The sequence below is a fragment of the Eubalaena glacialis genome, chromosome 1 (genome assembly GCF_028564815.1).
Source record: "Eubalaena glacialis isolate mEubGla1 chromosome 1, mEubGla1.1.hap2.+ XY, whole genome shotgun sequence".
Lineage (NCBI taxonomy): Eukaryota > Metazoa > Chordata > Mammalia > Artiodactyla > Balaenidae > Eubalaena > Eubalaena glacialis.
In genome coordinates this window covers 120,507,603-120,651,781 of record NC_083716.1, presented here as the reverse complement: position 1 = coordinate 120,651,781, position 144,179 = coordinate 120,507,603, and the positions used below count along the sequence as shown (strand labels likewise).

Sequence of the window (144,179 nt, the reverse complement as noted above, 5' to 3'; positions counted from 1 at the left end):
GAATTTCTGTTGCTTATATTTTTGTTTGTTGAAAATTATTGGTAAAGAAACAGTACTTGGAACTCTTCCAGCTGGATTAGCTTTAGGGTAAACCGTATACATAAGGAGTTTCATCTTGTTTGCCTGCAATAGCCGCCGTAAGCCGGAAAGGTCTGGATTGGTTAAGAGGAGGAAGACAAGTAATGCCTAAAATGTTGAATACAGTCCAACAAAAAGGAATGGTTTTAATCTTATAACAATATTATTAACTTATTGGTGCCCACTATTCATTAGGTAAAATACATATATTGTCTCTAATCATAATGGCAACACTAAGGGAGGACTATTATTATTTCCATTTTGCAGATAAGAAAACTGAAGCTCAAGATGGGATGTTTTTTGCCCATCACTTCCACTTTATCTCTGGGTCCTGGCAAGTTGGTGTGACCCAAGGGCCAAAGCGCAACATGGTGGCTCCCAGGACACCAAGTACCCAATATGTTCAGTCTTCAGTCATTTGTTTCAATGTCACTTACATCACACACACATATGGCTTAAAACCAGTTTAAAATATTTAGCACAGTCTGTATCTTTTTATCTTAATGCTTTAATGACCACAATTTCTTCGAAACTGGTCTGGTTCAACCCCAAAGGTGGCTGGTTCTAGCACTTAGAAGAGAGACCGGCTAATGTGTGGCAGTCCTCCATCTTTTAGAGGTTCTTTACTTTATTCAAATTACTAATCATTTAAAGCATCACTAAAAGCCTTTCTCCCTCGCTCCCCATGCATGCTTAACCTAATTAACTGTAAATGAGGAAAATGCTATCCACATTAAAAGAAAATGTTAGCCTATAAATTATCCCACTCTTTCTGGTGAGGCTAAGAACTCCTTTATAAAGTTCAACCAGGGGCAGACTCACTGTTTATGCGCTTCCCATGCTCTCCCTCACTAGAATGGGCTACAGAATTCTTAGTTCATGGTGGGTCTCTTCCTCTGTATTGATTATGATGCTAAGCATATTTTCTCAAGTTGTTTCCCTTTGTATTTGCTTAAATATTCTCATGAAACTTGAATAATAAAGTAGAATGCCTCTAAAATGCCCTCAGGCACTCCCTGGGGTAGAAAAATAGCAAGTGACACCCTGGATTTGTCCTTCTGTACAGGAAAGACTGCTCGTCACCTGCCTCTATAGACAGATCCAGTCATAGAAAACCAGAAGTCTTGAAAGCCTCAGTTCACAGACCCCAAAATATTCTCTCTCTGGCTGATGCCACCCAACCCTCCACACCTGCTGCCCTCCTTCTGAGCTACTCCATTAGATGGGTCAACACATATAGGGAAAGTTCTTCTGAAAACTCTTGTTAGAAGGAGTGCCCATTAACACATTACTCTGAAAGCCCAGATTAATTTATCAAATTATCCTAGCTTTAACCTTTGAGAGCTGAGGGCAGGTCTCTGGCAGAACAGAGCGTGCAGCAGGAAATTGGTTATGGGGCAGGAGAAGAGGCTGGGAATGTAGATCACCCCCAGGGGAAGCTGTCAGGAAAAGACCTTGAGCAACTCGTGGACTCAAGTGGAGGCCAAGTGTCAGGGACAAAGCAGAGATGACAAGCGGCAACAGTGCCCAAAGCAGAGTACCCACGCTTCAACTTCATTCATTGTTGTCCCTGCTTTTAATACACATGATGTATTAGGAGGTTGTAGTAACTTAGGAAAATGCAGCAGGCATGGACAATTTCTGATTCTCTTCTCTATGATGCCCTCACTCCTGTGTACCTTTGCTGCAGAGTTTATAACAAACCCTAGTTTATCCATGAAGCTCTGGGGGAAACTCTAAACTTTGGGGGTATTAGTAGGAGGTCCCTGCCTCCAGCCTTGCTGTGGATTTACACCTCCATTTCTACCCTGGGCTCTGTGTGGTGGGGAGCAGAGGAAGTTGTGATCAGGCCACTGGGGGATGTCTGAGCCAGGCAGGCTTAACATCCACATCTGCAGTCAATTCTTGATTATCCACACCAATGGTCTGTGACCCAGGCCCAGGTAATCCCAAATAATTGACAATCCAAAAGGAATTTCTCTTTGGTCTTGGAATATGCTCTGATTTATCCAGCTGCAGATTTCTTTCTCCCATGTATGCTTTCCTTGGTAGGATATGAAAAATCATTTATGTTCCTTTAGCTGGACACTTGGTCTGAGCAATGGCTTGAAGTCAGCTTCAGATTGAAAATTTGCCTACTCCATAGACAAATGATTCCCTTGCAGGCAGTTGAATTTGACAGTATCATATATTGCATAAAGAATAATCTGTCCAGGTTTGTATTGTTCATTCATTCATTCATTCACCCGTTTGACACACATGCATTCAGCTCCTACTCTGTTCTAGCCACTATACCATGAATTAGGGATTTAGAGATGAAAGATTGAGCGCCAGCTCTTGAGGGATATTCCTTCTACTGGGGCTCAGTGGAATAGATTTTAGTATCTTCCTCTGCATCTGCCTGTACCTACTACCTATTCCCTTATCACTCCCACCTTCAGCTTAGCGTCTATCTAGGCTTCCATTTAAAAATTTCAACATTTGAGGGGAAGAGTTATAGGTGATTGTTGGGTTGGGCAGGGCCTCCCAGAGATGGAAAGAACCCAGAGCACTCCCATTTCTGAGGATCCAAATATACTAAAAAGGAGATGCCAAAACAGGGGTATACATATATGGTAAATTTTAATTGTTTACATTTAAAAAATTAATATTTTAACCCTCCAAAAGTATAGTGTTTATATAACTTTATTTGAAGAAAATGTCAAAAATATAAATTTCAGGCCCTTTATGAATGTGCGATCTGGCTCCTCTCCCTCTTACTCCCCACTCACACTCGACCCCTGCCAAGAAAAGCCCTGGTTGGTGGGAGGGAGGTCTAAATGGGGCTGAGTGGAGACATTTTAATGCTCACAGGAACCGCTGCAAATATGAAACGGTTGGTCTGTGGCTGTGTGCCCTGTGGTCACAAGGAATAGTTCTCAGCAAGGCAGACACATCTTAAGTACTTTGACTCAAAAGGCATCAAATCAATTTATTTCTACAAAGTCGGCATGTTCCCACCCATGGTGCTGCAAGGATCCTGATGGACTTCCTGGCTACTGGCTACCATTCTGTTAAGTCCATGCCTTCCTAGTATCGTCCCCTCCCCCAGCTGCCCTCCACATGCACTGATCCCCAGTTTTCTACTCAAAAAGCCCATGGACGATAAGGAACGTTTAACAGTATGAAAATAGGGGTTAAAGTCCAGAGGTTGTCACTCACCTTATATTCTTATGTTTGTGAAGGTAAAACAGTAAAGAACACACTAAAATTTCTGGTGACATTTCACCCATTTAAATTAGTTATGATGGGTGCTGTGTAATTAATTTTATCTTAACACCCATTGCTTATTAGCGACTTTGTAGGAATTCCCTCATGGAGCAGATCAATGAGATGTTTGTAGATGTTTTTTCAGATATTATGCGGGTATGCTGCTTAGGAGGCATTTGCTCTTTGTGTCTCGTCCTCTACCCGTTCAATGTTTGTTAATGTTATGACTCAGAATCACTAACTCCAATCTCCAAGATCTTGGGTCCCCTGTGGTTTCAGAAATGCAGAGTAGTTTGGGTCCCTGAGATGGAAAAAGCCTTGGGCACCCTTCATGGCTAATTTTGTATATTTGAAATATCTGTTCAATAGCCAGGATTCCAGCCTCCCCTCTACCCCTGGCCCTGTTCATACACAGCTTAGACCTTTGCTTTCTGGCATAAATAGGTATCTTTCTCTTTTTTTCAATTTCCTTCAGAATTCCTAATGTTTCACTACAAAAACTTCTACTCCTCCTTTGCCTTTATTCTTTCTTTGCTATTCCCAACACCTAGTTCTCTCTTTCTTTCCAGTTATTTCCAACAGGAGCAATTCACATGTCACACAAATTGGAACTGAAAGTTTCGTGGTTGCTGAAAAGACATTCAGAAGTCAATCCTTTAATACTCACATTTCCTGCAGGAGAACTTGTGGTTTAGAGGTTTTCTCATGTGGTGTGTGTGTGTGTGTGTGTGTGTGTGTGTGTGTGTGTGTGTGTGTGTGTGTGTGTGTGAAGGTTTGTAGGTCAAATAGTGAGAAGCAGAGGAAGGCACCAGAAGACCAACAAGAACAGACTTGCCGTTGTGGTTGTGAAGAAGCAGAAAGTGAGGGAAGAAGGTTCTCACTGGTCCTGCTAGTTGGGAGGGATGAAGTGAGTCCAAGTCAGGCTCATTTGATAAAAAATGTGATGATTTGCTACCCTCTGTTGGAAAAACTCATTGTTTAAATAAGAGCTAATATTTAGCAAGTATTTATTGTGCCAGGCACTATGCAAGTTTAAGTAAATGTAACTTTATATAAATATGTCTCACTGAATTTTGCACAGCTAGCAAGCAGAGAAGCTAAGATGTAAACTTGGGTATGTGGGATTCTAGAGTCTGAGTACTTGGCCATCACTTGCTAATGACACAAAACATCCTGCAAAGTTACTCTCAGAGCAGTGGGGACAGGATGACATTTAGTTTAACATCCTTTTTCCTTAAATCTCATGACTGGAAGAAGGCAACTGGGATTAGCACCACACTCTGGTCCAGGTGTGTATTGCTGGGTAACAAACCATCCTAAAACTTCCCACTTTATAGTATCTCATGATTTTGTGGCTCAGGAATTTAGGCAGGGCTCTGCTGGACACTTCCGCTCCAAGTAGCTTTGACACAGGTGACTTAATGGTGTTCAGCTGGTGGGTGGGCTGGTCTAGATCCCCAAGATGCCTTCGATTGCAGATCTGCCACTCGGCAGGGATGGGGGGCAGGCTGGGTTCAGCTGAGACTGCGATCACAGTGTAGTGGTGGATTTTCATAGGGCGGCTTGGGGCTCCCAGAGAGAGTATTTCAAGATACAGAAAATAGAAGCTTCTAATATCTTAAGTTCTATGCCCAGAGTTTGCACAGCATCCCTTGTGCAGTATTTTCAAGCTTACTGAAAGAAGAGGCCACTCTCACTAGCTCTAGCCCATGCATCCTACTTACATCACTGCTAGGCTTCTGCCTCCTCCTCTCCTAGTCCCCTGAAAGTTCCCTGAAATTTATCTCCCTGAGGTCACCAAGATCCTCCTCATTACCAAATTCAAAGAATATTTTTTTCTATCCATATTTTATGTAAGTTCTCTGGAATTGTCAGCCATTTCTTTCTTTTTATGTAATTAAAATTTTTTTTTATTAAAATATAGTTGATTTACAATATTGTGCCAGTTTCTGCTGTACAGCAAAGTGACTCACTTATACACATACATTCTTTTTCATTATGGTTTATCACAGGATACTGAATATAGTTCCCTGTGCTATACAGTAGGAACTTGTTTATCCATCCCATATATAATAGTTTACATCTGCTAATCCCACACTCCCACTCCTTCCCTCCCCCACCATCCTCCTCCTTGGCAACCACAAGTCTGTTCTCTATGTCTGTGAGTCTGTTTCTCTTTTGTAGATAGGTTCATTTGTGCCATAATTTAGATTCCACATATAAGTGATATCATATGGTATTTGTCTTTCTCTTTCTGACTTACTTCACTCAGAATGGCAATCTCTAGGCCCATCCATGTTGCTGCAAATGGCATTATTTCATTCTTTTTCATGGCTGAGTAGTATTTCGTTGTATATAAGGACCACATCTTCTTTAGCCATTCATCTGTCAATGGACATTTAGGTTATTTCCATGTTTTAGCTATTGTGAATAGTGCTGCTATGAACATAGGGGTGCATGTATCTTTTTGAATTATAGTTTTGTCTGGGTATATGCCCAGGAACAGGATTGCTGGATCATATGGTAATTCTATTTTTAGTTTTCTGAGGAACCTCCACACTGTTCTCCATAGTGGCTGCACCAATTTACCTTCCCACCAACAGTGCAGGTGGGTTCCCTTCTCTCCACACCCTCTCTAGCATTTGTTATTTGTAGACTTTTTAATGATGGCCTTTCTCACCGGTGTGAGGTGGTACCTCATTGTAGTTTTGTCAACCATTTATTTCTTGAAACTCTCCTCTCTTGGTTTTTCACAGTAATTTCTTTTCTTCTTCTTTCCTTTTAAATATTGGTGCACCTCAGTGTTCTGTCCTTTGACCTCTTGCTTGTATTCTCCACTAGTGCTTCCCTACCAGGGACAATTGTGCTCCCCAGGAACATTTGGCAATGTCCGGAGACAGTTTTGGTCACCACAAGTGGAATGCTACTGGCAAGAAGTAGAGGCCAGTGATGTTGCCAAACATCCTCAATGCCCAGGACAGCCCCATGCAACAAAGATTTATCCAGTCTTAAATGTCCATAGTGCTGAGATTCAGAAGCTCTGCTGTGGTTTTAAAAAGAAGGCACTGGAGAGAGGGTGAATCTTGCCACCTTCCCCTTTTTGTGGACCTACCTCTGAAAGGGGTCTCCTTGGTGAATAGCGTGTGGTGTGATGGAAGGGCAAGGGCTGCATGTTAAATGGATCTAGGTTCAAACCCTAACTTTCCCAAAGTGGAGATCACAATTTCTATTTTGTAGAGTTGTATTGATGACCAAGTCAGATAATCTATATAAAATATCAAGTACCCAGTAAGTTCATAAGTGTTAGCGCTTCCCTTTAAACCACATGATGTAGCAGATGTCCCCCTCAAGGCTGGACTTAGTTCACCATTTAAAACTTAGGGGGTACCTACTATATAATGAGTTGAATAATATTTGCAGGAGGAAATATGAATAAACTAGCCACCTTACTTCTTTCAGATGTTGGTTGCCATGAGAGCTCTCTAGCTAGAGGTGGTTTTGTTGGACGTAGTGTTTAGAGGTGAGTTTCATAACTCTAATTGCATTGTAGCCTAGCCCTATCAGTATAATAACCAATGAGGTTTTATGAGCCTAGGTCATTGACTTGACATTCAACCCTCCAATTAGAGGGCAAGTGACTGCCCATAATATAAGGCAGTAAACATAGATAGCCTTATTGTCTTGTGGTCACAGCAAAAGCAGCCGAGGAGAAGAATAAATTCAGAGGCCTATGTGGTATCTCTTGGTCCTTAGTATTGCTACGAACTGTGAAAGGAAAGTTTACATATTTGGGGGGCAGGGTCCTTTCTCCCTCTACTTTTTTGGTGTCTATGAAGAAGGCATCAATCTAACTTTATTCTGAGATACAAAGAAAGAATCATGACGGAGACTACCCTTTGGGATTTTATACAATGTAAATCATAGACATTTAACATCTCCCTTTATGTCCTGGTCTCCTTCTGATTCACTTTCCATATGGTCATCAAGATAAGTAAGCTTTTGGAAACACAAAACTCAACATGCACTATTCCCTACTTCCCATTAAATTTAGGATAAGAAAAAGAATTCTTAACATGGCATATAAACCCTCATGTGGTTAGGCTTCTTTATCCTCTTTCAGATTCCTCTCACTTCTCTGACTATGTTAAAGCCCCCTCATAATGCTGTGTATATCTCCTTCATGGTCTTTGGCAAAGTTATATAATTTTTCACTTATTAGTGTCCTTCTTTGATTAATATCAGTCTCTCTCTCTCATAAAATCTTGGCTCCAAGACAGCAGGGATTGTGTGTCTTTCAGTTTTCCATTGTATCCCCAGAGCCTGACACATAACATCTGCTCAGTAAATACTTCTTAAATAAATGAATAATTAAGCAAAATGGATGATATCATTAGCAAACATCACTTCCCCATTTCAGCCTAGGACCTAACCAAAACCAACTTTTGTTAAAATATGTAACCACCACTTCGAAACCAATGAAGATGTAAGACAGAAATAGAACAAGTTCATTGATGATGATGATGATGACCGATAATATATATGTAATATTGATATATAATTAAATAATAGAATGATTATACCTAATAGTTAAATCTTAGCATTTATTGAGTGCTTACTGTATGCCAGGTACTCTACTAGGTAATGAGGATAAAATATGGAGCAAAATCAGATATGGTGCCTTTCATGCATTATCTCATTCAGTAGATCCATTAAATAGGTACAACTGTTTTCCCATTTTATAGATGAGAAATTGTGGAAGCTTAAGTAAGTTGCTCATGATAATACAGCCAGAAAATTGCTGATAGAGCAGGTATTTGAACCCAAGAGTGACTCCAAAGTTGTTAACCATTAAATTGTATAATTTTAGAAGAAAAGAGATTGGGTCAGGCTAGTGCATCAACCTAAGAGGTAATATCTATCAGCAAATGCTGCAGATACTAACAGATCCACCAGCATTCACAATGAATTGAACATCACTGCATGCCAGACACTGTTTTGGGTGCTATATGCACATTTTCTCTAATCTTTAAAGCAATTCTACTGGTAGGTATTATTATCTTCACTTTACAGGTGAGTCAACAAAGGCCCAGGTAGGAGGAAGAGGCAGGGAAGAGAGCAAAGGCAGGTGGGACACTTGAAAACTTTCCAGCTTCTACAGTCTTTAATATAACGTCTAAATTGTATTTTAAAGGCAGGAAAACCTTTTGAATTCAGGCACAATAAACCTAGAATTTCTCGTATTGAGACTTTGAATCATAGACTTTTATAACTGGAAAAGATCTGAGAGATCATCTAGTCTAAACCCTTCATGGGGCTTCTGATTGAGTATAAAATTACATAAATCTTAGGTAGCTGAAAACTTTTTCTTTATTCAGATAATGTTATGATTTATAGGCCTATCACAATGTGCCATTTTAAATGACTTACTCAATTTAAATGAATTAGTAACCACGTCAATCAATTTATAACTACATTTGTATGTAAGAAAAGTGTGTATCTTTATAAATATTTTATATTTATAATAGTTACTTATTCAAGTAAGAGGTCACCAACAGGGTTTCTCTTAGTGGAGGAATGAAATTTTATTATCCAAGGAAGTCTCAGGACCTGAGGCACACACATATTCCAGAATAGAAAAGCACATTCCCGGAAGAGAGATGTGTCTTCCTCCCTCTTTCTCTCCCTCCCTTCTTTCTTGCTTTCTTTTAATCCCATGCCACTGTGGTATTCTCTTGTCTTGAACAAGTAAGGATGGATCGTATTTTAAAGCATTTGTCCTCTGGTCATTCATAGGATCTAGAATACTTCTGGGTCCCCATGCCATTCCAAAGGCATAACTTTGAGTAGAAAAGATGACATTATTGGTGAAATTGAAGGCCCACCTGAATTTACTTTAATGGGAGACCCCCAACTCCCCAGGGGGAAATGTCTGCAAAGATATCACTGGGAGCTCAGAAGAAAATATTATGTTCTAACCTTTTAAAAATTAATCTATTAGCAGGGATCCCAACTGTATTTCATTCAAGCCATCATATGAAAGGTACGATGATTAAACCAAGACAAATGTAGTGTCATAAGCAAATGTCAAGCCATAGATTTACCTACCAACAAGACATTGGGATGATTCAGGTCAGAGGTTAATTAAAGACATTGAAAGGTCATTCTGTGATTAGGTGAAAGCAGACTTTTAATAGGGCATCAGTCTGACCCACACTGACAGAAGATTTATGCCAGCCACGATGACACCACCACGAATCCTGCTGATAACAAGAGCCTCAATATTGGACTGAACAGAATGATGAATGGAGCACATATCTCCTCACACTTCTCATTACAAGCTCTTTCACTCCTGGTGGCACTTAGCAGCATTTATTTACTGGGGTTTGAAGGTGTGGGACAGCAGAACAGTATATCTAATACTTTTAAATGTAGACTAGTGATATAAAAATGAAACAGAGATAAGATTAGGTCTTTGAATAATTGCACAGCTTTTCTTCCAAGATTATATTCACTAGTACTAACATTATTTCCCCCCCCCCCACAATGTTCTCCTAGTATGTGAGCAGTTCAAGAAAATTAATTGGGTGAGGCAGAAGGTCAGAGAGAAAAAATTACTGATAAGCATGAAACATGCTATAAAATAGCACTTCACCACATTTTGCCTTCCAACGCCCTTAGTATGTGAACAAAAGATGATATAAAGACAAGGATATACACATTTCCCCCTATGCCATATTCAGGGGTGCTTAAGTGCTGTTTTTATTTGGATTCGATTAGGATCTAGAAAGAAAGCCAAATAAAAGAAAAATAAATAAAAATCAAACAAACAACTTATAATACTGCTCAGCTTAAGGTAAATATAAGAGAAACTAAAGCCCTGATAAATAATGTTTACTTTCCCATGAAACTCTTTTTCAACATGTTATATATTTATCAGACCACTAGAGTGTAAATTCTATGAAGTCCTATCACCTCTCAACCAGTAGACATCATAAAAATGAAAACTACAGAAAATTGTTAGTATTATAAAAAGGCTACTTTCTATAGATTCAAACATACCTGCTGCTGCAATTTCATGATAGAAAAATCAGACTCTTTCTGCTTGGGCCACCAACCAGGGCCAGACCTGAGAAAGATCACATCACATCTAACCCCAAGCCAGTCCTCACATTTATCCAGGAACAAAGATGAGTCAGACTGAATGGAAGTGGTGAAGCTGGAGAACTCTGAGAATGTTTCCTTTTCTTTTTCAGGAAATTGTACTCATGGGTAGAGAACAAATTGTAGGTGGATTTAACAAATGGGTAACTCAGCCAAGCATACTCAACCACTTGGAGCCATGAGAATGCAGTTATGTGTGTGTCAACCACACACACACTATTGGGACCCACTTCTTGGCACCAAACGAACTAAATGAGCATTTTTGAATGGCTGATTTACTCTATCTGAGTGTATAAAATTTGCTAATAATGAAGAGGATTTCCTTACTGGCATTTGAAAAGAGCTTCTTTCACCACTTTTAGCTTAGGATTTTCATTGGCCCTGACAAATGTTAGCTGGTGAACTCTTCAGAATCGATAACATCACCATGCAAAGAGCTTCTTGTCTCCTCTATTCTGATCCAGCAGAGGCTTATTATGTAGGCAACCTCCAGTATTAAAATGACAGCCTATCGCAGGACCATCCTGCCTGTGACCATAGGTCTCAGTCAGGCCACTCAGACCACCAAGTCGCCACTAGAAAGCCCAGAGTGATGGCCGTCAGAGAACTGTATTTTTTATATATATATATATATATGAAACTGAGTAAATTTTGAAGATCTTATTGGCTTTATTTAATGATCCATGCATTGGGCAACATCCTTTCTAGCATATAGAAAGGAGCTCCAAAGAACTGTACAAAATGAAAGACTTTTATAGGCAGAAGGGAATAGTGCAAGGAAGTTATACTAGCAAAGAGCAGATTGGTTATGGCAACGGCACCTTCTTTTAGGGGACAGCAGGGTCAGTCAGGTGACCTCATAGTGCGGACCAGGTAATTCGGGTTTGACTGGTTTAAGCTTCCATTCCTAGGAGAGCCTGAAACTGTAAGTTAGGTATTAAATCTTGGTTTGGTGATGATGGACTTAGCATAGGTGACTCCATTTGGGGCCTGTTTTATCTTTTTTAGCAATTTCCCCCAGTTGGTCAGACTCTCAGCCTGAGAGATGTGATCAGAATTTAAGGCATTAACGGGACTCCCAGACACCGCTCTGAATTTCTTGCAGTTTTTGCTGATCCTCTGTGTGATATTTACAGGTCTTGATGTCTTTTTGCTGAATCCCTGTGGTATTTACAGGTCACAACTTCAGGTTGACATTTTTGAAGATGATCATTGTCTTCTTTCCTTTTCTGACATTCTAGTTTTAGGGAGATCATTTGCTTGCTTTGTAGAGGCTGTGAACATGCTTTTAAAGCTTTTGAGAGAGTGTGGCACACCAGGGAGATTACTATGATTATTTATAAACAGGGTAATTCCCAAACCAATCAAGATCAAATACGTCAGAGAAAGACCCCATTGAAGCCATTGGCTTGTTGAACAAGTGGCTTGTTCAGTGATCTTATGCAGCTGAGTCTCAGCTTCCCCAGAAGTGTTAATCCAGGTGCAGCAAGTGATGTTGGCCACAACCCAGACACCTCCTTGCTCATCTAAAAGATAACCAAGTACTATTTTATTATCAAGAAGAACTTTGACCAGAAAGTCTAAGGATTTTTGTTGGACAGCTATTGCTTTAGCAGTGGATTCTGCAATATCTTCAAGAGTTAAGGAGATATTCCTGATCATAGCTTCATTCATACTCACTCCTAAACAGGGAAGTAGGGACCTGCCAAAGGAAGTGAATTCTGGATCAGGAATACCTCCTGGTAGGTCCTTTCTAACTTGACAATGTAAATTCAGGGGAGTTGACCAATGAGATATCTCAGTTTGATTGTGGACAGTTAGGGGCACAGTTAGATAAACTATGAGGCATTGTTTCGTTATGCACCAGTCATCTAGGCATTCATAGGCTCAAGGAGAATGATAACCACTACAGACAAAGAAATCCTGTTGGGGCACAAACCACTCCTACTAAGGTGACACTGTTAATGGATTCATTTGCAGGAATTGTTGTGTTTGCAAGCCGGGGGTCAATTAGGCTTTCAGTGCATTTGGGAAGTAAATCTCCTAGACTGAAAGAGAATGTTGTTCTAAATTCCTTGCAAAGATTGGTGCTGCTGGTGAGATCTTTTCATGATTGAGGACAGATCTAAATCAGATCATATAAGAATATCAGATAACATAAGAATATGGAGATGCAAATATACCATGATTTGCATAGATATTTGTGTCTAATTGGGCAAGTCCAGTTATAATAAAGGAAAGGTCAAAAAAAGGCATTGGATAATCTGGCTATAAAAGTCAGACTCTGTAAGTGACTTCTAAAGGGGATCAATTATAGTTTATGGTGACATTGGGAATCGAAGAAAAATTGGTCACAGGAAGGACCAGGGGGTCTTTAGCCTCGTGAACAGAGTTTTTGATGACAAATCCAGCAGTCTGAAGTTACTCTCCTTAGTAATGGCCTGGGAGACACAGATGATAGTGTTATCTTTCCAGGCCAATGCCAGAGTAAAGGAAAGAAAGAGAAGAAAGAAAAGAAAAGAAAGAGAGTAAAGGAAAGAAAAGGTTTTATGTTTAGGTAAAGTATGAAGCCTTGATCTGGTATCTTGGGTGGATTCAGTCTACCTTGATGTCAGCTACTTCTCTTCCTAGTCAGTTGGATTCAGAGGTCTCCAGCATTCTGAGCCTTCCTCAGCTGTGAGATGCGTACCCAAGATTCAAAGCCTTCTAGTTTCACAGTAGTGTCAATGGTCAGGAGTACTTGGTAAGGCTCTTTCCATGAGTATCACTTTTGCAAAAACATCAGAGTAAAACAATAACTATCTATAAATGACAAAAGAGTTTAAAATGCCCATTGTTAAAGATGTGATGAGAGTTCATTTGATAAGTAAATGTAGTTATTTCTGTGATATACATTTTAAGATAATAACTGGAATTATGACTGATAATATTATACTAGGACATATCAGATTTCCAGAAATTTCATACAATTTCTAGAATTTATATACCTGGAAAAATATAACTTAAAGAAGGCTTAGTATTACTTCTTATTTGACAATGCTTCCCATGTAATTTAACATATCAAATAAGCCTAATTAGTTTAACCTCTCTGTCTCTATGTCTCTGTCTCTGTCTCCCTCTCTCTCTTTTTATAAGAAGAGAGAACAATTCTTTTGAGATGTTCCAGAAGCCCTCTGGAAAATCCCAAAGTTAGTTTCAAGTCAAAAAGACTTCATTTAGAATTTGATTTTGGTAAGTGTGTCAAGAATATAAAAAATTTTGGATACTTGACTAAAAATATCACAGAAAATTATGAAACAATACTAAACTACCCATTTACCAAAGTAACGATAGAAGATGTTAAAGGCAAATACAGAAGACCACATAGTTGTGAACAAAACTTAGCTCTTCTAATATGGAGAAGATTGAATTTTCTCAGTATTAATCAAAGAGCTGATAATCAAAGAGCTGATAAAGACAATATGGAGCCCAGTAAATTATTTTGATAAGACAGAAAATCTTTGCTGTCTAGGTAGATTACTTAAAAGGTAAACAAACTTTCACAATTTTCTTATCCAAACAGACCAAAAGTCCAGTAAAACTTTGTTCTTTTAACAAAGAGAACACTAAATTCCAATTTTGCACTAGTGTACTTTGATATTAAAATTCATTTTTTAACTTAGATAAATTCATCACAATCTTATCTATCTTGACCACACATAAAATTCCTTTCCAAAGATTCTTTTCCACAAACCTTCTACAACTTTTAAAATATTTCTTCAGATTTTGTCATATGTTTTTCCTCTTTTTCATTTTGTGACAATCAATCATTTTACTTTCCTTACCTACTTTTCATACACGGTTGTTCCCTTTCACCCTTATTATTTCTAAGTAGCTTTAGTTACACATATTAATTAAAATTCTTAACCCTAGAATCCTTAATTCCTAGTGAAAGCTAAGATTTAAGCAATTCTGGACTGTCTGTTACACTAGCATTCTGTGAATTGGGAAATTTATAAAGACATTTCATAACTTCTAGAAACATGCTTCTTCATAGCACAATTTTTCAATGTGGCACAAAACATGTTTACCAATAGAACCAGATATTATTTTCTTGGTAATAAGGAGCCAAAAGTAGATAAACTTATGTTCAGTGATTAATGTGTTTCAATATTTTATTTTATTTGGAAATGATCTAGACATTTAATGACTATCCATAATTTAATTTAACTTAGTAAAACTCTAAGGTTTCAAGTTACCAAAAAGATTTGGGAATACTAACTAGACATACCATAAAAAACAATTATTGCTGCAAAGTTCACCTAAAAATTCTTATCCCACTCACACCTATTTAATTTACTTACTCCCAACAATTACATTTAGACTACCCACAAAAACTTCATGAGACATTAGGCAAAGTCAGCCATCACCTCAAGCTGTTTTTCTTGCTGAAAAATTTTGTAACAGAGATAACATGAAATTATTTGACTAATAAACCCAGGTAAAGTAAGAGTTGCATGTCTGCATTGTTTTCAATAATATCAATGTTGATAACTCTAAAGACATGTCTATTTTAATTAAACCAACAAACTTAAAGTAGCTTTTCTTTACTGAAGATTATCCTAGATCACATGAACTTGAAAAATATCTGGGAGAGTTTTTATAGTTCTGAGAGTATACTTAATTTATACAGTGCTTGTTTGTTTTTAAGTCAGTTAAATAGAGCTTTTTACAAATTAATTTTTGCAACACACATCTTTAACATACATTTATAGACATACATAAACATAAAGACACAAACAGAGATCTTATAATTTTTGTCTTAAAATTGTAGGCATGAGATGAGTACGTTAATACTAAACTCAACTAATTTATAAAAGAAGTAGGATTCAAATTGTGTTTTTGGCAAATGGAATAAGTTAAGGTTATCTGCTCAGATGGTAAATCTTTTTACTAATAGTTATGAAGAAGACACTTAAGATTTGTCATTTACCTAAATTCCAGATAACTTTTCCCCCTTTCCCTCTGATAAGAATTATTTTCCTAAAGTGTGTATTCCAAAGAGACGGCCTAGATAAGAGTTCCTGAAGAAAACCAGGTAGAACATTTACATCTCAAAGGCACAGGGAAAGTATGCAAGTTTCTCCAAGAAGGACTTTTGTTTTCTAAAGCCAGAATTTTTACAACACTTACAAGCCTTTTGAGATAAATTAGGGGAGGTTTGGGGCTTGGTTAAAAGGATAGGTGAATTTTTAATTCTTTCTGGAGCCCCATTTCTGGTCTTGCAAAGATTTGTAAGATAAGGACAGTTGCTTTTAATACCTCAAAGAATTGGTTTGCAGCCTAAATGATATCAAAGGGCTGATCCTTCCATCCAACCATATTATCTTTAATTTGCTTTTTTATATCAGGGAGAAGATTTCCAACTAAGATGGAAATCAAAAGATTTTTATGTTCTGAATTTAGAGCTGTTTGTCTTTGGAATGTTTTAGTGAATTCTTTCACAAAGGCTTCAGAAGTTTTCTCTGTCCCTCTGGGTACATAATTTTGGTTTAGTTTAGGGGAAGAGGCCAAAAATATTTCTGGCAGTATTGAACAACGCTGTCAACTGAAAAAAAATGCACAACCTAAAAGTTGAGAATTATATTTTATTCAGTGGACTTTCTGAGGACTTCAAGCCGGGGAGGTAGCCTCTCAGATAGCTCTGAAAGACTGCTCTGAACAGGTAAGGGAGTAGCCAGGATATTTGGGAGTTTTGCAACAAAAATCAGGTAGTTGGAACATCAGAAGATTACTGTTAATTAAAGAAAACCAGATATCTCAAGTTAATGAATTTAGTACGTTTCTGTGTATGGGAAGACACAAGATTCTGGGCTCATCAAAATCATTCCTTTGAGAAGCACCTTAGCTGTCTAGGGCCAGTATCCTGTTCTTTCCCATCTTGAGTTCCCTCAGGGTGCACCGTTGGGGGCGGCTGTAGTGGCTTGATGGCTGCACATCCTTTGTTTACTAATATGGCAGGCAACATTTTTCACTTACAACCCCATGGGCCCAAGATGTGTTTCCAAAGAGAGTGCAAAAATATTACCCTCCTAAGATCCAGAGCCACTCCCAAAGATAGCCAAATAGAAAATGTCTCTGAATGCTGGCAATAGACTCTAGCTGCAAATGGAGTTCAACCCACATTTCTGATAGTTACCAAGCTGAGTTCTCAGGACACAAAACAGGACAAACAAGAAGGTAACAGCTGTCTCTGGGAGAGAAAGGATCAATAATCAATGGGTCTGATTTTGGAAATAAAAGGACAACATGAAATTTTTATTTTTCTCTTTCAACAGTGTACTACAGAGATTCAGGAATGCTGACACTGGTAAGAATTCTCACTCTTCTTTGGCTTTTACCAGTTTTCCCAAGATCCCATCTTCAAGCTGTGGCATCTCCCAGAATTTGGTAAGGTTTTCCATTAATTTTAATTTTAGTTTCCCCTACACTGCTTAAAGGAAAAATGTAGCAGTTTATCACAAATTCTCTCAGAGTTCTGTTAACCTGGGAAGAGTCAATATGGGTGATCTTGGGTAGCCTTGGCTTGCAGAATCTTGAAGCAGGATCTCAGTTCCCTGACCAGAGATTGAAGCCAGACCGTGGCAGTGAGAGCACCAAATCCTAACCACTAGATCATGAGGGTCAATGGCTAGGGACAAGGTCCTGGATCGTCTGCTTAAGAGAAGGGAATTTCAACAAAGAGACGGAAAGTAGTGAAACAAGTAAAGTGTTTATTAGGAGGAAAAAAGCACGCATGGATAGACACCCACGGGAGGGCTCAGAGAAAGAGTTGCATCTTTAAGGTAGTTCAAATCACTTATATGGGGCAGTTCTTCTAGGTTTCCTCTGGCCAGTCATCTTGCTTTGCCTGGCTCTGAGTCCATATTTGGTCTAACTCAGGGCCCTCCCCTGTGTGTGCGTGCATCTTTTAGCCAAGATGGATTCCAGTGCAAGGGTTTCTGGGAAGAAGAACACATTATGATCTGGCACCTCCTTCCTTCTGTGACCTCTGAGGAACCTTTCTGTGCATGTGTAGTTTGGGAGGTCTCCTTGACCTCAAGAATGAAAACTATGTGGTCTCTTTATCTTCTATTCAAGCAGGACTCAACTCCTCCTTGCTCCTGCCATTGTCTTTATCTTGGAGTATCTGTCCACAGGGGACAGTTTCCAGCTGCTCAGCCTGGGGTCCATCTGTCTCTTACCTCGTGGGGACCTTCCTTCGAGTGTAGTTATGGGACTATCTGTAAGGCCACTAATTTGGCAGACTTTTGTGTATAGTCATGTAATAGTCTGCAGGGTGGAAAGACAATTCAGCAAAAGGAGTAGTAGAATGAGTACTCAAGTAAAGAAAGATAGAGGAGAGTAGTAGGAATTGTGTCAGTCCCATAGTCCTTTGATTTAGGTACCTATTGTGTCTTCAATTTTTCACTAGCAGTTTGTAATGAATCCTGCAATAAAGCTGTTTTGGAATTTTGAAGCCTTTTATAGGCTTTGGCATGTCAATTAAAATAGGTGTCCCATTCTGTTTGTTTGATTTGGTAGTCTTTGCTTTCAAGTGAACTTCTTAAATAATCTTTTCTAATTGGAATGCTTCTCTTAAGGGCCATTGTAATTCTAGGTGGTATTCATAATATTTTGACATTTTTGTAGATATCTACAGCTTCTGGGACCATAGTTCTTAGATATAAAATAAGCAGGTGTGCTGGAGGAAGCATGCTCAACTCTTTGGAACTTAAGGGTCCCATTTCTTTAGCTAAGTCTTGAGCCAAACTAATACCTAAGAGGGATGTTGCGCTGGGTTGGGGATTGTGCTTTCAGTGTACCTCATTGCATGGAAACTTTCTTGAGGTTGCAGGTGACCTAGTGTCAATCTAACCCTTTCTGTGACCAATTTATCCTAACACAGGAGCCTTAGAGTTAGGTGGCAAGTGCTCTAACAGCTTTTAAGTGCTTGGCACCCACCAAATTTTCAGGTTTTAGCTTTCAAGATTCCCATTAGCAATAGCTTTACCTTAACACACCAGTAGTAGTCAAAGAGATATTACTGTGAACTGGTCAATAGAAGGCCTTGTGTGGCCCTCCAGCAATTCCCAATGTGGCAATGGGGAAAGGACTGAACCAACAGACCCCAACAAAAAGGGACTGCAGACTGGGATTCCAATGAAACGTGTAACTGCAGACTGAGCCACCAGCAGTTCCCAATGTGGAATCTGGAGACTGATCCAAGGGTTGGGATTCTAATCAAATGGGGAAGCAAGGACTAGGGGCTTGGGCTCTGGGTGGAACTGTGCTGGCTTAAGCTAAGCTGCCCTGCACTGGAAAGCCAATTAGATCAGGAGCTCAATGCAAAGACTGTGGAGCTCAAAACTGAGTGCAACTTACCCACAGCTCTTGGAGACGGTGAGGAAGACAGAGAACCCAAAGTGTTCATTGGTACCAGGACCTGTGTTTCTCATCATCCCTGAAGCCATCAGAAATTTCCTTCGGATCCCACTGCTGCCACCAATACTGTTAAAACAAAGTTCAATGGAGTGAATTTTAAAGATCTTGTTGGCTTTAGTCAATGATTTATGAATCAGGCAGCATCCCTTCTAGCAGATAGAAAGGAGCTCCAAGGAACTGTAGAAAATTAAAGATTTTTATAGGCAGAAAGGAGCAGGACAAGAAAGTTATATTAGCAAAAAATGGATTGGTTGTGGCAAGGTCACCTTCCTCTAGGGGACAGCAGGGTCTACTAGATGGATTACCTCACTAGTGCTGCCTAGGTAATTCCTGATTGACTGATTTAAGATTCCATTCCTGGGAGAAGCTGAAACTGTAATTAAGTTAGGTATTAAGTCTTGGTTTAATGATGTGGGGCATAGCAAAAGTGACTCCATTTTGGGCCTTCTATCTCTTTTTTAACAGTATTGATCAACTTCTGCCAATCCAAATTATGTCTGCTAGTACTTGTAGTGTGTGTGTGTGTGTGTGTGTGTGTGTGTGTGTGCGTGTTTTGCAGCTGTTTTGGGGTTGTTGGAATCAATACATAGTAGATGGGGAAAGTATTACAGTTATGTAATTGTGTATAGAAAGGATAATATTTTCCGGACTACTAGGAAGAAATACATAGCTACCCCTTTGAGTTTTACTTTACTTTCAGAGAAAATTTGAAGCTAACCAATGTGAGTAGGCTGTGCCCACTTCGCATCACAAACAACTAGACTGAAATGGTGTGAAAGTAACAAGATATCATTTTTTCTTTCCTTTTTGGTACCAGAAACATCTTACAGAGAATTTGGGTAAATTGTGCTCTTTCAAAGAAAATCAAGAAGAAATTGATTGATTAGTTAATGTTCATTAATAACTTATTCTGAGCTAAGTATTACAAAGTGTTCAAAACATGTACAAATCATAGACCCTGTCCTCAGGGGCCTTCAAACTCATTGAGAAGACATACAGACACATCAAAGTATGATCCCTACATGAAGCTTCTGATAAGTACTAAAGAAATGGTATAGACCAGAATTTGGCAAATTTTTCTATAAAGAACAGATAGTAATTATATTAGGCTTGCATTTTATATGGTCTCTGGGTCAACTACTCAAGTCTGCCCTTATAGAGAAAAAGCTGCTATAGACAATCATAAATGAATGGGTGTGGCTGTGTTCCAATAAAATTGCATCTACAAAAATAGATGGCAGGCTGAATTTGGAAGGAGGACCATGCTTTGTTGACCTCTGGTATAGTCATTAAGTGGTGTGGGTATTCAGAGAACTGAGAGAGTTTAACAGTCTTCATGCAGTAGCGGGAGATTGAAGACTAAGTAGGAATTCTTAGTGGGAACACAGTGTAAACAAAAGCTGTGTATAATAAAAAGGCTTTGTTTTGGGATGGGTGGGAGTAAATAGAAAAAATGGGCTTCTCTGTGAAAGCACCCCAAGAGGAAAGGGCATTTCCACTTCAGGCAAGCAACTGCTGAGAGATTAAATGCACAACATAGGTCCTGAGATGCATATTCCTAAAGCCATGGCGCCTGTTCAGGTCCTTTTGGCCTTCCACCAGGCAATATTTCTAGCCTATCATCTCTTTCTTCAGAATTGGCATTACAGACTCCAGGGTACAGGGATGTCAGCCTACAGGAAGAATGAAAGTTGTTGTACGAGTGTTTAGGAGAGTTCCTTGGTGAGGTTTTCTCTATGTGGTCAAGAGTTGCACACCAATCTAAGTGACTGAGGTAGTTCTGAATGTCTATGTCTCTGATGACAAGAGCTCCCAGTTTAAGACAAACCCTTACGTCAAAGGGTGGCGTTTCTTCCACTGTATTAATCAGAACACTAGTCTGGCTCAATGATTCCAGAAAAATAGGGTTCTGCTTTCTTTTGGAGATTGACTAGGTCCACTGGCAAATTAAAGGGCAAGAGAAGGCCTGTTGCAGAGAAATCTGTTTAACTTGTAATAACCATAAATTTCCCAAACATTAGACCACAGAACCTTTTTCCATGGAGCATCTATGAACATCTCATGGAACCCATTTTGGAAAACAATGCTTTAGGGAAACAAGTGTGGAAATAAATGTTGCTAACAGTTACTAGTTGTGGCTTCAAGTTAACATGAAAGACAGGGTGGGGAATGAGAAAGAGAGAGAATTTTAAAAGCTCAGATGACTCTTGAGGGATGTAAATATAGGGTGGAACTGAGCCTTTTTATTTACTGTAGCCATTTGAATTCTTGTCCCAACCTACCCACAACCTTCTAATTTCAGGTGAACAGGAGTACTAAAATGCTGTGATAAGATAGCAAAAAATAGGGAGCAGAATACTTAAATATCTTTTCTTCTTTTCTTGTTGTTATTGATGTTAAACTTCTGGCTTTGTTCTCTTCTTCCTGGTCCTTCTGGAGCCTTTGTTTGAAAGCATGAAAATGATTGTCATCTGGAACGATTCATGGCAGGCAGAGCTGAGCTTAGAGGGAAAACAAACGTATGATTAGCAAGTACATAAACATCCCTATCCAGACCTAACTCCCCTCCTCTGTAGAGCAGAGGAGGGGCTGTGCAGAGGAGTGAGGCAACCAAGAATTTCGTTGAAGTATCTGGAGGATTCGCTGGGAAATTCTGTCCAATTTGCTGCAAACAAGTCAGACATTACAATCTAATTAAATTTAACCCTTTGTTGAAGACGCTCTAGTTGGCATTTCATTTCAAAGCATTTTCTTTTTTTTTCTTCTATGAGCTTATGCAACGTCCTAATTTTAGGCACTGTATTGCTATCTAGTTTTGTCAGCTCGTTCACTTGGTATGTATTTATTTAGGATCTACTATACAACAAGTACTAGCAAATCAATGAAGAATTTGGCATGATCCCACCACTGAGGGGCTGATAATCAATATGGGGAGAGACACACAGAAGCTAATAAATACAGTCAAGTGTTTAGATGCATGCTCGATATCTGTATAGGCAGAGGGGAATTCAAGGGAAGCAGTTGTCAGTTCTACCTGGAAATCCCAGAAGTTTCATGCAAAGGGTGGTCTTAGAACCAAATCTTGAAAAATGAGCAAGTAGGGTGTTTGTCAGGCAGACAGGTATTCACATCCTCCAGATATCTGCTGCTGGTTAGTTCCATGTGCAGTTAGATGATCAGCAAATCCTTAAGCCCATCCCATCCTCATACTATCTTGTAGTTGAGAATATTGTACCATCACTGATCTTCAAAGTGAAGCATGTGAACCCAGAGTGAGGGACATTGCAGATGATCCACTAAAATGTAGAAAAGAAATGCCACAACTTTAAAATTTTTATCTCATCCCTTTGAAATTTCTGTTTTTGAGTTTTATGAAGTGCATATGAATGTCATTATATATGTTTATAATTTATAAATAAATATACGTATATTGGAGGTGCGTGGTGCAAATTTTTTACTGATGGAGTGCAAGATCCAAAAGCTTGTAGACCACCTGTATTTGTTATTCATCTATGAAGTGGTTGCAAATATCTTAGGTTTTGTCTTTTTTGTTCAATAGACTATTCCTCAGTGTCTAGACATTAATTTTTTTTTTTTTTTTAGTAATAGTAACACACTATTTTATGCCTCTACCAAGTTCCAGGTTCTGAATTAGGAACTTTGCATAAAGTACCTCGGTTAACTTTTAGAATTGTCCTAGTGAGACTGGGAAAACTGTCCCAGTTTGTGATTGAAAAAGTGAGGAACATAGAAGTTTAGTAATTTTCCTCCATATTAGAAGGTGGCAGACCCATGGTTGAAATTATATGTAGTCTGACTTAAATGCCAACATGCTGAACAATTAACAATTGCCTTTTCAAGGTCAATAAAAAGAAATTACTAACGTGCTTTCTTTGTTTTGTTGGAGATGATAGAAATTAAGTATTTATAACCTTTTACACTTATAATTTTACCATGAAAATGTGTATTCCTGTGAGTAAAAGTGAACTCTGATGCTTATTAGATTATTCAGCCTTTTATACTTGCATTTGATTTTTGAAAATGTATCTCTTCTTTGACCTGGAAAGAATTAGCCATCTCTAGTCATTTATCATAAATAGAAAATACTTATTTAGTACTTACTATATGTCAGACACTGTAAAAAAATATTTTCCCACAACAGCAAGCCTCCAGTTAAGTAACTACTTAGAGTAATAGTTAGTAGGTGATAAAGCCAAAATTCTAACCCAAGCAGTATCTTTGGCTTTGCAACCCATGCTGTTAACCATTAGGCTGTGTTCCCTCCCCATAAAAAGGCATAAAGTTGCCTCAACAAGAATATTCATTGCAATGTTGTTTGCAATAGTGAAAAACTGAAAGCAACCTTAATAGCCATCAACAATGTCCATCATTGTGTTCCATTCCCTGTGGTAATCCATGAGGAATGGAATACAGTAAATACTATGCAGCCAATAAAAATGCTAACTGTACAGTACTGGTTTCTTGGAGCCGCGATAACAAATTACCACATACTTGGTGACTTAAACAATAGGAATTTATTGTATCACTGTTCTGGAGGTCAGAAGTCCAAAATCAAGGTATCATCAGGGTCAGACTCCCTCTGAAGGCTCTAGGAGAGAACCCTTCTTTGCCTCTTCCAGCTTCTGGTGACCCCAGGTGTTGCTTGGCTGGTAGCTGCATCCATCCAATCTTTATCTCATCTTCATATGGCCCTCTCCCTCTGTCTCTCTGTGTCCAAATCTCCCTCTCCTTTTACTTAGAAGGATGCCAGTCATTGGATTTAGGGCTCATCCTAAATCCAGGATGATTTCATCTCTAGACCCTTAACTAATTAAATTTGCAAAGACACCATTTCCCAATAAGGTCACTTTCTGAGGTTCCGGGTGGACATTAATCTGGGGGGGGGGGGACACTACTCAACTCACTATACTAATTTAAACCTATATTTATTGAAATACAAAATGATATATTATTAAGTTAAAAAAACCATTAAATTGCAGCATGCCTAATATGATTTCATTATTATAAAAAGTATACACTAACGTGTATATATATACATAGAAACATGTGTAGAAGAGTATCCCCCAAAATGTTAATATGGATTATCTCTCTGTAGTAGGATTATGGATGATTTTTGCTTTTCTCGCTATCATTTTCTATACAGTCTGAATGCTTTGCTGTGAAGAAAAAATAATCAGAAAAACAATTTCTAATTTTTTAAAACATATCTATATTTGACTCAAAAATTCCCAAACACTTTAATGAAAGAGTATGAAACCCTATTGGTCTAATACTTTTGATGCTTACAGAAATCACTTGGGGGAAAATCATTAGAAAGGATTTTGCTTTTTGTTTGCACAGAAAAACACTTTATCAGCTCTTCCCATGTTCCTAACCTCAAGTCCTTTGTCATCTCCAACCCCACCCCATCGTATTGACTACAAAAAGCCTCTTAACCCAATTTTTTACCTCTTGGTTAGAGTCACACATCTGTTTTTTTTCATCCACAGAATTTTCAGATATTAGGCAAAGGGTTTTAAAAATCTTTTACAATGTGAAACAATATCCCTTTAAGTTTTCCATGTGCAAGACCTCATCTTCCCACCAATATCGTGACTCAAAGAAAAGACTGTGTCACACTTCTTTGTCTTCTCATATTGTGGTTGCCTATCTCTGACACATAGAAGTCAGCTAAGAAAATATGTGGTTATCTGAAAGACTAATTTCTCTCTAGAAAGGTACCTTTTTAAAATAAATATTCCCTAATTGCCTAATGTTTTATGAGAAATTGAAATGCTTTTCTCAGTATACCTATCTTGTTTTGCAGCAAATCTGCTGCTTCTCTCAACATACTAGCTGCTGATTCCTTACCATCAGCTATTTGGATGGGATTGTTTCTCTACTTGTTATCTCTGCAGTCAGAGTTCCAATCCCTTGGGATGTCCAGACTATTTTTGTCATCACCTTTGCAATTTAGTTGCATGTTTTGCAACATGAAAAATACTTTGGGAGGCTCTTAAAATTGAGAATAATGTTGAGAATATCAACAGATCTATATAGTCAAATTTACTATGAGGTCCTTACCAGGCTGAGAACTCTCTGAGGACACAAACTGGGTTTTCTTCCTTCTTATACCCTCATGTTTGTAGCCAGTCTGGCCCATAGCACTCACTAAATGAGCTTGCTTATGTGGCTTCCAAGATGCTAGACTTCCCATCAGCCTCACTGAGCTGAAACTCAGAATATTCTTTTTCCCTCAGGGATGGGCAGTGACAGTGCCTGGCAGAGCCCGAGGAGAAAAAAGGCCAGCAGATCCTCTTTACCCTGCTTCTGAGTATGCAAATTTGTCCCTGGGATATAGGCCATGTCTTGACCCTCAGCTCTGGGCACACTTACTTTTAGGCTATGATTTAGAGATGCAAGAAAATGAGCAATGGGAGAAAGAGTTTCTTCAGTGAATATGAAAAGGATTAAAGATCAAGGATATAGCACCAATTCCCTATCTATACGACCCTAGTCATCAGCTAGGCAAAGTATGTAGAACAACCTCTCTGTCTCCATGCCCCACCCCTGCACATTCCTGAGAAGGACACTCTGTGTGGCCCCTGGGACCAGCAAACCCACCGCAGACACACCCAGACCATGTCCGTGAATCCTACCAACATCTGGGACCCATGTTGTGATTGACTGTATTTAACTGTTATTTGGTGACTGTGTTTTGAGCGGGGAGGCTGAGGCTAGCTAGGGCTAAATGGACTCAGGTTTTCTGGAAATCAGGCACAAACACTGCATCCGATTTTTCCTGCAGAGACTGTGAGAAGCCCAGAGGAACTTTGGTTTACAGAATGGGGGCAGCTGGTGCCTCAATGCAAGAGGTAATTCCTTCAGCAGACGTAGTAAGGGAGAGTCTTACGTGTGGAGGAAATGTTCTATCCCTTTTCCCGACCATATAAAAGATTGAGTGCCAAAGCTGGTTGAATGTTCATTTTGTGATTACTGGCATGAGTGAGCTTGGTATTGTTTTAGCAATTGTCTCTCAGAAAAAGGAGGTAACGTTGGTTAAAAAGGTCATTGGGTGGCTCCATCCAGAACAGCCCTTAGGATAATGTCAGGAGTAGAGCACACCTCCCTGTTAGAAGAATTAAAAAAAAAAAAAAAAAAGAATAAGAAAGCAGTTGAGTCAGTTGGGATGCTGAATTACTACACAACATTCTGCATAATTATTGGAGCAGGAAAGAAACGCCTGCGTTGTTTGCATCGTTTCTTGCTTCAAAAGAAAAGCTAAAGTTCCGATGCTGAATTACTAAACAACATTCTGCATAATTATTGGAGCAGGAAAGAAACACCTGTGTTGTTTGCATCATTTCTTGCTTCAAAAGAAAAGCTTACAAAAAAACCCCGATAAAGTCAGATGTAAAATTTCTGTTTCAAGACTCCCAGGTGACACTGATAGATTCCTGTTAAACAAAAAAGATGTTTTCTGAAAAATAAAATATAATCTTACTTGCAAAAATAGCAAAATTGCAAAGGAGGGAAGAAAAGTAACCTCAGATTTGAGAGAAATATCAATCTTCAAAGTCCATTATCCAAAGACATTGTACATCAATACTTGATTTGAATTATGGAGCTGGGTTGTACTTTCATTTACATGGTATTTCCCCAAGTAGCCAGATAATATCAATACCTTGCATTTATACGACGATCATCTTCCCAGATGGCTTCATTAAATTGTATGTTTTATGAGACCCACTTTCTGAAATGTGGTCATCTCTGAATGAGAATGATGCTCCCGGGTAACTTGGGGCAAGGGAAAAATCGTGTTTTGCATTCATGTGTCTATCAGTGCTCATAAAAATCTTTAGTTAGCAATCATTTCCTGAGCATCTGTGTGGGCAGAGCCCGAGACAAAGCTCTGTATGGTAACATACGGAAGATTAAAAGGTGTGGTCCCAACCCTCCAATACCTCAGACTCTATTAAAGGTAATTTTTCCATTTCACAAATGTGAAAATTTGAGGCCAGAGAAGTTTAGAGAATTGGCAGAGATCATATGGTATAATTTTCCAGAAGTGGTAATCCTTATTTCCAGGTTTGGATGTGAGTAGTTTTGATAATAACATCCAAAAATGTTTAAAATATCACAAAGATGTATTTAAGTGGAAAGGTTAAGGCTTGGATTTTACTTAAGGAAGAAAAGACCAGCACCAAAAAAAGAAAATGAAGAAGGGTCTCTTATGTCGTCAACATAGATTATAAATATTATTAAATATCTAGGACTGTGATAATTGCCTTGAGAGGACAAAAGAAAGGCAGAATTCCAACTGTAAAGAGCTTGGCTGACTTTGGAAGTAGACTATTGCCTATACGTGGTGGTTTCAAGGAAACAGGGAACCTGACTTAATTTGTTGGCTTAGTTCACTACCTTGTAAAATTGCAAGTTCCCCCAGGAGAAGTAACACATGAAGCCATGCCCAGCACAATGTTTGACACATGACAATCACTCCATAAAGATTAGTAGGAAGTTACCTTGTGCGGATAAATTTATCATAGCCTTTCTTGAGAACTTAGGTTTTAATGAGTTTGAAGGGGGGGGGGGGTAGGGTGGTGAGTGGAGAGGGTAGGAGTAATGGGTACCAAAGAAGGGAAGAAGAAATAGTCAAGACTGAAAAGAAAGCAGAAAAGAGAGCCTATGGGACTGGGAAAACCTTGTCTTCCTTATAATCTCTCTCAGGGACTTCACTGATGTATAGTGTACTGCATATCTGGAGATATGGGGATATAAGATTATTTATGTAAAATACCTACAAGATCATACATCACAGTAGAAATTCCAGCTCTAATACTGATCTCCTTGGGATTTGGGGCAAATTGCTTCACTTAGCTGGGTCTTAGATATCCCATCAGTTAAACAAGGGGATAGACTAAATGACCTCTAAGATAATTTTCTGTGTATAGAGTTCTGTTTTTCTACATAAATGAGAATATAGGACCATTTAGAACAAGAAGTAGGGGAGCGATTGTCCTGACGCTTACTGAGCTTGATGAAAGAAGGGATAATGTTAAAATCAAAGGTCTAGTGACCTTTTCTTAATGTACTACTACAGTCTGTTCAACACCTCAGTCTCCTGATCAAAATATATTGGATTCTATTCTGTCAGCCTTAAAAGACCATATCCAACTTCAGATGCATTTAGAATAATGGGTGATTTATCTTTGTTCTAGATTTCTGTATTTTTTTTTTCTTTCCTGAGCTGAGATCTTCTTCAACGATGTCTAACTTGTGGTTCCCTCAGTAATAAAAATTAAAAATTTTTTAGTTAAAAATAAAACTACAAATGTTAACTAAAAAAAGTTATGTATGAAACATTCTAAATTTCCAAAACTTTTCCCACAAAGTAAAGTTGCTAAATTATATATTAAAATTATAAGTGCTAAAAGAATTCAGAGAGTAGAAAGATCATAATGGTTATAGGTAATCAGGAGAAGCTTCTAAGTAGAAATAGGGCTGCAAGTTTGGCCTGGAGGACATTTAAGCCTGGAATTGTTGGAGAAAGAGGCTTTCTAGTTCTAAGAGTATCTTACAAAGAGCGGGACTTCTAAATGCAGGTCTAAGGGCCATTTTGGTCCAAGAAGTTTTCACTGGTCATGACTACTAAAAAAAGTCGAGGGCAATGCAGTGAGTATGTCTGAAAACTAAATGTAAGCAATTTAGAGGACTCTTATTTTGAGACAGTGTCCTTCCTTCATTTGAGTGTTAACATACCCTTTTGTAAAATGATAGTCGTTGTGGATGTTTTTATTTTGTGAAATAATGGTGTCAAATTTGGCCTCCATGTGACGGTCTCTCTCTTTCCCTTTGAAATTTTACTGACCCATGAAATCCAAAGATCTGGGCACCACCAGTTAGGTGAGCATTTCCTGACATGTGACCTTTCCTATAGCCCTCCCCCATGTAAGCCAAGAGGTTGAGGACAGCTTTCCAGCAGGGGTAAGGACCATTGTGTCTTAGGATTTTATTTCCCTGTTCCTGTGATGTTGTCATGGCAGTAAATGCTGTGCAGCCTTAGCCATGATGCTGATAGAGTTAAGCTCGTTATGCTGGACCTAGGACGTGTCCCAGGCCTTTGAATGACATAGCAACCTAGAAAACACCAGCTGCTTTGTTGACTTTTACTTTATTTTAGAGCTCCATGCCACACTGGCAGCAGAAGCGCTGCCAGCCTGTTTACCAAAGTCCCTGCTTTGTACTGATTAAATAAAAGCACTCTTTCACAACTCTTCCTCATTCCGTTGATGGAGAACGCCTGATCCTTGGATTTCTGCTTTAGTACAGGCATGCAGAATTCCTTCTTCAGAAGCCACTCTTGGGTATTTAAAAGGCCCCTTGACTCCAACATACAGGGTGGGACCACCCCTCTAAGCCACCGCGTAAACACTGATTCCCCTCTGGAGGAAACACACGTGGGGACACACTGTTTTAGTACAAAGCTTTATGGTTTTCCATTTCCACAGCTGTCCCTGTGTCTCCTGGCCCCTTGCTAAGGAGCACATATAAGGAAATTTTTAATGGTGATCCTAGGGCTGGAGCTATAAAAAAAAGCTAATGAACTTTCTATATTCTAATAGATGTTTTGTTATATATTTTAATATTTATATTTTATTATATGTTTAATAGGTAGCAAATTTTATACATGTTTTTATCAGCTCACTGTGATCTTTGAGCTATTATGGGCGAAAAAGATCTTAGAAACACAAACTCTGATTTCATGTTTCTCAATTCAAAGATGAAGGAAAACTAAGGCCCAGATTAGGTAATGACTAGCTCAAGGTCACCCAGCTATTTAGCTGAAGTGCAAGGACTTGAAGTTGATCTAGTGCTCTGTCTCCTACCTTCCTCCAATACCCCATTGGAACTGAAATCATTGCAATAGCCACTGCCAAGTACTTAACAATGGATATTTGATGGTGGTCCTTTAAGTCTGTACCAGGGTGGTTTTCAGTTTTTCCCTTCATCAGCACAGGAAGGCAAGGACATCGCACAGACTCTAATATTTCATGCTAGCTCTGGATTCCCTTGGTTTTATATTTCTGACTCTTCCCTCAGTTTCTTGTAGGGCTTTATGATTTAATTTAATTTCAGCTTATGGCTAGCTTCGGTACCCAGAAGAGTGGTAATTTGTCCTTTAAATTATTCACCCAGGGGAGTCAGTGTTCTTAGAAAGTGACGGCGGGAAGAACCCAGAAGCTTTGTCCCCTCAGAGGGATACACAACACACACTGATACCTCACTCACTTGTTCTCCCGCCACAGTACCTTATCTCCTGTGTCCAGCCCCGGTTCCTGTAATACGTTGTATTTCTGCAGAGCTTTTCACATTCACAAATAAAGCAATTTAGACAGTATTTACACACTGACTAGTGACTAATTATACACCTACAAGCACTGCAACCATTCTGGACAAGCAGCATTCCTCTACCTGAGGTTCCCTGTAGGAACGTGTCTGAGAGTTATTTGTGGAGAGAAATTTGGGGCAACAGTCTTGGCTCCTACATTCAACTGTTCAACGTAGCAGAGTTTATATAATCCAAGATGCACCTCTGGACTGTGCATCTCAGAGCTGAGCCAGGGGCTAGAAGGTTTACAAAAGAGAAAAAAATGGGTGACTGTGACCCTAGAGGAGCTTATGAAAATTGCTGACGAAACCAGGAAAACAGCTCACAAAGAACACGTGGTGTTATAAAGTCACCTGCCAGGGTGTTTGGTATAGATATACAGGTGCTGTTTTACGCAGCACTGGAGTACAGGATGGAGGTAATTATTGTAGTTTTCAGTTAAAAGGATAAGAGCTGAATAATATTAAGAGCTACCATTTAATGAGTGCCTAACCTGTACTAAATTCTTCCCATGTATTCTTTCATCTAATCCCACTGCCATCCCCATGTATCACATAAAATTTACCAAATTTTACTAAATTTTACTAAATTTTACTATTCTTTCATCTAATCCCACTGCCATCCCCATGTATCACATAAAATTTACTAAATTTTACTGAGAAGTAAAATCACATTCTTCAGATTACCTGGATAGCTAGTAAGGGAGAGTGGGAATTTAAGCCACGTCTGTCTGACCATGCCGTTATACCTTCTGCACCCTAAGAGGGATGACAAGAGGCAAATACCTAGTGTGTATGTGTGTATGTGGAAGTGCATTATGCACACAGAAGAAGGAAAGGATTGGTAGCATTCCATTTATAGGGACGCTAAGAAAAGAAATTAAACATTTTCTAAGTTTAAGTTTTGGCAACAGAGTGGGGTAGGAGCAATGGAAGTGCTCCTAATAAACTGATTTGGGTTCAGAGGGTCTTCTCTGATGAATCCAAACAGAAAATAGACAAGCAGTCATGTTCAAAGACTAAACAGCCATGTAAATCTGTAAGAATGTTACATGTTAATGTCCAGAATGAAGGGAGCCATGTGAAACATATGAAGTCATCAAAAAGGACTTGTCCACTTATGTGGAGGAGGAAAAGCAAGTGACAGATGCCTTTGCTGCATGATGCTTGGTCTCTGTTTGCTGGGCTCTGCTAATCTGGTATGGTGTTTTAAAATCTTGTCTGCAAATCTTCTGACACTGCTCTCATTGAGAGGTGGAATCTATGTCTCCTCTCTCTGAATCTGGGCCAACCCTAGTGAGCAGTTGACCAACTGAATATGGCAGAAGTGATACCCTGTGACTTAAAGGTGATGCAGCTGCTACCTGGTTGGATACACAGCAATGAGTAGCCGGAATACCTGGTGAGGATGTCAGACCCAAGCGTATCACCCTAAGGAAAGAACCCATTGGCTGAAGAGAAGCATTTCCCCTTGGGAGACCAAAGGGTTAGGAGCAAAGAGAAAAGTCAAAGTATGAGAACTATCAGGTCTAAGAAGGCAAGTAGAAGTGAAAAGTACAAATAAGTCACAGAGTCAGGCTGAAAACAGGTCAGACTGTAGAGTGCAAGCACTCAGGGTGAAGTTATGAACAATACAAATGTATGTGGTTCAGGACTGAGCTGGTGAGTCACACATGGCCCAGAAAGGTGCCCATGATTTAAGGAGCCTGGTAGACCCAGACATTTACAGTGCTAAAAGAGAAAAGGAAGAAAGCACAACTGCTTATCTGCTTTAATTCCTACGTTTTCTCCAGCTGAAAGACTGTCAGATAGGGAAGGAATGTGTAAGAATCTGTAGGTGCTGGCTGTTCAAAATGCATAGACATTTCATGACATTCATGATGAGGTGCATTTCTTAGACACTGAAAGAACTTTGGGATAAAACAGAGGAATTCCTGTCAATAATTTTTGAAGAATCCTGAGAATTAGGGAAAACTGAAAATGGACAATGTCTTCTTCTCAAAACAGAGGTGAATCCTGTGAACTCCGGAGATGGGCTTGACATCTGAGACCAATTATTAAGGAAATGATTTGTAAGCCTTTGGCAAAGAAAATAGCATAAATTAGTGAGGAGGAAGTGCTTAGCTTGAATTTCTACACGAATTTACCAACCTCTAACGATAGCACTCTGAATGTGAGTTGGGTGTACAGTAGGCAGAGTTCTTTCTGATGAATGGATTTATGTCAACTAAAAGGCAGGGCTCTCTCTAGAGCCCACCACAGGCCTCTGGGCTTGGCGCTGTACTTCACAAATTGTTTACTAAGGACTTGGAATAAGATTATGATAGCATGATGGCATGAAGATACAGGCTGTAGGTAACACAAAGCTGAAAGGCATTATGTTAAATGGTGGAATTTGTACCCCAGAGATCTTTATAGGTAGTAACTATGAACATGGTTTAAGAAGAAGAAATTCAACCCTTTTGAATTATAAACCCTTTCGTTTAGGCATCCATCCCTCACCCTCAATGGACAAGGTAGAAACATCCAAAACAGCCCCAATTCTACTCACAATTATAAAAGAAAAAGATAAAGAAAATGTGGTTTGTGCACATGGGAAGGATTTAAGAGTTGTTTAAATTTAACAACTCAATACAACTTAATAGTGGGATGTAGCTGCCAAAAAATGCTACTGTGATAGAACATTGTGTTAAAAGAAGTATCCAAAACAAGGGATGTGAGGCTGCAACTCTGGTGTTTGTTCTGGAAGTAGCCCTATGGCAGGTAAATTGACAGACTGAAGTATGTCCAGAAGAAAGCAACAGTTATAGAAGGGGGGCAGAGAAACTGTGCTATGGAAAATGAGTAAAGAAACAGTATATTTAGCCAGGACAAGAATCTGTGGGGAGTGTGGAGTGGGAGGAGAATTGAACAATTTAAAAGCTGTCACATGGAAGGAAATCAAGAGGTGGGAGCCATAAAGAATCCGAGTCCAGTTGAACCCCAGGAGGAACTCTCTCATACCTGGAGCTGTGTGTGCAAAGATGAAGAGGCAAGAAAGTCCCAATCCTGGAGACATTCTAAAGAAATAAGGCCATTTGTCAAGATGTATATCAAAGTCATTAATAATAATACCCACAAAACTACGATCTTTTATGACTTTATCAGATATAGTCCTTACAACAGGAAGTATTGGGTTGGCCAAAAAGTTCGTTCGGGTTTTCCGTACCATCTTCTGGAAAAACCCGAACGAACTTTTTGGCCAACCCAGTGCTTTAATGATGAGGGAATGGAGGATCAGAGAAGTCAAGCAACTTGCCAAAGAATACCCAGCTGGTGATAGCGAGCAGAGACCAGAACGTAGATACGCCTCCTTCTAAAGAGTGCTCATGCTTTTCCACTAGTACAGGCTTCCTCAAAGAAAACTGAGCTCTAGCAGAGGATCAATCTTTAAAATCACAGAGGAGCTATGAGATCTACTGGAGCTAAGGTGTCCAATAAACCCTCTGAGAATATTAAGCATCACCAGGACTCTCCAGGCCATCACTGAGCAACATATACTATTTCTCAGTTTGGAATGTCTTTTCTACTGATGGTTCTGTCATACTTCAATACTAAAATTAATTTTATGAATCTAAGATCTGTTTCTGAAAAGTCTTAAGTTCTTTTAATTTTCTGTCATCATTATTAAAGCATTAATTCCTAGCCTTAAAGAAAAAGCAATGCTTCTCAAATTCCAAAGGAACTAAATTTAATTTTTTTAATTAAAACAATTTATCAAAGTATAGTTGATTTATCATATTGTGTTAGTTTCAGGTGTACAGAAAGTGATTCAGTTATATATATATATTTTTTTCAGATTATTTTCAATTATAGGTTATTACAAGATGGTGAATATAGTTCCCTGTGCTATACAGTAAATCCTTGTTGCTTATCTATTTTATGTATAGTACTTTGTATCTGTTAATCCCATACTCCTAATTTATCCCTCTCCTCCCTTTCCCCTTTGAATTTAAAATCATTTCAAATAATTTATTTCTATGGAAAATTATTTTGATAGTTCCTGTTTTGGGGAAATCTAAATCCCAAAAGAAATCTAAATTCAAGCCCTTGAATTTCTATAGGTGTGTTTTATGTCTATTACATCACCTACCTTATACATATTTCTTTTGGGAAATTTTAAACTATTTAATCATTTGTGTCCTCCACCTGTTATCAGATAAAATCCTCTGCTTTTATATATATGTAACTGGCAAGTCAGAGGAAATTCTCTGCTACATTTTTCAGCCCCTTATAAAAGCAATATACACTTTTAGACAACTGTGAGTCTAGCTTAAGTTCAATAAGAGCTTAGAATACACATATTGCCTTCGGGAGAGTGAAAGCTGTATAAGCCCCTCATGTGTGATTCAGTTTGAATGAAGGAGCGTTGCAGAGCTGGAATGACAGTGTGGTGAATTAGCAGGAGAGAAATCCCTTAGAGAGCACCTTGCTATGTTTTTTGACCTCAAATTGTATGGGCCCTTGTAATAATTAATAGCTAGTGTCACCTCTTTTTTCTTGGTCTCTATCATTGCCTCTCTGACAAATACTTTATAGTCTATAATCTTTCCAGTTGTCTTCTCGCCCTGGTGTTTTATACCTCAGTGACTTTGTCTCAGAGCTGTATTTTGCATTTGCTTCCTCATCCATGGTGACCTTGTTTGGGCTTTGTTTAGTTTATTTGTTGCCTGATGATACATACCAAACCTTACAGGGACCATTTGACTTTATATACATTGACTAAAGTCAATTTATTGACTTTAGTCATCACTGCTTCCTAACAGACCTGAAAAACGTCCTGAAAGGGTTACACCAAGGTCAGTACTAAATGGTGAATACCCTTCTCATTGCCCTCTTGTTTCAGAATATTGGAGGTTCAACCTGTCCTGTTCCCTATCCTGCCCCCCTCTTTGACCACAATTTTTTTTTTTTTTTTCTGTAGCCAGCATTGATCATCACATCACTAATCATCATGGATTGAAGCAGTGCAACCATGAGAATTCAGGTTAGTTTGCCGTCTTGTGACTAGATTGATTTATAAGCACCTCTGTCATTCCTCTTTTCTTCCAGTTTGTTTGAATGTGGTATGGAGCTAGCCACCAATTAAAAAAAATTACAACTAAGCTAAGGTCAGTAATTGCAGTAGACATTGAATGAGTTTACATGCAAGAAGATAAGCATCCCTATTATGAAATCACCTCACATTTGTAACTATTATCGAATAGTGGGTGATCTCAGTGTACAGAGTTATGAAATGATAAATAACTTATATTGAGTATTCTGGGCATATTATTAAGAAAATGTACAAAAGCTTTACCTACAAATATACCAAGAATGATCTATTATTGTCTCAGAGTCTGTTAAGCTAATACAGTAGAAAAAATGTCTTTTACATGATCTAAAAGATATAAAGCATGGTCCTGAGATCAAGATGAATTCTATTTAAAAAAAAAACAAAGAGCACAGGATTAGGAATCAAAGATCTGATTGCTCTTCTGACCCAACTAATAATAAACCCTGGGCAAGTCCTTTCCCTCTGTGAGCCTCCAGGTCTCTTCCCAGCGCTGACAAAGGATGTAAGAAGATCCTGAAACAGTCTCACAAAGAGAACAGACTTGTGGCTGGGGTGTGGGGAGGAGGGTAGGGAAGGGAAGGGCTGGGAGTGTGGGATGAACAGGTGCACACTAGTATATAGAGGATGGGTACACAAAAAGGTCCTCCTGTAGAGCACAGGGAACTCTATGCAATATCCTGGGATAAACCACAATGGAAAAGAATATGAAAAAGAATAGATATACGTATGTAACTGAGTCACTTTGCTGTCCAGAAGAAACTAACACAGTATTGTCAATCAACTGTACTTCAATAAAATTAAAAAAAAAAAAGAAGATACTGCACTCAGAGTAGAGTAAAAGCCCCCTTTCCCTGGCAGAGCCTCCTCCATTCCCGGGGCCGGCCGCCCCAGGCTCTTGTGGCCCCAGCAATTAGGCTGTGTGTCCACCAAGAGTTCATTGTGATTGTTACCAGTTGTGTTGTTGAAATTACATAAAGTGATACAAAATTTGTAATTTGATGAAATGAAAATATGAAAAGGGTGGTTTTTGTTTCCTATGACAAATAAGTTGAAAGCTCTGGATACTTGGTTAAGGGGAGTGTTACTAAAGAAACTTCTAGATGTATTAGATGTGGGCTTGGTATTTGGAAAAGACTGGAAGAACATTTAGAAGGGTTCAGTTCACAGGCATTTTGGACCCTATCGTTCTAAGACCACTTTAAACAAAACTAAAGACAGGAAGTTTTTGTATTTACTGGGGTGGAGTGAATTTGGAATGCAAATCTGCCTGAAGGCCAGCTTCTGGCTACATTTCCACAGGTGCTTATTTCGTACCTTTGAATTTCCCACTGCTCCGCTCATTTCCGCCTGTGGGTGGGGAGTGGGATTACTTCACAGGGTCAAAGGTGCTGTTCTTTGGGGTCCTGCCTTTTCAATGTGAGGTCTCTGACGCCAAAAGTTCGCAGCCAAGATGTTACGTTGTCTCTTGTCTGAAAAGTCTGCCAAAACAGAATTTCAGTTTTTCCCAATCAGCAAATAATTTCAGGGCAAGAGTGGCTTCCTTGCTCTGCTTACTTGCCTGGGGTCCCATTTCCCCTTAGATTTTAGCCTGCTAATCCCTCTTGATCTTTTCGGATGTTTGATGCTTTCAAGGTCCTACTTAAAATATATTCCAACAAACACTGTTTCCAGCGGGAGGCTTTTTCTTTATAACCTGGCCCACGTTAATGTGCTATATAGACTTTCTATAGGTCACCTACTCATGATTCTTGCTGAGAAACCAAACTGCCTTCTGAAATTGGCACGTCCCTCTGGAAGAGGCTGGTGCCAAGTCTGAAAGCTTAGAATGCCATAACTCAAACTTTTTCCTAAAGTAAAACTAAAACCACTGGGCTCCTCTGCATTACATAATTCTGTCTCCAACATGCTAAGAGAACCAATAAATTTTAGATGGACACATTGGTGGATAGATAATGATTTTGCCTCTATTTCTTGATTTTTTTCTTACCTTGTCAGTATTTTGAGGCAGCTAAATTTACATAAATCATCTAATCAGTGCTTTCCAGTAAAACGTCATGTGATAATAGAAGTGTCCTATAATCTGCACTGTCCATCACGTGGGTTATTGTACACTTGAGATGTGGCTAGTGTAACTGAGGACCTGAATTTTTATTTTATTTTAATTAATTTAAATAGATGCATGTGTCTAGTGCCTGCTGTATTAGACAGTACAGATTCTAAGACAAATTTCTTTCTGCTCCTTCAGGATAAACACTTGTTATATAAGAAGGCTACATAAAAATAGTTTTCTGATCAGTCTTCTCTCCAGATGCTACGTAGTTCATGAAACCAAAATAGTAGCAAACACTCTTGACATAAAACAAATAACAAACACAACAAAATTTTAATTAACCCAACAAATATTTATTGAACTCGTATTACAATACAAACCAGGCACCATCCTAGGCACTGAAAAGTGTGCCATATGCCCTAAGAGCCTGCTTTCTATGTAGATGATGATGGATTGATTGATGACAGAGGATTTTACAAACAGCTTTCACCGTAAAATGTAACTTCATTACTTCAACTTCCCCTAAACATATTAGAGAGGGATGTTTATTTGACAGCATATAAACATAGCCAACAACTAGCTCTGTGAGATGCTCCAAAGGGGGGGAAAAAACAAATGTTTCATGGAACAAATTGTGTCCTGGAATATTACAGGGTCTCAAAATTCCCATATTGACAATATCTGTTTAATTTTTTCTAATCCAATGCTTACCAAATATGAGCACAGAATCCTATTTTTCTCCACAAATTCCTGTTAATATTAATTCTACGGAATATGTTTTGGGAATTGGAGATTTATGCTAAGGAATTTTACAAGGCATAAATAAGCAAAAACTCTGGATAACCTATGATAGCTTTTTTCAAAGTAGTGTTTGCAGATCTTTAGAAGACATGAGTACATTCTCAGTGGTCCATAAATTTACTGGAGAATTTTTAAGTGATGTGATTTTAATTACATGACAACCTTCAAATATTAATACAAGCATGTTGTGAATCATGTTGATAAACACGTTCTAGCAGAGCATTGCTACATGATTTCTCTTAAGATTGGATTCTAATTGTCTTACATTGATTAAAAAACAACAGAGATGGATTTAAATTATCATTTGCTCTAAATGAAGGCCAAATAATGGTAGGGTTGACTGTACAAATAAAGGTTTAATAAAGAGAAGTAGTGAAAGAATTGGGCCATCACATGATAAACAGTAATAAGAGCATGTTTTATCTCAAAATAATTCATTCTGTAGCAGCTACTTGTCTTTATTGAAATGTTTGTTTCAAAAAACACCTTTCACATTACTATAATTTGAAGCTTACTTATTTTATGCTTTTGTTCATATTTATTTTACAAATGTTTTGATTTATAGAAGTAGGAGTTAAGCCTAAGGATTTTCTACCTAGTTTTATGTTTAGAACATTATAATTTTTGTAGGTTTAAGTAATATTATCAGAATGATTGAAGTCAAAACTAGGGTTACATACAAATTAGTTATGTGTGAAAACACTGTTGTAGGATATTTCTGTTACAGTTCTGAATGCATCATATAGCATTCTTAAATATTTAGCCAATAGTTAAAATTGGTTTGCATTCCATGGTTATGCATCATCTGTTAAATTTGCTGTGTGCCCAGGGAAGGTCTGGAAAGTATTAAAATCTCATCATAGATAATCATAAGTTGACTGTGTTTAATATCACTGCAGATAAAAATAGCTTTATTGAACTATTCAAATACAGCAATGTCAGGTTTTGTGGATTTTTGTCCTCTTGATCTCTACTGTCTTTTAAGAAAAATTCCATACACAGCATACACACTATGCAAGGCATTCCTTCAACTACCACCTGGAGGTCAAGGATTCCAGATCTCTATTTCTATCCGTTTGCTCACTTGAATTCCATATGCACGTTTCCAGTACTCTATTAGACATTTTTACCTAAATGTTCCACAAGTATTTCAAACTCGTTCGACCCCCGATTCAATTCCTGTGTTCTTGTTCTAGATCAGTGGTGTTCACTTCCACTCAGTCTATCAAACTCAAAACTCTGAAGTCATCTTCCACTTCTTTCTTGTCCTCACCCTCATGTCAGTGGTCAGCAAGTCCTGCCAATTCTCTTTGAACCCTCACCATTGCCTTAGTTCAGGCTTGTACCATCTCTCAGATGATGATTGCAATAGCTGCCTACGTAGATCCCCTGATGCACCAGTTACCTTCAGTGCCAATCTAGCTTAAAATAGGAAGAACGTATCTGATCTCAATGACAGTCCTCAGTTGACTTACTTCTGCCTACATGAGCTGGCCTAGCTTCATTTGCTGAGACTTCTGCCTTAAAAGGCTGTGAATTTAATGAAGGCGAGGGCTCTGTCTTGTTCATTTTTATTTCTCAGTGTTTTACAAAGTTTTTAGCATGCAACTGGTGCTACATGTAGTTGAATGTTGACAGGGCACTAGTGAGTGGCTAAAAGCACAGGTTGTAGAATCAGACAGATCTAGGTTTAATTTCTCTCCTCTGCCACTTAGTTGCCAAGTGACCCTGGGCAAATTAACTTTAAGACAGTGATTCTCAACTCTGGCTTCATATTAGGATTACACAAGAGATTTATTAAAAGGGCCCAGGCCCCCTCTTCAGTCCAATCAAATCAGAATATATGAAGGGTGAGGCTCAGGCACTAGAAATTGTAATAGATCCACAGGTGATCTTGATATGCAGCCAGGGTGAGAATCGCTGCTCTTAGCCTTAATTTCTCATCTACTATATAGTAACTGTTTTGAAGGGGTTTTGAGCATGTGAAATGAAATGGAATTTAGCATAGTGCCTGGCACATAGTAAGCCATGAAATTAACACACAACCTCAATATGTAACCTTCTTCTCAATGGCTACCCACTAGCTGCTTTGCCTTCTTTTCAGTTCCTGGAATGTTCCAAGATTTTGCAGCTTTAGTGCCTTCACACTTGCTCTTCACCCTGCTCTTAGAAGATCTCTATCTTCAAGTCACACCTGAAGTCATACCCAATCCCCTTTCACAGTATGGAGATGTTCATCATCTTTGTAGCACTTGTCTCAATTTGAAATTATACACTAATTTAACTATTTACTGTGTGTTTCCCCAACTGTACTGCAGACTTCACAAGGCAGAAAAGGTTTTGTTTTCCTCCTGAGGTCCAGTGCCAAGTGCCTGGGATGTGCATGATGTTCAGGTGATAGTTGTTGAGGGATGAATGGATTAATAAATGATCCATCCCGTAATCTCAAAAAGGCAAAAATCCTTGACTTTTTGTGTCCCACAACTATATGTATTCCTACATCAAAACACCATCAAAACTAGTACTAGAGTCTCTAGTGTTTTGGGTTCTAGGTACTGACTAGGAAAACTCCAGATGCTTTTAATTCGGGTAAGGCTTCCAAGTCCAAGGTTCTTAGAGGCTTAGTCATCAACCCTTCGACAATCATTAATGTTAGTCTAACAATATCTCACTTCAACAAGGCAAATAAACTTTTGTGGGTGTTTGTGTTAGCTAAGTAAAAAGGTTTTTGTTTTCTAGTTTACCTTTTGTCCCATTCAGTTGGGAAACCAAACAACATGTAAGGTTAATGGAAAAAACTTTTTTCTGAAGTCACAGAATTAGCAAATCATCGATACTTTTGCCTATGAAGAGAACCTTAGAAATAATCTAGACCAATCCTTCATTTTACAAATGAGAACAAAAAAGCCTAGAGAAATCAATTTATTGGACATGATTATGCACTTGCTGTCACAGCGCCAGGTTTCAATCCTTCACCAGTGTTCTCTCAGCCATATTACACCAGCTTCAAAGTAACCCAAAGTTATTCTGATTTCTCAGCGTTCTTCATCAATTTATACTCTGGCATCAAGTAATTTGTGATTTTCATGTTTCCATGATAATAACAAATATCTAGTCCAAATTCATGAGTGTGACATTCAGATCTCATGTCTCAATACATCTGTCCATGCTCCAGGCTCCACCATCTATTTCATGTTTTTCCATCTCTGAGCTCCCAGAGAATGCACAGCTTCATCATATCTGCCTCCTTATCATGCATGAAAACTGTTCCCAAACTTAATCAGAAGACAGTGGCTCTCTGTATTTCTCCTGAGGACTTTGTATTCGGCCTCATACTGAAGTAGGAATGACTGCGTTGGATGGAAGAACCTTAGGAACTGGGGGCCACACAGTTCTTGCTATTTAGGTCTTGTCCCTCCTTGCAATCAGTAAATATTTAAACTAAAACAAAGGTCTCTCCAGCCTAAAATCTTCCATAAGGATTTCACTGAAGGCAATTTTGAAGTGTTTGAAAAAGCTGGGTTAGAGGAGGCAAGACCTGATGAACAGGGCTCATGTTGCTTTAAAGAGAGCAATGATGTCAGGACATTTTGAAGTTATTGTCTCTTTTCTGGGTGCTTTTCTCCTTTCTTTTTAAAATTCCTCCTCCATTCAGTATAATCCACCCACATCCCTTTTTTTACTGGTAGTGTGAAAACCTACAGGAGAGAAATTTAAGACCTTTAGGAAACATTAGAGAAAACAAGAAAGGCCATATAAATACTTGCTTAGATGCATTTTGTTGCAAATTTAATTTCTCCTTCAATTTTCATTAATAAATGTACCAGTAAAAACGACGACTGCCCGGTCAGCAAACAACAGCAGATCTAGCAGCCTTTCACCACTCGACAGTCCACGCCTACAGCCGGCCGCTACCCTCGCGGAGACCGGAAGTCCTTTTGCCCCGGCTCGCGGGCCCACCACCTGGCGCCGGTGGGAACCGGAAGTTTTTCTGCCCCGATCGTCCGAGCGTGTCCGCGTCGGCCGCACAGGCGCAGTGGAGCTCGGGCGGAGTTGTGGGAGGGGAGGAGGAAGCGGCGGAGGGGAGTGGGGGCCGGTCCCAGAAGATGGCGGAGGCGGGGGTGAGTTGGGCTTCCCCGGGGAAGCGCGGGGGGCTTGGTGCTGAGGGAAGGGGCCTGAGGAAGGTGGTGGCCCTCGGGAAGAGGAACCGCTTGCGTTTTTGCGGCCTGGGAACCCTGCTGGCAAGTGCGGGGAGCCAGGACCACAGATGGGGCCTGAAGGGCGAGGGGCTCCGCTTAACCTGGAGAAGGGTCGGCGAGATCCGGAAGGGGACACCTGGGTCGGGGAGAGGGTCTAGGAGAGGCCGAGGCTCCCCGGACAGTGGAAGAGTGTCCGAGCGGAAAGAAGGCTGGAGGACGGCGGGAAGGGCGACCCCGGAGATCTGATGGGGTGGAGGTCGGCGGGCTGTCAAGCATAGAGCTGTCAGGACTCGGCAGGCTCGTAGCCAGGGAGACCAGACTCAGGCTTGGGAGGGGGAAGGATCCGAAAAGGTAGGTATTGTAGAATGCTTAGAATCCGCCAAAAGGTGTGTTGATATTGGGTTGAGGAGTGGGACTTCGGCATTTTGGATTGGAATTGGAAACCTCTGGAGTAGGTGTGTGGTAAAGACAAAGATAACTCTTATTCAGGACCTAGAAGTCGGTTGGTGATAGTTTCTGGGATTTTAGGGTTGGTCAGTGGGGATTGGCAGTCTGGTAGAGGAAAGCAGTGTGGGTATGATGGGGGACGAGGGGAAGGGTGGTAAAACTTAAGTGATAGTGACCCATGTCCAGTTAGCATTGGCAAAAAGTTAGTGAAGTATGGCGTTAGCTAGATAGTCTAGGAAAGTATACCAGGGAGAGCTGACTATTTTGTAGGATTATTGAGAAAATGCTTCAAGAAAGAATGAATAGTCTTGACAGCTGGGGCACTGAGACTGGCCGGGATCACTATTGCAATGGAGCTGAGGATGGCGGGGGAAGACAAGCTCCTGTCTTGGGTGCAGGAGGAATGAGGGCAGTCTGGCAGAGGCTAGGTTGTGTCTTCCAACTTTGGGGTTTGGCCCTGATAGGGAACCATTGAGTGAAAAATGAATGAAGGGATGCCCCCACTAATAGGGGCCCCCCAGAGAATAGCCACGTACTCTTCCTGTTTCCTCCTTTTATTCTTTCTCTGGACATTACGTTGAGTAGTGTGTTTTGTTATAGTTCTCAGTACATATCTGATATAAAGTGACGAAGCTGTGAATCATGTATATTTATTTGGGAAAGAGGTTGATTGATTTTAAACTGACAACTGTTGCTTTTACGTGTGGTGGACTGAAAAGGAAAGCATAAAATGCAATTTAGTAATTTAAAGACAGAGCTTGTTTTCATTGTTATCAGAAAATTATTCTCAAACGATGGAGTAACCTTTTTAGGGACTGAGATTTGTCATTTAAAAGCAATAATGGGATGCAAATGTTGCTTGCTTAATGGTTTCTGTGTTTGGGTTTTAATGTTGACAGGAAAGATGAGTTGCAGGGTCTTCAAGGCAAACATGTTTTTCTTCCTAGAAGTTTTTAGCCTCCATAGCCTATGATTCACATTTGTGTGCTCTTATTTAAGGAGAGTTTCATTGATTTAAGTGTGTTTTTCCTAACTGTAATGCTTATTCTATTTTGAGAATGCCATTCTAATTACAAGAGCATAGGATAAAAAAGATGTGAGGTAGTAATTTAATTTTATTCTTTAGTAGCCTTTCTGACCTAAGCACCTGAAGAGACAGGTAATCTGAGGGAGTAAACATACTCCTGTGACTGCTCTTCCTTTGAAGACAAATAATCTTGTATGGTTTTGGGGGTGTTGCAATTGTTAAAATACAATTGGTACTTAATCGGTTCTTAAGGAGATTTTGTTTGTATGCTTGTTTTCAAATGCCTGTTGCCTGGAAGTTGTTTCAGTGGCAAATGTAAACTTTGATTTTCATCCACAAAGCTGAGAATCACTTATTTTATTTACCTAAAGGTAATAATAATCCATTGACAGGAAGCCATAGCCTGGGAATAATGTTTTTCCAGTTTTGATGATTTGTTATTATCTATCCAAACTATTTGAACTATTTTTCTTTTTTGTTCAGTAACGTACTGTATAGAAATTGTAGGTCAGGGCTCAAGGTAGAATTTTTCATGTTCTGTGGAAGTTTCTTCTTTGTCAGTTTTTGAAAAAAAAAAGTATTATTTTGGTATTAACGGTAGTTTATCAACATGGCTTTAAAAACTGTTTCTTTTGTGGCATTTAAATTGTTTCTGTATGGTGTTTGTAGAAAAGGCAATTGTGAAATGGGAAATACTCTGGACATGGGGTCAGAGTGCTTGGGGCTAGTCCTGGTACTACCTGGCAACAGTTTTATAATCTCAGAAAGTTACTTAACCTATTTTATTTTGTAAAATAAAAAGATTAAGGATTAAAAACACCTGCCTACTTACTAGGATTATTGTTGAGGATCTATTGAGATATTGTCTTTTAAATGGTATCTTTATACCAGAGACTTCTTCCCTGATTAGAAAATTATTTCTTGGGTAATCTAAATTTTTCAAATATAGGTTTTTAAAAAAATTTTGAGAATCGAATTTATTGCTGATGTAACAGTAACATTTAAAGGTATAGATACGCTAGAGGAAGATATTATCAATACATAATCAGAAAACCAAACTTTAAAACAAACAAATTAGGGATACTTATTCCAAGAGCTTTCACTTTAAAATAACCTACTCCCCTAATGTGTGACTATTATAAACAACATGCTTTATTTAGGAACTTAGTTATTGCATAGTAGGCAGTGAATGGTCTTGTGGAATTTTTTACCCCTTTGATGAGTCAGTCTGGCCATTTCTAGGAGTTCACTTTACATGTTTGTCGTAGCAAGACCCAGTAGTATACATTCTTGATCTTGTCACTTCACTTAACCACTTTGGTTCTCATTTGCTTTGCCAGGAAACAGATCACTGGTTCTTAACTTCTTTTGGATCATGAACTTTTTGAGTACTTGATATAAAAATGTCCAACTCCCTAACCAGAAAAATGCACATATCCACAACTTTTTTGGTTTTGTTTTACATTAGACTCACATACCCCCTGGAAGAGATGAACTCCCAATTCCCTTCCATTTCTTACATTTTAGGATACTGTGATTCTAAAACATGTTAACTTTTATTTTTGTCTCCAGTAATTATATAGTATTGTATTATTATGTAGTCACAAAATTAGCTTTTTGGACTTAAAAAATAGCTTAAAAAATCTTATTCAAATAAACATGAAACAAGTGTTGTGTTATTTTTAAAGACAACTTTTGGGGTGAAGTAGGAAACTATAAACAAGCACTTCCAGGAAAGGTTGAGTAAACAGCTGGGGCAGAATTACATAAATAAACGTTGTAGAAAGTCTCTAGCAGCCTGGAAATAGAATGCGGAAAGAGTAGCAATCAGTGTCTCTCAGTGGGAGAACATTGCCTCTCTGTGGGAATTTGGAAACATGTAAGGCCATGTTTGGTTATCTCAGAGCGGGGAGGGGGTGTGCACTGGCATTTAGTGGGCACGAGCCAGGGCTGCTAAATGTTTTGCAATGCTTAGGGCAGTTCCAAACAACAAGAAGTTGCCCTGCCCAAAATGCCAGTGCCCTTTGACAAACACTGGTGAGTGATGTGAGATGGGACCTACCACACCAGAATAGCTTTTTAAAACTGAAGCTGTTTTGTTCTTTTAAAAATATTATTCAACATAAAATTCCCTTTTGGAAAAATTCACAGACAGAAACAATTTACTAGATATACTAGAGCAATTTGGGTTACTTAAAATGTATATTTACTCTTTGTCCTCTAGTAGCTGTTTTAATAGCAGAAAGCGGGGGGTATTGCTGTGTCTACTGAAGTTTGGGAAATGAGGAGTCAACTCTTGGTCTAATACTGTATGTAAGTTGGCCATATGATTTTTTTCTTTAATACATCTTTTTACTCCTGGATCTAGTACTTTTAAAGAAAATTTCAAGGTGTTTGTACATTTATTCTTATGGTCTTTCCGCTTGGACACTAATTGACATTAGTACCTTGAGAATATTTACAGTAAAGATTGTTTTCCGGTGTCTATCCATCTTTTCAGTAACCAAATCCCTTCTATAGGGGATGCCAAAAAAGAAGTCTAAGGAGTTGGGCTGGAATGGGACTCAAGGTTTAGAGGAAAGAGGATGGGTTTTGGCATCAGTCAGATGTAAGGTACAATTCCAGTGCTAATACTGCATGTCATGTGACCATAGGCAAGTTGCTAAGTCTCTTTGACTTTATATCTTCATTTGTAAAATGTGGATGATAATACCTACCTTTAGCATTATTTTGAAGATTAGAGTTACTATATGCCTGGCATGGAGTAGGCCCTCCATAAATGGGTGCTGTATTATGATGATAATGATGATGATGAATTCTGTAGCTACTGAACACTGTAGAACACATGACATGCTGACATGCTGCATACCACAGCAAGGAATAGTCTGCAAGACCAGGTCAGGGGGAGATGTTTTCTAGGATTTTCAGTAGGTGTTTAGAATATATTTTCCTATGAATCAGCTATAATATGTACTGTTTTCTCAAGGCTGCTAAGCTATAGAGCTCAGTGATGCTAGAGTAAGTAGGTTTGTGAGCTTGAGGGTAAAATTCCCCCCTTGGGTATTGGGCACAGAGCTTTGAGTGTGGTAGAGGCACAGTAAAAAAGTCTACTGTCTCTGTTTATCACGTGGAACTGATAGGCTGTGAAAGTTACTAGTGCTTACAGATGTTCTCATTTTCATACGGATTATTTCTAAACTCAACACCCCCACCCCTCCCTCCAGTTTACACATGGGTTTTGTTCCCAAAATTCATTTATAAGGTAGTTTGAAACTTGGAAGCTTAGAGGACATATATTTTAAAGATGATTAAGTGCTAGATTAGGTTTACCTTCCAAAAGCCCTGCTTAGGAGAGACCTTCAAGATGGCAGAGGAGTAAGACATGGAGATCACCTTCCTCCCCACAAATACATCAGAAATACATCTACATGTGGAACAACTCCTACAGAACACCTACTGAACGCTGGCAGAAGACCTCAGACTTCCCAAAAGGCAAGAAACTCCCCATGTACCCGGGTAGGGCAAAAGAAAAAAGAAAATACAGAGACAAAAGAACAGGGACAGGACCTGCACCTCTGGGAGGGAGCTGTGAAGGAGGAAAGGTTTCCACACACTAGGAAGCCCCTTCACTGGCGGAGACAGAAGGTGGACGATGGAGGAGAGCTTCGGAGCCACGGAGGAGAGCACAGCCACAGGGGTGCGGAGGGCAAAGCGGAGAGATTCCCACACAGAGGCTCGGCGCCGACCAGCACTCACCAGCCCGAGAGGCTTGTCTGCTCACCCGCTGGGGCAGGTGGGGGCTGGGAGCTGAGGCTCGGGTTTCGGAGGTCAGATCCCAGGGGGAGGACTGGGGTTGGCTGTGTGAACACAGCCTGAAGGGGCTAGTGCGCCACAGCTAGCCGGGAGGGAGTCCGGGGAAAAGTCTGGACCTGCCGAAGAGGCAAGAGACCATTGTTTCAGGGTGCGCGAGGAGAGAGGATTCAGAGCACCGCCTAAACGAGCTCCAGAGACAGACACAAGCCGTGGCTGTCAGAGCAGACCCCAGAGACGGGCATGAAATGCTAAGGCTACTGCTGCAGCCACCAAGAAGCCTGTGTGCAAGCACAGGTCACTATCCACACCTCCCCTCCCGGGAACCTGTGCATCCCACCACTGCCAGGGTCCCGTGATCCAGGGACAACTTCCCCGGGAGAACACACAGCGCACCTCAGGCTGTTGCAATGTCATGTTGGCCTCTGCCGCCGCAGGCTCGCCCTGCATTCTGTACCCCTCTCTGCCTCCCACCCTGAGTGAGTCAGAGCCCCCTAATCAGCTGCTATTTTAACCCCATCCTGTCTGAGCGAAGAACAGATGCCCTCAGGAGACCTACATGCAGAGGAGGGGCCAAATCCAAAGCTGAACCCCAGGAGCTGAGCGAACAAAGAAGAGAAAGGGAACTCTCTCACAGCAGCCTCAAGCGCAGCGGATTTAATCTCCGCAATCAACTTGATGTACCCTGCATCTCTGGAATACCTGAATAGACAACAAATCATCCCAAAATTGAGGTGGTGGACTTTGGGATCAACTGTAGGCTTGGAGTTTGCTTTCTGCATCTAATTTGTTTCTGGTTTTATGTTTATCTTGTTTAGTATTTAGAGTTTATTGTCATTGGTAGATTTGTTTATTGATTTGATTGCTGTCTTCCATTTTTTTTGTTTTTTTACATATAGATATATGTATGTTTTTTTCCTGTTTCTCTTTTTGTGAGTGTGTATGGGTATGCTTCTTTGTGTGATTTTGTCTGTATAGCTTTGCTTTTACCATTTGTCCTAGGGTTCTGTCTGTCTGGTTTTTTTTTTTTTTTTTGGATAGTTTTGAGCGCTTGTTATCATTGGTAGATTCTTTTGGTTTGGTTGCTCTCTTCTTTCTTTCTTTTTTTTTTTTTTTCTTTTAAATTTTTTTATTTTAATAACTTTATTTTAATTTAGTTTATCATTATTTTTTCTTTCTTTCTATTTTTCTCCCTTTTCTTCTGAGCCGTGTGGCTGACAGGGTCTTGGTGCTCCGGCCGGGTGTCAGGCCTGTGCCTCTGAGGTGGGAGAGCCGAGTTCAGGACATTGGTCCACCAGAGACCTCCCGGCTCTACATGATATCAAACAGCGAAAGCTCTCCCAAATATCTCCATCTCAGTGCTAAGACCCAGTTCCACTCAACGACCAACGAGCTATAGGGCTGGACACCCTATGCCAAGCAACTAGCAAGACAGGAACACAACCCCACCCATTAGCAGAGAGGCTGCCAAAAATCATAATAAGGTAACAGACACCCCAAAACACACCACTGGATGCGGTCCTGCCCGCCAGAAAGACAAGATCCAGCCTCATCCACCAGACCACAGATACCAATCCCCTCCACCCAGAAGCCTACACAACCCACTGAACCAACCTTACCCACTGGGGGCAGACACCAAAAACAACATGAACTATGAACCTGCAGCCTGTGAAAAGGAGACCCCAAACACAGTAAGTTAAGCAAAATGAGAAGACAGAGGAATACGCAGCAGATGAAGGAGCAAAGTAAAAACCCACCAGACCAAACAAATGAAGAGGAAATAGGCAGTCTAACTGAAAAAGAATTCAGAGTAATGATAGTAAAGATGATCCAAAATCTTGGAAATAGAATGGAGAAAATACAAGAAACATTTAACAAGGACCTAGAAGAACTAAAGAGCAAACAAACAATGATGAACAACGCAATAAATGAAATTAAATAGTCTCTAGAAGGAATCAAGAGCAGAATAACTGAGGCAGAAGAACGGATAAGTGACCTCGAAGATAAAATAGTGGAAATAACTACCGCAGAGTAGAATAAAGAAAAAAGAATGAAAAGAATTGAGGAGAGTCTCAGAGACCTCTGGGACAACATTAAATGCACCAACATTCGAGTTATAGGGGTCCCAGAAGAAGAAGAGAAAAAGAAAGGGACTGAGAAAATACTTGAAGAGATTATAGTTGAAAATTTCCCTAATATGGGAAAGGAAATAGTCAAGTCCAGGAAGCTCAGAGAGTCCCATACAGGATAAATCCAAGGGGAAACACACCAAGACACATATTAATCAAACTATCAAAAATTAAATACAAAGAAGAAATATTAAAAGCAGCAAGGGAAAAGCAAAAAATAACGTACAAGGGAATCCCCATAAGGTTAACAGCTGATCTTTCAGCAGAAACTCTGCAAGCCTGAGGGAGTGGCAGGACATATTTAAAGTGATGAAAGGGAATAAACTACAACCAAGATTACCCTACCCAGCAAGGATCTCATTCAGATTTGAGGGAGAAATTAAAACCTTTACAGGCAAGCAAAAGCTAAGAGAATTCAGCACCACCAAACCAGCTGTACAACAAATGCTAAAGGAACTTCTCTAGGCAGGAAACACAAGGGAAGGAAAAGACCTACAATAACAAACTCAAACAATTAAGAAAATGGTAATAGGAAAATACATATCGATAACCATCTTAAATGTAAATGGATTAAATATTCCAACCAAAAGACATAGACTGGCTGAATGGATCCAAAAAGAAGACCTGTTTATATGCTGTCTACAAGAGACCCACTTCAGACCTAGGGACACATACAGACTGAAAGTGAGGGGATGGAAAAAGCTATTCCATGCAAATGGTAGTCAAAAGAAAGCTGGAGTAGCAATTCTCTTATCAGACAAAATAGACTTTACAATAAAGACTGTTACAAGAGACACAGAAGGACAGTACATAATGATCAAGGGATCAGTCCAAGAAGAAGATATAACAATTGTAAATATTTATGCACCCAACATAGGATCACCTCAATACGCAAGGCAAATGCTAACAGACGTAAAAGAGGAAATCGACAGTAACACAATCATAGTCGGGAACTTTAACACCTCACTTTCACCAGTGGACAGATCATCCAAAATGAAAATAAATAAGGAAACACAAGCTTTAAATGATACATTAAACATGATGGACTTAATTGATATTTATAAGACATTGCATCCAAAAACAACAGAATACAATTTCTTCTCAAGTGCTCATGGAACATTCTCCAGGATAGATCATATCTTGGGTCACAAATCAAGCCTTGGTAAATTTAAGAAAATTGAAATTGTATCAAGTATCTTTTCCGACCACAACACTATGAGACTAGGTATCAATTACAGGAAAAATCCTGTAAAAAATACAAACACATGGAGGCTAAACAATACACTACTAAATAACCAAGAGATCACTGAAGAAATCAAAGAGGAAATCAAAAAATACCTAGAAACAAATGACAGTGAAAACACGACGACCCAAAACCTATGGGAAGCAGCAAAAGCAGTTCTAAGAGGGAGGTTTATAGCAATACAATCCTACCTCTAGAAACAAGAAACATCTCAAATAAACAACCTAACGTTACACCTAAAGCAATTAGAGAAAGAAGAAATAAAAAACCCCCAAGTTAGCAGAAGGAAAGAAATCATAAAGATCAGATCAGAAATAAATGAAAAAGAAATGAAGAAACAATAGCAAAGATCAGTAAAACTAAAAGCTGGTTCTTGAGAAGATAAAATTGACAAACCATTAGCCAGGCTCATCAAAAAAAAAAAGGGAGAAGACTCAAATCAATAGAATTAGAAATGAAAAAGGAGAAGTAACACCTGACACTGCAGAAATACAAAGGATCATGAGAGATTACTACAAGCAACTGTATGCCAATAAAATGGACAACCTGGAAGAAATGGACAAATTCTAAGAAAAGCACAACCTTCGCAGACTGAACCAGGAAGAAATAGAAAATATAAACAGACCAATCACAAGCACTGAAATTGAGACTGTGATTAAAAATCTTCCAACAAACAAAAGCCCAGGACCAGATGGCTTCACAGGTGAATTCTATCAAACATTTAGAGAAGAGCTAACACCTATCCTTCTCAAACTCTTCCAAAATATAGCAGAGGGAGGAACACTCCCAAACTCATTCTATGAGGCCACCATCACCCTGATACCAAAACCAAAGATGTCACAAAGAAGGAAAACTACAGGCCAATATCACTGATGAACATAGGTGCAAAAATTCTCAACAAAATGCTTGCAAACAGAATCCAACAACACATTAAAAGGATCATACAGCATGATCAAGTGGGGTTTATTCCAGGAATGCAAGGGTTCTTCAATATATGCAAACTATCAATGTGATAAACCATATTAACTAATTGAAGGAGAAAAACCATATGATCCTCTCAATAGATGCAGAAAAAGCTTTTGACAAAATTCAACACCCATTTATGATAAACCCCCCTAGAAAGTAGGCATAGAGGGAGCTTACCTCAACATAATAAAGGCCATATATGACAGATCCACAGCCAACATCATTCTCAATGGTGAAAAATTGAAACCATTTCCTCTAAGATCAGGAACAAGAGAAGGCTGTCCACTCTCACCACTATTATTGAACATAGTTTTGGAAGTTTTAGCCAAAGTCATCAGAGAAGAAAAAGAAATAAAAGGAATCCAACTCGGAAAAGAAGAAGTAAAGCTGTCACTGTTTGCAGATAACATGATACTCTACATAGAGAATCCTAAAGATGCTACCAGAAAACTACTAGAGCTAATCAATGAATTTGGTAGAGTAGCAGGATACAAAATTAATGCACAGAAATCTCTTGCATGCCTATACACTAATGATGAAAAATCTGAAGAGAAATTAAGGAAACACTCCCATTTACCATTGCAACAAAAAGAATAAAATACCTAGGAATAAACCTACCTAAGGAGACCAAGACCTGCATGCAGAAAACTATAAGACACTGATGAAAGAAATTAAAGTTGGTAGAAACAGATGGAGAGATATACCATGTTCTTGGATTGGCAGAATCAACATTGTGAAAATGACTATACTACCCAAAGCAATCTGCAGATTCAGTGCAATCCTTATCAAACTACCAGTGGCATTGTTCACAGAACTAGAACAAATTTCACAATTTGTATGGAAACACAAAAGACCCTGAGTAGCCAAAGCAATCTTGAGAAAGAAAAACGGAGCTGGAGGAATCAAGCTCCTGGACTTCAGACTATAATACAAAGCTACAGTAATCAATACAGTATGGTTCTGACATAAAAACAGAAATACAGATCAATGAAACAGTATAGAAAGCCCAGAGATAAACCCACACACATATGGTCACCTTATTTTTGATAAAGGAGGCAGGAATATACAATCGAGAAAAGACAGGCTCTTCAAGAAGTGGTGCTGGGAAAACTGGACAGCTACATGTAAAAGAATGAAATTAGAACACTCCCTAACACCATATACAAAAATAAACTCCAGATGGATTAAAGACCTAAATGTAAGGCCAGCCACTATAATACTCTTAGAAGAAAACATAGGCAGAACACTCTATGACATAAATCACAGCAAGATTCTTTTTGACCCAGCTCCTAGAGAAATGAAAATAAAAACAAAAATAAACAAATGGGACCTAATGAAACTTAAAAGCTTTTGCACAGCAAAGGAAACCATAAATGAAACGAAAAGACCACCCTCAGAATGAGAGAAGATATTTGCAAATGAAGCAACTGAGAAAGGATTAATCTCCAAAATTTATAAACAGCTCATGCAGCTCAATATCAAAAAAACAAACAACCCAATCCAAAAATGGGCAGAAGACCTAAATAGACATTTCTCCCAAGAAGATATCCAGATCGCCAACAAACACATGAAAGGATGCTCAGCGTCATTAATCATTAGAGAAATGCAAATCAAAACTAAACTGAGGTATCACCTCACACCAGTCAGAATGGCCATCATCAAAAAATCTACAAACAATAAATGCTGGAGAGGGTGTGGAGAAAAGGGAACCCTGTTGCACTGTTGGTGGGAATGTAAATTGATACAGCCACTATGGAGAACAGTATGGAGGTTCCTTAAAAAACTAAAAATAGATCTACCATATGACGCAGCAATCCCACTACTGGGCATATACCCTGAGAAAACCATAATTCAAAAAGAGTCATGTACCACAATGTTCATTGCAGCTCTATTTACAATAGCCAGGACGTGGAAGCAACCTAAGTGTCCATCAACAGATGAATGGATAAAGAAGGTGTGGCACATATATACAATGGAATATTACTCAGCCATAAAAAGAAGCGAAATTGAGTTATTTGTAGTGAGGTGGATGGACCTGGAGTCTGTCATGCAGAGTGAAGTAAGTCAGAATGAGAAAAATAAAATACCATAGGGTAACACATATATATGGAATCTAAAAAAAAAATAAATAAATAAACGTTCTGAAGAACCTATGGGCAGGACAGGAATAAAGATGCAGATATAGGGAATGGACTTGAGGACATGGGGAGGGGGAAGGGTAAGCTGGGACGAAGTGAGAGAGTGGCATGGACATATGTACACCACCAAATGTAAAATAGATAGCTAGTGGGAAGCAGCTACATAGCACAGGGAGATCAGCTCGGTGCTTTGTGACCACCTAGAGGGGTGGGATAGGGAGGGTGGGAGGGAGGAGATATGGGGATATATGTATATGTATAGCTGATTCACTTTCTTATAAAGCAGAAACTAACACAGCATCGTAAAGCAATTATACGCCAATAAAGATGTTAAAAAAAAAAAAAGGCCTGCTTAACCCAATATAGTTTGATTCAAAAAGAGTTAACCTAATTTAATGAAACAAATATGAATATGTAGAGCTCCCACTATGAGCTAGGCACGTACCTTTCTGGGTACATAGGCACAGCGAAAACTTGATAGTGGATAAGACCTACATAGAAATTTTATAATCCGTAAAGCAACTATACATATCATCATAAGGTAGCTATTAGAAGTGCCATAGTAAAGGTTTAAATAAAATACTTAGAGATTCAAAGGAAATATCCCAAGAAATGTTGTTAGGTGAGATAATGGTAAGTTATGAAAATAGTCTTTATAATACTTTCCCACTTAAAAAAAAGTATTCATAGAAAAAGAATTTAGGGCAACATGTAACAATTTGGGAGTCTGAACATAATGGTATGAATGAGGGCTTTGGAGCCAGACAGACTGCATGGATTTGAATCCCAGCTTGCCCTCTTACTAAGGCTGGAAACTTGGTTGAGTGACTTAACCTTTCTTTGCTTTTATACCTCAGCTGTAAAATGGACATAATTGCAATTACCTGTTAGAGTTATTGTGAGAGTTAAAAGGACAGCTCATAGATAGCCTCAAATGTTATTTGTCTTAAACATATACAAAGGAAAGTTCACTTTGGTTTAGAGGGGTGAGTGAATACCTAGAGTGATTGTACTTGCAAAGTTCTAGGTTTTAGGAATCAGGAGCCATGTGGATCACACTTCTTAGAATCTAGCCAAGAGGTTATTCTTTATTTTCTTAGGTCGCTTTCTTCTGCTTCCTACTGCAGCTTTCTCACAATAGCTCCCATGATTGCAACAAGGGCAGACTGGGTCAAGGCAGGGGTGGGACACAACTCGGGCCCTGGTGACAGCGGGTCAGGTCTGGTTTCTGTGCTTGGTGTATGTGTGAGTGAGTGGGTGGTGGTCTGTTTCTTTGTAAGATACTTTTGTGCAGAAATTCACATATATCAGCATTAAACATCAAAAGAGGTCATTTTATTCCCCTATGGAGATTGTCCTCACGAGCAAGTCACATTTTATTGAGAACAATATAACATTTTCAGTCAGAATATGTTGATTTTCTGTGAAGTATAAATTTATTTATTTTCTGTAAAGCGTAAGAATTTCTACCTAAATCTCCAAGCCCATCAGTTACTTGGGCTTGGAGATTTGGGTAGAAGAAACAGACACCTGGATTTTGATCTTCCAGTTTCTAGTAGAAGTGTCTCAGATAACCCATCCTGCTTTTTTCACTGATGTGGGGCTAGCTGTTTTTACTATTATTCTAACCTTTTAGTCTCTTAGGTCACTAATTCTGTCCTAGTAAATATAGATTTAGCACTTTATTTTTTATTACATCATTCATATAAAAATGCTTTAAATGTTTTCTTATTTAGTAAATAACTAACTAAATATATAAGCTTGTCAATTCGTTATTTGGCCTTTAAAATGAATTAGTATTGAAATCAGGAAAACTGTATAGTCATTTATTAGACACATTGATTTCTTTTTTCTTATCTCTTGCAGGATTTCTGGTAGGTCCTATTTTAGGACGAGATGCAATATTGTTGAAACGCCAATCTGCTTTGGTTCAGGCAGTTGGCTTTTCAGCTGAGAAGCCATTTCTTCTTCCTCTTTTTTAAATTTTTTTGCTGACTTACTGAACTTATGAAACCATGGCGGAAGGAGAGACACAGTCACCTGGGCCCAAAAAGTGTGGTCCTTATATCTCATCTGTCACTAGCCGAAGTGTGAACTTGATGATTCGAGGAGTAGTGCTGTTTTTTATTGGAGTATTTCTTGCATTAGTGTTAAATTTACTTCAGATTCAGAGAAATGTGACGCTTTTTCCACCTGATGTGATTGCAAGCATCTTTTCTTCAGCATGGTGGGTACCGCCGTGCTGTGGCACAGCTTCAGGTACGTGAAGGCCATGTCTGTAACGCTTAGAAAGGAATTAGGGTAAATGAGTGTCAATATTGTCTGGGCAATACTTTTAAAAAATCATCTTTATTGAGGTGTAATTTAAATAGAGTGCAATAGACCTGTTTTAAATGAACAGTTTGATGAGTTTAGACAAATACATACAAGTCATGTAACTACCACCACAATCTAGGTATAGAACATTTCTATCATCCCCTAAATTCTCCTGTGCCCTTTTGCAGCCTACCCCCAGCCTCAGGCTGTCACTGGATTATTTTTGCCTGTTCTAGAATGTGATATAAATGGAATCATAGAGTTCGTACTCTTTTGTGTCTGATTTCTGTCTGACCCATATGACTTTTAAAAATTCAATCCTAAAAACAATCTTGATTCTCTTAGGGATGAGGCTTTTAACCTCTTAATTTTGTTCTTTTGTCAGTCCATCTCATATAAACTTATGTTAAGTTATTTTGATGATCATCATCACTGTTTGGTTTTAAGGTTTTGACATGTATGTTTTTTGAAGTTTTGGTTTTTGAAGTAGATAAAAACTTGAAAGATGGAGACAGTCGACCCTTGAACAACATAAGTTGGAATTTATGTGTGGATGTTTTTCAATAAATACGTACTACACAGTCCGAGGTTGGTTGAATCTGTGGATGCGGAACTGTGGATACAGAGGGCTGACTGTAAAGTTATTCTCAGATTTTTGATTGTATGGAGGGTTGGTGCCCCTAACCCTCATGCTGTTCAAAGGTTGACTATAGTTTTATTCAAGTTTAAAGCTTCATGTTGTTATTTTTTAGATTTTTGCATATGCTTTTTTTCTTGGTATCTTGTTTTTAGATATACATTCAGAATAATAGATTCTTAAAGAGATCAGTAAGGTAGATTCTCTTTGCTTAAAATCATTATTATCCTATTTAGATCTTTTTTTTGGTGGACAGTGTGTATTGGATAGAGTGGAGCATTTCAGAATGCTGTATTGATAATGAGCTTCCATAATGGATAGCTCTTCAGCTTTTTCTAATGAGACCAATAGATTGATACTATTTTATATAATAAAGTAATAGAAGGAAGCCATAATCATGTGGTAGAAGATAATTCTGATTGAGAGAGAAAAGTGCTTTTATGAATGTCCATTTGGTGTCTCACACCTAATATACGTAACTACCTTGCAATATAATGTAGATCCTCCTTGACTTCCATCCTAGAGCTAGAGGGCCAACAGTGAGGAGTTAGGTGTGAGACATTTTAAAATGACCTTGTGAAACTTATTGGACAATTACATAATCCCATTGCGTGGATTGAAGGGCATTTTCGTGGTAAGGTTTCAGCATGGTTTATATATTGATGTCTCACTATTACAGTATTCACATTAAAAGAGAACTTGTAAAGGTGATGATTCCTAGTTTCCCCAGAGCTGTTGTTATTCTCTGAGAGAACAGGCAACATACTCCAAACAGACAAAGAGTAGATTATGTTTTATTATTCTCTGTTGTGTCTACCAGTCCTCATGTATTTTCCTTTCTTTCATTTAAGTTCAGAAGAAAAAAAGTTTTCCCAATGACTCTTTCTACTTCTTTGTTTATTTTCTTCTATGGTAGAGCTGCTGTCTCGCTACTAATAGAAGCTTTTCAGGACTTAGAAGAACATGTCTTTTCAGAATAGACAAAAGGAAGGTCAAGGGAGGGAAATTATTGCTTATTGAATGTCTACTAATGTTCTGGGCATATCCCTTAACCCCAGGGATCTGTAGGGCAGCGTTGGGAGTGAGATGTTTGCATTGTGCCTATTTTGGGGGGATGAGGAAACAGAGAAGGAGAGGATATCAGTGAGTCCAGGGTTCCAGAGCCAAGGAATGGTGTGGCTAGGTGAAACGTCACATGCTGGGGAAGGGGGCAGAGGGAGCCACTCATCCTTCCCTCTATTGGGTGTCTCTTTTGAACCTTCCAGACTAAGTGCCAGGCTTGGATGGAGTACACTGGCCTGTGCTACACATTCTGGGCTAGGGCAGGAGAACTTGGCTGAGGTTTCCTTCTACCTCCATTATGGAGAGGAACAGGGTTACATCTCTGCCTGTGATATGGGCACTTTTGCCACAAATTCACATTTAGGAAGGAAAACTTGTAATGTTAATGCTACATTTTAGTCACTTTGTTCCTACTTTCGTACCTTCTCCCAGCCGCTAGGCTTGTCACACTTACAAACCTAACCTCATATCATTTCATGTGGAGGATCTGCATTCTTGCTTAAGTGTTTCTTCTGAAAGCAGTGCATTGTATGAGGTGCCCAGCAAATGAAAGGAGAGAGGCCTTGGGGAATTGAGATTCCAGTTAAGGCTGCTGTTGATGTTGGGTAGGTCATGGTGTTTAGTAGGTGGGGGTGAGGATACCAGGTTTGTGGAAGTTGCCAAAGATGGAAAATGGACTCTTGCATAATCGCTGCCCCCCTCCAATTTTAGGGAAAATATTAAGGAAAAAAAGTAAATGCTGTAAGAAACAGTGTGTACAGTTTGCGTGTGTATATGGTATGTATGTGTTTTTGTGTATATGTGTTGGTGTGCATTTTCAAAGCTCTTATCATCTTAAATCAGAAAAACTGATAATTGTCCTTTGATTTTCCTGTCCAATTAATATTCGTAGACTGAGCAGCTACCTTCTGGAGGGTCTCCAGAGTCACCACTTTCTACATGTAAACCCAGTGCTGGAAAATTTGCTAGTGGTGCTTCTGGAGGGACAACTAGTAGAGAACTCTGATAAACTCCTTTTGATCCCATTTTCCTTTTCCTGGTTCTCTATTTTTAGTTTAATAATGTTTGGTGTTTCAAGTTGGTTAACTTCTTTACGTGTGCAGTGCATTGGAATTGGAGTTAAGAACCTCTTGAATGTGATTGAGAGCTACAAAGGAATCTCTCTGAAGAATAAGTAGGAGAAAAAAGATTGTGTGGATAAAATAACCGGAGAAGTTGACTAACAAATCACGAGTCAACTTAATATCTAATTTAAAAATGAAAGCAAACAGATCTTTTCTGTTGAGTCATGCAGTCAGTCACCCAATTCCTGGAGAGTCTTAGAAGGCTCCTCCCTTTGTCTCTCACTGCCCACCTCTGGTTTCCAAGTTTTACATCTCTCCCTTGTCTCTTTCTTGGTCTAGGCCCTCAACCGCTCTGCTTGGAATTTTCAGTCTTTTCTTTTTCTGCCTCTGATTTTGTCCCCCCTGCACCCCAAGTCCCTCCTCTCCTGTCCTGTGTTGTACACTCACTGCTGGAAGAACGATTGGCCCTCTCTCTGGCACAAATGTGATGGTGTTATTTTCCCAGTGACTGTGGGGCAAGTCTCTGTGATATGGCCCCCGCCAACTTGTATCCTTCTCAGAGTCTTTCTGGACCCGAAACTCCCTTTCCGCCTAAAGTTTCCAGTTTCCAGATGATACCAGGTATTTTCTGTTGTCTGTGCTTTTCCTCAAATGCTTTCCTTTGATTAGAAAGCCCTTTCCAGACCACTCACCTGCTGAACACTCCTGCCTCAAGGGTCACCTTTTCTATGAAGCTTTCCTGACACGCTCGCACCCTGCTTCCCCTCGGCACACACCAGGAGAAGACTGGACCCCCGGGCCCTGTCAGTGCTGCCCCAACACGTTACTCTACTTAATTGTTTCTGTGGTCACTTTGGGACGGGGGTCATGTCTTACTCATTTTCCCTTTTTAAATCCCCAGTAAATACCAAGAACTAGACACATTATGGGGGTTTAAGTATTTGTTGGATGAACACATTGCTTATCCTGTCGTAGTTTTTCATGAAAGTATATCTCATTCAGTGGTTGTGCTTTTTCAGCCCCTTTTCCTTGAAAAATGTTTGATTTAACTGTTTCTTTTAGTGCAGCACTGCATTAAACACATGACCATGAAAAATGATGACTTAATATTGACGTTGTACAAACGTCTCTTGTTTTTGGTCTCGGTACCCGTCAACTAGTCACTGGGAAATAACTGAAATATATCCCAAGAAATGTGATTTTTGCATCAGAGAACCATCGGATTAAGCAGGACTGTGTTTGCATATGATTCTACACAGGCGTGATCTTAACGGTCTCTCTTGTTAAGATAAGAAAGTGGAGGAAGAGGACGAGAAGGCCAGACACACTTCTGCTGAGCTCTCAGCAGTGCAGCGCACTGTGCTGTAGATATTGCTCTCAGACTCTGCCAGGCCTTTATTTAAAGGAAAGAAAGAAGACGCTTAATGCGAAGTGACAAGCTCCCTCGAATTCTCCCTCTCAGTGAGCGTCCAAGAACCATGCATACTCAATGGATTTGATTTTTATTGGCAAATCCCAAGGTTGGCAGCGTGGCAGTTTAAATTTCTTTTTGTGTTTTTGCTTTCTCTCCTCAGTTGTCTCTCATGTGTGAGTCTGACATCACGTGCATAAAAATACAATTTTACTTATTTATATCTTTGCACACACGTCAGTACTCTCTATGTGATCATTCTTTACCTATGGCATCAGCTGCTGAGGAAAATTGACGTGGAATATCTGATCTTAGTTGATTTCCTCAGCAACAGGCAAAGGGAAGAAAGAGAGAGAGAGAGAGAGAGAGAGAGAGTGAGGGATGACACATGAGCTGCCAGTTTCATGACCCCTTGAAAACAAAAAAGAGGTAATATTCATCTAGATATATTTCAACTGTTAGGCATGCTTGTTACCACTTTAATTGTGTAGACATTTGGAAATGCTGTCAGTTAATCTCACAGGATTTTAGAGCAGAACCTTTTAAATAGGAGTAGAATTTGAAACTTTTAAATTTACTAGTAGCTGTTGGAGCTCTGCGTTGCTGAAGTTTGTTGTTAATGTCTTGATGGTCTGTGAACCACCTATCCTCAGCAAAAGCCTAATCAGAAGAGCTCTTTCAGTTTTGCGGATTAGAAAATGTCTGCATCATTGCAACATCTCCACTCCAGATGAAAGGGTGACGGTGCAGTCTGCTTTTCATGCTGTTCCACTGGTCTGCTAGCCTCTGATTTTTGATATTAATTGATTTCTGTTTTTCCTTTAAGATTGAGTGCATTGTTTGTGAGATAGAGCTAGCCAGTACCAGGCCAGGCAGGGGCTTCTAACCCCTCAGGCATAGGTTTGGGTACAATAATTTCATGATACATCATAGGTAATACTGGACATTTTAAACATACTTTTCAACTGATGTGACAGTTGTGTTTTTATTACCAAATGGCAGCATAAATATTCTGTTTTTAGGAAGATTAGCAAATTAAAGCTGCCCAGCTATTTCCTGTTAAATTTAATCTGTAGAAGTATATTTTCCTTAAAACTTGTTGAAGAATGTTTTGGTTCATGAAATACTCTTTTTTTTAATGATTAACTTAGCATTTAAAATCTTCTCCCAGTGAATGAATAAAATGTTGAGGTTTGACAAGTATTTAAGTTAAAAATTGAGTTATTCATACTAATTAATTGCACCATTAGTATTCAAAACGTTCTTTCCAAAATGCAGAAATATACTAAAAAGATTTCTTCTGATCTTTTAACAGCGGATTTAAATTTTAACTGAAGATATGTAATTCTGGAGACCACGTTTCCTCCATGTTTCCTCTGCAGAATGAGTCTCACAAGTAGATTTCTGTTGCAAGTTTCCCTGCTTTGACAGTCCGACCTAGAGTCTCATCAGAGGGCCGGGTTGGAAGGGAGTTGTCAGGACAAGGCACTAGACACAAGAGTCTGAGACAAGAAGCTGGGGGGCGAGGATTGTATGTGTAGCAGGACGGCTACAGCCATCTAATAGAATGTATATAATGAGCTTGTACGTGTTTACGCTTCGAGGTTCTCTTTAGATTTGTGACATTTCATAGCATGCTTCATGGTTATATAGCTTAGAGAGAACATGGCTTAACTGCCAACTGCTTTGACGCTTTCCAAGTCTCAGAGATACTCGTAATAGAAAAGTAGCGTGAATCATCTAGTTCAATCTGCTAAATTCTGAATCATACGCTGAAGTAGTGTTTTGCCTATGATAATTGAGAGTACTGTTGTACTCATTTACAATGCTGTCTTCGATGGTGTTATCCTCACTTTTTTTTTCTTTCGGAAGGTAAGTTTAAAATATCAACGATTAATGTTACGTAAGTTGAAAAGCTTCTCTAGAGAATCTTTCAAATGCTTATGATGGTTGTGACTCTTAGCTTAAGTTTTGCCTGTATACCATTGGAGATGACTTAATTTTTTCCCTTTTTTTCCCCACAGCCGTGATTGGGTTATTATACCCCTGCATTGACAGGCATCTAGGAGAACCACATAAATTTAAAAGAGAGTGGTCCAGTGTAATGCGGTGTGTAGCCGTCTTTGTTGGTATAAATCATGCCAGCGCTGTATCCTTCCTGCTGTAATGAAATGCGTAATAACAAAGCAGCTTTTGACAAACCAAAGGTTAAACAGTCCCTCGCAACTTCACTGTTGTCAAACTGTGATATGCCCACTTAGTCATAAAAAGAATGCACGCCGCATTGTTGAAGCATCATGGGGGCACCTGTGCAATTACAGTGTGGGGTATAGCCTTTCCTTTCAATCCCTATTTTTCGATATCACTCAGAACTTTGCACATTTAAAAAATTTACATGGTTTTCTTAAATTAGGTTACTTGACTACCTCCATCTAGTTTTGGTAACTAGCGTTGAAACAGATACATTTTCAAAGGAATTTCTTTTCTCTCTTCATTTAAGATTTGTCAGTAAGGACATCTGGTGGCTTTAGGTGCTGGTTGGTTTTTTGTTCTGTTTTGTTTTTAATTTGAAGAATATATATATATATATGTATATATATATATATATATTTTAAACATCTTTATTGAAGTATAATTGCTTTACAGTGGTGTGTTAGTTTCTGCTTTATAACAAAGTGAATCAGTTATACATATACATATGTTCCCATATCTCTTCCCTCTTGCATCTCCCTCCCTCCCACCCTCCCTATCCCACCCCTCTAGGTGGTCACAAAGCACCGAGCTGATCTCCCTGTGCTATGCGGCTGCTTCCCACTAGCTATCTATTTTACATTTGGTAGTGTATATATGTCCATGACACTCTCTCACTCTGTCACATCTCACCCCTCCCCCTCCCCATATCCTCAAGTCCATTCTCTAATAGGTCGTGTCTTTATTCCCCGTCTTGCCACTAGGTTCTTCATGACCTTTTTTTTTTTTTTTTTTCCTTAGATTCCATATATATGTGTTAGCATACTGTATTTCTTTTTCTCTTTCTGACTTACTTCACTCTGTATGACAGACTCTAACTCCATCCACCTCATTACAAATACCTCCATTTCATTTCTTTTTATGGCTGAGTAATATTCCATCGTATATATGTGCCACATCTTCTTTATCCATTCATCCGATGATGGACACCTAGGTTGCTTCCATGTCCTGGCTATTGTAAACAGAGCTGCAATGAATATTTTGGTACATGACTCTTTCTGAATTATGGTTTTCTCAGGGTATATGCCCAGTAGTGGGATTGCTGGGTCATATGGTAGTTCTATTTTTAGTTTTTTAAGGAACCTCCATACTGTTCTCCATAGTGGCTGTATCAATTTACATTCCCACCAACAGTGCAAGAGTGTTCCCTTTTCTCCACACCCTCTCCAGCATTTATTGTTTCTAGATTTTTTGATGATGGCCATTCTGACCGGTGTGAGATGATACCTCATTGTAGTTTTGATTTGCATTTCTCTAATGATTAATGATGTTGAGCATTCTTTCATGTGTCTGTTGGCAATCTGTATATCGTCTTTGGAGAAATATGTGTTTAGGTCTTCTGCCCATTTTTGGATTGGGTTGTTTGTTTTTTTGTTATTGAGCTGCATGAGCTGCTTGTAAATCTTGGAGATTAATCCTTTGTCAGTTGTTTCATTTGCAAATATTTTCTCCCATTCTGAGGGTTGTCTTTTGGTCTTGTTTATGGTTTCCTTTGCTGTGCAAAAGCTTTTAAGTTTCATTAGGTCCCATTTGTTTATTTGTATTTTTATTTCCATTTCTCTAGGAGCTGGGTCAAAAAGGATCTTGCTGTGATTTATGTCATAGAGTGTTCTGCCTATGTTTTCCTCTAAGAGTTTGATAGTGTCTGGCCTTACACTTAGGTCTTTAATCCATTTTGAGTTTATTTTTGTGTATGGTGTCAGGGAGTGTTCTAAGTTCATACTTTTACATGTACCTGTCCAGTTTTCCCAGCACCTATATATATTTTAAAGACTGTTATTTATTGGTTTTAATCAACACCAACAAACCACATAAATGTTCTTAGAAGTGGCAGAGGCAGAAATAGCCAACTTAGACTGTGGGCCAAAAAGAACTTTTTTTCCTAAGTTACATATTTTTAAAGTTTGATCATTTTGAGGATTTTGATATTTTAATTTAGTGATTAATGAGTATTTTCATAGTGTCCTGGCTAGAAGGATAAGGTAGCCTCTATTTCCCACCTCTCCTCTGCTTCTACCCCCCAGAAAAAAATGTCCACCCCCAGAACAAAAGTTTTTGCTCTCATAAGGATTTTATCCTGTCATCCTCCCTACTTCCTCCCCGCCCCGCTGACCTCCCAACTTCCCTTTGTAGAAGAGGATCTGGGAAATGCTAGTTCAGTCTTCCCTTTTCTGGAAGAGATGGCTTAGAGGATGGAGGTGGCAGGAGCCTTCTCTTTGGGGAAGAGAAGATGTGTGACTCAGGCTGCCCGAGGTTTCCTCCTGTAACTCTGCGCTGGGCTCGGGGCTGGCAGTTAGCTGGAGAGAGTGTGGGTCACGGGGCAAGGAGATTCCAGCGTCTCTTAACAGCATGTATTGAGGTGTTTTGGAGAAGCTGGAGAAGAGGAACCAAGGAAAGAAGCAGGGTCCTAGATTCTGAAAGCACGTCTACCTTTCTGTTCCTAGTTGCGCTGGCTCTTGGAGATCTGTGAATTTGGAAGTCCCTCAGTGGCTCTTATTATTTTGTTTTTTACCCTTTCCTTTTGTCTTAAAGAGTTTCCCACCATGTTTAGTTTGGTGAAATCTTTGAGAATTAGGATTTTATAACAAACAAATCTAGTGGTTAGGAGGACTTTAAAAAGGTAGACTCGTAGAATATTATATCTGGAAGAAAACTTAGAAATCCCCTAGTTCCACATTTTCTTTATAAAGATAATAAGAGAAATGAAAGCTAGAGAGGTTTGGTACTTTGCTAAGTCATACATACTGCAAGGCTGCTCCAGAGCTGAGGCCAGACCCTGGAGATCCTGACTCGAGTCTAGGAACATTCCTTCTCCTACCCACAAGTGTGTAAATTCGTCTCTGTCTGGTGGAGTAGACCTTTCTATCCTAGACAGTTCAGGTATTTTTAAGTTGAGTAATTTAAATAACCTTTTCTGGAATTAAAAAGACTTACGTATCTAATTTAAATTCTTTACTTTGGTCATTCTTCCTCTCAATGAAATCCTTAAATATAGCCATCTTAGCTATTCTGTTCATCCTTTAAGCAGAATCCAAAATGTTTACAAAATATATACCACAGACTTAATATTAGGTTACTTAGACTTCAGAAAATCACATTGTACTATTTTTAAGATTGATGTTTTACCTGTACCCTAGAAGCCTCCTTATTTTGCTTTGACTCTTAGCAAAGCTAATTTAGTCAGCAAAGATAGAACCCAGTTAATGTCAAATTCCACTCTTTACAAGAATGTTTATTGCATAGAGAAATCAGAGTGCACAAGTGTTTCTTTGGAATTTGAGGTATAATACTCACTAAAGAATAAAAGCTTTTTCAGAAAGCATACCATAGACTGTAGGTCTCTTGATAAATCAAGCCTAAACAAGGACTGACCAAGAATGGCAGTCTGGGTGTTCAGGATACCCGCTAGTTGGGTAGGAGGGGGGAATGGTGGTAAACAGCAGGGTGTTAAAGGAAGTGGAAAATGGTTTTATACGTATTTTTGGAACTTCCCCTCTCTTCTCTGTAGTTGCAGCATGGCCAGTTTGGCAAGATATATAGTATCCTCTGGGGAGCTGTATATAGAGCCAAGATGTGGCCTTTGGGACATAGATAATGCCCTTTTAATGACACTTGAAATTAATTCCTTTGGTGTAATCCTCTAGCAAAGAAATGAGAAAATTGAATTTATAAAGCTTCGTTTTGCCCAGAGATTTTGAAGTAGAAAAGGGCTGTACATTTGTGAATAGGTGCTTAAGTAGGTGACGGAAATAAAACATCATTTGAGCAAACTGTCCTATACCAGAAAGTCTCAGGCACCAAAATAGCTTGGCAGGTTGCAAGATAATGTTCACTTCAAGGCTTTATCCTCAACAAATTAAAACTAGAACAGTTGACATAATAGAAAGGGATAGTGTGTCCTTGGTACTCTTGTTTCTGAGCTTCATTATTATAAAATGTGTCTGTCAGTAAATCACATAGAGAATGTGGTACCCTGTTGAATAGCTGTCAACTCCTCTATTTGCAAGTTCCTGTATGATTCTCAAGTAATTCTAAACCTGTTTGAGAAGTAATATCGGTTTCCTTTTTAGCAAAAGTGTGTTCCTTTAGCAATACTTGTGTTCTGAGGCTTCTAGTTACATTTTTTTCCAAGGAAAGCATTTCTTAAATAATGGATCTGATCTGATAATCGGCAATGTATATACTGTGCCATTTTTTTGGAGAGATTAACACGTCGGTGAGATCTATTAGTGAAGTATCATGCCCTCTGTGCGTCTTTAGTACATATCGGAAATAGTTTTAATCCTCCCTAGTCTCGTACATTTTATTAAAAACCTGAATGCACTCTAGACTACGCAGTCTATTCCCTTCTCAACATTAACATCTTTTATTTTAGAAAAATGAACAGGTGATATTATTTGGTTACAAATTTTAAGATGACTCTTTAACACTGATCTCAGAAAGTGGATTTTGATAACAACATACAGTTGTCTCTCACACTGGCTGCACTATCCATTGGACTGTGGTGGACTTTTGATAGATCTAGAAGTGGTTTTGGCCTTGGAATAGGAATTGCTTTCTTGGCAACTTTGGTCACTCAACTGCTAGTCTATAACGGTGTTTATCAGTAAGTATTCTTTTTGGTGCTTGTTTCCTAAAATCTCAGAATTGAGATTTTAAAATTGCATTAGCCACTTTAATCTACAGAGTAACTTATTTCCATTGTAATTATCTTAATAAGTGTCATTGTACTTCCTTTGTGAGTTGTTAAAAATATTTCTATTATTCTAGATATACATCTCCAGATTTTCTCTATGTTCGCTCTTGGTTACCGTGTATATTTTTTGCCGGAGGCATAACAATGGGAAACATCGGTCGACAGCTGGCAATGGTAAGCTCATGCTTATTTACTTACCTTCCTGTTATTGAGATGTAAGACAAGTTTTCTCCATACAGCAATGGAATAAGTCATTTGGAAGAATTTAATCACAAGTGTATTAAAAATGGAAAGAACCACTGGATAGAAAAGCTAAAATGTGTTACAGATAGGGTGATATGATTTATCCTCCAATTTTTATTAATTAATTAATTTATTTTACTAATCTATACGTTTCTGCTCCATGAAAAAGGGACAGTTTTAAAAGTGAGAAGAAGCGCTGCTTATAACTATGTTGCTACAATAAATATAAATTAGGACTGTCTCCAGCAAATCAAGATGTTTGATCATTTTAGTTAAGAAGGAAAAGGACATTATTGATAAGCCCAGTCAGAGGTGGCAAAGGTCAGGGACTGGCATTCAGATGCCACAGCAGTTTCATGAATAAGTGCTGTCACTTTTACCATTTTAGCCAGCTGAGAGAATTGAATGTTTTACATTGTTGTCTTTTTGGTAGTCCAGCCACCCAATTATCCTAAATCCATTGGTTTACTTTATTTTGAATTATGGGTAGACATTTTTATAGCTGTCCTTTCAAAATATTGTTTTGACCAGAAGCTTTTGCTAATATAGTAGATTTTTTCCTTTCAATTTTAAAGTTATTTGAAAAAATATTATCTGAATTCACAATATTAGTCCTGTCCTTAAGTTCATGACCTTTCCTTCGCTAATATGCCTTAGTGAGCACACAAAGAAATTTATTTTGCTTCCTTTCATATTCTAGGATTGATCTAAATCATATACTATTATCATTTGCTTGTAATGTAGAAATATCATTTTTTCCCTGCTTTTGGCTATGCCCCTTTCAGTTCTAGAATGTGAATTTCTTTTTTCCTTTCATAATTGTCATTTAATCCTAATAGTTGTATAACTCTCAGATTCTTTGAGGAATAAAGTGGGCATACGTTAATAAACTGTTAAGTTTAGACCTTTTTAGTTTATATGGAAATTGCTATTCAAAATAAACATTAATCTGTTAACCTTTTAACCTTTTAATTTTTACAGTATGAATGTAAAGTTATCGCAGAAAAATCTCATCAAGAATGAAGAAGGCAAAAACATATCTTTTGTACAGAAAAACAAGATGAAAAGGGCGTGTAAATGATAGCTATACCAACAAAACTTCGGACTATAAAATTGCCAGGATGCAGTTTTCCCCTTAATTGGTGTGTATATATATACACACATATACATATATATATATACACACATACATATGTTACTGCAATCTGTGATTGCCTAATCTGTAAATCAAGTACAAACCTTTATGTATTTGACTTAAATAACTGTAAAATATGTATGCACTACATTAAAAAACATGTTGATTAATAGATGAAATTTTTAAATTAATTTTTTAGACATACCATATATTGTATCACAATGTTGATGTGCCAAAATATTCAGTTATCGTCATGCAGAGTATAAGAATGCTTTGAACAATTTATGAACTTACTGAAATAAAATATGAGGAAAGCCAAAAAAAAAAAAAAAAAGCAAATGGAAAGCGGTATATTCTCTTTTGCTTACTGTTGTGCCTTTTTATTTTTCTAATATATAGCAGTACGAGTTATAGGTGCCCTAATGTGTGGTTAGTTTCTATTTTAAGGTTGTCTCGGAGAGCTTTGGGTGTTTTAATATATGATGAAAAAGAACTTCCAGGGAACATTTTCATACCTTCATTACTGGAGAGAGTCCAAAGAGTAATTTTTTGTTTTAACAGATTTTACTGGAGGTGAAACTCCCAGCAGGAGAGTTTATCAGCATTAAATTGTTTTGAGTCTAAATCTTTAAGAATACATATAATTAAAAGTAAGGACCATTGAAAAATTTAACTAGAGTAAATATGTTTTACAAATACAAAATGACCTTCTGGAGTGCCACAAAGTGTTAGTGATATTAACTGTCATTTGCAGTACAGTATTCCACTGCTTTTGCACATGGAACGCATAAGAATTCCCGAACAGGTCAAAATGAAGTTTCTAATTGTCTTGGGTTCTATAATCTGTTGGGTTCTGTAAAGCGAACCATTTGAGCTGGGCTGCTTCATATGATTGATTGTCAGTGGATTGCATCCGAGGAGTGGATGGGCACATAATTTCTTATGTATCCATGTGCCCATTAGTGAACAGTTCAAGAAAGTATTGTTTAAGAATGTATTGGGATGGCATATTGTGCATGTTAAAGATCCTGGTAACAGTTTTGTGCATATTTTTCCAACAACTAGAGCCTTTTGAGTGTGATTTAAACATAGTCTTAGTTGACCTTTTCCCCCAGTTTTTATTTTTGAAATTGATGGCAGTTGTCTGATACACAAGGGTGAAATCTGCTTACTCTGGAGGGGTGTGTGTGTGTGTGTGTGTGTGTGTGTGTGTAGGATTGAGTGAGGGAGTGTGTGTGTGTGTAGGATTGAGTGAGGGAGAGTGTGTGTGTGTGTGTGTGTAGGATTGAGGGAGAGTGTGTGTGTGTAGGATTGAGTGAGGGAGAGTGTGTGTGTGTGTGTGTAGGATTGAGTGAGGGAGAGTGTGTGTGTGTGTGTGTAGGATTGAGGGGTGTGTGTGTGTGTGTGTGTGTAGGATTGAGTGAGGGAGTGTGTGTGTGTGTAGGATTGAGTGAGGGAGAGTGTGTGTGTGTGTGTGTGTAGGATTGAGGGAGAGTGTGTGTGTAGGATTGAGTGAGGGAGAGTGTGTGTGTGTGTGTGTGTAGGATTGAGTGAGGGAGAGTGTGTGTGTGTGTGTGTAGGATTGAGTGAGGGAGAGTGTGTGTGTGTGTAGGATTGAGTGAGGGAGTGTGTGTGTAGGATTGAGTGAGGGAGAGTGTGTGTGTGTGTAGGATTGAGTGAGGGAGAGTGTGTGTGTGTGTAGGATTGAGTGAGGGAGAGTGTGTGTGTGTGTGTGTGGGATTGAGTGAGGGAGAGTGTGTGTGTGTAGGATTGAGTGAGGGAGAGTGTGTGTGTAGGATTGAGTGAGGGAGAGTGTGTGTGTGTAGGATTGAGTGAGGGAGAGTGTGTGTGTGTGTAGGATTGAGTGAGGGAGAGTGTGTGTGTGTGTGCATAGGATTGAGTGAGGGAGAGTGTGTGTGTGTGTGTGTGTAGGATTGAGTGAGGGAGAGTGTGTGTGTGTGTGTAGGATTGAGTGAGGGAGAGTGTGTGTGTGTGTAGGATTGAGTGAGGGAGAGTGTGTGTGTGTGTGTGTGTAGGATTGAGTGAGGGAGAGTGTGTGTGTGTGTGTAGGATTGAGTGAGGGAGAGTGTGTGTGTGTGTGCGTAGGATTGAGTGAGGGAGAGTGTGTGTGTGTGTGTAGGATTGAGTGAGGGAGAGTGTGTGTGTGTGTAGGATTGAGTGAGGGAGTGTGTGTGTGTGTAGGATTGAGTGAGGGAGAGTGTGTGTGTGTGTGCGTAGGATTGAGTGAGGGAGAGTGTGTGTGTGTGTGCGTAGGATTGAGTGAGGGAGAGTGTGTGTGTGTAGGATTGGGTGAGGGAGAGTGTGTGTGTGTGTGTGTAGGATTGAGTGAGGGAGAGTGTGTGTGTGTGTAGGATTGAGTGAGGGAGAGTGTGTGTGTGTGTAGGATTGAGTGAGGGAGAGTGTGTGTGTGTGTGTGTAGGATTGAGTGAGGGAGAGTGTGTGTGTGTGTGTGTAGGATTGAGTGAGGGAGAGTGTGTGTGTGTGTGTAGGATTGAGTGAGGGAGAGTGTGTGTGTGTGTGTGTGTGTGTAGGATTGAGTGAGGGAGAGTGTGTGTGTGTGTAGGATTGAGTGAGGGAGAGTGTGTGTGTGTGTGTGTGTAGGACTGAGTGAGGGAGAGTGTGTGTGTGTGTGTGTATGTGTGTGTGTGTGCATGTGCTCATGCTCTCTTAATATGTCAACTAGATATTTTTCCATTTTTGATTTTAAAACCATTTCTGTCAGACTGAGATCTTGTATGCCAAACTTTAATCTGCTCTTATGTTTTAAGGCTGAAAGTGTGAAAATCCTAAGAGGATTTCCTATTGAATATACGTACACAATCTTAACTATAGTGGTGGTAAACATACTACTGTAATTTATTATTCTATCTTCCAGATAATGTTATTCACTTAGAACAAATAAGGTATATTTTTAGAATCAACTTTGTAAGCACTATAAATCTTTAATAAGTTATAAGGTCTATGATGTGTTTACTTTGAAATTTGCTGTTTAAAGCAAGATGTATTAAATATATAATTATCATCTTGGTTAAGAGTCTTTTTTCCTTCCTTGTGGTTAATCTTAGAATTATGTTACTGAGGATTAATTTATTAAAATTAACATGGGTGGTTGAATTTATTCAGAAATAATGCAGGAAACTAAGTTTAGTGTTACAGGAATTGAATGATTATAACTTTGAGTTCTTAAATTATTTGCATATCACCTAGAAAACAAGAAAAGATATTTATGACAAAAATAAAATTGTTTTGATATTTTGATAAGTGTATAAATATATTATTTTTTTTTTTGCAGTGAAAGTGGTAAACATCTTTTAATACTGCTATATTGGCAGTGCTTTCTGGCTTTTATTATTTGAAGTTTTAAAAATTGAATAGTTGAAAACTGAAACTTAAATTCTATGAAAGCACAGGCAAATAATTAAAATTAGCTAGCAAGAACCCTGGTAATACTTTTGTTATAATCTTCATTTGTTTGCACTGAACTGTTTTACCTTCATTAAGGTCTTTGGAACCTCTCAGTGGGGCCTCTACTTCACACATCTGTTTTCTAGGTGGAATCCAGACTTGGTCAATATCATTAAATACTTCTCTAATCTTTCGGCTCACTTACCTGCATAATGACATATATTCTTTGTAAGGTAATTCTTCCAGTGATGGTCTGTGAATAGTAGAGTCTTAGCTTTGTGTGTCTGAAAAAGTCTGTTTCATTCTTGAAGAACAATTTAGCAGGCCATAGAATTCTAGGTTCACAATTTCCCCCCAATCCCACCACTTTGAAGATTTTTTTAACTTGTCTTCTGTCATCTAATGTTGCAGACAACAAGTCTGCTATTAGTGTAATTTTCTTTCCTTTGTAGATAATCTGTCTTTTCTCTCCAGGAGCTTTTTCATGATTTTCCCTTTATCTTAGAGGTTAGTTTCACTTTTACTTGTTTAGTTTTAAAATTTGTTTTTATTTTTCTTGCTTAGTATTCAGTATGCACTTTGAGTCTGTGGGCTCACGTCTGGAAAATTTTAAAATCTGGCTACATATTGGAGTCCTGTGGAGTCTTGTAAAAATATGCTGATGCCTGTATCCCACTCCCAGAGACTCTAATATCATTGACCTGAGGTGTGCTCTGAGCATTAGGAGTTTCATAAGTTCCCCAGGTGATTCTAATGTGCAGCCCAGGTTGACTCTCACAGGTGTAGATACATGTAATATAAGGTGGAGGGTCCAGGTGAGAGAGATGTAATGACTTTGGAAATGAAGAGTGAGGGACACACTGAGATACATTTTGGATTAAATCATCTGAACTTGGTGACTTGGGTATAAAGGTCAAGGAAGAGGAAATGTGAAAGGTGACTTAATTTTTCTTTCTTGGAAAACTAAGTGGATGGTATTTCTGTAAACCAAAAAAGGAATGCAGAGAAGTAGGTGAATATAAGTTTGATTTGATATGTTGAGGCTGAGGTATGTAGGAGGCCTCTGGTAAAGATGGCTATAAGCAGTGGGATATTTGAACCTGGGTTATTGGGTGTAATGAGGGAGTCATCAGCATATGACACTAATAAATGCAGCTGTGGGGGTGGATGAGGTCACCTAGGCAGCATGTTATAGTGAAAAGGAAGAGATCTGAGGCACACTGGCCTGTTGGCAGAGAAGCTGGTGAAGGAGATAAAGGGGGTATGGTCGGAAGTAGGAGGAAAAACAAGAGAGTGATGTGGAAGCCAAAATAGGAGGGGGTTTCAGGCAGAGGGTAACGGGTAGGATGAAGTACAGTTGGAGGGAATAATTGACTTTAGAAGTACAGGTGATGATATCTGATTGTTTTATGTTGAAAAATGTTTTTTCTAACCTATTTTATCTTAACATTTAAAGTATATCATTGCATACAAAATATATTTGAGAAAAGCCTGATCATGTACTGTCATTTATTACTAGTAAAGGGAGCTGGGGACAGCTAGAGAACTTTGAAAGTATAGCGGAGATTTGGGCCGTATCTTTGAAGAATGGACCCAGGAACTGACTAGAGGCGAAGAAAGAATTTTCAGAGAGTTTTGAGACCATCCAGGACCCAGGTGAGGCTGGAGATCACATATTTGCAGTGGAGTCAGTTAACATGGTGGTGCCATGTTTAAATGGGCTCAGTAGCCCAGGGGCTAGGCCATTTGTGATGGAGTAGATTGAGTCTAGTGGGGAGTTCATTGGTAGACGTGGCGCAAGCCTTTGTGGAAAATTAAAGGAGGCTCCTAATGCAAAGTCAAGAGATTTATCGTGGGATCCAGGCAAATTGGGGAAGGAAGTTGAATCAGCAGTGCTAACCTGACTGCATGGGAGAACAGTGTGAGGTGAAAGGTCAGCAAGTCTAAGGAGGACAAAACCCTGTTTGATGGGAAGGGTGATCGGCTTGGGGTTTGTAGTCAGGGAGGGATTTAATGGCTCACTTCCAGATCTCGAGGTCCAGGGTGTGATCTGAACACCTGTGTTTCCATGGTTTACAGAAGTGGCTGGAGATCTGAGGCCTGGGTGACCAGCTCTTAGTACCAGTATGGACGGTACTAGAATGGTCACAGAGGCTGGGTGGAAAGGAAGGTCTCCTCTGTGGGCTTATGACCATTAGAGTGAAACACTTATCCAGTTGCCTTGATTGTATTGGAATTCTAATTGGAGTCCCTTCCCCCCTTGTATGTAATTATGTTGAGTTGTTTCATCGTCCTTGGTGCTCTGAAACCTCACACGATGTTTAGGAGTACGTCTTCTACTAGTCCTGTTCAATCAGAGACATCATCTCTTTAATCCTGGGCAATTTTTTTTCTGTCTTTGCTGTTATTATTCCTTTGTTCACCTTCTCTGTTCTTCTAAAATTCCTCTATTGGGGAGATCTTGGACCTTTTGTTCCTGTTTTCTATATATCCCTTAGCTTTCCTCTGTTGTGCTACATTCTAGAAGAACTACTTAACTGGATCTTCCAGCTCAATGCGTTGCTCTTCAACTGTACCCATTCAGCGTTCAGCCCATCAGCTGAACTTTTAATTTCAGTGATGACAATTTTAATTTCCAGGATCTCTATTTGTGTGTGTGTGTGTATGTGTGGCGGTGTGTGGCCATTCTTGTATTTTCTGAGGATATTAATTAATCTTCTAAAGTTCTAAACTCTTCTAAAGATCCATGGCAGGGGAGGGCAGGATGAACCTGCGCCAGCCTGTCTCTGGGTGTGAGCGCCCCTTGGTCTGCCTTGGGCACACTCCCAGGCCCCTCTGAACTTAGTGTTCACACCGCTTGCATCTGGGGGCAGATACTGTGCTGTCTGTCTCTGCCCGGTCCAAGGCAGCGAGTAGAAGTATGGAGGGGTTGGCCAGATGGCTGCTTCTGCAGGAGCCTGCTCTAACCCATGAGGTCTGTTGCCCTTGGTATTTCTGGCTCCAGGCATTAGCCACCTATGGGCTTTGAATGTCCCTAGTTTCATTTTTAGCAAATCCTTTCCTTGAGTGAGCTGTGGTTTCTTTCCACTATCTTCTCTCAATTGTTTTCTTGCTTTCAGGGATTCCTTGTAGTGGCTGGTCCATGGAGGATACTTCTCCTTATCTGGCAGTATACTTATAGATTCCTTTACCTTTTAAAAATCTTTTGTTGTTGTTTCTATGGATTTGGGATAGGAGGGAAAAGCTACAGCTTGACTAGTCTGCCGCCCTGATTCAATCTTCCCCACCATTTTTTATACTGTAAAATCTTGCCATTTGCCTGATCATTTGTCTTTACATTTCAAAAATTCAATTTAGTTGGGAGCTGAGATAAATAGGTTTAAGTCAGTGGTTTCCTACTTGGTCTCAATAAAAATTGGGGTATGGAGATTTTTTTTTGCCTTCGAAATACATTTAGTTCATTGAGATCATTGTGCCAGGAAGTGTAAATATCCTAGTATCTGTTCCTTTATGCCTTCCTTCTTCTTATCACTGATGAAATCTGTGAAACCTGTCATCCTTCTTTGTGATTTACAAGACAGACTTTTCCAAGGTATGTCAACTGTTCTGAAGACATTGTTGTTAAGGATCAGATAGATAATGATGTGCCTGTGAAAGACTGGGCTATTGATGTGTCGAAACTGATTGCCATATATGGGCAATTTTTCCCTTTCACCATTGCTCTGGCTGAGGTGTCTATAAGGATTTTCATGAACAAGGGACGGTTTTGATTCTAAATCAAAATTCTGTGCTGGTACAACTGTGTTTTATTCTGCTTTGTCATGGCAGGATTTGTAACTGCTAATAGTTCTGTGGCTTCCCCAAAGGTGGGCTTTAAAAGTAATGAGCACTTAGGAAACGTATTTCCATTTAAAATAATCTTTTTTTAAATTACTGTTCTGAAACTAATAAATTCACTCAGTACTACTGTGTTTCCACGAGTTTGTCCAGTTCGCGAGATTTTGTCTCTCTTAGAAACATGTTTTTAGTAACTTGTACAGAATGTGATCGTGGGCCAATTCATTGTGATGCGCAATTGAGTAGACAAAAGAAAGAAAGAACCCAACTGCTGAATCTGTTTGTTTTAGAAGAAAAGTTTCTAAAATGCATTCCCTGGGAATTTCTGCCGTTGAATGAAAGTCATTTCTATTTCCTTTATAGTCATCACATGGCAGTCCTAGATCTTCTGGGAATGTCTGCTCAACCAAGTTATGACGGTGACAGTTCTGTTTTGAAACAGTTCCTTCTGCCTCCACAAAAACTTGAAATTTTGCAGCAGGACATTACAGAAGGACAGACTGCTGCCCCATCATCTTAGGGTCAGCTGGAGGCAGCTGCTGTGCTCGGTCTCCACACACTGGACTTGGGAAGCCTGCACACTGACAAACTGAAGATGAAGTTTAAAGATGTTTGTAAAGACAAATCTTTGTGGAATTTTCTATGCCTCAGACCTAGTGTGGGTCAATATCATGCCTGTCCAAGAGAGAAAGCGGGTCAGGATATGTTGAAGCAAGTCTTCTAGAATATATGTAAAATTCATAATAAAGTTGAGTCAGATTCAACTTTTTTTTTCCCCAGAAAAAGTAAATTAGTGATTCTTAAATCTTTGTTAGGATTAGTTCTGGTCCTGTGGCCCCAGCTACCTGCAAGGGGGCTGGAATGTGCAGTCCCTCCCCTGACAGGAGAACCAAATATAGGTGATCATTGGTAACGTCCACCTGAGTTGGTTTAAAGTATTTTGTAGCACTCTCTTCCCACTAGAATATTTCTCTTCGTAAGTGATTCATAGTGAACACAGTTATAAGGAAATGAAAATTCTTTTGGTGGTAAAATTAAAATTATAGCCTTTAAAATACATAAAATATAAACTTTGTATCCAAGTCCTGGAAGGGTGGGGAAGAAGGAAGGAGTCCACTTTTGTCTTTTCCTGTCATCTGAAAGGGAGGGGGTGAGGGGGAGGGAATGAATCAAGTGTTTCCTTAGTGCTTCCTGCAAATGTCCCTACCACACAGGTAAGGATCGTTTTACAGCAGCCAACATCCACGTTTTTCTGAATGGCGGAGCAGCATTTCAAACTCTGGTCTAACTCCGCTCCAACAGTCAAGGATTCTCACCACCACATGGTATTGTCCCTGCAAGTCCCTGCAAACTATTTTTCATGTGCATTTCTAGCAGATTTCCAAGACCATCACTAAGTGGCTTGGCACCGAGGCATCTCTGACACGAATGCGACCTTGATTTCATAGACGTGTGATTCATATGCTGCTTCACTCTGGGATCCGGCTTCTCTAGGAAGTTAACATAAGCATACTTAGAGAGTCTGATGACTTTAGCCCTCAGGGAATGCCTTGACTTGAACCTGAGGGCTCTCTTGATAGCAGACATCCTACCTCAGCCTCCACAGACACAGTCCCATATGGAAATCTGACAGCGTAGAAAGGAGATAAAATTTTTAACAGGTTTTGACTTCTGACCTTTTAAAAAGTTCAGTCTGAGAGAAGTCTGTGTGAATTATTGTGCTGGCCGGTCTAGCTTTTGATGTGCCCACAATATGTAAGTACTGGCCTGGTGGGATCCATGCACGCGAGCTGTATAGACGGTAAGTTCTATTAGAGTAGGAAGAGGATATTAACACGGTGGCCCGGGAAAGGCATCTGGAAGGCAGGGGCACGGGTACTGACGGGTCAGGCCAGCTCGAGGAGGGGAGGACAGTTCTCTTGGGCATGGGATGGACGGGAACACCACATGGACAGACAGGCGGATGTTCTCTGAAGACCCCTAAGTCCGGTCTGGAGGTGGTGAAGATTGCAGCTTGAGGAAGTGGTGGGAGGACGGACTTAAAACATGGCTTCACTTCACTCTGGGGGTTTAAGTGGCTCCCAAAGAGCCTACCAGCAGGACGTGCACTGCCCAGGCAGGGCCCCCAGCTGCCCGCGGGGTTACTTGTGGGAGCCCTGCATGTTGAGGCTACCCCGTCTAGCACAGCTCAGAGCATTCCCATCGTCATCAGACTTTTACTGAAAAAGAACATCCTGTGGCTGATCAAGGCGCGATCCTGAGGTTGAACAGAGTCAGGAAAGAGCCTTGGGAATTGAACAAATTCAGGCTTGATTTGTGTCACCCAAGGAGTTACTTACAGACTGGGACCCTGGGCAAGTCCCCCAAGCTCTTGAAACTTCAGTTTTTCATCTATAAAATGGAGATACACTCCCACCTTTCTTGGAGGGCCATTAACATGAAATGCAGTAATATGTAAACAGGCGTCCAGTGAAAGAGTAGTTCTTCTTTCCCTCCTGTCTATTCATTTCAAAGTATGGGTACTGTACTGCTCCAGCACGTTGGCACCCCCTCTGCATCAGGATAACTTCCCTAATGTTTTTATCAAAATGGAAGGGAGCAGAATGCAGGAATCTACTACGCCGATGACCACCGTCCACAGCTTCCCTCACCAGGTTAGTCAACGGCGAGCAGGTTCCTAAGGAAGCAGGACAGAACACTGGCTGGTCGTTGTTATGCTGAGTAATTGTTCGGCTGGAAGCTTGGCCAGGTTAGGCTGGGGTGTCATCCAGGGCGGGAAACTCAGGTGAGATGCTGCAGGGTGGCATGAGGACACCAGAGGGAAGGAAGGATATGGGAAATAGTAGATAGGTTTTGTCAGCATCTTATTTTTGCCTAGGGATGATGGCTCTGTCCTCATACTTTATAGTGTCACCACTGTGAGAGTGCACTTTCCCATAGAAGGAGTTACATTTTAATTAGCCACACGGCACCTGATTTCTAACCTATCAGCCCTTTTCTCCAGGCTTCACCTCTTCGGATTATTTTCGCCCATGTCTGCCACTTGCCTACACCTTTCGTGTGTATCAGAAAGAAACCACCAAGCACCCTGGAAATCCTATTACCAGACCTCAGGATATTAATTGTCGCGTTCTCCCCCATGGTTACACAAGTGCTGAAGAAGTGGTTCTCTTTCAATAGTGTCTTGTCAAAACGCCAGGCACAGTTTGTTTTTGACATTTGCTGCTACCGTTAAATAATAGTCTTGCTTCTGTCATAGCTAATGTTGACTTGAAGGCATTTGGAGGGCATTTCTCAACTCCAGCCTTAACAAAGAGACCTGGGTCTTGACAGATATTTTTCTTGCTTGCCCAGGGCAACTGAATGTAAGGGGTTGCAACCTTTGCTTTTCTAAGCTCAAGAAAATTTCAGATGGGTACACACCACTTAAAACTTTAGATCTCATTGTGCACACGTGCGTGTACTCACAGCCATGAACAACCTACACACACATACAATTTGGAGTTCCTGAAGTTTTGCCATCCTGGGAATGACATTTACATCAATTAAGTAGTATCCCATTTTAAGACCCCTTAAATCCTGGCTGTGCTGCCTTGGTAAACCTTTATCTGTTCGAATGTCATACTTAATTACAGATCTCTTTAAAATCAGTAAGCAGGTTTATTGTTTCTGTATTGGCAATGGAGTAAGCCCCGAGCAGCAAGCACTGTGTACCATCTGTCAAAGAGAATCTGAGCTCTTCATACACAGCACTTACTTTCTTCTGTCCATTCGAAATTTAATTTATGGGACTTTCCCCCACTTTTGTGCAGAAGCGTCTTTTGAATTTTTCCTCCAGTGTCTTATAGAGCAATGTGTAGAGATCTCCTTCTAATGGGATCGTAATTTCTGAAATGTTCACCATTTATGAGGTAATAGAGAGGAGAGTAAGAAAAAAAATTGGGCAGAGCAAGTGAGAACTGTGCAAGAATTCTGTGGAATTGTGTAGGAGTTGGCATCGCTTGTATGTGAAGGGGCCAAGAAATGCACAGTTGGTTTCAAAATAAATACCAGAGGAATGGTTAATTAGACAAGTCTGTTTTGCAGTTTCAGAAAAAAAGAAGTACAGCAGTCATTAGGATTTCCAGTAACTAAGGCATCTTGGGTTTAGAGCTTTGCATGTGGAGCAGTAGATTGTAAATCTAATGGATAAGCGTCCACCACGTCCTGCTACGTGCTTTTCTTTCGCTACACCTGTGTCACAAAATTCATCTTCAAATTTTGAGAAATACTTTTAGAGATTTCCAAAATTACAAAATCTGAGCATATGAATTATTGTAACTGTCATCTCTTACTCTCTCTCTCTCTTTCTTTTTATCCTGGTATTTGTTTGGGAGACTAGTTTTAGATGGCAGCATTGTTTTTTGAGAGGAATATGAATTCATTTAAAATCGAGATGTGATTATCTCATGACGATTCATATATATCACATAGCAACTTAACTGAATTATAAGATTCACAGAAAAGAATGGCAGAGCTGGAAGAGACTCTAAAATTCATCTCGGGCAGTGCAATCTGGTCATTTTACAAACGCAAAGGCAAAACTCACATTGGTTAAGTGCTTGTCCCTGGTCACAGAGCCAATTAGTGGCAGAGTGAGACATTTCAGCAGCTTTAACAGGGCATTAACATTTCAATTCATGAAAAATATAGATTTAATTTTATAACTCTGCAAGATTTATGACAATGCTGACAACTGGTAGAAAAGGGACACTCATGAATTATGAATGTTTCTATTTGAAGGACAATTATTTGTTACCTTAAGTAAGAGCTGGTACATAATAACATTGAGAATCTATTATATGCTTTACATACACCACCTCATTTAATTACCCCATTAAAACTATGATGCAAATATTATTATCTATAATATAATATGAAGAAACAAAGGCTTACTTACAAAGATCACACATAACCTGCCAATATCACGCAAGTAGATGCTAAGCTGGGGGAGATCCCAAGCCCTCCTTCTTCCCAGGCTGAAAGATGCAGATCTTTATTGCCCGTGATGTCAGCACAGGAATATGTGGAACCTGATTTATTTCTATGAAATGTTAGATGTAGGACTAAAACACATATGGGAAAGTCATGTCCTTACCCTTCCTAAACAACTTTAAATTTCAGTCAGAGCAATGAACAATTTCAGTGGCACCATTCTTGGCTAAAAAATGGGTTCAGAGCCTGAGATTTATTATTTTGTGATGAAATAAATTGGATATCTTGAAAGAAGAGGTGTGGGGAAAGATTATTTGCATCATGACTTATTAGAGGTATTTTTAAATCAAAGAATTGGGTTAAATATTCTCATAAAGAAGAAACAGGATGTAAAGCATTTCTTACCAGATACATTTTCATCTATGGCTTAAATTGGAACTTCTAAGTCACTCCAGTGTCTTTGATTTTAAAATTAAAGTTGGAATACTGAAAAAATTTTAAATATTTTTGGCATGTCCATAGGAGAATAACAAGGAAATGGACATTTAAAAAATTTCCATTAGACTTGCATGTGAAAAAAAAAAAAAATACAAGCATCATTTAAGAAGTTGGAAGTGATTTCTGTAGACTATCCCTTTTACTTTTTTTAAAAAAGGAATGCTGAATTTTATTTTATTCTATTTTTTTAAACATCTTTATTGGAGTATAATTGCTTTACAATGGTGTGTTAGTTTCTGCTTTATAACAAAGTGAACCAGCTATACATATACATATGTCCCCATATCTCCTCCCTCTTGCGTCTCCCTCCCATCCTCCCTATCCCACCCCTCTAGGTGGTCACAAAGCACCAAGCTGACCTCCCTGTGTTATGCGGCTGCTTCCCACTACCTATTTTACATTTGGTAGTATTTATAAGTCCATGCCACTCTCTCACTTCATCCCAGCTTACCCTTCCCACTCCCCATGTCCTCACATCCATTCTCTACATCTGTGTCTTTATTTCTATCCTGCCCCTAGGTTCTTCAGAACCCTATTTTTTTTTTTTTTTTAGATTCCATGTATATGTGTTAGCATACGGTATTTGTTTTTCTCTTTCTGACTTACTTCACTCTGTATGACAGACTCAAGTCCATCCACCTCACTACAAATAACTCAATTTTGTTTCTTTTTATGGCTGAGTAATATGCCATTGCATATATGTGACACATCTTCTTTATCCATTCTTCTGTCGATGGATAATTAGGTTGCTTCCAGGTCCTGGCTATTGTACATAGAGCTGCAATGAACATTGTGGTACATGACTCTTTTTGAATTATGGTTCTCTCAGAGTATATGCCCAGTAGTGGGATTGCTGGGTCGTATAGTAGTTCTATTTTTAGTTTTTAAGGAAACTCCATACTGTTCTCCATAGTGGCTGTGTCAATTTACATTCCCACCAGCAGTGCAAGAGGGTTCCCTTTTCTCCACACTCTCTCCAGCATTAATTGTTTGTAGATTTTTTGATGACGCCATTCTGACTGGTGTGAGATGATACTTCATGGTAGTTTTGATTTGCATTTTTCAAATGATTAATGATGTTGAGCATTCTTTCAAGTGTTTGTTGGCAATCTGTATATCTTCTTTGGAGAAATGTCTATTTAGGTCTTCTGTCCATTTTTGGATTGGGTTGTTTGTTTTTTTGATATGGAGCTGCATGAGCTGCTTGTAAATTTTGGAGATTAAACCTTTGTCAGTTGCTTCATTTGCAAATATTTTGTCCCATTCTGAGGGTTGTCTTTTCATCTTATTTATGTTTTACTTTGCTGTGAAAGAGCTTTTAAGTTTCATCAGGTCCCATTTGTTTACTTTTGTTTTTATTTCCATTTCTCTAGGAGGTGGGTCAAAAAGGATCTTGCTGCGATTTATGTCATAGAGTGTTCTGCCTATGTTTTTCTCTAAGAGTTTGATAGTGTCTGGCCTTACATTTAGGTCTTTGATGCATTTGAAGTTTATTTTTGTGTATGGTGTTAGGGAGTGTTCTAATTTCATTCTTTTACATGTAGCTGTCCAGTTTTCCCAGCACCACTTACTGAAGAGACTGTCTTTTCTCCATTGTATATTCTTGCCTCCTTTATCAAAAATAAGGTGACCATATGTGTGTGGGTTTATCTCTGGGCTTTTTATCCTGTTCCATTGATCTATATTTCTGTTTTTGGGCCAGTACCATATTGTCTTGATTACTGTAGCTTTGTATTATAGTCTGAAGTCCGGGAGCCTGATGCCTCCAGCTCCGTTTTTCTTTCTCAAGTTTGTTGTGGCTATTTGGGGTCTTTTGTGTTTCCATACAAATAGTGAAATATTTTGTTCTAGTTCTGTGAAAAATGCCATTGGTAGTTTGATAGGGATTGCACTGAATCTGTAGATTGCTTTGGGTAGTATAGTCATTTTCACAATGTTGATTCTTCCAATACAAGAACATGGTATATCTCTCCATCTGTTTGTATCATCTTTAATTTCTTTCATCAGTGTTGTATAGTTTTCTGCATACAGGTCTTTTGTCTCCTTAGGTAGGTTTATTCCTAGGTATTTTATTCTTTCTGTTGCAATGGTAAATGGGAGTGTTTCCTTAATTTCTGTTTCAGATTTTTCATCATTAGTGTATAAGAATGCAAGAGATTTCTGTGCATTAATTTTTTATCCTGCTACTTTACCAGATTTTTTGATTAGCTCTAGTAGTTTTCTGGTAGCATCTTTAAGATTCTCTATGTATAGTATCATGTCATCTGCAAACAGTGACAGCTTTACTTCTTTTCTGATTTGCATTCCTATTATTTCTTTTTCTTCTCTGATTGCTGTGGCTAAAACTTTCAAAACTGTGTTGAATAATAGTGGTTAGAGTGGACAACCTTGTCTTGCTCCTGATCTTAGAGAAAATGTTTTCAGCTTTTCACCATTGGAAACGATGTTCACTGTAGGTTTGTCATATATGGACTTTACTCTGTTGAGGTAAGTTTCCTATATGCCTACTTTCTGGAGGGTTTTTGTCATAAATGGGTGTTGAATATTGTCAAAAGCTTTTTCTGCATCTATTGAGAGGATCATATGGTTTTTCTCCTTCAATTTGTTAATATGGTTTCTCACATTGATTGATTTGTGTATATTGAAGAGTCCTTGCATTCCTGGGATAAACCCCTTGATCATGGTGTATGATCCTTTAAATGTGCTGTTGGATTCTGTTGCTAGTATTTTGTTGAGGATTTTTGCATCTATGTTCATCAGTGTTATTGGCCTGTAGTTTTCTTTCTTTGTGACATCTTTGTCTGGTTTTGGTATCAGGGTGATGGTGGCCTCGTAGAATGAGTTTGGAAGTGTTCCTCCCTCTGCTGTATTTTGGAAGAGTTTGAGAAGGACAGGTGTTACCTCTTCTCTAAATGTTTGATAGAATCCACCTGTGAAGCCATCTGTCCTGGGTTTTTGTTTGTTGGAAGGTTTTTAATCACAGTCTCAATTTCAGTGCTTGTGATTGGTCTGTTTATATTTTCTATTTCTTCCTGGTTCAGTCTCAGAAGGTTGTGCTTTTCTTAGAATTTGTCCATTTCTTCCAGGTTGTCCATTTTATTGGCATATAGTTGCTTGTAGTAATCTCTCATGATCCTTTGTATTTCTGCAGTGTCAGTTGTTGCTTCTCCTTTTTAATTTCTAATTCTATTGATTTGAGTCTTCTCCCTTATTTTCTTGATGAGTCTGGCTAATGGTTTATTAATTTTGTTTATCTTCTCAAAGAACCAGCTTTTAGTTTTATTGATCTTTGCCATTGTTTCCTTCATTTCTTTTTCATTTATTTCTGATCTGATCTTTATGATTTCTTTCCTTCTGCTAACTTTAGGGGTGTTTTTGTTCTTCTTTCTCTAATCGCTTTAGGTGCAAGGTTAGGTTGTTTATTTGAGATGTTTCTTGTTTCTTGAGGTAGGATTGTATTGCTATAAACTTCCCTCTTAGAACTGCTTTTGCTGCTTCCCATAGGTTTTGGGTCGTCGTGTTTTCTTTGTCATTTGTTTCTAGGTTGCTTTTCTTTAAACTTATTTATTTATTTTTGGCTGTGTTGGGTCTTCGTTTCTGTGCGAGGGCTTTCTCTAGTTGCAGCGAGCGGGGGCCACTCTTCATCGCGGTGCGCGGGCCTCTCACTATCGCGGCCTCTCTTGTTGTGGAGCACAGGCTCCAGACGCGCAGGCTCAGCAGTTGTGTCTCACGGGCTTAGTTGCTCTGTGGCATGTGGGATCCTCCCAGACCAGGGCTCGAACCCGTGTCCCCTGCATCGGCAGGCAGATTCTCAACCACTGCGACACCAGGGAAGCCCTCTAGGTATTTTTTGATTTCCTCTTTGCTTTCTTCAGTGATGTCCTGGTTATTAAATAGTGTATTGTTTAGCCTCCATGTGTTTTATTTTTTGCAGATTTCTTCCTGTAATTGATATCTAGTTTTATAGTGTTGTGGTCAGAAAAGATATTTGGTATGATTTCAATATTCTTAAATTTACCAAGGCTTGATTTGTGACCCACGATAGATCTATCCTGGAGAATGTTCCATGAGCACTTGAGAAGAAATTGTATTCTGTTGTTTTTGGATGGAATGTCCTATAAATATCAGTTAAGTCCATCTTGTTTAATGTGTAATTTGAAGCTTGTGTTTCCTTATTTATTTTCATTTTGGATGATCTGTCCCTTGGTGAAAGTGGGTTGTTAAAGTCCCCTACTATGATTGTGTTACTGTTAATTTCCCCTTTTATGGCTGTTCGCATTTGCCTTACGTATTGGGGTACTCCTATGTTGGGTGCATAAATATTTACAATTGTTATATCTTCTTCTTAGATTGATCCCTTGATCATTATGTAGTGTCCTTCTTTGTCTCTTGTAATAGTCTTTATTGTAAAGTCTATTTTGTCTGATATGAGAATTGCTACTGCAGCTTTCTTTTGATTTCCATTTGCATGGAATATGTTTTTCAATCCCCTCACTTTCAGTCTGTATGTGTCTCTAGGTCTGAAGTGGGTCTCTTGTAGACAGCATATGTTTGGGTCTTGTTTTTGTATCCATTCTCCAATCTATGTCTTTTGGTTGGAGCATTTAATCCATTTACCTTTAAGGTAATTATCAATATGTATACTCCTATTACCATTTTCTTAATTGTTTTGGGTTTGTTATTGTAGGTCTTTTCCTTCTCTTGTGTTTCCTGCCTAGAGAAGTTCCTTTAGCATTTGTTGTAAAGCTGGTTTGGTGTTGCTGAACTCTCTTAGCTTTTGCTTGTCTGTAAAGGTTTTAATTTCTCTGTCGAATCTGAATGAGATGCTTGCTGGGTAGAGCAATCTTGGTTGTAGGTTTTTTCCTTTCATCATTTTAAATATGTCCTGCCACTCCCTTCTGGCTTGCAGAGTTTCTGCTGAAAGGTCAGCTGTTAACTTTATGGGGATTCCCTGGTATGTTATTTGTTGTTTTCCCCTTGCTGCTTTTAATATTTGTTCTTTGTATTTAATTGTTGATAGTTTGATTAATATGTGTCTTGGTTTGTTTCTTCTTGTATTTATCTTGTATGGGACTCTGTGCTTCCTGGACTTGATTGACTATTTCCTTTCCCATATTAGGGAAGTTTTCTACTATAATCTCTTCAAATATTTTCTCAGTCCCTTTCTTTTTCTCTTCTTTTTCTGGCACCCTTATAATTCGAATGTTGGTGTATTTAATGTTGTCCCCCTGGTCTCTAAGACTGTCCTGAATTCTTTTCATTGTTTTTTCTTTATTCTGCTCTGCAGCAGTTATTTCCACTCTTTTATCTTCCAGGTCACTTATCCGTTCTTCTGCCTCAGTTATTCTGCTATTGATTCCCTCTAGAGAATTTTTAATTTCATTTATTGTGTTGTTCATCATTTTTTATTTAGTTGCTCTTTAGTTCTTCTAGGTCCTTGTTAAACGTTTCTTGTATTCTATTTCCAAGATTTTGGATCATCTTTACTATCATTATTCTGTATTCTTTTTCAGGTAGACTGCCTATTTCTTATTCATTTGTGTGCTCTGGTGGGTTTTTACCTTGGTCCTTCATCTGCTGTGTGTTTCTCTGTCTTCTCATTTAGCTTAACCTACTGTGTTTGGGGTCTCCTTTTAGCAGGATGCAGGTTCATAGTTCTCATTGTTTTTGGTGTCAGCCCCCAGTGGCTAAGGTTTGTTCAGTGGGTTGTGTAGGCTTCCTGATGGAGGGGACTTGTGCCTGTGTTCTGGTGGATGAGGCTGGATCTTGTCTTTCTGTTGGGCAGGACTGCATCCGGTGGTGTGTTTTGGGGTGTCTGTTACCTTATTAAGGTTTTAGGCAGCCTCTGTGCTAATGGGTGGTGTTGTGTTCCTATCTTGCTAGTTGCTTGGCATAGGGTGTCCAGCACTGTAGCTTGCTGGTCGTTGAGTGGATCTGGGTTTTAGCGTTGAGATGGAGATCTCTGGGAGAGCTTTTGCCATTTGATATTACATGGAGCTGGGAGGTCTCTGGTGGACCAATGTCCTGAACTCGGCTGTCCCACCTCAGAGGCACAGGCCTGACACCTGGCTGGAACACCGGACCCTGTTAGCCACATAGCTCAGAAGATAAGGGACAAAAAAAGAAAGAAAGAAAGAAAAAAATAAAATTAAATTAAAAAGTTATTAAAATAAGAAATAGAAAATAATTATTACAAATAAAAAAATTAAAAAGTAATTAAAAAAAGAAAGAAAGAAAGAAACTAAAAAACAAATCTACCCATGAAAATAAACTCTAAATACTAAACTAAGATAAACATAAAGCCAGGAAGAAATTAAATGCAGAAAGGAAACCCCAAGTCTACAGTTGCTCCCAAAGTCCACCTCCTCAGTTTGGGATGATCGTTGTCTATTCAGGTATTCCACAGATGCAGGTCCATCAAGTTGATTGCGGAGCTTTAATCCGCTGCTTCCGAGGCTGCTGGGAGAGATTTCCCTTTCTCTTCTTTGTTTGCACAGCTCCCGGGGTTCAGCTTTGGATTTGGACCCGCCTCTGCGTGTAGGTCGCCTGAGGGCGTCTGTTCCCCGCCCAGACAGAACGGGGTTAAAGGAGCAGCTGCTTCGGGGACTCTGGCTCACTCAGGCCGGGGGAGGGAGGGGTACGGATGCGGGGCGAGCCTGCGGCGGCAGAAGCCGGCGTGACGTTGCAGCAGCCCGAGGCGCGCCGTGCGTTCTCCCGGGGAAGTTGTCCCCGGATCACAGGAGCCTGGCCGTGGCGGGCTGCACAGGCTCCCGGGAGGGGCAGTGTGGATGTGACCTGTGCTCGCACACAGGCTTCTTGGTGGCAGCAGCAGCAGCCTTAGCGTCTCCTGCCCGTCTCTGGGGTCCGCGCTGATCGCCGCGGCTCGCGCCCGTCTCTGGGGCTCGTTTAGGCGGCGCTCTGAATCCCCTCTCCTTGCGCGCTGTGAAACAAAGAGGCAAGAAGAAGTCTCTTGCCTCTTCGGCAGCTCTAGACCTTTTCCCGGACTCCCTCCCGGCTAGCCGTGGCGCACTAGCCCCTTCAGGCTGTGTTCACGCAGCCAACCCCAGTCCTCTCCCTGGGATCCGACCGAAGCCCGAGCCTCAGCTCCCAGCCCCCACCCCTCCCGGCGGGTGAGCAGACAAGCCTCTCGGGCTGGTGAGTGCTGCTCGGCGCCGAGCCTCTGTGCGGGAATCTCTCCGCTGTGCTCCGCACCCCTGTGGCTGCGCTCTCCTCCGTGGCTCTGAAGCTTCCCCCCTCCGCCACCCGCAGTCTCCGCCCGCGAAGGGGCTCCTAGTGTGTGGACACCTTTCCTCCTTCACAGCTCCCTCCCACTGGTGCAGGTCCCGTCCCTATTCTTTTGTCTCTGTTATTTCTTTTTTCTTTTGCCCTACCCAGGTATGTGGGGAGTTTCTTGCCTTTTGGGAAGTCTGACGTCTTCTGCCAGCGTTCAGTGGGTGTTCTGTAGGAATTGTTCCACATGTAGATCTATTTCTAATGTATTTGTGGGAAGGAAGGTGATCTCCGCATCTTACTCTTCCGCCATCTTGCCCAGACCCCCCTCCAATAAACTCTTTAAGAAAGGATTTAAATTGAGTGGTTTTCTGTTCTTTGTACCTGTCCAACCATGACTAAAATAATGTGCTGGTGTTCCCTTTACTGATTAATATTCTGGGTCATATGTAAGTTATACACACCCTATAGATAATGTGTGTCCCTCAATGGGAAGAGAAACCTGCCCACCTAACAGATCATCCAAAGATTATTTGGAGCAATTAGGTGCGTGGCTTGAACTAAATGATCTTGGAAGTGGCCATGAAACCTGAGTTTCAGAGGTTACCTCGTTCTCTGAAAATACCAACACTCAGTTTCATGAAAAACAACTTTTTTCAACTCTTTCCCCACTTTTGCCAGATACATTTTCATTTATGACTTAAATTTGAACCACATGTGAAAGTTCCCTGCTCAACTATCTCACCTGGTGTCATGGAAGGGGCTCCTGATAATCTATGTGGTTAAGCATGAGGTGGCCATACTTCCTTTTAAATAAAATCTTTTGTAAATAAGAACATTTTGGTCAATGGGGCTGGAGATATCATTGAAGCAGTTCCCTCAAATCTGAGCTAGACCACAACTAAATCATTTCAGTTCTTGTTTGAAATGAAAACTAGGAGAGTCTAGAACCTCTCCAAGAAATCCACCCAAATCTTTAAGCGCTCTCATCTTCATTTGACATTCACCAAACGCTAGGTTAGAAGGTTTGGGAGATGGATTTGCTCTTTAAGATGGTGGGAACACATTTTATTCCGTTTCTGCTGCAGTGCCCAGAGGAGGCAGGTTGTGGGACTAGCTTTGGACAGATCTTTTCATGATGTCGTGATTTGAGAAAGTGCTTAGTTTCCGTTCTCATACTTCATAGAGATTTGGTACAGTTAGCGGACAGGCTTCCAGGGCTAGTATTTGACCCTGTCTTGCTGCCTGATTACGAATGAATCCAGCTGGAACACCACCAGCCCCAGCCACAGAAGTGGTTCCTTAACCTGAGCTTTTGAAAACCTCTGTGTATGGAGTTATACATGATATCACCTCTAGTCATTTGACTTAGGGCCCTGCCCTGGCTAGCTTAACAACTTTGATTTTTGGTAAGCCAAATAATTCCACTGGGGCAGGATATTGTTACAATTTCAGAATGAAATTCTCTTATCTTGCCAAAACCATTATGTTCTTTCTTAGTAAAGTAGATACAGTGGACCGTTTCTTCCCAAATGTCATAAACTCCATTCTCTTTTCATAATTTTTGGAATAAATATGGAATGGAAAAGAAAAAAATCCTGCCATCTGAAGCCAAGCTATGTAGGGAGATGTTAGATCACTTTTGGCAAGAGAGAAAGGCTCTGAGAGCTGGACTTGGATACAAGAAATATAAGAAACTCACCCCTTTATGTGCTGTTTTTAATGATTACACTCTCCCCTGAGGATTGATTAATATTCTTTTCGATTAGCTATCTTTTGTTCCTACTTGTCCAGAGAAAGTGCCTGTTTTTAAGCCTGACACCCACAATAAATAAACAAGGAACGAAGGTCATGTGCATGGGAATTGGAGAGTACAGGAGATGCCTATTGAAAATACATACCCACCTAGAAGAATTTCTCTCTCATAGAATTTTAGTTTTTTGTAACTTTGTGTATCCTCATCATATTAAAAGTGAATTTATTCCATAGCTGACCGATCTGTTCAGGAACCAGAAAGTATTTAGGTAGCCCATAGACTAAAACATCTTTCCATCTACTATGGTGTTACCCTATGGCCCTGTGAGGAGAGACAGGCAGGGGTTGCCATAAATGATTAGCCTATGTCATCCAGCAAATTACAACTTCTTTCTATTGCAAAACACTGCTTCTATGCATAGTGAGAGGCAATGCAGTATAGTGGGAAGGTTCTGGATGAAGGTCCAAATATTAAGGGTGTAGTTTTAGCTCTGCTAGGAGCTTACTGGTTGACTCAACAACTTTAGGTCTATTCTTTCACCTATAAAATGAAGGCCCTGGAAGAGCTGGTCTCTAAAAGAGGCAACAGAGCATAGTGACTAAGGTTGGGGTCCTGGCTCTGCCACTCACTAGCAGATTGAACTTGGACAAGTTATTTTACCTACACTTGTTGTTGTTGTTTTTTAATTTGTAAAATGGGATATTATGAGTTAATGTGAGGATTAAATAACCTAAGACATACAAAGTACCTAGAAGAGACTTTGGCCCATAGTCAGTGCTCAAATATTATTAGCAACATCACCATCTAAAATCTCTCCAAGTCATGATAAGGCCTTGTCCTACCCACCATGGAAATATAACAGTAGAACTGGATTTTCCAACTTGGTTTGGTAAGCAAAATCTATGTATGAAGTAGTTAGAAAGCCATACATAATCATCAGATTAAATGAAAGGTTAATTCTTCCTTCTTTCAAGAATACCAATAGAAATTAAACAATATAGACCTTGGCCAATTTGGTGGGGGGGGGCTTTCCTTTATGACAAGAGTGTTTTTGTTTGGAGATGATCTGACAGATGTCTCCAACAAACCTATGATTTCTTCACACACCCCTACCTCCCTCCCCTTTTCACATCTCAGGAAATAGTAACACATCCTCTCAGATCAATTGGACCCACAATGAATAAGGATACAAAAGACCTAAGCCACATAATCATAAAGGTAGATGTGAAAACCTTCATCCAGAGCCAAAATGTAAGGTTTTGTTTACAAAACCAAGTTGGAAAATCCAGTTCTCCTTCTATATTTCCTTGGTGAGTAGGACAAGTCCCTTTCATGACTTGGAGGGATTTTAGATGCTGCTAATAATAACATTCGAGCATTTACTATGAACAAACTCCCTGTCTCTCTGAAGGTAAGAATATATTATTGCTTCAAGTGCCCATGGAACAGCCACAATAATTGACCATACCATTGACCACCACAAAGGAAGTCACAATAAATTTCAAAAAGTAGAGATAATATAGACATTTTTTGTTCACAATGCAGTAAAAATAAAAATTAATAAAAATAAAAGTATTTTAAGAAAATCTTCATTTAAACAAGTCCTGTGTTAAAGTACAAATAGAAATTGCAGAATTTCTAAAAACCAATGGTAGTGAAAATACTACATATTAGATTCTGAATCTAGAGGATAGAACAAAAGCAGTACTCATAGGAAATGTCATAATCTAAAATGTAAAAGAAATATTTGTGTAAAATATAAAATAGATGAAATTGAAAGAATTAAGAATCAAAAAGTTAGAAAAAAGAACAACAAAATAAACCAAAGGAAAGCAGAAGGAATAAAATAAAAATAAAAGGAATTAATGAGTTAGATAACAGTGGTGGTGGGGGGAACAAAGTAAATAAGTGAATACCTGGGTCATTGGGGCAAAATCAGTAAAACAGATAAGCCTTCTCAGAAATCAAGGAAGAATGAACAAATGAAAAAAAAATGCATGACAAGAAGAAAATGATGAAGAAAGGGAGGAAAATTTAAGAATAATTTTGCACAACTTTATGTATCTAAATTTGCAAATCTGAAAGAAATGGATTTTTCTAGAAGAATATAATTTACTGAAACGAGCTCTAAACAGACCAATTTTCATAGAAAAAATTAGAGAAAATTGTAAAGGAGTTAATTTTTTTAAAGTACAAGGGCTACATGTTTCCCAGGCAAATTTAACCAAACCTTTAAAGGAAGGATGATTCCAACAATATTTAAATTGTTCTGGAGCATATACGAAAAAGAACAGCTTTCAAATTATTTTCACCCAGCAAAGATAACATTGAATACAAAGGCTATACAGAAAAGAAATGATAAATGAATCTCACATATGAATATTGATGCATAAATCATAAGTAAAATATTAGCAATCAGAATGCAGCAGCATACTAAAAGAATAATACTTCATTACAAGTGCAGTTTATTCTAAGAATGCAAAGACATTTCATCAAAATAGATCTAAGAAGAAAAATCATATGATCGTCTCTACAGATACTGAAGATGCATTTGACAAAATTCCATACCTGCTTGTATTTGCATACAGAATCACTGGAAGGACAGGTAAGAAACTAATGAAACTGGTGAGTCATGGGGGCAGAGAGCAGGGTTATCAAACAGGGCAAAGAACAGCATGGGTGGGGACAATGTCCATCTTTTTACATCACTTTCATTTTTAAGCCATGAGATCATTTTACCTGTTCAAAACTTACAGTTCTCCATAAATAATATTATTTTAGTTACCATTGTATTCTACGCCAGGCGCTTCAACTCCGTTCTTGTTGAAAAATTAAGCTTCAAGTGACTCACAGACAAGACCAACACTTTGTCACAGAATTGCAGGTCAAAGGGAACTAAAGGAAAAACCAAATGTGATGTTACTTCCTTTCTAGACGATCTCTCTCTGCTCCATCTTGACTACAGGATGTAGGCTGACCTTGGACTTCCTGTAGCACAAACAACTCTACTCATGGGCTTTGGTAAGTCCTATCTCGTCCCAAGTCCACCATGCTGGTCTCACTCTGTCCTTTGATGAGGGAGGTAAACAAAGCCATAAGCAGTGTGCTCAATCATTCCCGCAGAGCCCGGGCCTCCAACCTTTCTATTATCTCCAACTCTCTGCCTCGAAAAGGAACTGTAAAGTGACTAAATGGGCAGTGTGGCCCAGGACTACCCAAAGGGTCCTGATGTGTGTTGGAAACCTGAGCATGCTGTGGGTATTCCACTGCGTTTACTGAGGATCCGCTCTGTGCCGGCACCAAGGTCCTGGGGCTGAAAGACTCCTCCCTTCTGGCAGAGAGCTCAGACCAGAGAGGCCCAGGCTGGGCTGTCTGCTCCTACCTGCTCCTATAGAAGTGTGCAAAGGGTGCAGAAGAATCCCACAGGAAAGGTCTGAGACCCAGCCAGGGAGGTCAGGCCAGGCAAGCCTGCCCAAGTTTTAAGGGGTGATTTGGAGCTTGCAAGACACAGAGGTCTGGAAGAGTGGTGAAAACACAGCTTTAGAGCAAGAGGCCTTTGTCAAGTGGCCCCTCTGCCCCAAAGGCCCTCCACCTCCCCTCGACCACTCTCATCCTTCAAGTCCCCTCCAAAAAAGCGATTCAAGAAGGGCAACCTCAGTTCCCTCTCCCATGCTGGTGTGGTTGATATGTTCACCATTGTCTCCCTAGGACCTAGACCAATGCTTGGCCTCCAGTAGGTGCTTGGTAAATATTTGTTAAATGAACAAATGATTTGTAAGTTGTGTTCTTCAAAGCTGGCCAGGAATTTTTACATCAGGGTGTTCTGTTTCTTTGGATAAATCTCTATGGCAAACCTAAAAAAACATTCAGGTGCTTATTTGTTTCTGAAAGAGGCTGTGCAGGATGGAGTGTTTGAGTTTGAACACATAGCCAACAACTTACAATATTGGGCTTGGGAACAGTGATGCCCTGACCTGATTCCACTTAATTCTGTTTCCTTTGCTCTGCTCCCTCTCCCTGCCCGAAACTCCTCCTCTTCCCTCAAATCATAAGAAGGAAATAAAGGAAGTCAGTCATGTAGGTACACAAACATTTTAAAGGGCTTTACCCTTGGTGGATAGTGCACATATATCCCATTGCTTTTTATTATTTATTGTGTGATCTTTAGCCACTCACTTAACTTCTTCAAGCCTTAGTTTTTCTGTCTATAAAAGAGAAATGTTATTTCTACTCTGTTTATTGGCCATGTTTGTAAAACTCATAATTGAACACCTCGTACATAATAGATGCTCAATAAACAGGAGATGAGACTCCCATTTAGTAATAGGGGTTGCTATTATTATTGGTGATGGTGATGGTGTGTATATTGGTTCATTTATCAGTCTCAGCACATTACAAATACCAGTCAGCAGAACCTCCTCCTTCATCCTATTATGTCTATGTGTGCAGAGAGCAGTAAAGAGTCCACAAAGATATTGAGAAATTAATTAAACGTACTAAATGAGTGGGGCAGTGAAATGTGAAATCTTGGAACATGAAGACTGGGAGAAAATAAGACTGAAAAGAAGGACTTTTTGAATCACAAGGAAAAGTTCTGTGTTTTAGACATCCAGGTCTGGATTTAAGTACTCAGGACTCTGTTGGAAGCAAGTTCTTGGTGTCTAATCTAGATCCTTCACCCTTCCCCTTTCTTTGGATTCTTGGGCAGATGCTGGCTTGCTTTCCTCCATTCCCTCTGCTGGCTCTTCGGTTTTCTCCAGGCTCTGCTTCCTATGCCCTTCCTTAAATAGTGCTTCCCAGGTCTTGGTCATCAGGTCCTGGTGCATGCCACCCTGACCCTCCAATCACCCGGGCCAGGACCCAGGAGTCACGCTTGATTCTTCTTTCTCTTTCTCTTTCATCAATCTCTATAGCTTAATAGTTTTCAAGCTTTCCATCCCCACTGGCACAGTCTACTTTCAGACCCCAGTAATAGCAGCTAGACTTCTGTGGTAGCCCCTGACCTTGACTATCACCCATGCTTCCTTCTCCCAATTTGTCCTTCACACTGCAGTCAGAGGGAGCCTTCCAATGCAAATCCCTGGTGCCCTCAGAAGACAGTCAGGGCTCCTTAGCATGGCGCTCAATGCCCTTCATGACCTGACTCCTGGCAGGAGCCCACCTCTCCAACCATATCCTGCTCCCTCCCATTTTTCTCTCTCAGTCCCTCCCACATGAAAGGAGAAGCTTCACCGTTCAGGGTCTTTGTGGATATGCTCCTCTTTCTGGGCATGCCTTTTCCCACCTCCTAGCCAGATCTCAGCTTGGGGGCCACCTCCTCTAAGAAGCCTTTGCTGACAACTCCTCCTACCCCTCACTCGACTTAAACTCACAATATTTATGTCATCATTATGGTTGCCCCTTAACTATCCTTCTCCCTGTATGGGATGGTGGTGAAATGTGGGTACTCAAGAGCCACCTTACCCACCAACCAGCTGTGGCATCTTGCACAAGTTACTTAACTCCTCTGTGCTTCAGTTTACCCATCTGCAAAATGAGAGTAATCATTGCAGGATGATTGTGAGGATGAAATGAACTAATACATGTAGAGTGCTGGGCACAGAGCATGGCACATAATAAGCCCTGCATGAGCATGAATTATTATTAGATTGTGATCACTTTGAGGGCAGGGCTGAGTTTTATTCACTTCTGAATCCTCAGTTTCCAGCTGAGCCCCTGGCACTGAATTAATGACTAATAATAATAGTAGTGACAATGATGATCAGAGCAATAAGTGTCTATAGAGATAGCACTTTACATAGCCTATAACATGTGTTCACCTGCTGTAAGATACCTATGATTATCCCCATTTCACTGGGGAAGATATGAGGCCTCAAAGAGGACTGGATTCATCCAATTTGTTGGAGGAGTAAACAGTAGAGATGGTATGCAAACTCGCCATTCTGATTTCAATACTCATGCTTTTGGAATTTGGGGATTTTAATATCTGAGACTTGGAGATTGGTTCAAGATGGTGGAGTAGAAGGACGTGTGCTCACTCCCTCTTGCGAGAGTACCAGAATCACAACTAACTGCTGAACAGTCATCAAAAGGAATACACTGGAGCTCACCAAAAAAGATACCCCATATCCAAAGACAAAGGAGAAGCCGCAATAAGATAGTAGGAGGGATGAAATCACAAAAAATCAAATCCCATAACCACTGGGTGGGCGACTCACAAACTGGAGAACAATTATACCACAGAAGTCCACCCACTGGAGTGAAGGTCCTGAGCCCCACGTCAGGCTTCCAAACCTGGGTGTCCGGCAATGGGAGGAGGAACCCCAGAGAATTGGACTTTGAAGGCCAGCAGGATTTGATTACAGGACTTCTACAGGATTGGGGGAAACAGAGACTCCACTCTTGGAGGGCACACACAAAGTTGTGTGCACACCAGGAACCAGGGAGAAGAAGGAATGACCCCATAGGAGACTGAACCAGACCTACCTGCTAGTGTTGGAGGGTCTCCTGCAGAGGCGGGGGTCAGCTGAGGCTCACTACTGGGATAAGAACACTGGCAGCAGAAGTTCTGGGAAGTACTCATTGGTGTGAGCCCTCCTGGAGTCTGCCATTAGCCCCACAAAAAGCCTGTAGGCTCCAATGCGGGGTTGCCTCAGGCCAACAACCAACAGGGAGGGAACACAGCCCCACCCATCAGCAGACAAGCGGATTAAAGTTTTACTGAGCTCTGCCCACCAGAGCAACACAGAGCTCTACCCACAACCAGTCCCTCCCATCAGGAAGCTTGCAAAGTCTCTTAAATAGACTCATCCATCAGAGGGCAGATGGCAGAAGCAAGACAAACTACAGTCCTGCAGCCTGAAGAATGAAAACCACAATCACAGAAAGATAGACAAAATGAAAAGGCAGAGGACTATGTCAAAGATGAATGAATAAGATAAAACCCCAGAAAAACAATTAAGTGAAGTGGAGATAGGCAACCTTCCAGGAAAAGAATTCAGAATAATGATAGTGAAGATGATCCAGGATATCAGAAAAAGAATGGAGGCAAGGATGGAGAAGATGCAAGAAACGTTTAACAAAGACATAGAAGAATTAGAGTACAAACAAACAGAGATGAACAATACAATAACTGAAATGAAAACTACACTAGAAGGAATCAATAGCAGAATAACTGAGGCAGAAAAACGGATAAGTGACCTGGAAGACAGAAGGGTGGAAATCACTGCCATGGAATAGAATAAAGAAAAAAGAATGAAAAGAAATGAAGACAGTCTAAGAGACCTCTGGGACAACATTAAATGCACCAATATTCACATTATAGGGGTCCCAGAAGGAGAAGAGAGAGAGAAAGGACCCAAGAAAATATTCGAAGAGATTATAGTTAAAAACTTCCCTCACATGGGAAAGAAAATAGGCACCCAAGTCCAGGAATCACAGAGAGCCCCAGGCAGGATAAACCCAAGGAGAAACATGCCGAGACACATGGTAATCAAATTGACAAAAGTTAAAGAAAAAGAAAAATTATTAAAAGCAACAAGGGAAAGATGACAAATAATATACAAGGGAACTCCCATAAGGTTAACAACTGATTTCTCAGCAGAAATTCTGCAAGCAAGAAGAGAGTGGAATGATATATTTAAAATGATGAAAGGGAAGAACCTACAACCAAGAATACTCTAACCAAGAAGGATCTCATTCAGATTTGATGGAGAAATCAAAAGCTTTACAGACAAGCAAAAGCTAAGAGGATTCAGCACCACCAAACCAGCTCTACAACAAATGCTAAAGGAACTTCTCTAAACGGGAAACAGAAGAGAAGAAAAGGACCTACAAAAACAAACCCAAAACAATTAAGAAAACAGGAAAATACATATCAATAATTACCTTAAATGTGAATGGATTAAATGTTCCAATCAAAAGACACAGACTGGCTGAATGGATATAAAAACAAGACCTTTATATAAGTTGTCTACAAGAGACCAACTTCAGACCTAGGGACACATAGAGACTGAAAGTGAGGGGATGGAAAAAGATAATCCATGCAAATGGAAATCAAAAGAAAGCTGGAGTAGCAATACTCATATCAGATCAAATAGACTTTAAAAGAAAGAATGTTACAAGAGACAAGAAAGGACACTACATAATGATCAAGGGATCAATCCAAGAAGAAGATACAACAATTATAAAAATATACGCACCCAACATAGGAGCACCTCAATACATAAAGAAAATGTTAACAGCTATAAGAGGGGAAACAATAATAGTGGGGGACTTTAACACCTCACTTACACCAATAGACAGATCATCCACAGAGAAAATTAATAAGGAAACACAACCTTTAAATGACACAATAGACCAGATAGGTTTAATTGATATTTGCAGGACATTCCATCCGAAAACAGCAGATTACATTTTCTTCTTAAGGGCACACAGAACATTCTCCAGGATAGATAAGATACTGGGTCATAAATCAAGCCTCTGTAAATTTAAGAAAATTGATATCATTGCAAGCATCTTTTCTGACCACAACGCTATGAGATTAGAAATCAATTACAGGGAAAAAAAACCTGTAAAAACACAAACACATGGAGGCTAAACAATACACTACTAAATAACCAAGAGCTCTCTGAAGACGTAAAAGAGGAAATCAAAAAATACATAGAGACAAATGACAATGAAAACACGACGATCCAAAACCTATGGGATGCAGCAAAAGTAGTTCTAAGAGGGAAGTTTATAGCTATACAAGCCTACCTCAAGAAACAAGAAAAATCTCAAGTAAACAATCTAACCTTACATCTAAAGGAAATAGAGAAAGAAGAACAAAAAACCCACAAATTTAGTAGAAAGAAAGAAATCATAAAGATCAGAGCAGAAATAAATGAAATAGAAACAAAGAAAACAGTAGCAAAGAGCAATAAAACTAAAAGCTTGTTCTATGAGAAGATAAACAAAATTGATAGACCTTTAACCAGACTCATCAAGAAAAAGAGGGAGAGGACTCAAATCAATAAAATTAGAAATGAAAAACGAGAAGTTACAATGGACACTGCAGAAATACAAAGCATCATAAGAGACTCCTACAAGCAACTCTATGCCAATAAAATGGACAACCTGGATGAAATGGACAAATTCTTAGAAAGGTATAACCTACCAAGACTGAACCAGGAAGAAATAGAAAATATGAACAGACCAATCACAAATAATGAAATTGAAACTGTGATTAAAAATCTTCCAACAAACAAAATTCTGGGATCATATGGCTTCACAGGTGAATTCTATCAAACATTTAGAGAAGAGCTAACACCCATCTTTCTCAAAATCTTCCAAAATATTGCAGAAAAAGGAACACTCCCAAACTCATTCTATGAGGCCACCCTCACCCCGATACCAAAACTAGGCAAAGATACTACAAAAAAAGAAAATTACAGACCAACATCACTGATGAATATAGATGCAAAAATCCTCAACAAAATACAAGCAAACAGAATCCAACAACACATTAAAAGGATCATATACCATGATCAAGTGGGATTTATCCCAGGGATGCAAGGATTCTTCAATATATGCAAATCGATCAATGTGATACACCATATTAACAAACTGAAGAATAAAAACCATATGACCATCTCCATAGATGCAGAAACAACTTTTGACAAAATTCAACACCGATTTATGATAAAAACTCTTCAGAAAGTGGGCATAGAGGGAACCTACCTCAACATTATAAGGCCATATATGACAAACCCACAGCAAACATCATTCTCAATGGTGAAAAACTGAAAGCATTTCCTCTAAGATCAGGAACAAGACAAGGATGTCCACTTTCACCACTATTATTCAACATAATTTTGGAAGTCCTAGCCACAGCAATCACAGATGAAAAAGAAATAAAAAGAATCCAGATTGGAAAAGAAGAAGTAAAACTGTCACTGTTTGCAGATGACATGATACTATACATAGATAATCCTAAACATGCCACCAGAAAACTACTAGAGCTAATCAATGAATTTGGTAAAGTTGCCGGATACAAAATTAATGCACAGAAATCTCTTGCAGTCCTATACACTAACAATGAAAGATCAGAAAGAGAAACTAAGGAAACACTCCCATTCACCATTGCAACAAAAAGAATAAAATACCTAGGAATAAAACTACCTAAGGAGGTAAAAACCTGTACTCAGAAAACTATAAGACACTGATGAAGGAAATCAAAGATGACACAAACAGATGGAGAGATATACCATGTTCTTGGATTGGAAGAATCAACATTGTGAAAATTACTATACTACCCAAAGCAATCTACAGATTCAATGCAATCCCTATCAAATTACCAAAGGCATTTTTTACAGAACTAGAACAAAAAAATCTTAAAATTTGTATGGAGACACAAAAGACCCTGAATAGCCAAAGCAATCTTGAGAAAAAACAAAAACAAAACGGAGCTGGAGGAATCAGACTCCCTGACTTCAGACTATACTACAAAGCTACAGTAATCACGACACTATGGTACTGGCACAAAAACAGAAATATAGATCAATGGACCAGGATAGAAAACCCAGAGATAAACTCACACACCTATTGTCAACTAATCTATGATGAAAGAGGCAAGGATATACAATGGAGAAAAGACAGTCTCTTCAGTAACTGGTGCTGGGAAAACTGGACAGCTACATGTAAAAGAATGAAATTAGAACAACTCCCTAACACCATACACAAAAATAAACTCAAAATGGATTAAAGACCTAAATGTTACACTGGACACTTTAAAACTCTTAGAGGAAAACATAGGAAGAACAGTCTTTGACATAAATCACAGCAAGATCTTTTTTGACCTGCCTCCTAGAGTAATGGAAGTAAAAACAAAAATAAACAAATGGGACCTAATGAAACTTAAAAGCTTTGGCACAGCAACGGAAACTATAAACAAGACCAAAAGACAACCCTCAGAATGGGAGAAAATATTTGCAAATGAATCAATGGACAAAGGATTAATCTCCAAAATATATAAACAACTCATGCAGCTCAATATAAAAAAAAAAACCTAGTCCAAAAATGGGCAGAAGACCTAAATAGACATTTCTCCTAAGAAGACATACAGATGGACAAGAGGCACATGAAAAGCTGCTCAACATCACTAATTATTAGAGAAATGCAAATCAAAACTACAGTGAGGTATCACCTCACAGTGGTCAGAATGGCCATCATCAAAAAATCTAGAAACAATAAATGCTGGAGAGGGTGTGGAGAAAAGGGAACCCTCCTGCACTGCTGGTGGGAATGTAAATTGATACAGCCACTATGGAGAACAGTATGGAGGTTCCTTAAAAAACTAAAAATAAAACTACCATATGACCCAGCAATCCCACTGCTGGGCATATACCCTGAGAAAAGCATAATTCAAAGAGTCATGTACCACACTGTTCACTGCAGCACTATTTACTATAGCCAGGACATGGAAGCAACCTAAGGGTCCACTGACAGATGAATGGATAAGGAAGGTGTGGCTCATATATACAATGGAATATTACTCAGCCATAAAAAGAAACGAAATTGAACTATTTGTAGTGAGGTGGATGGACATAGAGTCTGTCATACAGAGTGAAGTAAGTCAGAAAGAGAAAACAAATACTGTATGCTAACACATATATATGGAATCTAAAAAAAAAAAAAATGTTCTGTTGAACCTAGGGGCAGGACAGGAATAAAGATGCAGAGGTAGAAAATGGACTTGAGGACATGTGGAGAGGGAAGTGTAAGCGGGGAAGAAGTGAGAGAGTAGCAGTGACATATACACACTACCAAATGTAAAATAGCTAGTTAGTGGTAAGCAGCTGCATAGCACAGGGAGATCAGTTCGCTGCTTTGTGACCACCTAGAGGGGTGGGATAGGGAGGGTGGAGGGAGATGCAAAAGGGAGGGGATATGGGGATATATATATATATATATATGTACAGCTGATTGACTTTGTTATACAGCAGAAACTAGCACAACATTGTAAAGCAACCATACTCCAATAAAGATGTTTAAAAAAAAATGGGCAGAAGACCTAAATACACATTTCTCCAAAGAAGACATACAGATGGCCAAGAGACACATTAAAAGATGCTCAACATCACTAATTATTAGAGAAATGCAAATCAAAACTACAATGAGGTATCACCTCACAGTGGTCAGAATGGCCATCATCAAAAAATCTACAAACATTAAATGCTGGGGAGGGTGTGGAGAAAAGGGAACCCTCTTGCATTGTTGGTGGGAATGTAAATTTATACAGCCACTATGGAGAAGTGTATGGAGGTTCCTTAAAGAACTAGAACTACCATGTGACCCAGCAATCCCACTACTGGGCATATACCCAGAGAAAACCATAATTCAAAAAGACACATGCACCCCAATGTTCATTGCAGCTCTATTTACAATAGCCGGATTATGGAAGCAATGTAAATGTCCATTGACAGATGAATGGATAAAGAAGATGTGGCACATATATACAATGTAATATTACTCAGCCATAAAAAGGAATGAAATTGAGTTATTTGTAATGAGATGGATGGACCTAGAGACTGTCATACAGAGTGAAGTAAGTCAGAAAGAGAAAAACAAATATCGTATATTAACGCATATATGGGGAATCTAGAAAATGGTACAGATGAACTGGTTTGCAAGGCAGAAATAGAAACACAGATGTAGAGAACAAACATATGGACACCAAGGGGGGAAAGTGGAGGGTGGTGGTGGTGGTGGGATGAATTGGGAGATTGGGATTGACATATTTACACTAATACGTATAAAATAGGTAACTAATAAGAACTTGCTGTATAGCACAGGGAACTCCACTTCGCTGTACAGTAGAAACTAACAGAACGTTGTAAAACAGCTATACCCCAATTAAAAAAAAATAATAACCAAGACTTGGTCAGCATCTTCTCTTTGTCTGGAAGTCTCTTTTCCAGATTTTGTCTGGCCAAGTCCCACCTGGACTGCAACTCCCTGCTTCAAAGTCACCGCTCCCAGGGAGCCTTGCTGACCCTTACGTGCTGCATGTCCCCATTGCTCTGTGAGTTCTTTAAAGGTAAGAATCATTCACGATTCATTTTGATATTTTTCATGCATAGCATGGGGCTGGCAGGTGAAGGTGTTGGGATCAAAACTAACTGAGGATTGGCTCCTTCAGCATGTTATGTGCTCAGAGGGTGGCGGACGGTGTGGATTGCAGGCAGAGGGGCACTGTGTGTTGGGGGGGGGGTCTGGCCAGGACTTCTGCTTCCTGCCCAATCCCACCACTGAAGTTCCTGGGCTTCGTACCTCCACTCTTCCCATAGTTTCTCAACCCTTCCCCATGGTGAGCACGATAGCACCTCTGCTGAAGAGCTAGACACAGCTCCCAAATCCCACCTTCCTGATCTCCATAGAAAGATCCTCAAGATCTGAGGTAGTTTCACTGTACAGATCCAAGAGTGGCTGCCAATGCAAGTATTCAACCCCCAGCTTCCTAAAAGAAAAAGAAAGGAAAGAAAAATCTGTTTTGCCCTTTGTAAGGGCCGTAAACCTGTGTATATTCCCCAACTCTATGGTATTTATTGATATAAGGTAAGAACAATGCCTTGTATTTTCTCCTCAAAGTCTGGTTTTCCATAGAATACAAGTCTCAATGACCTAAGCCAGGAACTGTTCATTCTGTACAAACATGAAGACAATGTGTGGCAGGAATTTGGATCACTAATGAGGCACTGGTACTTTCCTGAAATGGTTAGAGCACTTTAGCAATTGATACGGGTGTTAAGAGTTCAGATTCCAGGGTTATACAATGTAAAATGACAGATATTAATTGTTTGAGCCTTGATATCCTCATCTATAAAATCAAGATCTTGTTAGTGTTTTGCAAAGTAATTGTAAATATAAAAAGATGATAAATGCATATAGTTATTGCCCTCAAGGAACCTCTTTCCAGCTAAACTGGGAGGTAAGTCTTTGGCAGACTAGGTGTGACTGGGGCCTATGGTAGACTGTGTTAATGGTCCCCATTTGTTCCTCTGACTATATTCACACCTAGTGCCATGCATCTCTGCAGTACTTTCCCACTCTGACTCTGGGCTCAACTTTGTGACTTGTTTTGTCCAATAGAATAAAAGAGAAGAAATAGTGTGCTAGTTCTGAGACCAGACCTCAAGAGCCTTTGCCTTTTTTTTTTTTTTTTTTAATCTCTGGTACTGCTTCCATCATTATCAGGGCATGCCTGAGCTAACCCCCTGATTCCAGAGGAGGATGAGAGACATATGGAGCATAGCTGAGTCACCTCAGCCAAGGCCAGCCTAGATCAGCCAATCCCTAACCAAGCTGAGATCCCAAAACTGTCCAATGAAGCCCAGTTTGGATCAGCACTGAGCCCTGCAGACATGTGAGAAATAAATGTTTGTTGTTTTATCTTCTGAAGTTTTGTGAGTTTTTGTCATACAACAGTAGCTGCCTGATACCTGATGCCATGTGCCTTATCACTTGGGAGAATAATGGGAGTGGGAACCCACAGGCTGGTTGGGGCATGTGTGGTCCAGAAGACCCATAGGGTCTTATGAACAGTTCACCATAAATGTGTTTCTAGGTTTAGCTCCTCTTGATATGAGATCTTGCCTGTATATAGACAGATTTTCAGATAAGTTTTGTGATTGCAGAAGTTTTCCTATATGATAGATAGTGGTAGAAAGGAAGTACATGTAAAAGATTCCCTCTTTTTAATAAATTACCTCCTAATCAGGGATTTTCTTGTCTCTGTCCCCTCCTCCCCTGTTCCTCCATTGCTATTTGTATTTGGAGGATTATAACGTAATCAGTATTTTTAAAAAGTCAATGTTAACTAAGAAGATAAGGGGTCAAATACTTCTCCTATGTAGTATGCACACATCATGTATCTCACTTTTCATTCAGGAGAAATTATTACAAATTCTTTGGTTATTAGTTTTCAGCAAATGAAACTTCATATTCAATTAGCTACTGTCTTCCTTTGAAGTTTTGTGGAAATATTGCTGTGAGTGGAATCATACCATAATCCCAATCTTTGGTTACATAATTCTCCATTGGTTCACACATTTTTCTGGAATGCTCTTTAAGGCACCTAAAAGTTTATAAACCATGTTCACATTGAAGTTTTATCCTATTTCACCAATGATTTCAATTCTAGCTGTGTAACAACATAAATTTGGCCATCAGTCAGCCTAGATGTTAGCCTGGCCTGGCTAAATGCTGAGTGATCTTCATCACATTAATCTCTCTAAACCTCTGTTGTCTAATTTCTAATGGGAGTAAAAAGTACTTAACGCATAGAATTGTTGTGAGTATCAACTATGATGACAGATGTAGAGCACTCAGCACTGTACCTGGCACATAGTCACACTGAAGAAATATTAATTTCCTCCTTCCCAGTGGAAAATTACCAATGGAAATTATTGAGTCTGAGGAGCAGGAAGAAAAAAGGTTGAACAGAGCCCAAGGGACATGTGGGACATCAACAAGCCGACCAATCAATATATGCATTGTGGGAATCCCAGAGGAGGAGAGAGAAGAGAAAGGGGCAGAGAGATAATTTTAGCTCCCCCCAATTTTTGATAGTTATACTAATTTTTTTAACTTCCTCTACTAGTTACCATGTAGCTTTAAATAATATACATATAAAGTTCTATTTCTTGTCCATTGCTTTCAACTGTCTCGTAACCTTTCATTTTGCAAAATGAATGTATTACCTTCCTAATCCTTCCCTCTCTTTTCCTCCTCCCTTTTCATCTCCTTATTTCTGTCCAGCTAAGTCTTTATCTTTTATGTTATCAGTGTGGATAACATTTACATTCTGTTTTGTAACCACTCAGTTTTCTATGCTTTGTTTATGAATGTCTCTAAATATTGAAAGCCAGTAATCAACGTTTACATTATGGTGATATTGTTTAGTGCAGAACTAAGTAGTGGGCATTTTCTTTTTCCCGGGTCCAATATCACAGGCCCTTTGATTAGTCAAAAGAGAACATTCTTAACATCAGAGTCAAATGTTCTTTTTCCTTACACTCAAAATTGCTTAGATTTATGCCACATTTTGGTTTATTTTCTATTTTGGCCATAACTGTTTTGTACACATTTTATTTCCTTGGGTTTTGATTTTTTTCTTATAGGGAGAAGAAAACCACATATATTCTTATTATATTACAAATATCATTTAGTTCTGCAGTCATTAATTTCTTGGAATTCTTTTTATTTTTCTTAAGACAATGTTCTTGAAACTCAACAACTTTTTATATTTTCTTTCAAGGCTTGTGGCCGACTTACTACTAGGGGCTTCTTTTCATTGGAATCCTAGTGAGCTTTACAATTTTCTACATTCCATAGTTCTCCCTTTCTTGGTTTTGCCCACTCTCCCCTGCCCTACTCCCTCTTTTGGGAGTGTATCTTCAGTAAATTCTTTAGAAAATGTATAAGAGAAACAAAGTATTATGAACACTTGCATGTCTGAAAATGAAATTGTCTTGTTCGCATTCTTAAGCTAGATATAGAACTCCAGGTCCAAAATAATTTTACCTCCATATTTTGAACCCTTGAAACTTGTGTTTTCTAGCATCCTTCATTGCTGATGAGACGTCTGATCCATTTTGATTCAAATTCCCTTATATTTACCTGTTTACACTTCTCCCCCCTGCAATCTCAAGAATACTATCTTGGCTGATTTGATATTTCAGCATGATACATCAAGGTTTTAATCATCTTTTAATTAATTCTAATCAATATTTGTGTTTCTCTTCAGTCCTTAGAATTATTTTTAATGTTTCTTTCATAACTTCCTTCCCTAATTTCTCTCTTACCCTTTCTGAACTTTTCTTAATTGGCTATTGAACCTCCTGGATTTATCCTTCACGCCTCTTTTTCAATCTTTTATTATCCTTCCTTTGTTGTTTTGTTCAATGTTATAGGAAGTTTCCTCAATTATATTCTCTAATCTTTCTATTAAATTAAGAATTTTGAAATTTTTGACAATTTCCAAGGAATATTTACTATTCTCTTTTGTCATTAAAAAAAATCCCAGTTTTCTAATTTCACCGTATGGATATAAAGTCTTTTCAAGTCTCTGATTCTTTGAATTCTCTCTATCTCTTATGGTGTGTTTTTCTATTTTTTTCCTCAAATATCTGTTCATCTTAGTTGTCCATTAATTTTTAAAGATGAATAAATAGAAATGATGCTTTATGAGGTGTTTGTCTATCTTTTTTTCCTCAAATGTTGGTTCATGTTTAGCTGTCAACTCATTTTTAAGAATGTGGAACAGAAATGCTATCAGTTTCTGTGTATGGGAGCAGGTCTACCAACTGGCAAGCTTCTCTCTAGGGTATCCCTAAACAAGAAGGCCTGACTCTGGGATGTACACATATACCTCCTGTCCTGTTCTTCCCAAAATAAAACAATATTTCTTTAGAGGGAAAACTTGCTTTCTGGGGTGTAGAGGTGCCGCAGTTAAGCCTGGAGTACTGCCTGGAAGATGCATGCCTTATTCCATCATTACCTACCCTGTGTACTTTGGGCTGTGGAACCTCTGCTTGGGTCCACCTATTAATGTACTGACATTTGCCATAAACGTTTCATTTTCCTGAAATTTGTCAAAATTTCTTCTTCAAAGACAGCATCCTTATTATTCTCTTCATTATTATTTATTTTATGATTTAAAAAAATCTTCTGTCATTTTGAAAGGATCATAGGAAGGAGGGAAGTCCTATTCTTGAACTCGGTTCACTATCTTGAAATGGAAGCCTCTGAAATGTCAGTCTGGCAGTCTACAGTCCATACTCTGAGCGTGTCACCTTAAGGCTTTGCCTGTGATGCCTCTAAAACTTCTCCAGAGTCATTCATGCAAAAAAAACAAAAAACAAAAAATAAAAAACTCAGGTAATTTGATGAAGAAATCTTCCCAGCTGGAGGTTGTATATTTGGAGACAAAATAACCAATGCTATGTTCAGTCAAAAAATAAATGGAATGAATGGCATTTTTCTCATAACTAGAACAAAAAAATTTTAAATTTATATGGAAAAACAAAAGACCCCAAATAACCAAAGCAATCCTGAGAAAGAAAAACGGAGCTGGAGGTATCAGACTCCGTGACTTCAGACTATATTACAAAGCTAGAATCATCAAAACAGTATGGTACTGGCACAAAAACAGAAATATAGATCAATGGAAAAGGATAGAAAGCCCAGAAATAAACGCATGCACCTATGGTCAACTAATGTACCACAAAGGAGGCAAGAATATACAATGGTGGAAAGACAGTCTCTTCAATAAGTGGTGCTGGGAAAAATGGACAGCTACATGTAAAAGAATGAAATTAGAATATTCTGTAACACCATACACAAAAATAAACTCAAAATGGATCAAAGACCTAAATGTAAGGCCAGACACTATAAAACTCTTAGAGGAAAACATAGGTAGAATATTCCTTGACATGAATCACAGCAATATCTTTTTGGATCCACCTCCTAGAATAATGAAAATAAAAACAAAAATAAACAAATGACACCTAATGAAACTTAAAAGCTTATGTGCAACAAAGAAAACCATAAACAAAACAAAAGACAACCCACAGAATGGGAGAAAATATTTGTAAATGAAGAGACCAAGGGTTTAATCTCCAAAATATACAAACAGCTCATGCGGCTCTACATCAGAAAAACAAACAACTGAATAAAAAAATGGGCAGAAGATCTAAATAGACATTTCTCCAAAGAGGACATACAGATGGCCAAAAAGGACATGGAAATATGCTCAGCATCCTTAATTATCAGAGAAATGCAAATTAAAACTATAATGAGGTATCACCTCACACCGGTCAGAATGGCCATCATCAAAAAGTTTACAAACACTAAATACTGGAGACGGTATGGAGAAAAGGGAACTCTCCTACACTGTTGGTGGGAACGTAAATTGGTACAAACACTATGGAGAACAGTATGGAGATTCCTTAAAAAACTAAAAATAGAACCACCATATGATCCAGCAATCCCACTTCTGGGCATATATCCCTTTAAAACCATAATCTGAAAAGATACATGCACCTCAATGTTCATTGCAGCACTATTTACAATAGGCAAGACATGGAAGCAACCTTAATGTCCATCAACAGAGGAATGGATAAAGAAGATGTGGTACATACATACAAAGGAATATTACTCAGCCATAAAAAAGAATGAAATAATGCCATTTGCAGCAACATGGATGGACCTAGAGATTATCATACTAAGTGAAGTAAGTCAGACAAAGACAAATATCATATGATAACACTCATATGTGGAATCTAATTAAAAAATGATACAAATGAACTTATTTACAAAACAGAAACAGACTTACAGATATTAAAAACAAACTTATGGTTACCAAAGGGGAAATGTTGGGGGGAGGGATAAATCAGGACCTTTGGATGAACATAAACATACTACTATATATAAGATAGATAACCAACAAGGACCTACTGCATAGCACAGGGAACTGTACTCAATATTCTGTGATAACCTATATGAGAAAAGAATCTGAGAAAGAGTGAATGTATAACAGAATCACTTTGCTGTACACTTGAAAGTAACTCAACACTGTAAATCAACTATACTCCAAAAAAATTAAAATAAAAAAAGAAAAAGAAATGAAATGGTTTATACCTTCGTACATTCGATTTTTTGATACATAGCAGTATAGATATTAATGAAAATAAACTGATTTTTTAATGAATGTAAATGAGTGTATATGTTTATATAATGTTAACTTTTTTTTTGAATTTTTGAATTTTATTTTATTTATTTGTTTTTACAGCAGGTTCTTATTAGTCATCAATTTTATACACACCAGTGTATACATGTCAAGCCCAATCGCCCAATTCATCACACCTCCACCCCCACCCGCTGCTGCTCTCCCCCCTTGGTGTCCATACATTTGTTCTCTACATCTGTGTCTCAATTTCTGCCCTGCAAACTGGTACATCTGTACCAATTTTCTAGGTTCCACATATATGTGTTAATATACAATGAGTGTTTTGCTTTTTCTGACTTACTTCCATCTGGATGACAGTCTCTAGATCCATCCACGTCTCAACAAATGACCCAGTTTCGTTGCTTTTTATGGCTGAGTAATATTCCACTGTATATATGTACCACATCTTCTTTATCCATTCGTCTGTCGATGAGCATTTAGGTTGCTTCCATGACCTGGCTATTGTAAATAGTGCTGCAATGAACACTGGGGTTCATGTGTCTTTTTGAATTATGGTTTTCTCTGGGTATATGCCCAGTAGGGGGAATGCTGGATCATATGGTAATTCTATTTTTAGTTTTTAAGGAACCTCCATACTGTTCTCCATAGTGACTCTATCAATTTACATTCCCACCAACACTGCAAGAGGGTTCCCTTTTCTTCACACCCTCACCAGCATTTGTTGTTTGTAGATTTTCTAATGATGCCCATTCAAACTGGTGTGAGGTGATACCTCATTGTAGTTTTGATTTGCACTTCTCTAAAAATTAGTGATGTTGAGCAGCTTTTCATGTGCTTGTTGGCCATCTATATGTCTTCTTTGGAGAAATGTTTATTTAGGTCTTCTGCTCATTTTTGGATTGGGTTGTTTGTTTTTTTAATATTGAGCTGCATGAACTGTTTATATATTTTGGAGATTAATCCTTTTTCCATCGATTTGTTTGCAAATATTTTCTCCCATTCTGAGGGTTGTCTTTTCGTTTTGTTTATGGTTTCCTTTGCTGTGCAAAAGCTTTTAGGTTTCATTAGGTCCCATTTGTTTGTTTTTGTTTTTATTTCCATTACTCTAGGAGGTGGATCAAAAAAGATCTTGCTGTGATTTATGTTAAAGAGTGTTCTTCCTATGTTTTCCTTTAAGAGGTTTACAGTGTCTGGTCTTACATTTAGGTCTCTAATCCATTTTGAGTTTATTTTTTTGAATGGTGTTAGGGAGTGTTCTAATTTCATTCTTTTACATGTAGCTGTCCAGTTTTCCCAGCACCACTTATTGAAGAGGCTGTCTTTTCTCCATTGTATATTCTTGCCTCCTTTATCAAAAATAAGGTGACCACATGTGTGTGGGATTATCTCTGGGTTTTCTATCCTGTTCCATTGATCTATATTTCTGTTTTTGTGCCAGTACCATACTGTCTTGATTACTGTAGCTTTGTATTATAGTTTGAAGTACAGGCGTCTGATTCCTCCAGCTCCGTTTTTCTTCCTCAAGATTGCTTTGGCTATTCAGGGTCTTTTGTGTTTCCATACAAATTGTGAAATTTGTTCTAGTACTGTGAATAATGCCATTGGTAGTTTGATAGGGATTGCACCGAATCAGTAGATTGCTTTGGGTAATATAGTCATTTTCACAATGTTGATTCTTCCAATCCAAGAATATGGCATATCTTTCTATCTGTTTGTATCATCTTTAATTTCTTTCATCAGTGTCTTATAGTTTTCTGAATACAGGTCTTTGTCTCCTTAGATAGGTGTATTCCTAGGTATGTAATTCTTTTTGTTGCAATGGTAAATGGGAGTTTTTCCTTAATTTCTTTTTCAGATTGTTCATCATTAATGTATAGGAATGCAAGAGATTTCTGTGCATTAATTTTTTATCCTGCAACTTTACAAAATTCATTGATTAGCTCTAGTAGTTTTCTGGTGGCATCTTTAGGATTCTCTATGTATAGTATCATGTCATCTGCAAACAGTGATATTTGTACTTCTTCTTTTCCAAGTTTTATTTCTTTTTCTTCTCTGATTGCCGTGGCTAGGACTTCCATGACTATGTTGAATAATGGTGACAGCGGACATCCTTGTGTTGTTCCTGATCTTAGAGGAAATGCTTTCAGTTTTCACCATTGAGAATGATGTTTGCTGTGGGTTTGTCATATACGGCCTTTAATATGTTGAGGTAGGTTCCCTCTATGCCTCCTTTCTGGAGAATTTTTATCATAAATGGGTGTTGAATTTTGTCAAAAGATTTTTCTGCATTTATTGAGATGATAATATGGTTTTTATTCTTCAGTTTGTTAATATGGTGTTTCACATTGATTGATATGCGTATATTGAAGAAACCTTGCATCCCTGGGATAAATCCCACTTGATCATGGTGTATGATCCTTTAAATGTGTTGTTGGATTCTGTTTGCTAGTATTTTGTTGAAGATTTTTGCAACTGTATTCATCAGTGATATTGGTCTTTAATTTTCTTTTTTTGTAGTATCTTTGTCTGGTTTTGGTATCAGGGTGATGGTGGCCTCATAGAATGAGTTTGGGAGTGTTCCTTCCTTTGCAATATTTTGGAAGAGTTTGAGAAGGATGGGTGTTAGCTCTTCTCTAAATGTTTGATAGAATTCACCTGTGAAGCCATCTGGTCCCGGACTTTTGTTTGCTGGAAGATTTTAAATCACAGTTTCAATTTCATTACTTGTGATTGGTCTGTTCATATTTTCTGTTTCTTCCTGGTTCAGTCTTGGAAGGTTATACCTTTCTAAGAATTTGTCCATTTCATCCAGGTTTTCCATTTTATTGGCATAGAGTTGCTTGTAGGAGTCTCTTATGATGCTTTGTATTTCTGCAGTGTCCATTGTAACTTCTCTTTTTTCATTTCTAATTTTATTGATTTGAGTCCTCTCCCTCTTTTTCTTGATGAGTCTGGCTAATGGCTTATCAATTTTGTTTATCTTCTCAAAGAACCAGCCTTTAGTTTTATTGCTCTTTGCTATTGTTTTCTTTGTTTCTATTTCATTTATTTCTGCTCTGATCTTTATGATTTCTTTCCTTCTGCTAACTTTGGGTTTTGTTTGTTCTTCTTTCTCTAGTTCCTTTAGGTGTAAGGTTAGATTGTTTACTTGAGATTTTTCTTGTTTCTTGAGGTAGGCTTGTATAGCTATAAACTTCCCTCTTAGAACTACTTTTGCTGCATCCCATAGGTTTTGGATCGTCGTGTTTTCATTGTCATTTGTCTCTATGTATTTTCTGATTTCCTCTTTGATATCTTCAGTGATCTCTTAGTTATTTAGTAACGTATTGTTTAGCTTCCATGTGTTTGTATTTTTTACGTTTTTTTCTCTGTGATTCATTTCTAATCTCATAGCGTTGTGGTCAGAAAAGATGCTTGATATGATTTCAATTTTCTTAAATTTACTGAGACTTGATTTGTGACCCAAGATTAGATCTATCCTGGAGAATGTTCTGTGCACACTTGAGAAGAAAGTGTAGTCTGCTGTTTTTGGATGGAATGTCCTATAAATATCAATTAAACCTATCTGGTCTATTGTGTCATTTAAAGCTTGTGTTTCCTTATTAATTTTGTTTGGATGATCTGTCCATTGGTGTAAGTGAGGTGTTAAAGTCCCCCACTATTATTTTGTTACTGTCAATTTCCTCTTTTAGAGCTGTTAGCAGCTGCCTTATGTATTGAGGTGCTCCTATGTTGGGTGCATATATATTTATAATTGTTATATCTTCTTCTTGGATTGATCCCTTGATCATTAACATAGTGTCTTTCCATGTCTCTTGTAACATTCTTTATTTTAAAGTCTATTTGATCTGATATGAGTATTGCTACTCCAGCTTTCTTTTGATTTCCATTTGCATGGAATATGTTTTTCCATCCCCTCACTTTCAGTCTGTATGTGTCCCTAGGTCTGAAGTGCGTCTCTTGTAGACAGCGTATAGATGGGTCTTGTTTTTGTATCCATTCAGCAAGCCTGTGTCTTTTGGTTGGAGCATTTAATCCATTCACGTTTAAGGTGATTATCGATATGTATGTCCTATGACCATTTTCTTAATTGTTTTGGGTTTGTTTTTGTAGGTCCTTTTCTTCACTTGTGTTTCCCACTTAGAGAAGTTCCTTTAGCATTTGTTGTAGAGCTGGTTTGGTGGTGCTGAATTCTCTTAGCTTTTGCTTGTCTGTAAAGCTTTTGATTTCTCCATTGAATCTGAATGAGATCCTTCCTGGGTAGAGTAATCTTGATTGTAGGATCTTCCCTTTCATCACTTTAAGTATATCATGCCACTCCCTTCTGGCTTGTAGAGTTTGTGCTGAGAATTCAGCTTTTAACCTTATTGAGTTCCCTTGTATATTATTTGTCATTTTTCCCTTGTTGTTTTCAATAATTTTTCTTTATCTTTAATTTTTGCCAATTTGATTACTATGTGTCTCGGCTTGTTTCTCCTTGGGTTTACCCTGTAGGGGACTCTCTGCACTTCCTGGACTTGCGTGGCTATTTCCTTTCCCATGTTAGAGAAGTTTTCAACTCTCATCTCTTCAAATATTTTCTCGGGTCCTTTCTCTCTCTCTTCTCCTTCTGGGACCCCTGTAATGCGCATGTTGTTGCGTTTAATGTTGTCCCAGAGGTCTCTTAGGCTGTCTTCATTTCTTTTCATTCTTTTTTCTTTAGTCTGTTCTCCAGCAGTGAATTCCACCATTCTGTCTTCCAGGTCACTTATCTGTTCTTCTGCCTCAGTTATTCTGCTATAGATTCCTTCTAGTGTAGTTTTCATTTCAGTTATTGTATTGTTCATCTCTGTTTGTTTGTTCTTTAATTCTTCTAGGTCATTGTTAAACATTTCTTGCATCTTCTCGATCTTTGCCTCCATTGTTTTTCTGAGGTCCTGGATCATCTTCACTATCATTATTCTGAATTCGTTTTCTGGAAGGTTGCTTATCTCCACTTCATTTAGTTGTTTTTCTGGGGTTTTATCTTGTTCCTTCATCTGGTACATAGCCCTCTGCCTTTTCATCTTGTCTATCTTTCTGTGAATGTGGTTTTCGTTCCACAGGCTGCAGGTTGTAGTTCTTCATGCTTCTGCTGTCTGCCCTCTGGTGGATGAGGCTCTCTAAGAGGCTTGTGCAAGTTTCCTGATGGGTGGTCCTGGTGGTGGGTTGAGCTGGCTGTTGCTCTGGGAGGCAGAGCTCAGTAAAACTTTAATCTGCTTGACTGCTGATGGGTGGGGGCTTGGTTCTCTCCCTTTGGCTGTTTTGCCTGAGGCAGCCCAGCACTGGAGCGTACCCGGGCTCTTTGGTGGGACTAATGGCAGACTCTGGGAGGTCTCAAGCCAAGGAGTACTTCCTAGAACTTCTGCTGCCACTGTTCTTGTCCTCACATTGAGACAGAGCCACCCCCTACCTCTGCAGGAGAGTCTCCAACACTAGCAAGTAGGTTTGGTTCAGTCTCCCCTGGGGTCACTGCTCCTTCCCCTGGGTACCGATGTGCACACTACTTTGTGTGTGCCCTCCAAGAGGGGAGTCTCTGTTTCCCCCAGTCCTGTCGAAGTCCTGCAATCAAATCCCACTAGCCTTCAAAGTCTGATTCTCTAGGAATTTCTCCTCCTGTTGCCGGACCCCCAGGTTGGGAACCCTGACGTGGGGCTCAGAACCTTCACTCCAGTGGGTGGACTTCTCTGGTATAAGTGTTCTCTAGTTTGTGAGTCACCCACCCAGCAGTTATTGGATTTGATTTTATTGTTATTGCACCCCTCCTACCATCTCATTGTGTCTTCTCCTTTGTCTTTGGATGTGGGGTATATTTTTTGGTGAGTTCCAGTGTCTTCCTGTCAATGATTGTTCAGCAGTTAGTTGTGATTCTCGTGTTCTCACAAGAGGGAGTCTAATGTTAACTTTTGAAACTGTTTTCTTGAAATTTACACAGTTATTCTGAGGATATTCACGAATGAATATTTTTGGTGGTTCTCTTTTTAATTTTTCTTTGGACCCTGTGCACATTTTTTTAGTTTCCTCAGTGGGAACAAATCTTTAGTCTTTGAAGGCATATTTTATTTCTTAAAATACCTCAATACTAGTCTGAATACATTCTCTGAGGCAGAATGAATGATACATTATTTTTGTGGTCAAAACCATGTGATAAGGCAGATCTTAAATGGGGTTGTAAACTGATTATGAAAAAAATCCCAAAAGAGGAAGACTTTTTTTTTTTCTTCTGTGAGCCATAGCAGCAGCTTTTGAAGAAGTGTACACTTCTCCAAGGTATCCACTAAAAGAGGGTGACAAGTTGATGTCTAAAATGAGACTCACAGCTTTATAACCACCGCCACGCATGATCTTCCTTGCTGTTTATGGTAATGATTACTGTGAAGTCGATAACAGTGGTAGCTGTCATTAATAGGTGCCTACAGTTTAAAGCCAGAAACTTCATACATGTGATTTATTGTGTTCGGTTATCACCCCCATTTTTGCAGATGAGGATACTACAACTCAGAATTAAATGTCCAAGATATTCAGCTAGGCAATGGCAGAGCTCACTTGAAATATCAGGTCTGTCAAACCCCAGTGCTGAGTCCTTCCATCTCAGAAGCCTACCTGGACAAGTTTTGCTTCTCTTTTATATATGAGAAAATGAAGCCACTTGACCAGGGTGATTGACTAGGTGATTTCTTTCCTGGATCCTAGCCTAGTAGCTTCTCCATAGCTCTCGCCTTCTCACCCTTGGTTGACAAATTCTTTCTAGGCCAAGGGGGGTGTCCCCAGCCAGTGTCTGTATGGCAGGGTGCAGCTCTCATGCATGTCCTTGAATGGAGGGTGCAGAGTAAGTCTTCTTGTGTCTATGCCCTGCTGACACGCCAGCCACTTGTAGATAGGTGAGAAGTAGGGAACACCAAGATCGTGTTTTCTTAGGAGGTTGATGGTTTCTAGTGTCCTGACCTTTCCCATTTGGCTAAGATCCTTGGTCCTGTTCTACCTAGAGCTATCCATTAAGCCTTGACTCTAGCCTTTATCACTTTGGCTGCTGAGTTAGACCTTCCCCCTTCCTACTGAGGCCCAACCAGTATAAAGTCTCTTGAGCTTTTCCTCTTTCTGGAGGTTTGGGTAACCCTTTGGGGTTGTCAAACTTTGGGCAAGTGGGATGTGGAGGCAGAACCTTCTCCTGCCATCTATGCATTGACAATCAAAGACCTTGGTTAAAGCAGTCTAGTTCCTGAAATGTGGGGTATAGCATCATACATAATGGGGTATATGATCAGTAAGGGGGATAAGAGGCCAACAAAATGATTCCAGGCATTTCTGAACACAGTGTGTCTGTGTGTGTGTGTAGGTGTTGGGAAAAATATGTGTGTTTGTGGTTGTAATAGTTAGGAGCCTGAGGATTGAGACTGGCAAATAAATGCTAACCAAAGAGCCAAATTGTGTAATAGTCATTTCTATATCCTGGGCTAACCAGTACCTTCACAGCATGTCTGTGAGACTCAAGAAATTGGAAGGTGGAGGGCCTGGCTACTACCCGACATTACCAGGGAGGTCTGGTGCCTCGGGCCTTGGGCACAGGACAACCAAAATATATTTCAAAACCCTCCTGGTTTGTGCACTCAAAGCTCCTTATAGATTGACCCATTGCTTTCCATTGGTTCCAGAAGAGAGCTGAGGCAATCTTCAGATGTTAGGTGCTTATTCTGAACACTAGGGATAGTGCTGGCCCAGAAAGGGGTCGAAGCCAATTATCACTATCTAATTCCTGAGAAAATCCAAACTACCCTATTCAGTGGTCAGCTAAGTGTTCAGCTAAAGTGGGTTATGCATAACTCTTTTTGAGATGGGAGAATGTAAATCTCTATAAATACTGAAATATATTTTTCTGTGTGGTCAGACAAGGAACTAAAGGAAATACAAATCAGTTGTAGATTTATAGATTTCCCTAATGGACTATGGATCCACTCTCTTTTCCAGAGAATCACATTCCTGCTCCCAGACTCAGCAAAAGTTCTCATTTAGGCTTCATTCTTCTATAAAAGGTCTGTGTACTTGAGCTGTGTGTTTCTTTTTTTTTTTATTTTATTTATTTTATTTTTATTTTTATTTTTTTTAAATTTTTTTTTTTAATTTTTATTTATTTATGGCTGTGTTGGGTCTTCGTTTCTGTGCGAGGGCTTTCTCCAGTTGTGGCAAGCGGGGGCCACTCTTCATCGCGGTGCACGGGCCTCTCACTATCGTGGCCTCTGTTGTCGCGGAGCACAGGCTCCAGACGCGCAGGCTCAGTAATTGTGGCTCACGGGCCCAGTTGCTCCGCGGCATGTGGGATCTTCCCAGACCAGGGCTCAAACCCGTGTCCCCTGCATTGGCAGGCAGATTCTCAACCACTGCGCCACCAGGGAAGCCCGTGTGTTTCTTGACTGTGGTTTCCATCTGGACTCTGGGCCAGTTGTTTTTCTTTCACTATACCCAAAAGGCTTCTTTTCTGAGGACCTCATAAAGTCAAAAGATATTGAGTTGAGAAGAACCAAACCCACAGTGCAGAAGAAACCCTGGACAGGTTACCAACAATGAGTTTGAGACAGGTATGCACGTGCAGTAACTAGATGCAAATGTAACCAGAGCAGGCTCCTAGCGTTCCATGATGGCTTACTAGATCCTGTGTAACTCTTCAGGAGTGAGCCTCTCCTGAATTTTCTTCTATATCCCACATGGATCCAGGTCAGTTCACAGTGGGCTGGTCACATCCTTCTGTAAAGGTTGATATGCTAACTGTGCAGGCTTCTCACTCTGGTTGCAATTGCTTGAGATTGGTATTGAGAGTGCATCTCAGTCAGCCATATTCTAGAGCTGTAGTTGTGATCACTCCAATTAGTCATGCACATAGCTGAGAAAATTCTGTAACTGTAGTTGCCTGCTGCAACTGTCTAGAGGAGTCTTCTTGTGCATGGGTCTCCTGCAGAAAGACTTTGTGTAGACTTTTTAAAATATATATATATTTATTTATTTATTTGGCTGTGTTGAGTCTTAGTTGTGGCACGCAGGATCTTTGTGGTGGCACACGGGACCTTTGTTGCAGCATGCGAGATCTTTTGTTGTGGCATGCAGGCTTCTCTCTATTTGTGGTGTGTGGGCTCTAGAGTGCGTGGGCTCAGTAGTTGCGGCACGTGGGCTTAGTTGACCCATGGCATGTGGGATCTTAGTTCCCCCGACCAGGGATTGAATCCACGTCCCCTGCATTGGAAGGTGGATTCTTAACCACTGGACCACCAGGGAAGTCCCTATACTTTCTTAACTTTTGGTAGGAACAACTCCTATGTTAAGTGGCACCTTGAAAAAAAGGTGACTTCCTGTATTTCATTGCTAAATATTACCTATGACTAAAGCCTTTCTGTGATGCCAAATTCTTTTGTGACATTGACTATTTGACCATATTGTGCCCAGCTGTGAATGAACTCCTTGGAGGAAATTACTGCCATGTTATTATTCAAAAGTTGGCATTATTGCATTGTGCAATACATGCTTTGCCTCTTCCTAACTTGAAATTTCTTGGCTTGTAGCTGAATCTCTCTAACTTTTGCCTCTGTCTTCACAAGTCTATCTCCCCACTGCACTGTGGCTCTATGTCTGTGTCTTCACATGGCCTTCTTATAGGGGAACCAATCACTGGATGAGTCCACTCTAATCCAGTTTGACCTCATCTCAACTGCAGTTACATCTGCAAAGACCCTATTTCCAAATAAGTTCACATGATGAGGTTCTGAGGGGGACATAAATTTTAGTCAACCCAGTATAATTACACATCTCTGGACAATGGATCCATCCCTTTTTATAGGCACTCATATCTCTGCTCCCTAACTTGCGCTTTTGCAAGAATAAAGCACCAGGGAAATACATGCAATTCCCCCAGTCTGAAATTTGGAGTTCAGAATTTGAGTACAGTAACTGGGTTCTGTCCTGATACTGCTATTATTAGGTTACCTTTATTCCTTTACGAATAATTAACTTTGGAAACTGCTGGTTCAATCTGTGACAACCAGTGATACATCATCTTTAACAAGTCTGCACCACCATAAAAAAAATGCTGCTCAAGTACTAATTTATTGCTCTGTGACACAAATGGTGCATCTCAAACAAACTCAGCCTATTTTGAGGATGGTTTCTGGGCTGTTTAAAAAGGCTTCTTCTGCCAGCTTTTAGAAAACGTTGCTTTAGAAATTATTATTTTATGTTTCAGGACAAATCCATGAATTTGGTCCATTCATGTTAGCTATAGTGAGATGATGCATCTCTTGTCCATAAAACTTGAATAGTAGGGTGTCAGAAGTGATTTTTCTGAAGTTAACTTTTCCCATACTTGGAGTTATCAGTTTCTGTCGTGCTGGTGTGCATTTCAGTTGAGGTTTTATTACATTGTGTTGGCAGCACATTATGTTTTTTACACATGGATTTGATTGAGAAATGAAACTGGAATAAGAATGAGGTAGCAGCAGCATCTGCAAGACTCAGCTATTGCTGTTGTCAATCAGCCTGATTGATTAAATATGGTGGTACACATTTTTATTAAAATGAAATACTTCTCTTGAAAAAGGACCATTATGCCAATAGACTACATGACTCTCCTGAAGAGTGTGCCTGAGGAAAAGTCCTCTTGGCAGAGTACAATAACTGTAGATTGCTGGAACCAATAGGGTAGTTCAGATTAGATCTGGCTGGTTTTATAAAGTGAATTTTTTTGGCGTTTGGAAGATGTGAACCAGCATTTTGGGGGACTAAGCCCTGCAGAGGGTTTGAATTTGACTTGATTCCCAAACACTGTCCCTTCTTTTGCTGATGTCCCGTGGTCCACTTGGTTTTAAGGCATTTGGTATGACCCAGACCTTTTTAAAAATAAGAGCACACATGCTGCTCAACTGAAGTTCCATTTCTCTAATTTCTTATTCAAACCCATTTTCAGCTTGCTGCTATTTTATAAATCTGAAAAGCTGACATCCAAACAGAGATGAGAACAGAGATTCTTAATAATGAGAGTAGACAGATTATCCCATTGACTTGGATCAGAATCCAGCAAACAACACCGCTGTCTGCAAAACTCTGAAATTTGGAGGAACTTCAAAGAGGAAGTGGTGAGGGTTTGGGTATTAGATCCCTACAAAACCAAAGACGTGAAATAGGAAATCAGGACTGCTCCCTGGAGGACAAAGCAATGATTTGATTGGTCCTATTCAATTTTCATGTGGCTGACTTTTTGTCTTGCTGTGGTCACTCAGGTCTCCTTGGCTGGGGCTGAGTATTCCTGGAGTGTTGATGCTTCATGCTGGCTCAGGTTAGCCTAAATTCCAGGGAGCCTGTTTAATCATGGCCTCCAGGAAAATGTTTCCTGTTGGAATCCATGTTGGACAATAACGCAGAGAGGCTTTGCGTTAGTGTAAAACACAGAGTTTCAGAAGACGGCTTTTCAGAAAAATAAGTGGGAAATAAGAAAAGAAAAACCTTTGGAGTAATTCCTTTAACACACAGAATGCTTCTGCGGCAGGGCGTGTGTCAAGACTAATCTTGCAGGATTGAGATATTTTCAGCTGTATCCAATTTAGGTTTCAGCTTTTCATTTCAGAGGGATTGCTCCTGAAACAATCTTTCTCACTCCTCTCCCCACCCCCATCTTCTAAAGCCTGTTTGTAGATTTGGGGATTGCTAACAGATTTTAAGAACAAGAAATCTCTGAAATACCACATAGCTAAAAGCCAAAAAACAGGAATACTTGAGAACTTCCATTTTAAAAAAATATTTTGTCAAAGGGTGGTCTCCAGCTTTCAGTCAACTTTCTTCTCTGGACTCAGCCATGAAGGATGAAAATCCCACAGAGATTTGCAGACTTAAACTGGGAGCTTCCTATAGGCTCCAATCCTTCTTTTAAGGTATGACCTTCTCTTTCTATCCGGTTTCTTTCTTGGAATCTTGGATCTTGTCAATGCCAGATCCATGAACAGAGGCCACCAGATGGATGTCAGGAGCAGAATATACAGTACATTGTCTGAAAGCACTCAGTCATCCTGGTTGTGCAGCCAGGAGCCTGGAATGCTGCCACTGCTGGAGGTCAGGAGCAGGTAGGGTGTCAGTAACTAGCTAGGCAGCACACGTGTTGAGGGACAGGCCAAAAAGCAAATCTAAGTCCAGAGATTCTGGAAGGCACGTAACAGCAACCCAAACACTGTGTTGTGCCCTCATTCAGAGACAAAAGATCAAATGATTAAGAGTATGGGTGTCAATCCTACCTCTAATCCAGGTACTAATCCATTATCTATACTTTTGGGCAAATGGCTTAATCTTTCTAAATATCACTTTCCTCATCTGTAAAGTAGGGATTAAGCACCTTTCTTATAGAGTTTTGGGTAGATACAATAAAATAATGTTAACTTAATCTCTTGTCTAACACATGGTCAATGCTTAATATGTTGTAGTGACTATGCTTTCCAATTTCTTAATATGTTGTAGTGACTATGCTTTCCAACAATTCTAAATGTATGGCTTCTCACATGTATGAGTAAGAGGAATTTTTTGTCATTAAAAATTTCAAAGGCAGAGCAGACACGAGTCTGAGAGGGCCTGAGCCCACAGAGCAGGTACAAAAGTGACCAGACTGGTAGTGGAACATGGTAAAAGAAAGATGGTCCATTGGGACCTAGCTCTAGGTGGGACAATGCTCTTATATAAAAAATTGAGTGACTTGCACTAGGTATTTGTTTTGTATCCTCAATTTCTGGTAGTTTTGAAGAAGTTTTGGCTGCCTTAGTTTTGTTGCTATTGTTATTATTATGGTGTATTTTATTTAACTTTTTGTTAAAGTATAACATATTAAAAAGTGCATCATCTTAAGTGGAGAATGCAGTACATTTTCACAACTTGAGCACACTCATGTAACCGGTAGCCAGTTCAAGACCAGAACAATTCCAGGACCCCCAGAGTCTTCTTGCCCCCTTCTAGTCACCATTCCTACACCACAGGGAACCACTATTCTGATTTCTACCACCAGAAACCAGTTTCATCCAGTTTGGGACTGTATGTAAATAAAATCATATACTATGTGCTTTTTTTTATGTCTGGCTTATTTTGATCAGCATTTGTTTGTCAGATCCATCCACATTGTGGCTTGTATTTGGAGTTCATTCATTCCAAATACATGCTATAATATTCCATAGTGTGAATGTATCACTCTATTCAATGTTGGTGAGTATTTGGGATGTTTCCAATTTAGGGATATTGTGGTTAGTGTTTCTCTGAACATTCTTGGATGTGTCTTTTGGTGAACTTGTGCACTCATTTCTCTTGAGTGTATCTCTAAGAATGGAATTACTGTGTCAGCTATAGTAGGTGCTGTCAAACAGTTTTCCAAAGTGGCTGCACCAATTTACTCTGCCCAGTAATGTATGTCAATTCTGTTGCTCCACAACTTCGCTATCACTTGGTATTGTCTCTTTGTCATTATAAACTTTCTGGTGGGTCTAGTATACTGCACTATGGATTTAAACTTTCATTTTCCCAGTGACAAATGAAGTTGGGCACATTTTTTTGACTGGAAATCTGTGACTTGGAGAAGCTAGAAGCTCCCTTCAAAGACGTATAACTAATAGGTGATTATAAATGACACTCTGTGTCGACACTGCTTCTCCAAACCGAAGTGTGGATTTAGGCCATAGTGATAAGAAGAGGGGATGTCATGCTTCCTCACAGTTTGCATTGGCTCTTTTCATCTTGAGTGGTATACTCTGTTCCGGGTCCTTCACTTTAAGAAGGATGTAGATGAATGAGGGTATGTTTAGAAGAGAGTGGTCAGGTCAGCAGTCAGACCAGCAAGGGGAATAGTAAGAATAACTGGGCTGGTTAAACCTATAGGGAGACATCAAAGGGGGAACAGAAAAATTGCCATTTAATTTATGGAAAGTATCTTCTGAAAGAGGGGGCGGGTTTGTTCCATGGGACCCATGAGGCCAAACTATAAAAACTACAAGAATGAAGATTGCAGGATGGAAAAGTTCAGCCCCTTTTTATCTTGCTCTTTCTTCTGGTTTTGGCCTACACAACAAGGTCAGGACCGTATCCCTTGCGGGCCACAAAATATTCTCAGCTAATTTGTGTAGCTGAATTAGATTCTGTAAATAGGGAACACCTGAGATTACAAGTGCCCCTCCCACCCCCCACCCCCCACCACCCGCTGCACTTCATAATTTTATTTTTCCTGAAAAATATTTATGGACTCCTCCAAGCTGTAGAGCCCACTCCTCAGTTCTTCACAAAGGACGGACATGATTACAACTGGAGGTCTCATATATTCACTGATGAATTCTCAAAAAATACAAAACAGCCAATTAGGGCTATAACAGGCAAACAATCAAACAAGGAAGACAGTGTGAGGAGACATTTGATGATGTTTAGTTGACTCAAGGTGAGTGAGAGATGCTGATGGCCAGGAGTGGGGCCAAGTTTGCATGAGGCTAATGAAGGTCTCCAAAAGGATACAAGAAATAATTTGATTTCAAAGGAAGGAATGGCTAAACTAGGGCTATTGGAAAGGAGCAGACAAGGCAAGCCAGGCAAAGGAGGGAGAAGGAATCAAGTGCAGAAGTAAGGAAGATGAGATCCTTGAGAGAAGAGTGCCGTGGAATGAAAGACGTGTGAGCGGAGGGGATGGAGGGAGAAAGGTCAGGGAACAAAGGGTAGGAGTTATTTCAATGGGTCTATAAATCCACATAAGTGTCAAATAGTGTCTGTATGCGTAATGTATAATATCACCCACACAGACATTTATGTTGACTTTGAAATATGCACAGATGTTGTATTGATTCAAATATACTTAAAAAACATACTGAACTCATAGTTGATTTTGTCATGTATTTTCTCAATCAACAATTCTAAATGTATGGCTTCTCACATGTATGGGTAAGGGGAATTTTTTGTTATTAAAAAGGTGTCTTATACTTGCAATCATTGGTAACTATTAGTCTGGAATATGGCTGTTGGTATCAATCTACAGAAAACTGGAAATGCAGGTTATTAAGTAGGAAAAAACACGTAAAGTCTGAAAGGGAGTTTGGGTTACTCACTTATCACTCTCAGGGCTGAAAGGAATCCAGATAGCTCATATTATACATTCCTCTACTTCTGGCCGAAGTCAGACCTCATCCACCTTAAACAGATGACAATCTATCTTATTTTCTATCATTATTTGGATTTGTTTCCCAACATTTTTGAGTGGAAATCACTGCAGTGGGTACCATGAGAAATGCAAAGGTAAGTAAATTGTGTTCCTTGCTTTCTGGAAAAAGAAATACAACTACTTGCTTGAATCTTTTATTTTGAAATTATATAGCTCTCTCTACCAGGATTTCTTTACTGAATCTAAGTTTGACCTTTGGGAGATTATCACGGAGTGATAGTCTTGATCCACGTTTTCTTGCCTAGGGGATCACAAAAGGATGCTGACGCTTAAAAGACAGGAAGAACAAGAGGCTAGATGCTCTCTACAACCTATTTCATTGCTGTCCACAGCATTATTCCAACACCATTGGAGAAAATATAGTAAGGGCACTGAAGGAGCCTAGCTGGAGTTGCAATTATGAGAAAGACAATCTCCCTCCCATTTCTCTTGCTCCCTCCAGCACACACACACCCACACCCACACCCACACCCACACCCACCTTGTAAATGATGCATTCACAAAACAGCTAATCAGTTTTGGAACAGGCAAGCAACCAAACCAAAAAAGACATTTTAAGAAAGGCTCCTATTTTCTCACTGATAGGACACATATTAACTAAACTTAGCAACAGCTACTCTGGTGGGAAGATATTTTTCTTTGGGCTGTCAGCAAGTTTTGATTCCCACCCCCCCACCCCCCGCCCATTCTCCCAACACATATCTAGAAAAATTCCACTATGATAACACTATTTTAGCAGTTAGCTAAATAGCTAGTGTAGTGCAGGAAGTATTCTCCATCCCTTTCAAAGTGGAAGGATGGGGTCATTTCGTTTTTCCAACCAGGCCATGAACTCTGGATAGCAGAACACTACCATCCCCCAAAATAACAGATCTAGAAAGACCTTGGAGCTGAGCTTTGAATAATGAAATCTGACATACTTTCCATCACAGCTGTGCGTATATTAGTAGCACTATACATGATTATTGACTGATTGAATTAATACACCCAAAAAAACACATACACATGTATATTTAGCAGAAAGAGAATGCCATACATATGTGAAAACAAAAGGGGAAGCATGAAGGATATTCAAAGTTGGTAGCAGGATTAGAAATGCCTCATACTAATTAAGCCAAGGAAGGTGAAGAGTTAAATTGGCCTCAGAGGATCAAAAGGACAGCTATGTTGGGATGGATCCAAAAGCTATTCCATGGGACTGGAAAGGGAGAAAGAGGACTGTTGCTTAGAACAGTGAGAACTGAAGAGCAGTATGATATTTAAAATCATTTATTCAAGTACTTACAAGATGCAACAAAAAAGTGACATGGTCCCTATCCATAAGAAACTCACAGTCTGATGGAGGAGATAAGTGCAAAAGCACACAGATTAGAATATAATGGATCAAGTGATAAAGTTGGATAGACATGATGTTTTATAGACTTACGTAGAAAGGTCACTGACCCCATCTGTTCCGTAGGTAAAGAAAGGCTTCCTCTAGCGATTAGCCAGGCATAGTATGTGCAATGGAGTTCTTGGTACAGCAAACTACATGTGCATGAGACAGTGTGATAAGTTAGGACAGTGGTTCTTAACTATGACCACATATTAGAGCCACCTGGGGGATCTGAAAAACAACCAATCAACTTCCACTTCTGGCTATGATTGCATAAGAATATGCTTATATGAGAACATATTTCCCAGTGAAGATAATAAAAGCTCTATAAAAGGAAAAAACAAACAATTCCTTGAAGACATTGGAGAATAACCAAATCAGCCAGGCATTGTGGGGCCAGGATCCTAGAAAAAAGTGATGCTCAATATTTTCTGATGCTTTTATTCTGGAAGTATTTTCTGATTTATAAGCATAATGGGGCTGAGAGACTAAGCAGAAAACAGTGAATCAGCACTTTTGGCAATCTCATGGGGCTATCAAGACAAAATCTGGAGTTCAGAGTTACCAAGGCGATGGGGACATGGCAGACATGGCAGACCAAGATCCCAGAGAAAAGAGAACTTCGGAGAAGTGAGCCTTATATTCTGTCTTGCTTTCACCTTGAGGCATTTGCCAATTTCTAAATTGCATGTGCCAGCATAGAGACTATAAAGCAATGCAGAACTTTCTGCAGTCTCAGAGTGCTGGGGGGGGGAGGGGCAATTATTGGAGTGCAAGACACAATACAGAAGAAGATCTTATAAACATTGAGGCTTTCAGTTGAGACCTATCGAAGCTATACCCCGAGATTAAGGGAAGACCTAAAAAAGGTCAACTCTTATGAAAACCAAAATCAAGTCTTAAATTATCTCAGTTATTACTCAGACAAGCTGATCTTTTCTACTTTAATTGCCAGCCAGAGGAAATTAAAATCCCTGTGGAGAAAGATAACATTACCCAAATTCTCTGCAATTTATTATACATAATGTCCAGCATTCATTTAAAAATTACTCATCATTCTAGAAGTAAAAACAAGAGAAGGAAACAGAAAATGGAAGCAGACCCATAGGTAATTCAGGTATCATAATTTGACACAGTCTTTAACTGTGATAAATATGTGCAAAAAATAGATGACAAAATAGAGGAGTTCACCAGAGAGCTGAAATCTATAAATAAGAATTAAAAGGAATTTCTCAAACTGAAAACTACAATAATTGAAATAAATAATTCAAGAGATTAACTTAACAGAACAATAGATAAATCAAAAGAAATGATTAGAAAACTTAAGTGTAGACTAGCTGAAAATATCAGAATGAAGCACAAAGAAAAAAAAAGTTGGAAAACAGCAGAAAGGGGTGTAAGAGACACTTGGAACATGGTGAAAAGTTCTAACAACCTGTAAGCATAAACTCAGAAATAGAAGAGAAAGAGAATATGTTGGAAACAATATTTGAAGAGATATTCTCTGAGAATTTTCCAGAACGGATGGAAATCATCCAGTTACAAATTCAGTATGCACTGTGAACACCACATAGAGTAAATACAAATAAAACCTTACCTAGGAACATCATAGTCAAACTGCTTAAAATCAAAGATAAAGAGAAAATCTTAAAAGAGGCCGTATTAAAAAGACACATTAACCTTAAGGGAGCAGCAATGAGACTGACATTTGACGTCTCAACAGAAATGCTGGAAGCAAAAAAGACAATGGAAAGACATATTTATCAAGCTGAAAGAAAATCTCTCCCATTCTAGAGTTCTATACCCAGCAAAAATATCCCTCAAAAATGAAGATAAAATGAAGACATTTTAGACAACCAAAAGTTGAGAGAATTTGCTACCAATTGATACAATAAGATGAATACTAAAAAGAGTTCTTTAGACAAATGAAAAATAAACTCAGATAGAAATACAGAAATGCAAGAAGAAATGAACAGTACAAGAGGTACATGTACAAATTAATGTACACGTATAAATTAAATGAATGTTTATTAGGTATAACAACCACAAAATCATATCTTGTGATTTTAAAAGAACATAGAATTAAAATGCATAAAAATTATAAAATTAGAAATAAGGGTAAATGTAGTTCAAGAATTCTGAGATTGTTGCATTATCTGGGAAATAATAAAGGTATCAATTTATAATAGATCCTAATAAAGCAAAGACATGTAATGTAATCTCTAGGGCAGTGTTTTTTTGAAGTGTGATTCCTGGACCAGCTGTATCAGCAGCACCTGGAAACTTGTTAGAAATGCAAATTCTAGGGTTTCCCTCTAGACCTGCTGGAGAAGAAAGTCCGAGGTGAAGCCCAGAAACCTGAATTTTCAAATGCTTTCCAGCTGTTTGTGATGCATGCTAAAGTTTGAGAATCACTACTTTAGAATAACCACTGAAAGAATAATAAAAGAATTTACAACAAACAAGCTAATATTAATATAAGGGGAGGATGGAATAATAGAAATTCTTGATTACTCCAAAAAGAAGAGAGAAAGGGAAAATAACAGATGAGAGAAGAAATGGGACAATTAGAAAACAAAGTGGCAGATTTTAGAACCACATGCATCTGTAATTATTTTAAATATAAATGCATTAAACATTCAGTTAAAAAATATAGTCCAAATGGATAAAAATGCAAAATTCAACCAAATGATACTTAAATAAGATACACATCTTAAATGTAAGGGCACAGACAAATTGGAAGCAAAATGATAGAACAAGCTATACAAGAAAACATTAGCCAAAATAACTGGTATAGCTATACTAGAATCAAACAAAGCAGACTTTAGGAAAAGAAGCAATTCAAAATGTTAGAACATTTCAAAATGTTAGAAGGGTCAACCTCTGAGGAAGATATAGTAATTATACACTTAAAATAGCCTCCAAATAAATAAAGCAAAAAATGACAGATTACAGAAAAAATAGAAAATTTTACTAACAAAGTGTGAGATTTTAACATAGCTCTCTCAGTAACTGATAAAATAAATACATAAAATATCAGTAGAATTACAGAAAATGTGAACAATACAATTAACAAACCACCTAATTGACATCCATAGAACCCTGCAACTTATAATTGCAGAATATATTTTCTTTTCATGTGCTCATAAAATAATTACCAGAATAAACTGTAAACTGAGCAGTAAAACAAGTTTTAAGAAACTTCAAAGGATGGATATCATATTCCAGAATAGATTCTCTGATTATAATGAAGTTTAACTATATGTAAATTAAACCCATGACTCAGAAAAGAAATCAAAATAGACCCCAAAGATCTAAACAAATTCAAACCGAGTCATATACAACTAAAGGAATGCATCATGACCAAATGGGACTTATGCCAAGAATGGAAGGTTAACTTACATTTAGAGAATCAATCATTATAATTCACCACATTAACAGAATAAAGGAGGAAATATATAATCATCTCAAGAGATGCAGAAAAAGTACTTCATAAAATTAAAACTCTGTTCATTATTAAAACTCTCAACCAAGTAAAATTAAAGGAATCTTAATTTGTAAAGGGTATCCATTTAATGCTGAAATATTGAAAGCTTTCCCTTTGATGCTGGAAGTGGGACAAGTATTCTCACTATTACCGTTTAGACACATCACGATTATGTATTTACAGTATCCGAAAAGAATATATAGATAAATGATTCGAATTAAGAACTTAATTCAGCAAAGACACTGGCAACAAGGACAATATAAAATTACTCACAAATAATACAAAAATAAAGTTTTAAAAATGGATTAAAATTAAAATCCAAAATTTATAATGGATTAAAATTACCAAATACTTTGGGCTATGTCTACAGAAATAGCTAGACCTCCACACTTTCAATTATACAACATTTTTGAGAGAAATTAAAGAAAACCTAAATAAATGGAAGGATACACAGTGTCTGTGGATCATAAGGCTTAATTTTGTAAAGACGTCCACTTTTTCAAAATTGATTTATAGGGTCAATGCAATTCAATTCAAAATCCCAGAAATTTTTAAAAAGTGACAAGCTGATTCTAAAATACATATAACATGGGTCAAAAGTAGTGAAGACAATCTGGAAGCAGAACAAAGCTGGAGGACTTACACTATATAAAGACTTAATATAAAGCTATGTTGATTAAGGCAGGCGGAATGGGTGCAAAGATAGACAAACAGACTAATGGAACAGAATAAAGAAGTCAGAAGCAGACCTACACATATATGGTTGTTTGTCTTGCGAGTAAGTTGCCACTTCAGTGCAGTAAAAAGGATAGTCTTGTCAATAACTGGTTCGAGGTTAATTTGATACCCATTTAGAGGGGGAAAATATTAACTCCCATCTTACATCATACACAGAAATTATTTTCATGTGGATTATAAATCCAAATATGGAAGGTAAACAATAAATATTCAAAATATTGCATAGGAGAATATCTTTATCAACTTGGGTGGTCAATATTTTTAAAATCATACATAAAATCTTGACCAAAAATTGATAAATTGGACTTCATTAGAATCATTAAAATTAAGAATGAAAAGACACCAGAGAGAGTGAACAGACAAGCCACAGTATGAGAGAAGGTATCTGCAATACAATCATCCAACGAAGAATTTATGTACAGAGTATATATATAAAGATCTCCAGCAAATCAATATATAAAAACAGACCACCACTTAGCAAAGGAAGGAATGGACCAAATGGTCCATAATAAGTATTTGGAAAGATCTTCAAACTCATTAGTTATCAAGGAAGTTATAACCACAATGTGATACAACTACACAGCCACCAGAATGGTTAAAAAGTAAAACAAAACTCAAATACCAATTTTTGGGGAATGTGGAGCAAATGGTACTTTCACATACTGTTAGTGAGAGTATTAATTAGTACAACACTTTGGAAAACTGTTTGGCATTATTTACTAAAAGTGACCAAACCTGTATCTTATGATTCAACAATTTTACTCCTAGGTATAGATATGCAAACTTGTGGGCATCAAAAGAGATGTCAAGAAAGTTTGAAGCAGCATTATTCATACATAATATTCCTAAATGGAACAAGCCAAATGCCAATGAACAATAGAATGGGGAAATAAGCAATAACATATTCACAGAGTAGAATTCTCTATAGTAATGGGAGTCAACAAGTTACAATAACAAACACAAAAATATGGATGAATCTCACAAATAAATTGAGTGAAAGACGTGAGATATCAAAGAATACATGCTACATGATTCCATTTATATGTAGTTCAAAAACAGGCAAAATTTAATCTATGGTGATAAGAGCAAGAACAGTGTTTACCTGGAAAGGTACATATGACTTGGAGGAAACACCAAGGAGATTTCTGGCATGTGAGAAATGTTCTCTGTCTTGATATGGTGGCAAAATGAAATGTTCGCTTTGTGGTTGGCAGACCTGAGCTTGAATCCTGGCTTATTAGGGGTATAACCCCAACAAATATCTTAACCTCTCCAAAATCTCAGGTTCTTCATTTGTAAAGTTCAGATACTAAGACCTAGTAAGGATTAGTGAGATGACATAGGTAAAACTCCTAGGTCAGAGCCTCACCTGAGCTGAATGCCCCATAGATGTTAGTTCCTTTCACCCCACTTTGTATGCACCTCCAACCCCTCATTTCCCCTATTGCCCACGTACATCAGTGAGGTATTCTTTATGAAAAGACTTATCATGCAATGGGACCAGCAGCCATCTCTGCAATATAGATGCAGCCAATGGCTATTCAGCCGAGTAAAGATATCTGACTGGACTGGGGACCAACCCTATAACATTGACTTAATTGTGCTGGGGTGCAGGCTGTGTGTACAGCACCTATGCCTCAAGTGTAAGGGAGCATTTCTAGTTCCAAATCTTTGTGGGAAGAGCATGGCCTCTCTGATGCTGATAGATGCCTGTCATTCTCCTTCATTCAGTCTCCTGGCATGAGCAATGATGTGGAGGGTACTTCATGTATTTGGCTGAATCCCAATTGGCAGGATTGGATTTTACCTCCCTGGATTCTCCCTGCAATTCCTCTTGGATCGAGTGTCCTCGGCTTCCTGTACTAAACTGCTGGAGGGCGAGCGGCAGGCAGCTGGGAAACATCTGCCACTGCATTCCACCTTCATTAGAGAGGTGGACAAAGTGATATATGTGTGAATTCTTCCAGTCGTGTGCGTTTGTGTGCACTTGTATAAAATTTCACTTTTAAGGCCCTTCTTGGAGTCTTGGGGATGAAAGGCAGCATGGAATTGGGCTGTCGTTATTACAGTGAGTTCCTCGTATTGCTTTGGCAGATATAATGTTTCCCAGGCATATAACATTTTTTTTTTATTTAAAGAGGCAGCCTAGAGCACATTCCAGCTTGAAAGATTTTCCTTTCTGGATGGTGGTTTCCTTCTCCAAGTCCTTGGGAAAATGTTGCCACATGTTTTACTGGAATGATTGACTTCCTAGAAAAGAGCGTGTAGAGCCCTTGTAAAGATTTAATTTTTATGGGTTCTCTAATTCTTTCCGGAAAAACAGATCACTACTCAAAGTGACTCTGTGGGGTGTAGACCCTGATGGGAAGGCTGAGGCCGGCACCAAGGGTGCTGAGAGTTCCCATTTGGTGGTGGTGCTGGTGGTACATTGCAGGCTGTGGAGCTCAGGGCCAGAGGGAAGAATGTCTCCCATAGACTTGATTCGAATGTTGATTCCATTTCTTCTTAGTTGTGTGTCCTTGGGCACTTAATCTCATCCCTGAAATCAGGACCACATTATCTGCACTGTGGGATTAAATGAGATAGTGTATAGCAGTGGCTCTCAAGTCAGACCACTTTGCCCCCCAGGGGACATTCAGCAATGTTTGAAGATGTCCTTGGTTGTCACAGCTGAAGGGCGTGTGTGTGTGCTGCCGGCATCTAGTGAGTAGAAGCCAGGGTGCTGCTAACCATCCTGCAGTGCACAGAACAACCCCCCACAAAGAACTAATAGGCCCAGAGTGCCAACAGCACCGAGGTTGGGAGACCCTGGTGTACGTGACCACGTGGGGCAGAGCTTCCCTCCCTCTCCTCTTTCCTTTGGTCTATAATTTCCTCCCCAAGCTTTCTCCCTGCTGAAGACGCCCTTGGAATTTTAGATGTCTCCTTGGCTGGTTTGCTCTCCCGTTCTTCACAGTGATTATCTTGGAGATCTTCATTCCTGTAAGACCTCATAACCTACCAACTCTTTCCTCTCACTCTTAGCAGACGACAAACTGACAGAGAAAATAGACATCTGATGAGAGTTCATTCAACTTTCTGCTTCCAGACTCACTGACCAACCTTATCTACTTCTTCTTCTTTGTCTTTGGAGTCCTGATTTTCTTTGGGTGCTGGGTGGAGATGCCTTCATCTCAGAGAAGAGAGTCTAGCCTTGTTCCAGGGATGAAGCTTCAGTCCCAACTTTAGGTAATATGATGTATCAAGGAGTCTTCTAGAGGCCTTCTGGAAAATATTTTTCTCTCATTTAAGAGGGAGGTATATGAGGAGAGACTCTCTGCCCTGTGCCAACTCATGCTTCCTGACTATGAATTTGTCATCTAAGGTTTGATCCTCAGCGCTGTTGCAGCCATCTTGCAACCATGAGGCAAAAGTGAAGCAAATCACAGAGCTGTTAATTATGAGACCTGCTAACACTAAGTTGCTTAACTAATGGTAGCAAAAAGCTACTCCCTGACTTCTAAGATCTGAGTTCATGTCCCAGTCCTACAGGATTTGGGCCTGAAAGGATATCTAACAAATATACATCTTGTTTTATTCTTGTTCCAGGGAAATACCTCCTGGATCGTATCTCCATCCATCTCCCTCAGGATTCTCCTCTACCATTGTTTCCTTCCTCTCTTCTATATATTTTTAACCTTTCTTTCCTATTGGCTTCTTCTTATGAGATGCTCAAATCTCTCCCACCTTGAAAAACAACATATCATTCCCCAAACTATTCCCAAGCTCATCCCCTTCCAGGTACTTCCCTATCTTTCATCTTAACCATCATAGTGAGTTCTTGGTGAGTTTTGTCTACACTTGCTGTCTCCTCCTCCCCAAATCCCACCTGCCTCTCAACACTGGCAATCTGGATTCCCCTGGAACTTGGCCAAGTCACCAAGACTCCCACTGCCCTATCCAATAAATACTTCTCAAATCTTATCTCATCCTGACAACACTCTCTCCTTCCTTGGCTTCTGTAACACTGTGTTCTCTGTGGGGTTTCCTCCCACCACTCCAGCTGACTTTCAGTCTCTTGCATTGAGTCCCTTTCTTCTGCCCACATCTTAGAGGGTTCTCTGCCAGCTCTCCTGTCTTCCCCTTTGCTCCTAGTCTCTGGAAAATCTCATCGAAAGCCCAGCAGTGGTTTATCATCTATATACTCCCAAACTTCTGTCTCTAGTCCAGAACTTTCCTGATTTGAAATCCACATATTAATCTGCTCTTGCCCAACTCCACTTCGATATCTCCCAAGAACCTCAACCTTGACATACTCCAAGTTAATTTCGATGTCTTTCCTCAAAACCTCAGATCAGTCAATGGTGGCACATTTTTTCCTAGATGCCTAAGCCTGGGAACAACTGTTGACTTCTTCCTTTCCTCATCTTTACGCCAATGTTTCATGAATGCTATGAGTCATATTCTCAAAACATCTTTCTGTTTTCTCTGGTCCCCTATAATGTCTCCATTAACTAAGTTCTTACAGCTCTTTCCTAGCTTATCTCCCTGTTTCTATCTTGCCCTGCCACAACTCATTTTGCTTTCTAAAATGCAAATCTGATCATGTGTGTCACTCTCTTGCTTAAAATTCTACATTGGCTCATAGGATATGATCCAAGCTCATTACTGTGATTTATGAGGCTCTGTTGTCTGGTCACTTCTTCCCTTGCACTCTCTGAGACAGTGTAAGCGTGAGCCTCAACCTTCTCCTAGACTCTTCCACTACCACTCCCTCTGCCCCGCCCCACCCCAGCCTGGACGACCACTTGTCTCTGGAAGCTGAGATGTCACCTGCTTTTCACAAGTCCTCCTCACTCACCTGCCTGGATTAGAAGCCACTCCCATGTCTCATGTCTCTTTCCTACCTTGGAGCAAAGAACTCACTGAATTGAAGTCCTTTCTTTGTGTATCTGTATCCGTGGTAAACTGTAAGCTACATGAGGGCAGGCCTTGTGTCTAACTTATTCACCATTTGTAGATGCTCACTGAATATTTGTGGCGTGACAAGAAAAACAGGATGAATGAGCAGTTATGGAAGTGTCAAGTGTCCTCCAACACACCACACAGATGACATCTCCCTCTGCCAGTGGCCAACCCCCTTCCTCCTTTTCCACGTCTCTCTTCTGTGTCCCACTTTCAACCCATCACCTTCTAAAGTCCACATGCATTTTCTGCCCACCTTCACTTATGCAATCTTTTCAAGTTTCATTTAATGCTTAGGACAATTGTGAGGCAGCATTATTACTTTCGTTGTAGAGATAAAGTTCAGAGAGGTAAGTAAACTTCCAGAGGTCACACAGCTGAGAAGAAGCAAAGCCAGGATTCAAATGTTTGTCCTTTAAGCTCCGTGCTCCTCCCGCCACAATAATGAATGTTTCATTAGAGGTGTTTTGTTTACAGTATTGTTTAGCTGTTTATGTGAATTCATTGTGTATCGCTACCTAGAGTGTTGAGACAACGGAACTGGTCTTTTCTTAACTAGTATGGTCTCAGGAAATGCTTGTTGGTAGGTTAACTGACAATTTCAAATTAGAGGTGCCTGCAATTTCTGGGCAGAGGGTTAGGAAAGAGGAGTGTTCTTTAGGGTTGATTCCAAGACTCCACCTGGTTTCCTGAAGTTTGCATGGCCTAGAAAGTTAGCATCCAGCTTTGTGTTTCTGCAGCTTGGTCATGATTGGGTGCTTTGTTAACAGAGCTCCAGGGCTGCTAAACACAGCAAGTGGTAGCCCTGTCAGCATCCAGGGGCTCCTGGGGGAGTCCGGTTCTAGCATTTGGGTTCTATAAGATCCCTTTGAAAAATTTAATACTAACCTATCTGTCATCACTGTTTCTCAAGAAAAAGCCACAGTTGATCTCCCTCTTAGTATTATTCATTTGTCCTTTTATTTATTCACCAAATAGATATATTCAAAAAACATCTGCAGGCTTTGCATTATCCACTGGGAACACAGATCACAAACAATTACAATGACTAAAAAAATTCTGGGGGTGGAGTGTTAGGAAAGGCTCTCTGGAGGAAGTAATGACCTAGCTGAGATGAGGAAGATATATGAAAACATTATCCAGGTGTAGTGTAATGTGGGAAGCACTGCGGCAGGCACTGGAAGGGGATGCAAGAGAAGCCCAAGTCTTGGTCCCTGCCTTTTGGAAACTCAAAATGAAGTTAAATGGGCAAGGCAGCCTCCTATGAAATGGTTAAGAAACTCAGACGAGCAGTAGCTATTAAGTATCCAAATGGATGGGATAGATTTTAAATGCTAAACAACACCTATAAAGTGAGATCACTGGTTTAAGGGATCTGGGAAACTGGAGAGACTTCAGTTTGATGAAGAGCTGAAGGCTCAGGATGAGAACCTCACCACCTAAGGCTACCTCCTGGGGAAGTGAGTTCCCCGTCATTGGGGGTATTCAAGCAGGTCCAGAGGGCCACTTATGGATAAGGTTGGGTGGTCAGGGGAGGTGGCAGAATTCATATACAGAGGAGAACAGTGTGTTCTGAGATTCAGTTGTTCAAATACCTCTCATGATTTTTGTTATACCTCAACCCCAACCGTGTTATGATTTAGTCACTGTTTTAATTAAAGAGATATATTTTAAAAGGAGGCCAGTGCAGATCAACATTTACAGTGTAAATTATCTCTAACATTTTAACATTTATTAAGCAAAAGAAAGTAGCAAGGTGTAAAAGAGTGTGATGGATCCCATCACTTGTGTAAAAAGATATATATGTGTATATATGCATATATCTATGAATAGGTTTATATATATATTTTTATTTATCACCTATTGCTAGAAAATTTCAAATTATAAAATAGCTGGTAATGCTGATTGCCTCTGGAATGGGATACTGACAGTTCAGAGCACATATTGCCTACTCAAAAAAATTGAAAGAATGAGAAACATTTTAAAAACTCAGTATCAATCATGTGCCCTTTTGTATATTAGAATGTATGCTATATGTCCGCAGAAGGAAGAAGGCTTGAGAGGCTAACACCAAGAGGCTGCCTTTCTTTATTTTTCTATATTTTCCAAAATTAGTCCAGGGAACATATACATGGTTTTCGATTTTAAAATTGTGTTCAGTGACACTATTGGATAATGGAGAATAAAGCAAACAGGTATAAGCGGTAGGAGGAAGTAGTGAGAGCTCCACACAGACTGAGAGTAGAGATGGGAAGAACCATGGCCTCGAGGGACCTTTGTGATCCAAGAGGGAGTTTCAGCCTGGTTGGAAAAGGTTGGACCAGGGATTGGGTGGCGGTTTCACACGTGGGATCAGAGACTGACCTCCATGTTCTATAGTGAAGGGTTGAGGGGTAGGGAATGGCTGTGGCTCGAGGAGGAGCCCTGGAGGCTGAGAGCAGAGCAGCACCTGTGGAAAAAGAATGAGGAAGCTGGAGCAGGGGGCACAGGGAGGTGTCAAGCCTGAGACAAGATGGTGGTGATGGGGCCCCATGCAGATGCCAGGGCCACTGAATTGCACGGTCCCGGGGGGCAGCTTTCAGTTTGCAGTTATAGGCACAACCTCAGTAGCTGGACATGGCAGCCCTGTCTGGGTGGCAGGAGGGCTGCTAGGCAGGGTGAGGGCAGGCTTAGGGGGGACCCAGAAGTGACAGTTGAGGATGGGCAGTGGGGAGGCAGGGCCTTAGGAAGGGTCCTGCACTGGGGTGAGCTGGGGCCTGATGATGAGGGGACAGGTGGCCAGTCTAGGAAAATCTGGCATGGGCGAGCTTGTGTCCCAACTGCAGAGGTGGCACTAGCTGTCCTCCTGAGGTGGAGTTTGACCTTGGTGCACCTGCTGGTCAGCAATGGGCAGACGAAGTCGCTGTGTTATCTGCACGTGGTTCAATCATGCCCGTTCCAGTGGGTGTGGGCATGCCACATCTTAGGAAGTGCTGGCTGGATTGCAGGGGGAACTGGATGACCTCAGAGGTCATAGAACAACAGTAGGCGTACGATTCTAGGCAACTAAGAAAAGTCCTAACTGACTTGAGTTGTTGAGGTGGCAGGAAGGCCTGTGGTTTCCGAAGACGGAGAGGACAAGCGGGAAGGAGATCTGTGAAAGGCAGGGCATCTCCTCAGACTTGATTTGTTGGATAAATGCACGATGCCCTGACAGGAAGGGCCTCGGGCAGCAGAGAGGAAGAGAACATCACCCCCCTTCCCTTTTTCTCGTGGTTGATGGAAGGGGTCCTACCTCAGTGGGATTTAGTAAAATCAACTTGGCCTTCCACCCTGATCCAAACTATTGAAAATTCCAGTTCATGTAAGGCATCTCTCTCAGATGGCTTTACCAGTTTCCTTGGAAATAAAGTTAAGGCCTCTTAGAAACCTTAAATCTGAGGCTCGAAGAACATTCTTTCCCACAGTTCTGAAACCTAACACTGTATTCCTTTCTCTGTTTGGGATTCCAGCAGAGATGGCTGCTTCCCTCTCTTTTCAGACGAGGCAGCAAGATGACATACTTTCCTTTTTCCTAATTTCCCTTAGAAGAGAATGACATTTGCTTATACAGTTCTATTTTTTTCCTTTTGGTTTTTAATTATAAAAAGCTTCTAGCAGCTGATTTATTATATAGGGAACAAATTGTGTCTTTGAGACCCACTGCACGGTAATTACTTGAGTTAGCACTGCAGATATCTATGCAGGGGCCAGCAGTCAATTTTGACTCAGAATAGATAATACACGGACTGCTATTAAGTTTAATGTAGATTAATGTGAGTTGCTTCCCTTTGCATGTATGTACGCAGGTACCAATAATTAAGATTAATTTCCACTAGATAGAATGGCCTTCACTGTGCACAGTGCCAGAAAATGCTTCTTTAATAGCTGTTAATTGGATATATTTGCTTTGATGGTGAAATTCTGATTAGTCTTGTTACCCTGAAAACTCCCCTCCTTGCTACTCTCACCCCTGCCCACTCTTTAGGAGAAAAAGAGATGGACGATAGCAGAGTCGGAGCTTTGGAGTTGATGAGCTCTTCTGCACCCTTTCACTCAAACCCACCCCATTCGCTCCAGTTTTGAGTGAATCAGCCCTTGCTGCTTCTACTGGCTGAGCGCCTACTGGGTGCTAGGTGCTTTATTTACAGGTTCATTCCTAATGACAACAGTGTGAGGTGGAAATGACCCCCCTGTTTATACAAACGAGGATCTGGAGGTTCAGCCAAGTTAAGGCATTTGCCCAGATCCCAAGCTAAAAAGTGGTGATAGAATAGGGATCCCAGCAGGTTCACTCTCTGAGTAGATACATAAGGATTTAAAAAATTGCCGAGATGGGCCATTATGCTATTGGCACTGTTGTTCTTTTTCTATTTTCTTGTTTCTCTGAAGGTCCTCAAGCCTGAACTGAAGCAACGGCTCCCTCATCTTCTCTGTGTCTCTCTTCACTATTACCCACCCCCTTCCCTGTATGGAAGGGTTCAAGGCCAATGAGAAAGAAAAGGCAAACCCTCAGTTAGTCAGAAGCACCAGAACAAAGCCCATTCATTTCTTTAATGGGTCTCAAAGGCTGGTTTATGTAAGGCAAAGTTGTGAAATTGTAACCGTTCTAGAGAGAAGCTCTGCTTCTCCTTAGCGCTAATGCCCCTCTCCATCCCCATTCTGCAATGGGAGCTTCCTTCCTTATATTTTCACGTTTTTCGCATTGCATAGGTACTCTTATAAAAAGCAAAGTTCCCGGCAACAGTAACTCATAACCAGCTTCTACTGGCTAACTCCGGTAGTGAAGGGATTTGGTTAAGGGAACCATATGAGGAGGAGAAAGGCACCAAGATGAACTTGGCTTTTCTCTACTTTTGCTCCAGGCTGGTGGAGGCTCCAGAAGCCCTGAGGTACCAGAGAGAGGCTCTGTTGTGGAGCTGACAGTCCCTTGGCAGGTGCGAGCTTCTAGGACTGGTCCAGCCACCGCCTTCCTTTCTCACCACTGGCGGCCGTTATCAGCCTGGCTCCCAAATCCTCACCTGACACATGCTGCCCGAGGAGTCTTACGGTTGGGAAGAGATGAAATGCCCTGACTTCTCCTTGATACTCTGTCCCCACGTGGCTCCGAGTTGAAAGGAGCGATTTAAGTTTTATGTCCCATCTATCTTGGGTCTTCTTAGAGTTTCGTGGGCCCCTTTGAGCAGGAGTTGAAAGTGAAATTAGAAAAAAATATTATTGAAGTTTAGATACCAGGACATGATTTAGGAGACAAGAGATGCTGGATTCAGAGGTCTGCAGACAGACCAAGAACCTGGCAGCAATACTGGCATTTCAAGATGTTAACAGTTGGGACGTGATACATTAGCAAGGAGTGGAACCTGAGTGGGACCCGCAGGATTAACCACAGTAATGCAAGTAATCATAGAACTGGGAGACCTGGCAGAGCAAAGCACTGGTAGCCTACGTGAGGTCTGCTCTGGCTTGAATGAGCCGGACAGACCCTGGGAGCTCAGCGTGGCTTTCTTAGAAAGGTGCAGTACAGAATCGTTGAATTTAATTCTGTGATTTTGCTGTGTGCAAATGGTGGGAAGACTTGAGAGACAGTGACATGCCCTGAGGCCCTGGCAGGGACGGTAGCCTGACCACCTGGGGCTTATGCCGATGCCTGTTATCATTGGTGAAATGTGGGCAACGGCTGCTGCTTCAGCAGCTCCTGAGGCTGGCACTGTTATTAGGGCTGGAGTTTCCTGTGTCCCATTATTAAGGGGCATTGTTCAGACCCATTCCTGCTTTGACTGGGATATTGGAGATGGAAGGATGGATGGATGGAAGGACAGTAGATGGAGGAAAAGTGGATAGAACGAAGGAAGAAATGGATGGATGAAACCTGAAGTATAAAATTGAATTGGAGTGTTCTGTGCAGTTCAGGGTTTCGTGCTCAAGAACGGAACTGCAGAGACAGAGAAAACCTGGAGAGTGACAAGGACCAAGGAAGATTCATTAAAAAAAAAAAAATCCCAACCCTTGACTACACTCAGTATGATCTGGGATGTACTCAGAGCTAACACTGAAAGACACGCATAAAGCCAGCTTTAGCACAGTCACAAACCTCCTGTATTTCAGTCTGACAAACTGCTTCAAGAAGGTCGTTTTAACACAAATTAACAGGAACATTTCTTTTCATTCTATTAAATTATTATACGGAACATGAGGTAGTTATGGATTGGAATTATTACTGGGACTAATGGGTGGGATGTTCATGGAGGCAGGTTTAGCAGGAAATTTACCATTAAAAGACTGTCCAGTGCTGAGGTAGACTTCCTGGTGACCGCCTGAACTCCTGGTCATTGAAAACGAATTGTCAGGCAGGTGGTGAGAGTGATTCCTGCACTGGGTCAATGGTTGGACCAAAGACCTCTCATTTTAATTCCTAGGTTTTATGTTTCTAGAATCAAGAAGGACTTAGATAAATTCTTATGTGGCAGATCCCATTACAAGTTCTTACTAGAGGCTGAAATATAGTGTAATACAAATTTATGGAGTGACATCAAGGAGGAAGGAAGGGAAGAAGAAAGGAATAAAAGGCCGGTAACTAACATATCCTGTGCTGGGACCTATGCTGGAGCTTACATGGTCTCGTTTAATCCCCACGATTACCCTGAGAGGTAGGTGTGGTTGGCGGCACTCTCAGATGAGGAAACAGATGCTTAGAGAGGTGAAGTGACTTATCTGAGGTGACACAGTTAATTAGCAGCACAGATGGGTTTTTTGCCTAGTCTTTCTGAAGCCTAAATCCAAGCTCTCTCTGCCATGCCAAGCGCCTCCTAAAAATGCACTTGCCTGGAAATTCCCCGGGTGATGCTGTCCACATGGCTCTAGCCAGGTGGTCTGGGGTCTGAAGCGATGCGACCTGCCTGACCTTCTGCTGTTATCACCTCGAGGCAGGAGGGCAGAGTGGCTAGTGCATTGAGCAGTTAGAGGTACCACCCTCTCCCAGTCGTCCCCTCAACAAATATATCACCAAAATATTATAACTGAGTAACACTCCATTACTTATAATTTTTTGATATCGTATTTTGACTTGGAAGTCAGGAAACAAGCTTCCTGTCCCAGGGCCAGCTTTTATCCTTTTTGAGACTCTGTTACTTTATATTAAAAGGAAAGGAAAGAAGGAAAAGCTAAATTATCTCTAAAGTCTTTAAAATTATATACATTTATCATGTAATATATAATTAAATGTAAAATATATGTGTATATATCTGTACATATACATATGTATATATACATCTGTTAATATTTAAATCAACATCTGTTTATCTACACTAGTATCAGCTACAGTGATATAATTATCTAATAATCTAAAAACAGAAAATAGTTTAGTATCAACTGTTCAGCTTTAGAGTGCATTATTTAGTGATCCTGCTACAGATTTACTTAAAATAATAATAAAATACAGTTTTATTTCCTAATAGCACCCTGATTGGTTGGTGCCCTCCTAGGAGGCTTGAGGGAAATTCACTTGGGTTGAAACAAAATCATCCGCAAAGTAATGGCCACCAACCAAGAGCTGACCACAGTCATGTGGGCTCTGGTGTCAGACAGGCCTGGGTCTGGGTCCTGACTCTCACATTCCCTGGTTAGAGTAATCTCAGGTGGGTTATTTACCTTCTCTGAGCTTCAGTTTCCTCACTGGAAAGTGGGACAAATAGTACCTGCCTCGTAGGATTGTGAGGGCCAGACTTACGCACAAGTTGGCAATCCACAGACGGTGGCTGATATTGTCACGCAGGTCTTTACATTTGCCCACACCCAGCCCTCAAGTGGTTCTTCTCTTGGGTCGCATGCTCCGCTGGGTTACAGAGGGGCCCTTGTCAATCACGTGGGTCAAAGGCAGATCATCACGA

General features: G+C 39.5%; 1 protein-coding gene across 3 annotated transcripts; it reads left to right on the top strand.

The window, feature by feature from the left end:
* The first annotated feature begins 42,326 nt into the window (after positions 1 to 42,326).
* On the top strand, positions 42,327 to 77,036 carry INSIG2 (insulin induced gene 2). 3 transcript variants are annotated; one of them, XR_009700340.1, is made up of 7 exons: positions 42,327 to 42,409; positions 56,114 to 56,506; positions 62,762 to 62,886; positions 67,427 to 67,593; positions 67,758 to 67,857; positions 68,908 to 69,068; positions 76,688 to 77,036. XR_009700340.1 is itself a non-coding variant. In XM_061183205.1 (6 exons), exons 2-6 carry the CDS (start codon positions 56,263 to 56,265, stop codon positions 68,947 to 68,949), a joined length of 678 nt encoding a protein of 225 aa, XP_061039188.1. In that variant the 5' UTR covers positions 42,327 to 42,409; positions 56,114 to 56,262; the 3' UTR covers positions 68,950 to 71,977. The 3 variants fall into 3 exon arrangements, 2 of the variants coding, with proteins under 2 accessions (XP_061039188.1, XP_061039200.1); XM_061183205.1 differs by lacking the exon at positions 76,688 to 77,036 and having other exon boundaries at positions 68,908 to 71,977; XM_061183217.1 differs by lacking the exons at positions 56,114 to 56,506; positions 76,688 to 77,036 and having other exon boundaries at positions 42,390 to 42,409; positions 68,908 to 71,977.
* The last annotated feature ends 67,143 nt before the right edge of the window (positions 77,037 to 144,179 follow it).

Bases quoted from the DNA above. Each gene is read 5' to 3' on its own strand.
- INSIG2 (XM_061183205.1), top strand. From the start codon at position 56,263: ATGGCGGAAGGAGAGACACAGTCACCTGGGCCCAAAAAGTGTGGTCCT. The intron at 67,594-67,757 runs GTAAGTATTCTT...CTATTATTCTAG, and splicing joins GTCTATAACGGTGTTTATCA to ATATACATCTCCAGATTTTC. The intron at 67,858-68,907 runs GTAAGCTCATGC...TAATTTTTACAG, and splicing joins TCGGTCGACAGCTGGCAATG to TATGAATGTAAAGTTATCGC.